Raw genomic sequence first — 144,179 nt, forward strand, 5'->3', positions numbered from 1 at the left:
GTTATTATGAAATGTATCAATTTGAGTGAGAATTTTTCTGAGCCAGAACTAACAAAATTGATTTAAAATATATTATTGGGGTTGGCGCAGTAGTCTAACAGCTAAAGTCCTCGCCTTGAACATGCCTGGATCCCACATAGGCACCAGTTTCTGTCCCGGTGGCTCCACTTCCCATCTAACTCCCTGCTTGTGACCTGGGAAAGGAGTCGAGGACAGCCCAAAGCCTTGGGACCCTGCACCTATGTGGGAGACCCAGAGGAGACTCTGGGCTTGTTGCTTTGGTATGACTCAGTTCTGGCCATTGTGCTCACTTGGGGAGTGAATCATCAGACAGAAGATTTTCCTCTCTGTCTCTCCTCTTCTCTATATATCTGACTTTTCAATAAAAATAAATAAATCTTTAAAAATTTTAGCTGGTGATGGTTTTATAATGCATGAATGTGTGTACTGCTTGTCCAAAGCTCTGGTCAATAGAAAATCATAGAAGCTTATGCCAGAGCTGAATTTGAAAAGACTTGTTGGCAGTAAATACAGATCTACAAATCATGATGGAGAAATTATATGGGTCATTTAACACTCCGAGCCAGGGTTTTAATGTGCAAGTATGAACAATACTGTATTTCAAAGTTTGGCTCAAACCTCAATCTCTCTCACTCAAGATCTTTCTAAATCCCCCCTACTCCTAGGAATCAATGTCTTTGGTTGATGGTTTGAGTGCTACTGTATACTCGGGTAACTGCCAATACAGTTAGATTCTCATCTTCTGTGTCCATTCTGCTTCTCATATTACATAGAAGTCCATCTTTTTTTTTAATAAATTAGTGGATCTTTAATAAAAATAATAATAAAAATGTGATCAGTATCCAGTGTTCTCCTTAGACTCAGATCTTTTCTTATTGTCCGTGCTCATCGTCCGACGTGGGTATTTTGAGAATCTTCTTCTTGGTAGCTGAAGAGCAAGTCAGATCATTTCCATTTGTCTTTCCAATATAAATAAATAAATCTTAAAAAAAAAAAAGATGTCTATAACAGCCAAGAATGGACTAAGCCAAAGCAAGGCGCCCAAAAACTGAACCCAAGTCTCCCACATAAGTGACAAATGTAGTCCCATTGCACACAAAATGTGGTATGTCTCCAATCAACTCTACAGTCAAACTTCTACAGTCAAACTAAAACAAGTTCCACAGGCTATTAAAATAAACAGGATTATCTATTATAGATTCTTCACTTCTACTCACAGCGCATTGGCTGTTACCATTAACATCACCCCCACAAAATCACAGTAGCTGGAGAATATAAAAGAATGAAAGAAACAGAAGGAAAGAAACAGAAGGCTTCAACTATGCAGCAATTTAAATAAATGAGATAATATCAATGATGTCATCTCAGCAATGTCGCATTAAAGCCGAGGTGTGTCTTAAGTCTTCCTAGCTGACAGTGCAGGTGGTTGCTGTCAATTAGAATGTTTTTCTGTTTCAAAATTACAAGACTTGTTAGAATTCAGCATGTAACTTTATTTCTCTAAGCTCTACGCATTAATTTCATTGGTGATGCATTAAGGAAGCAAGTCAGAAATCTAAAGCTAGTTGTGTTCAGTGCAACTCATAGAAAGCGAGAAAAATTTTTCCAATAATTTAAATATTATATAATTGAACATACAACATTTTTCAGCCACCAAGCTTGAAATCTATTTCATGTGCATGATCCTTAAAATGATCAAAGGATAGGTACCATGTATGTAGAAGCACTCAAAAAATGTCCATGAATAAAATTCAAACTGCAGTTCTGCTCTGAAAGTCAAAAACGTTTTGTGTGCAGTAACAGGCTGTGAATCGCGTGGTAGGAGACTGACATGCTGCTCTACCCTACGGCCACACTGGGGGAGGGCGCAAAGAGAAAAGACACGGGAAAAAGAAATCTAAGCAAATGAAGTCCTATGCAGTTTAAGTGTGCATGAATTTTCAGAGAAGTGCTTAAATGTGTAAGGCTTGTGACATTGGGGATGCGATTACACAACCTGTAAATTAAGTAGCAAGTGTTTCATCACCAAGGTAGAAACCAGCATTTCAAAGGAAGTTTTTAATTAGATCTGGCTTCTTCTTCAGAGTCTACCTTCACGGTGCTTTCAGGTTCATCAGGATTTTTTTTTCCTAGAACAATCTTTAACAATGTCACATATATCCATCCGAAGCAAAGGAAAAGATGTTTTAAACTTTGACATCTGATGTGTTCAGAGGATACTGGTATTCTCACGTGCTTCTGTAGTGTGCAGCTAATGGTGTAGTCTTTTTCCTTTCACCTTAATGTTTCAAACTTCACAGTCTTTACGAATATGAACCTAAAAAATGAGACTATAAAATATGCTGTTCAAAGTTTCTTATTTAATAGTTTATCAGCAATCTAAACACAGAAAGTACTCATTATCTCAGCTATAGGAAAGTATTTATTTTTAGGAAAAAATAAGCTAAGTTTGCAATATAAATTGAGCATAATCCCTTATTGAACACCTTGTAATTGCAGCTTTTCATAAAATTAGATATTATTTTATACATTAGAGTAAAATTCTGGAACTATATTAGGATTCCTTATAAGCAAAACAGGTAAGTTCACATCAAAGTACACCATAGGAGCTGTAACCTGTATTAAGAGTCAGATTGTAGAATAAATCCATGTTTTAATAAAATGGACCACAGGAGCACAGGGTAAGATCCTTTGGCCACAGCAAACCAATGAAGCAGAGAAGCAAATGGGCATACCACCCAGGGACCATGACTGGTTTTGCCCTTGCTTCTGACAAGTAGTTCAAAGAGCAGAGCTTTCCATCAAATTCAGAGTCCAACAACGCAACCTTTGTAAGCCAGGGGCAAAGAAAGGAGCAGATGCCTGGAGGACTGGAAGGAAAACAGAGTTCTGATCTGCTCTCCAGATGCTTAGTACTGGGCCAGGAGCCATGCCAACCTGTGACCCTGACGGGCAGAAACACCAACCGGTTATCCCGGAGGTAGCATATCTCATGCATGCCAGGGCTCGTTAAAGGTTTATTAGTGGTTTGTTTTTAGTTCTTTGGGTTTTTATACAGTACTATTGGAATAGTGCGCAAGGTTTGTAGAAAATTGGGTTTTATCTCCATATGCTTGTACACTTAGACGGATTTCCTCAAAAGGAGTAACATAAACCAATATCAACAGGGCAGGTAAATGGGATCCCAGGAATCTGAAAGTGAGGAGCGTCTGGCAGGAAAATAATGAACAGGTAAGACAACATGCACTGTTTCATTATCCACTAGACTGTGTTCACAGAAAAACCTGACTTCACTGGGTATTTTGAGGCTTACAAAATGTATGTCAGAATTTTGAACTCAAAAAAAAAAATCAAAAGAATAGTTTGATACTGTGTATAGCTCACATTCAATCTCACTATTCAACAACCTTATTAAGTAAGCCATGTGCGTGTGTGTGCGTGTGTGTGTGCGCGCGCGTGTGTGTGTGTGTGTGTTTATTGCGTTGCCACTGCCAGGCAGGCTCAGGCCTTGATTGCAAACTCGCGTGGCGGGTACATTCGCTCCTTCCACTGCTGGGTCTTGGTCCTGTGCTTGTTGAGGTGGCAGTGCATGGCACGAGTCTTCTCAGGCCCCAGTTCCAGGGGCTTGTACTTCTTGCCCTTGTAGAATTTCCTGAGGTTGTCTTGGCATTCTGTCTGTTTCACTTCCATCCAGCCCCTGTTGATGCCCTGGGAAAGCGGCGGAGGATGGCCCAAGTGCTTGAGCTGCTGCACCCACATGGGAGATGTGATGAATTTCCTGGCTGCTGTGGCCATTTAGGGATAGAAGAGCTCTCTGTACCTGCCTTACAAGCTATACATGTATATATATAGAATTATGTATAGTGATTATATATATATATATAGCTGCTATTCGCACTTGAGGGTCAGTCTTGGTATGCAGACAGGCACCGAGTGCAGGAGCTGCCTCAGATGAGCAGATGGGTTATGGATGTGCAGATCGTGCTGGGTCTTTCAACTCTCACCCTGCTGCCACACTGCCATCTCCCTGGGCAGGGCCACGGTGCTCACACCAGCCAGCACTGTGCTGTCAGCTCCTAAAGGGCTCAGCCAGGACTGTGTGTGGACAGGGTATCCTGCCAGGAACCGAATATCCATGTCTTTATGACTACTTATTTTAATTATATTTCTCTTCTGAGAAACACTCAGACCTGTGCGTTTATAAAGTAAATGCTTGGGTTTCTTCTTGAGTTAGGATTCTCCATGTATTCAAGACAAATCTTTTGCACAGTATAAACTCCATTACTCCCCACCCCTCCAAGCAAGGAAAAGAAGCCATTCTATGTAGCTTAGTATTCTAATTAAAACTGCAACAAACATGCTGTAAAATGCCTAAGAACGGTTGTTCTTCCTCTGGTTGTGGCAGGAATAACATTGAACTTGGATGCAGAAGCAACAGATCTGAATCTCAGGTAAACTCTTAGACAAGCTTTTTGAGCACAATTGTCCTTTTTGTTAGTCAATAGAGCATTTTTCCCCACATAAACGTTACTGTTTGAGTGCAGGATCAATGCAGGTAATATATTAGAATACATTGTCCACCTGAGTCATTAAGGATAACAAATAACCTCTCATATTCCTTAAACTCAGTGATCATCCCAGATTAATCCTCAGACTAAAGAAATCCCAGATCAACACTCCTTGGACTAAGGAAACTCTCCCAGTCCCTGGCCCTCCTCATTATCTCCAAAGAACCTTCAGGAAGCTTCTAGAATCTCTCACACACGGGATTTTGTGTCCAAGTGATTTATTCCCAACACATAGTACAGACTCTATATGCTACATTCACCATTCTCATCATGGAATTTTAGCATGTATGTTTAGTGGCTATGACACTAATTATCTTCTTTAGGCAATGTGGAAACCTCCTTTTGGAATTATAATCCAGCTTTTTAAAAGAACTAATCACATCTTTAGTTGAATGTCTTTCATTACTTCCAAACCATAACACTCTCAAAAATAATTGCAGAAAAATTGGAAATTAGAAAAAAAAGTCTGTATCCTATTGATGATGTTTTATTTATTTCCTCTGCTTTTTAAACACTCTGAAGATATGGGCTTCACATAGATACAAAATCCTATGACACCATAAAGTATTATTTTGTACTTCAAAGCTAACCATATTCTGAGAAAACCATATTTTTCAGATCCTAAAATAGATAATCTTTCATAGGACTAACCTATCTACTTCTCAGATATGTATAAGATTCCTCTGCGGTATGATACTGAAATAATGATTTTCATTATCAGATATCAACAATTGTCTCTGAAAGCTTGTGTAGCTTAAATTGAACATTTTATGTATGAGTTACTGTTAGAAAAAATAGAACCCTTACAATCAAGCATTTATAATCTATAACTGTCCTATAAATTTCAGTGAAACAAATTTTAAAAGAAACTTTGTAAAAATTGCACCAAATTGTCTCCAAAGATTTTGCCCAAAATAGAATTAAGCCAGAGGGAAAAACACTCTTTTCCTAAAATTTTACAAAGGCGGAAAAAGCAAGAAACTTCAGAACTTCTGAGAGATGTAATTTAGAAATTATTTCTAATTAGCACTTTTAAAAATCTAAAGGTGATTATGAAAAAACAAAAGGACATCCAAGTTGGGAATAGAACTTATTAGAATAGTTTCTTTTGAAAATTCAAGTTTAAAAAATTGACTTTGCACTGAAGGTAAAATTAATACACTGGGAATAGAATGCAAAAAAGTCCCCCAAACTTTTCAAACTAATCAATTGCTCTACTAATATTCAACATACTGAATAGCCATTAATGCAACAAATAGATTCATTGACCCCTGCTAAGTTTATGCACTCACTAAGGAGTTATTTTCTGTTTCCTTATTTTACTTCTTTTCTCACTCTTCCCTGTGAGAGAACAATTAATTTTATATCATATAACAATATCTAGGCCGTGTTTCTAACTAGGGTCATTATTATTTAAACATAAAGCACAAATTCTCTATTCCTAAATATCTCCTGTCCACATCTCATCAGGGAGAATGCAGGACACACCACCAGCAGGTTCTGTCATCATGCTTACCCCATTTATTTTCTTGCTTTCCATATGAATATCTGAAATCCCATTAAATAATTTTGATCTCATAGGCATAAGGATGTGCACCTGTCATAACTGGGTTGCTATAAAAAATATAGCACATATTGGATACCTAACACATGGTTCTAAATTTAGGGGACTCCAACAACACCATACTTTACTTAACATCTATGTATCACTTTCCTTCCTGTTTGAATGTAATATTCTTATTGGATCTTCACAAATGTCACTTGACAAGAAAATTATTATTGAGCAACATGTTAGATAGGAAGGTAGACATTGACCTTCTCTGAAAGAGACCACAGGGAAACACTTCCTTAATCAAGGCATGTAGTTGCCTAAGAAGCAAGCCTTGGAATCAGCCCAGCACTTTATACACCAAATTCTTGCCTTACTCCCAGGAATTTCATGGTTTTCTCAGCCTTGTGGTAGTCTACAATTTTCCCTTTCCAGGTCTGTGAAGCCTACGTAAGCTGCTACGATTGAATAATGAAGCCTTGAGAAGATTTTCGTTAATTGTACACCCAGTATGATCTTTGGACAAATAGAAGACAAAAGTAAAGGCATGTGGGAAATTGTAGACTCTGAAGAGTTGCCCAGACAGCCTGTCAGATGCATGACTTCATTCAACATTGTTAAGCTTCTTCCTGACATTTCCCATTGCATATATGAAGTGCTTTTCTTAGAGGAAGACAAGGACCTTTTTACCAAAAACCACTGTGAAACATTTTTAGAGACCCAGCCAAGAGTAAGACTAATGTTAAGCCCGAGAATGACCTGTGTTTAGCCAACTTTTATCACTTCACCTGTCTTGTCTCTTTTGCTTAATGGCAAAGCGTTCTTTGCTGTACGCATGTAGGCGTAGATCAGGCAATTAAATGCTGAAGCTTGCTTGGCCCAGTGGTTCACTCCTACAGCAAGTAAGCACAATGCTGGAGTACAGCAAGAAGAGCTGAGTGCAGGGCACCCATCTGTATCTACTGTAGTTTGTAAAAGGCCATTTAAGTCACAAAAATTACAGACAGGGCTTCTCTTGGGGATACCATTGGTGAAACTCTGTGGGCATGCTATAACCACTTTTGTAAACAACTGAAACAAAAAAAGAATAAATCACATGAAATAAGCAATACTGTACAGCACTTATCTTCCAGACACAGGCAAGAGCGTCAGTACCACTTGCTCCCACTTATGTGAAAAACTACACGTGTAATATTGATGTCACTCCAATTCAAAGTTAATTACTGAAACATGAAAAGCAGGGCCAATATTTTGGTTTTTCCACAGAACTGTAAAGTCAGTGGTTAAATTGAATGAAATATAGAACAACTAGGGGAGAATGCATTGCCCACAAATACATTAATATAGATAGGTCTGCATTCAAATTTTTATGTTTAAGAAAATTCTAAAAAAAAAAAGTAGCTGTGCTTTTGGAGTCTTCAGTGAAGTATTCATAATACATAAAAAGAACTCTGCAGCTGGCAGAAAATGTGCGGCATTCACGGAAACTATGAATGCATTCCTATTTATCATCGCTATATTTCTTCAAATGCACTGCATTTATTTTCTATATACCATCCTTTATACCACAACCACACTTACAACTCTTCCTTCCTGAAATAGTTTAAGCTCTCAGAGAAGACTCTAAGGAGTAAACGTCTACAGGGAAAAAAAGCAGCGAGTATGCCACCCAGTGTACTGAACAAGCCACATGGCTAGAATGTTCATCATGCGCAAAATCAGTGCCGAGACCCGCCAGGAAACCAGCTTAGCAACGTGCCCTAGAAGGCGGGTCTCCAGACAATACTATCTGAGTAGCAAATATTTGCTGTAGTTCATTGGTATGTACGGAATCCAATAAGCACTGGATTCTCTGATTCCATTGTGTTTCCTGGAGTACCATATAAGCGAGGTGAATCTGTGCTACAATGACACATGGCTACTCATGAATGAAAATAACAAAATTAGAGGCAGTAATACATTTGTAGCAACTTAAAAATCAACTTACCATACAGCGATTTCCTTGCTCACATTTTCAAGGCCTCCATCCACTGCTGTTCTAAACTGTTTTCTTTAGCACTTCATTATGTTTCTTGGGAGACTATTTCACACTCTATTAGTTACAGTCAATTTCATCCCATCACTTGGAGTATAAATGCCCACAGTTCTTGGTACCTCCTGAAAGCTCCTCTCTTCCTTCTTGGTACTTAATAACCTGTGGGCCTGCTATTGGAATAAGGAATAATTCCATCCCTTTTGGCAATGTGGTATGAGCTGGGGAGAATTCTGCTGGTGAGTTTCAGGTTCCGTGTAGTATAAACATAATTTGTTTTTCCATCTTGCACCAGAAAAATGAATACGAGGACACTTGGTTTCTGTTAGAACCAAAGCTAGCCGGAGATGTTCTCAGAGGATGTGCCTATTTCATTGCGTTATTCCACCAAATTAGTTCTTTGTGACTCGAAGACTGTGTCCAATTAAGACAAAAATAATTCCTGTCTCTAGTACTGATAATTATGACTATTTATGAAAAACAGGAATTAAAGAGCTTAAGCTCTAAACACTCTTAAGTTTTCTGAGATAAATTGCCTTAAAACACCCTAATTTCTTCTTAGCACCCTTTCAACCAGCCAGAAAATCTTACTAGTCTTTTGCATATTAATGAATTAAGTGAAATATCTGACGATTTTGATTTTATATTGTCCTGCAATTTATAATTTCACTTTTAAAAAGCTATGATGAACAAAGAAGATTAAAAATTACACAGTACTGGGCCCGGTGTGGTGGCCTAGTGGCTAAAGTTCTCGCCTTGAATGCACCAAGATTTATTTATTTAATTACTAGGTCAGAAGTACAGAGAGGAGGAGACACAGAGAGGAAGATCTTCCGGCCGATGGTTCACTGCCCAAGTGAACACAACGGCCGGTGCTACGACAATCTGAAGCCAGGAGCCAGGAGCTCTTCCAGGTCTCCCACACAGGTGCAGAGTCCCAAGGCTTTGGGCCATCCTCACCTGCTTTCCCAGGCCACAAGCAGGGAGCTGGATGGAAAATGGAGCTGCCAGGATTAGAACAGGCACCCATATGAGTTTCCAGTGTGTACAAATGCCGCTTTAGCCGCTAGGCCACATAGCCGGGCCCTACTTTCCCATAATTGCTGTCTTTTCAGCATTTTACAGTTGACAATGTGCCAGATGAATGAATTTAAAAATCTTTTATTTCAGTAAAAGTAATAAAATATAGCCTCATTGAATTTTCTTTCTAAAATTATTTTACTCAAGTATTTATTTTTATTGTATTTTAAGTGTAACCATTGATAATCAAAATTAATATTTAATAATACTCTTAATATTAATAGTATGATGTAATGTTGATAATTAATAGAGTTGATAACTAATAGTTGGTGATATTAATGTAGTGTTAATACTATTAATGTAGTATTAATTAATATTTAAGGGATTGTTAAATTCCATGTCCTTAGATAGGCATTTATAATCATATGTTGACTCAGTTATCATGCTTTTACTAAGAACATATTACCATGGGCCCAGTGCGGTAGTATAAAGTCCTCGCCTTGCAAGCACCAGCAACTCATATGGGTGGCACTTCATGTTCCGGAGGTCCCACTTCCCACCCATCTCCCTGCTTGAGGCCTGAGAAAGCTATTGAGGATGGACTAAGCACCCGGTACCTACGTGGGAGACCCAGAAGAGGCTCCTGGCTTTGGATCGTTTCAGCTATGGTTGTTGTGGCCACTTGGGGAGTGAATCAGTGGATGGAAGCTTTTTCTTTCTGTCTCTCCTCCTCTCTGTATATCTGACTTTCCAATAACAATAAATAAATCTTTAAAGAAAAAAAAAGAATATGATACTTCTCCTTCCTTGAACAAAATATTTCTTAAGCAGCACCAAAATATGTTATTACATATCAGTTTTATTATAATCATTATAATCACTTCTTTTAAAACATAAGTTCTACCTGCTTGAAAGGTACAATGTCAGAGATGATAGAGAGGAGGAAGAGGGGAGCCCCTGTCTGCAGGCTCACTTCCCCAAGGCTTGGGATAGCCAGGACTGAGACGAACCAAAGCCAGAGGGCAAGAACTCTGGGTCTGTGAGGAGGAGCTCAGAGACAAAAGGACTTGCACCATCATTTGCAGACTCCTGGGATACATTATCAAAAAGGTACAAGGAAAGCAGGTTTGCTGGGCTCCCAGGGACACTCATCTGGAATGCAGGTGTTCCAAGCAGTGGCTTACTGCACTGAGCCACAACACAACACCCTGACATTACTACTTACGTGTTCCACAAAAACATAAAAATATTCACATGTGTTTATGTGCCAAAACAACATAAACTGTTAACAAGAAAATTGAAAGGATCATTTATCCCAAATTCATCAAGCTGACTTAAAATCTTTATTCTTCAATGCATAAATCAATGCATGTTGTTTTACCTAGAAATACTTGCTTCAGGTGTTTAACCTTTAATACAGATATTAATTGGTGATTTAAATATAATCTTGAGGCATCTTACACTTTTCTGCATTTGGATTGCTTATTTGAAATGAAAAACATTAAAGCAAAATCATTTATTTGATTTTTGCCATGGTTCTACTTTGCAGAAATCATTTCTAGATGCCTAGAGACATAAAACACACTAAAGAATATTATCTTCATTCCATTTCAGAGATCGATGGATCAGAGCATATAAAAGCCATTTCCTTCAGCCACTTTCCCAATACCAACTAGTCAGCCAAATTCACAAAAATGAGGCTCATGATTAATAAAGCTTGTGAAATAAGGCTGTAAATAAATTCTCAGCTCAGTCTGGGATCTCCAAGTCTATTGGATTCCTGTTACTAAAATCTGGCCAGCTGGTTTAATTGCATTCTCTGCCCTCAATTATCTTGTGTAGATGATTTAGTGTCGATATGATGATATTCTTCTCCAAGAAACAAAAATGCAATTTAAACAAATCTACTTTCTTTTGTGTGTCACAAACACCAGCAGTGCTTTGAACAGACTGGCAGTAGCGGATGCCAGTAACAGGGTACTTCTTAGATGTGGTTGTAAAATAGAGACGTAAATCACAGTTTGCCTAGACTGAAACATACAAAATGTGATGAGCACCCAAAGAGCAACAAAACAACACAAAGCAAAAACAGCCGTTAACGTCAGGGGACTGGCATGTGGCTCGTTAGGCCAAGCCTCCATCTTCAAAGGTCAGCATCGCACATGGGCACTGTTAGTGTCCCAGTTGCTCCACTTCCAATCCATCTCCCTGTTTATGTCTGGCAAGGTGATATAGGATGGCTCAAGGCCTTGGGCCCCTGCATCCGTGTAGGAGGCCTGGAAGAGGCTGCTGGCACCTGATCAGCTCAACTCCGGCGATTGTGGCCATTTGGGGAGGGACTCAGTAGATGGAAGATCTTTCTGCCGCTCCTTCTCTCTGTAAGTCAATTTTTCCAATAAAAATGAAATAAATCTCAAATAAAAGGAAGTACTCCAGATGACTCTTGTCAATATTTTACAATAATCATCCAGCCTTCGTCTTCTCAAGATAACCATCACTTTGAATTAGGATATTCTAGATTAATTCTTCCTACTGTGAGCTTCAAATAAATGATGGATACTTTATGTATGTTTCAAGCTGCCCTATCAGGATTAGATTCGTTCAACATCATGAGAAACACTTGAAGTTACTAATAGTTTTCATTTCAGTTGCTGTGGTTCATCAATAGAATATTATACTGACCTCACTTTTCCTTGATGAGCCATGAAACACACTGTAATAAACTACTGGTTTGGGGACATCTTCGTTTATGAAGAACATGTTAGGATCTCCTATGTATTTTTTGTTGAATCTTTTTCACATTTTATTTATTATTTATACATCATTTTATATATTAAAGTTGACATTTCTAACCATGACATTCATTTTTGAAATTAATTTCCTATCCAATAAATTATATTTTTCACTCTCCTATTCGTGGGTTTTTATCAATACAACTTTGAAATCCTACTGAAACAATATTGTTTTTCTTATGACTAGTAATATCTTATTTTTAATTTTTTCTTTGGAAATGATTCATTGCAATCTTTAAAAGTGCATCTGTGTGCCATCAATATTCAGACACATGATCCACCCACAATGGAATGTTTCTTTGTCGTCTCAACCAATGGCTGAGGAGTTCTCATCCCTTTTTCCTGTTTTACCCAGCACCATTCACTCAGTTAAACCAGCCTTCCTTATTATTCTGCAGTTACATATTTTTTATCATAAATCAAGTGTCCTTTGTCTGTTTGTGTACCTGTTTCCATGCTCTCATGCTCATGTATCATTGGGTGCGTTCTACACTCGTGTTACCACACTGTTGATACTCAAATTTGTTTTGCTTTAGGATGATTACAGCTATTCTTTACAAATTCTAACATAAATTTAAAACTGCAAATTTAAATAAATATAATGCGGAATTTTACTCAATATTATGTGAATCTCTATGCTTCCTTGCAAACCAGTGTGTAGTATAGGGAACTAAATATTGAATATATTGAAAAAAGAGCTAGATGTTTAAACAAAAATGTGTTGTTATTCTCATGCTTTATTCAAGGAAGCAGTTTAAATAACAAAAACCAAGCATAGAAAAATTATGCCACCTCAGGCGCTTTGATTTCCTTATACTCTGATAAAAATAAATATTCATACCTATCACCTTGAATTTTCTCCACCACTCTCTAGTGAAAAGCAAAACTTACACCTAACTCAGGGAACTTCGTCATGTGTCCCAGATGGAGATCCCAAATTAACATTCTCTTATGTGTAGTTGAAACATGCATTAACCACATTAAACACATAAATTTCATTAGTTCCAAGAATATTTTTTCTTTTTTTTTCAAATTTGCATCTTAAAAGAGCTACAGAGTCTGAGAGAGAAAGACAGAGACACAGAAAAAGAGAGAAAAAGAGAGAGAGACTCCATATACTAGATCCTTAAATGGCCACGTTAACTAAAACTGAGCCGGTCCTAACCTGGGAGCCAGGAGCGTCTTCTGGGTCTCCTACAAGGGAACAGGGTTCTGAGGAATCAGGTCATCCTCAGCTGCATTCCCAGGTCAGAAGCAGGGATCTGGATCAGAAGTGGAGCAGCCAAGACACAAACCAGTACCCATACGGCACGCTGGCACCAGCAGGTGAAGCACTAGCCTGCTGAGCCACCACACTGGCACCCACTTATCTCAATCAGATTCACTCATACTTTAGAAACAAAGATCAGTTAGAGTAGTGTATAACCGCATGAAAATATGTATCTGCAGAAAAAACTAACAAGTGTACAAGGACAAGTCAGTAGCCAATGTGTTCTAAGAAAATGCAGCTACATAAAAATGCATTAATTGAAACATACGCACAAAATAGGAATTACTACTTTTAGCAAGGTCATGTCATTAATTTCTTTGATTTGGTGTGAACTTAGAAAACAATTTAACAAAGCTACATGATCGATACAAATATGTCTTTTAAAATCACATGATCAGAGCTTATTTATAGCAATTTTTGACCATATTTGTTTGAATTTTAATGTTATTTTCTCACAATTATATTGGAAAACATCTTTGCACACACACATACACACAGCTTTGATGAAGCACATCAAAAATATGCTATCATAATTGAAAACCGTATCAGCTATCACTGTGCTGATTAAATCATGCATCACCAATGCTATGATTTGCAGTGATAAAGTTATGCTGTGCTAATTTTTTGGAACATTTCAGCATATGGTACCGGATGTCAAGAGCATACTAATTAATGAGAAACCTTGCACGTTGACAGCTTGCTGTCATACATCTGCAGCCAAGCCTTAAACTGCAGCATGAAAGCGATCTGAAATTCTAAGGCTCAGACCTCATCCCTGAGTACTGACCCCTAACAGCAGTAAGCAAAACACTTGTGTCTTTTGAAGAAAAAAAAAAAAGTTGAGAATGCGTGCTGTTTGTTCAAGCCTTCTCTTGGCCTTTCAAAGAATTATGCTGGGAAAAAGATCTCGTGTTACACGTACTGTCATCAAATGCCTTAATGGAATATATCTCTTGCATTCCCTTATGCTTCATGTACATAGCGGTAACAGCAGGACCTGGGGCAAAGCCTTCTACCGGCTGAACACGCGTGAGTCTTGTTACTATTCCTGAGGCCTCCTAACAGAGCGGCAGAAACCCAACAGTCCAAAGACTTCCCAGTGGCGTGTCATCTCGCTCTACAAGCTTTACTGATAACTTACCAATATGATAATTTCACAGCTCAATATTGATCATAGAAATTGTACCATTTTAAATTTCTATAGATTTTCATTTAAAACATGAGTAGAGACAAAGTTACGAGTTTATGCTCTCGGAAATGTATCTAATCTACTGGAGCCACAGAAGTTTCAGTTGTACTGAAATTCCTCAGTACATAGTTCAGAGGGCAGTTGGGAGAATTAATTGGAATGCTCCAATTAATCCAAGTATCCAGTTATCCAAGTATTTACCACAGGGCCTGGCACATAAAAATCACTCAATAAATGTACAAATCACGAATGATTTCTCACAGAAGCTTAATGAGTCATATTAATTATCATGAATGAGGAAATATGAGCAATAAAATATCAAGTGACTTTGAGGTGATAAGTTTCAGAACCGGAATTAGAACCCAAGACCCTGAATTACAGATCTAGCTGTACTTGAACCACAAGGCAGGTAGTTACATGAAAGCTAGGGAAATGTAACTTCAGCTTCCTGGCCCTTTTTATAAAGGTTCAAGTTTTGACACAATGTTTAATAATTTTCACCAAACAGATTCAGAGTAAACAATCTGCATTCCAAAATGAAAGCCAATAAAAATGAGACTGTAGATTACATCTACTCTAAAATGCTTTAGTTCTGCAAGTGATATCTTTGCGATTGCAGAACAAAAACCATTTGAGAACTGGAAGCACAAAGCAAACTACAAGAAAATGTTAGTAATCTTACCAGTTCTTTGGCAGAGCCCTCCCTAGAATTTGCAGGCAGTCTTGAACCATCCCTTCTACCTAGCAGCTTCAACTCTCAGTTGACATATTCTTTCCATTCCCTGCTATGGGCTTTACACAGATAATTCCAGGAAGAGAGACCTCCACTAGGGGCTGAAATCCCCAATGCTGTTCGCAAGAGAATGAAGACAGAAGTTCTCGGAAAATCGCTTGCTGAGGCTGATTCAGAGTACCATTTCAAGAAACGTTTTAAAGAATAAAGAATAAAGAATAAAGAAAGAATAAAGCCTGGGTGACCTACATGAAATGGAATATTAAAGCATGTTTAACACACAGATTCAAAAGCATGACCCCTAATAGAAATCAAACCATGCCATCCTCGTTAAAGTCATCAAAATCGTTAGCAGATTTCATTGACTCCTTGATGACCCTATAAAGAGAAGTCTGAACCTTAAGAACCAAATCTAATTTATAGCGGCATCACCGCTGCTGAAACGGATTCTTTTCTGAATGGATTTTTATTGCAAATGCATGGGAATTATTATTTTTTTATCTCCCCACTTTTTACCTTATTTCTCATTATGTATTTTGAGTAAATTTTAATGGAATATTTTAAAAAATATATTACATTCCAACTAATCCATGAGCTTGCTACTCTAAATTAATGAGAAACACCTGAACCATGTGTTCCTGGACTATATTTGTATTACATCCCAGTCTCAAACCTTGTCTGATTAACTTCGCACTACACGAGCAGCAAAAACTATGTATGCAAAACTCTGTCCAAATGCTCATGGAGACAGTCAGGAACATTTGGCTCCGAAGTTGGATTTCTCGGCCAAAGGAGATACTATGGGATTTGTATTCAGCGGCCACATTCATTTTGCCCATTTTGCATATCCAGGACTTAATATATTTTAATATAATTGAATAGTTATTTTCTTCAAAAGTATTGTATTGTTTTTTTTTTCTTTCAGCTGTTAAGGGTTACACAACATTACTTGTATTCCTGGATGGCAAACTACATAATAATTGAAGACATGTACTTTATATAATTGTCCCAATAGTAAAAATTTCAGTTTTCATGTCTCAATGTAACAGTCTTTATACACAGATGTTGGATGTAATCTGAGAAGAGTCCTTGGAAACTCTGCCAGTAAGTCCGAGGTTTGAACAACAGGAAGTGCTCATCTGTGGAAACTGCAGTCGAGCTACGCTGTTTGTTAGGGTCATCACAATTCTGCCACTGTGACGTGTCTGCTGTCACACACCAAGCACGGCAGTCGAGGGGGTCACTCTGTGATGGAAACGGAACCCTAGACTCCTTCCAACTTCAGGCTACTCTGCTGCTTGCATTTGGCACCTAGCCTCACATTTATCTCACAGTTACACAATCTGTCTGGAACTGCAGCTGTCACATCAACAGGCCACGCAAGAGGGGGTAAAAAGCGAAGTTTCTTTGTGCCTCAGGAGAATCTTACTTGATCTCATGCAAATTCCATTGGTGGGAGAGAAACAAAGTTGTAATTTTGTGTATATTATCATCCCAATGACTCTGGGATTCTAAGAAAAGAGAGTTGAGATTTGCCAACCTCTTTCAGACTCCTATTTTTAAAATTTATGTGTTTCTGGGCCTGGTGCGGTGGCTCAGTGGTTAAGGTCCTCACCTTGCACCCCCGGGATCCCATATGGGCGCCGGTTCTATCCCGGCAGCCCCGCTTCCCTTCCAGCTCCCTGCCTGTGGCCCGGGAAAGCTGTCGAGGACGGCCCAAAGCTTTGGGACCCTGCACCCGCATGGGAGACCCGGAAGAGGCTCCTGGCTTCGGATCGGCATAGCATCGACCGTTGTACTCACTTGGGGAGTGAATCATTGGACGGAAGATCTTCCTCTCTGTATATCCGCCTTTCCAATAAAAAATAAATAAATAAATAAATAATAAAATTTATGTGTTTCTTTGTAATCAGGGTGAGAGAGAGAAACAGAGAGGGAGAGAAAGAGAGAAACTTCCTTCTGCCAGTTCAGTCCTCAAATAACTAAAGTAGCTAGAACTGGGCAGGTGTGTCAGGAACCTGGAGCTTCATCCACATGGGTCACAGGGCCCACACATTGGCGGTCATCTTCTGTTACTCTCCCAGGTGCATCAGCAGGGAGTGGATAGAAGTGGAGCATCCAGACTTGAACCATCTCTAAGACGAATGCTGGTACCACAGTCAGTAGCATAACCTGGTGCCCTGCAACACCAGCCCCTTGCACAGAATCCTAAACAAAAACTTGTCAATTGCTACTGAGCTTCCTTGTCAACAAGATAATTAAATTAGCAGCAATGTTAGACATTTTACTTATTTTAAGAATCCATGTTTCGGTTGCCTGTATTTTCTATAAATAGGCATAGTGATTACATAGATTTGGATTTTTGTCGAGGAATTCTTTGATAGCAGGGTGGAGTTCTACCATGAATCGTAGAAGCTAAGGATAATTATTTTTAAGATTCATTTATTTGATTGGAAAGTCAGATATGCAGAGAGGAGCAGAGACAGAGAGGAAGATCTTTCATCTGCTGATTCACTCCCGAATATGGGTGATTTTCTCATTTCTGTGTGTGACATCAGTCATTGACAATTGATGGCCAGATCCACCATTTCTGGAGGAGTTGCAAAAATGCGATCATCAAATTCTGTACTCCCTGGTCAATGTGCAAGCTGTAATATTTCTGTGAAATTAAGCTTCTTCGTCAAACATGTGATACAAAAGACATTTGCAAATCTGTTCCTTAGCCATTGCTTTCCAAGTTGTTAGATATTTAGTTCTCACATGCAAAAATTATGCAGGTATTATCTAGGCAATTTGTCTTTAGTATTCAACAGATTTTAAAAGAAAGTCTTATAGAATCAGCATCTGCTTATTTCCTCAGAATTTTAGTTTGGCTAGACATAAAGTCCTATGCTTGCCATATTCTTTCTTTGGAGATCTTAAAAATACGCTTCCATCACAATCTGATGTTCTAATATGATGACTCAATTATTTTTCTTTTTGTGAGTTATTTGCACTTTTTAATCATCTTTTTTTTTAAAGAGTATTTCTTTAAAAGACAGAGAGAGGGGCTGAGGGGAGACAGGAGTGAGGGAGGAAGGGAGGGAGACAGGGAATAGCTTTGATCCACTGGTTCTCTCCCAGTATGGCCGCACGAGCAGGGGCTGGGGCAGACCACATCACAAGCCTGGAATGCCAGGTTCATCAGAGGCCCGATGCTGTACATTCATCTGCCGCCTGCCAGACATGTGAGGTGTTTCAGTGCAGGCTCAACATTTTTATGTACACATATTTTTTTGTGAATTTTAAGCTGTATTTCTTCCTTGTGTTTTCAGTTCAGTGTGGAGTATTTATTTTATTTACAAGTATTATCTTATTGCCAATATTCCATACTTACATATTCATTATCTCATTATTCCTTTTTCCTCAATGATTTTAAAATATTTGCCTATTTTCTTTATTTTTTTAGACATTACCAATGTGATCATTCGCTCTTTTGAAATGTTTTATCTTTCGTTACTAAGCAATTTTTATTTAATTCCTTTGTGAGTTGGAAATCTTCCTTTCCCTAAAATATCTTTTTTTTGTATGTTTGACTGATTTATTTGTTTGTTCTTTGGTAGTGTCCGTTGTACTTCAATATTTCAGAAAAACTATTTATTTTATCGTCATGTGATTTTATTTTATTCATTGTCATTTTCATGACTTCCAGTATAAAATTGCTATAATCATGTTTTAATCCTGCTTATTTTAGAAAGATATTTTTCTTATGTTAATAATAGAGAAAATGGACCAGAAAAGTTTCCCAATATTTATGGTTTTTGTTCTGCTATTACTATGATAAATGTATCAAAGATATGATTTAAGAAATTTAAATATCTGCGCAACTGTTCTATTATTGCTTTATCTTTTCTGATGGGTTTCTGTTTTTATCTGATATTCTTTTCAAATCAGATTCTAGCCATCACAATATTTCTATGTTCAGGGCTTGGTCCTACGATACAGCATCTGTGTTTACAGCCAAGGCTGAGGCATAGCATCCCTACAGTGTGTTGGTCTTCTAGGCACATTCCTGAACAGAAGCCTTCACAAGTCTTCTCCGTCTTCGGTGCTTCCTCAAGTTTGGCACCCTAAGCTTTCAAGGCTTTTGAGATCATGCAGGTCCTCCCTTGATCGGGAGCCCCTTCATACCTTTTGAATCCTCTTGCACAACAGACAGGTGAAATGTGAATTCATTGCTTTTGATGGCTGGGTTAGTCATTTGTATTTCAGATTCTTCACATAATAATAATGGTTGTAGATATGGATTTTTAAAATCATCCATCTTACCTACTTGATAGAGTAACAGGAGGACATTTTGGGGGAGACTGTCTATTACTGATTCACTCCCCAAGCAGCCACAGTAGCTAGGGCATGGCCAGATCAAAGCCAGGAGCCTGGAACTCCATGCTGGTCTCCCATATGGGAGGCAGAAACCCAAACACATGGCACACATTCTGTTGTTCTCTGAATCAATAGCAGGGAGTTGGAAGTAGGGAAGCTTGGACTTGAACCAACTGTCAGATATGGGATACTGTTGTCAAATGGCAATTTAAACTGCTGAGCTGCAATACCAACCACAATACTTATATTTTAAAATAGTATTACTACTTTTCCATAACTATTTTTGGAAATGTGGACTGTTAAACCTATATGACAGATGTTTATTTGTACCCAAAATGCTCTCTTGTTTTCTTTCATCTGTGTATCTCTAGATGATTGAATTATGCCAGGCCAACATATCCCCCTGGAACGGACTTGAATTTCCCTTTGGCCATTGTCCTAGTTTTGTTCTCATCAACATCTTAACAGATAAGAGCTGCATTACAGCGAAGGGTCATTGGTGTTCAGACAGAGAATTAGTATTGAATGGGTAGACTAGCCAGATCAATAAGTGAAAGCATCGCCTTGGTACCTATGCTTTCATATTTGCCATTTCTTTCACAGTCTATCCAATGTATTTTTAAAAATAGGATATAAACACTGGATTAGCCTCATTAAAACAATGTAGTACTGAAACAAACTGGTAGTTTTATTCATTATCTATAAGCCCTTCAGCTCAAGTATAAACAAATCTGCTGGTCCTCACTCTCCTTCTTCACTGTTTTGAAGTAATTGCCAAAAATTAAAACAAAAAAAAACCCAGTGCATTATTAACATGTTAATTGTACTCAAAATGTACATTAGTTTTAAAAATACAGCATATCCTTACATTTTATCTCCTGTTGAAATATAAAATTCTATCTGAACAAACCAACCATGAAACATCAAATATCACACTGTATATTTTCCAAGCATCACAGTTACTTCTAATAATCTCCCTAACATTTCATAATATCATATTACATTTTTGACTAGAAAATCAGGTTAGGGGTGAGCAAGTTCTTTGTTTAAAGGCATGGAACGCAAATTGTCCTGAGCACGGCTCATAAGCAGGTGTCGCATTTCAGAAGTGACAGTGTTGAAGGTATTTTCTTGATTTATAGAATCGTCCAGGAAGAGGGTCACATACAACACTTACTTTTATGGACACCTTGCAGAAAAGGTGAACGCTCCTATAAAACAGTTCAGAACAGCCTTCTTCTGAGAAAGGGGAAATGTGCTTCGCACATAGATATCTTTGTCATTGCTCTCTGCTGTGTTTCTTCCCTGCCCGTGATTTATGTTTTGTTTATAGTATAAGCTGGCCTTTTCTCCTTCATGCTCCACAGACAGTGTGCTGTCTCAGAGCGGCTCAGGTTTGACTTCTAATGAGATCAACAGCCAGGATGCTAGCGGTGTTTGTTTCCATTCTTATTACAAATGACTGGGAAATCCACTGTGCTTACTGACCAAGCAATGAGCAATTCTTGGTTCATCTAAATCAGAGAAGGAAACATGGGGAGGAGGTTATAGTGCAAAATATCTTAGTGTTTCTATTTATGGCTGCCCTGTGAGTGAAGAAAACAAAATGAGAAGAAATATACAATTATTTTGTATCCCCAATCAGCCCAAATGGAAATAGTAAGCGGATTCATGGAATTTTCATGAAAAACATGTACAGAGACCTCAAGGCTTCCACTAAATGTTGCCTGAAATTTTTCAATCCATATCCTGTGTAGGTAATAAATCCAACTTGACCATTTTAGTAATAATCTCCAGCATACCTATGTCTAAATTCATAAATGAAAAACTTCTTTACATAAGCTCGACTGCTTTCCCAGGCCACAAGCGGGGGGCTGGATTGGAAGAAGGGCAGCCGAGACACGAACCAGCACCCATATGAGACCTCAGTGCACGCAACACGAGGATTTAGCTACTAGGCTATCACACCAGGCCCTAAGCTGTCCTTAAGGCTGTGACCTCACATATCTTTAGTCATTAAGGAATGAAGATAGTATGGCCTTGATAAATTTCCCAACATCCAGCTGCTTCTATCAACATTTGCCTACCAGCTCACATTTATGCTTCCAAGGGAATGACATGTTCCTCTAACAACACAGCGGATCCACTGAGTTCTTCAGCTGACTAGATTTCGCACAAGGTGTGTAACTGTCTCCAGTCACTTCACTCAGAAGGGTGCAGACAAAATGCAAGCAGCAAGACGCGACATTCTCTCTCAGAACTACGAATTTTCAGTCCTCAGAGTCCATGCGCTCCTTTGTAAGAATCAAAATACTTACAAATCACTCGACAGCTCTTTTCCATAATCTTTTTCATGTGTTTCTCCTGAGAGAGAATACTATGCATAGAAAAAAAACAAAAATATCACAGGTAAGAAATTTTCAATATGATGAAGCCGCATTTCTTCTAGGGTGACTATTTCTGCTAGACATCGATTCCCACTGGAATTCAGAAAGAAGACGACAGCCAGGAGAGTTGGTGACATGTTTGTGTTTGGAACAGGAAGTCGGGCTTTCTCTTACAAGACATAAACGTGATTTGTCTCATTTGTTTAACAGTAAGCACAGGTTTATCCCATCACGATTTACAGAAAATATTCCCCATAAATTAAAGGAACTAACTCAGGTTATAATAATTAATCTAACATTTAACAAAATTATATTGAAACTGATACTAATATTCTTCTACTGCTTCTGATTATGTGAGGTTAAATACAAGGTGTCTATATCTTCAGATAAAATGTACAATCAGGGAGTTAGCAGTTCTCAGAAAGTTTTTTTCTGGAAATTGAAGATGGTGATTTTATTTCCAGAGTGTTGTTTGTAAACCAGATGGCATTCTTGGTTTTGCTTTCATCAAAGAGGCTAGACATGATTGAATCCTATGATACAGGGTCAAAAATAAAAACCATTTCAAGTTGAAAATCTAAGAGGTTTCATAAATGTTTAATGTCTCTATAATAGAGTTGCTACTTTGCATAGAAATATTTCTCCATGTTACCATCTACAAAATCAAGAAAGAAAAACAGGAATTACATTTCTGTTCATCCTATCTTATGACATAAAGAATCATTTTGGCACATATATACTACGTGAAGAAATATTATGGTTTTAGAATTAGTAGACATCTTTACAATAAAAAAATTTATGCCAAATGTTTAATAAGTTCTTTCAAATGGTTTACACATTTCTTTCACTTTGATGGTTTATACTTTATTGTAATTTGCTCATTTTATAGGAATTCGGTGCAGGGTAGGATGCCACTCGGCTTCCCAGCTCCCATATTGCAGTGCTCGGGTTCATGTCCAGCCTGCCTTTTGTGTGCGATTTCTTCCGGCGCACATCCTGCAATGGGATACAGCTCAGGAGGCTGGACACTTCGGGAGGGTCCTGTGTGGGAGACCTGCAGTGACAGGCTCCTGGCCTCTGCTTGGCCCAGCCCTGTCCACTGGGGCATCCTGAGTGAGCTGATGGGGTCGAGATCTCTCTATTTCTCCCTCTCTTTCAGGTGAGTGAAATAACCAAAGTGTAAAGGTTTACAAATCTAATCCAACCAGGAAGAAAATTTTAGCATTTAGAATCTTAGGATCAGAGAAGGTAAACATGAATGCTTAATATTTAATAGTCTTTAGTCAATTAAGAAGTATTTTTTTTCTCACTGTGTATTCACTGAGATTGGAATGTGTTAATTCATTTCTTTCCATTGCAATTCTTAATTTACTTGAAATGTAAATAATGTAATATAAAAAGAGGACATAAGATTTCAAAAGGATTAAAGAAGAGCTTACATGTGTATTTTTAATTGGCTAGTTATGCATATAAAGTGTGAAGACATTTAAACTCCACTCAAATCTAAAGTATAAATATTTTATATATTTCTTTAAAATTTTAAAATAATAACATTCAAAATGCACCAGGAACTAATTCTTTACCACATTTAAACATGACAAAATGCTTAATATAAATTTTAAGCTACAAAAAAAGACCTAGATGTTCAGAAAATACTTTTGGGGATACATAAGGAAAAATATGATAATTTCTGGTGTGACTGACATGCAGATGAACAAATCCCTTTTGATTTTCCTGAGAAGTTCGCTCACTTAACTGGTCCATCTTAATTAGCTCTCAAGCCTTAGCAGCTAACAGACTTCTTAAGAGATATTTGAGGTTTAAAGATAATTTCAAAGAGAATAAATAATATTATAAATAAAAATTAGTTCTAAGGAAGTTGAAAATTCAGTAAATTGTTTTCTTAATGATTTATTTATTCACTTGAAAGGCAGTACAGAGAGAGATTATCCTTTCTGTGCTTCACTCCCTACTTGGCTGCTGCAGCCAAGGTTGGGCTAGGTCAAAGATAGGATGTAGGTCCTTCTTTTGGGTCTCCCATGTGGGTGCAGCTCAAAGACTTGGGCTATCCTCCACTGTTTGATCAGGTCCATTAACAGGGAGCTGGATCAGAAGCAGAACAGCAAACTTGGAATGACTTGGGCATGTGAGCAGAAATCCTTTCGGACCATATGCGTATGCCTATTGTGCAACTTCCCTTACTCTTCCTTTCCAAGGCTCTTCCTTGCCTTCACTTATCACTCTTCTTTTCTTCTTGGTGTCAGCTTTTTAGTTCCATAGATGAGTAAAAATATGCAGTATTCATCTTTTTTTTTAAGTTTTAATACTGGCAAGCCAGTAAGGTTACAGGATTTCGCAATAATAATTAAGTGTGTGGTGGCATTAGAAGAATGAAGGTGCTGCTGCTCGAACCCCATGATTGTTTCCAAAGTGGCGCATGCAGAACAGATTTCTGTGCACCCAAAACTTACAGGCATGGCATAGACAGAAAATTCATCAGGGGTGCTGATGTCCGGTACCACTGACTCACAAAAGAATTTAAAAAATTCAGAGGTCAAGTGGGAAATGCAAGTGAATATACTCAGAAAATAGCTATGCTATAAAAGAAAAAATGCAGTGTCAGAGTGTAATATACAGTTACCGGCTGTGAAAGTCAGCCAGCTATCAGGAACTAAATCTGTGCAATCGCTCACAATATGCCCTTATCATAGCTTTTCCATATGCGAAATCTTCTGTTTAGCTTTTGCGGTATCATTTGGCTTGATTCTCTACATTTCTTGAGTTATTTTCTACTATTTCAGACTGTGCTGTTTTGCTTCCACTATTGTTTTGTGTTTTACCTTGGCATCACACTCAGTATAAATTATGTAAAGACTATCACAGAATTCTAATTCATGTTATGCATTTTTTCCAAAGCTGACTCTGTGAAAAGGCATTGTCTTAGCATTGACTTTGTCTGTGAACTTTGCGCGTGTGTGTAATATTTCAAAACCCACTCATCAGAAGTGTCCTTTTTGCACATAAGCACTTGTGAGAGATCAAATTTTTATTGTATTTATTTATTTTGTAAGAGTTACAGAGAAAAAGAGAGAGACAGAGAAATCTACCACATGCTGGTTTATATTGGGCTAGGCCAAGGCAATAGGCAGAAGAATTGTCTGGCGTTGTCAATCAGGGGCCTCTTTGCAAGGGAGAGGAGCCCACAGTGGCAGTTGGGCTATGTCTGTCACAGCCAAAGGTCTTCATTGTCCTTCAGCTCAGCTGGAAACATCAGACACTAACTCAACAGCGCTTGACGATCATCCATACGCACTGTCATGTGAACTGACAAGGAGCTATCAGACCTTAGCTTCTTCTTTCAATACTCATGTTTCCACCACACATCTGCTGGTTCACTTCTCAAATGCCTTTAACAACAGGGGCTGAGCTATGTTGAGGCCAGGAGCCTGGAACTTCAACTAGACCACCTACATGGTTTGCAAAGACTCAGGACCTGGAGCTGCCTCCTAAAATGCCTTCGAAGGAACCTGAGCAGGAAGCAGTGTTTCTGGGGAACAGAAGGGCACTTCTGTTAAAAATGCAGATATCACATGCAGAGGTTTCACGCACTGTGCCACAATGCCGGGTACTCAGATAGATCGATAACCAAATAAGTACTTAACCTTTCTTCAATATTCTCTAAGAAAAATAAGACATCACTATGGAATTCACTGTGTCCTTTTGCAACTATGGAAGATAATGAATGTTAATATGCTCATCACACCATTGTCATGGAAACCCTGTGAAACTCATCATCCGGTATATCTTTTTAGATAGTAAATGCATTACTTTGCCTTGTTATTTGAATTCAAGTCAATACATGTTTGCATTATAATTCTGCAGCCCACAGCAGGATGAACATTTTTGCCACATTTTGAAAAGATGTCACAGTTCAGGCTGCAGGTAACTTGGAGAGAGTAGCAAAGGCCAAATTTCTGAGAGCAACTGACACAGACTCTGGCATCTTGTGCCACTCTGAGAGACCGTAGCTGTATAAATTCCAGTGTTCCTCAGTACTTCCCTGCTAAATACATATACACACAAAATTGAGACCGGATCAAGTTTAAATACTTGTTCTGTTTCCACTGGCCAGTTTTCCACGATTTGTTCTAATTTCTTATGATCTTGAACATTTGAGATCATTTTCTTTTTTTTCTAGGTTTAATAATTATTTTGAATCACTTGACTAGCTCAGAGGGAAATGCTAGGGAAAGCCTTCTTCCTCGTAGTACAGTCTCTTTCCAACTGAAATGAAGCCTATTTCTTAAATCCCAGAGATAGCAAGAGCTCAGAAACTTAATTTTCTAAGGTGATTGCATGCTAACTCAGTGGCTAATTCATTCTCAGACCTGTGGCAGTGTGCTGTCCAGAGGTTTATCAGAAACTTGACAGGACCCTCTGAAAAAGCCAGCATGTGCGAATTGGAAACGGCATCACCCTAACGATAGGATTTCAGTTGTGTCCGCCATATTCTTTTTGTTTGCAGAATTGCTCAAAGTACAGACATAGCAGTGCAATTTTTAATCACAGTAAATGTAGCTATCATATTAAAAGTAACTTGGTTTTGGAAAAAGAAAAATGCTTTGGATCTATGGAGAAATCGCTGGCAGGAGGAGTTCCTGTTCTTCTGAAGTCTCAGCTGAGGCCCTGTTTTGCACCACTGTTCGGTGCTGTCTTAATTCCTGACCTCATTATCAAAGGCCCTCAGGAAAGGTCTTCAAATAAGCAAATACAACCATCTGTGAGAGGAAGAGATGAGGACATATGTGCATGAGTCACAATGTTGCACCCTTTCTCTGTCCAGAGGAGTAGAATCTATCAATTCTTCTAACAATGAGTATGCATTAAAGCAATGAAGTCATTCATCTCAGAGAATGTTTTGCTTTCCTTCCCAGTTTCCTGTTGGCATATTCATCTCTGACTCAGTTTTTCAGTTCCCTGAAGAGAAAGGGCAAAATGATGAAGATCTCTCTGGATGATAAAGGGAAGGCCGCACAGATTTGCTTTCATTCTAGGCACGGTTGCTTTGTAGGAACAAATTGCTTGCTATTAGCAAATATTAGACAAAAGCAAAATAGAAGACTGAAAGTAAGGAACTTCACTTGAGGGACACAGGGATTCCTAGATAGGCAGACTTGTTTGTTTGAACTGATTTAGCACTTTCTGAGACCAATTTAGGAATTAGTCTCCTGGGGAGAACCCCAAGCTCTTTTCTCTGGTGACGATCCCTGGCAGCAGAAAGCTCTAAGACAGGTCACCTGGGGATTGCTGATGTCAGAAACTAAAGACACACGAAGACAGAAAGTGCTCCTTCCTGCCCCCAGGAAGCTACCGAGCACCTGCTCACAAGTTCTGGCTACAACACTTAGTACTAGCATTCCACAACGAGAAAGAAACAATTTGGGCTTTTCTTTGGTTTTTTTTCTTTTTTTATGTTTATGATTTTATGATACAGTTCCATAGGCTCTGAGATTTTCCTCCCAGACTCCCCCCCAAATCCCTCCACTCAACTGTCCCAAGTCCATCATTCTGCTCTTCAGTTGCATCCTGACATCGTGGGTATGGACAATGGCAGACAGGCCAGCATCCTATTGTCCAGATATGTCCAGATATGTCCAATAGTTTCATTGGGAGTCCATCTTTGACTTGGAAGAGGAGATGCATACTGTATTGTGTCTTCATGTCTGAATATGATAGTCTCCATCACACAGTTACTATACATTCATCCGCTTAAGTGAAAAGTCATTTAAAAAATCAACAAGAGGAGGAAAAATAGGAAATTTACAATAAAATGAAGTAAGATAGCATGCTACTGCATCAGCACTGTGTCACTGAAGAAATGAAAAATAAAAAACCTTCTTAAAGCAAACATTGCTACTATGAGTCAGTGAAGAAATTAATAAGGAAAAAATTGGGAGAAGAAATGAAAACTTAAAAAAGTATCAAAACCCATGAGATGTAGCAAAAATAGTATTGAAAGGGCTATTGAGCTTATATTTTGCATGAAAGTTGCTTTATATCAGAGAGAACATATGGGGTTTGTCATTTTGGGGCTGCCTAATTTCACTGAGCATAATGGTCTCTAGTTGGGACCATTTGGCTTCAAATACTATCATTTTTTTAATGGCTGAGTAGTATTCCATGGAGTAGATATACAACAATGAAATCTCAAGAAACTAAAGGTATAATAAAAAATTGTATAACCTAACATACAAAACCAGTTTTGGCAAAGGATGATGACATTTTTGCATCCATCCAATCTCCTTCCATTTACTCACAAATCCATTGAGTACAAAGTATGTGTCCAGCACTTTTTCTGAACTGAAATCTATCAGCATTGATACAGCATTTATGTATTCTGGAATGGCGCCTTGGTATTATACAAACAACAGAAGTATATTGCTCATATCTCTAGAGACTGGAATATCCAACACCAACCAAGAGACCTGGACATCTTGATGGAGATATGGTCTGTTTCACAGATGTTGTGTTCTTGTTGAAAATTTACTTAGTTGCAAATTTTTCTCTCTTAAAACTACGTCCTTTTCCCTCCTGGCGGGGGGTGGGGGGGGGCACTTATGATTTAATCAAGTTCTCCAAATCTCATCCAGGTTACCACATTAGGGATTAGGTCTCAGCATGTACATTTTGGGCAAACACACTGAGACCATACTATCTCACATCAAGTGCCCCTCAAAATCAGCCCATTATTTTTACATGCAAATTTTCTCTGCTAATCTGAAACTCTTTGAAAAGTGGTCCCACCAAGGGACTGGCTCAATGGGCTAGCCCTCTGCCTGGCAGGGCTGGCATCCCTTGTGTATGCCAGTTCTAGCCCTGGCTGCTCTACTTCTGATCCAGTTCCCTACTGATAAACTGGGAAAGAAATAGGACGGCTCAGCACTTAGATTCTTTTGACGCATGTGGGAGAACTAGAAGAAGCTCCTTGCTCCCGGGTTTGGATTCGCTCAGCTCCCATCATTCTGGCCATTTGGGAAATTAACCAGTACATGGAAGATCTCTCTCTCTCTCTCTCTCTCTCTCTCTCTCTCTTTCTCTCTCTCTCTCTCTCTCTCTCTTTCTCTCTCCTTCTCTTTGTAAATCTCTTCCAAATAAAAATTTGTATTGGATAGGCAGGTTTACAGAGAAAAGGAGAGACAGAAAGAAAGATATTCCATCTGCTGGTTTACTCCTCCAAATGGCACAAAGACCAGAGTTGAAACAATCTGAAGCCGGAAGTCAAGAGCCTTTTTCACAAGGGTTCAAGGTTCCAAAGGACTTGATCTATCCTCCACCACTTTTCCAAGCTATAAGAAGGGAGTTAAATCTGAAACAAAGATTTTTTGTTATACCATAATATGTCAATTCTTTCTTTACTCTTTTAAGTATCATCGTTCTTGTAAGGCTTCATATATTAGTTAGTACAATAATTTGGTATGTGGTCTCCAGGCCTGCTCTTCTCATTATAATTCATTCTACCAACTAAACATCAAAAAGAAAACATATTATAAAATTTTGCTGTATAACATCAATGCTCTCCTCTAAATTTTCTAATAGTTTCTATCAGTTTTTAGTTTCGCAGAAACTTTTTAACATAGAATCCACCCTACTGTAGTTTCTCTTCCAAATAACAATGTGTATCATTTTAAACATTTAAAAGGAAATTCTTATAATTTCAGGAGACAATTAAGAAGATACATGTTGTTTTATTTCTCTTTATAAGTACCATCTATGTCTTTGACAACAAGCATACATGTGAAACAAGTAAAAGAAGACTCTGACATGTGAAGAGCATAAAAAAAGAAGACATGGATTGAGAGACCCAAGGAATAACCAAAGCATGGTCGGACATGTCAGATTCACCATGTCAGAAAGCAGACAACAGCCACTCCATTCCATGAATGTCATACACACACGCACACAAGGCCAGTCAAAATCCTGCTCAGTTTTAGCACAAGCTGAAGGAGGCACTCAGGTTTCCACATTCACATCTCTATCAGGATGGTGTCACCCAAGGCTCAGTAAAAAGCCAGGGCCTTCACCAGTGCCCAGCACCAGCCAGCTTAAACACCTTGTCTGTGTCGATGTAGACCTGCAACGGACTAAAGTTCTCACCCACCCAAAAGAATAACAAGGGAACCAAACTTCAGGTCTTAACAGTGACCTCCTGATGAAACTAAATTTCTATGCTCACCAGGAAATGATGAGGAGACAGAATAATATCAGAGTAAATTAGCTAAAAGAAAAGCTTTAGTTTGACAGCGTCTAAAGTCTATAGGGAAAAGCAAAATACACAGAAAGCCAAAAAAAAAAAAATTGAATGAGAATTACATAATCTTAGCACTGACACTATGTAATTCCAATACTTACCAGAAATATATAATAACCCACATAGCATTATATCAGTGAAAGAGTACACAAATAGATTAGTGAATAGAAAGGCCGGAGGGAGCCCTGGAGAGCAGCGTTAGTGCATCTCTAGACAAAGGAACGAAGAAGATTCAAAGAAAGAAGACTATTTCCAGCAAAAAGCCAGGAAAAAAAAGAATCTCCATGCGAGAAAATCAAATCTAGACATAGAACTTACCTTGCAAAAATATATAAATTCAAAATGTATTTTAGACCTAACTATTAGACACAGAAGTATGAAATTCTTGGAAATAGCACAGAAGAAAATTAATGATTGTGAATTTATTTTTAGAAAAATTATTCACAGCCAGATTAAGAAGAAAGTTTATAATTAGACTTCATTAAACTTTAAAAATCTGCTCTGTGAAAGATGCTATCTGGAGTATATCAAAACCATATTTGACAAAGGACTGTTATCCAAAATATGCCAAGGATTTTTCAATTTAGCAATATGAAAATAACTAATTCAATTAAAATGAGCCACAAGCTTGAATACATATCTCATCAAAGACGACAGAAAATAAGCATATGAAAAGTGTTCGACTTCATACGACACTGGCAATTACAAACAATTAATGCATGGCACTCTGCAACTATTGGAATTCAAAAACACAGACAAAACCAAACGCTGATGAGGAAATGAAGTCTCAGGAATTCTCTTTCTTTGGCAATTGAAATACAAAATGATAGAGTCACTTTGAAAGTTGACAAAGCTAAACACTTTCACAATTCAATCTCGCATTCACACTCAACATTTATCCTATTAAACCGAAGCCTAATACCTACACAAAGCCCTGTACATAAGTGTTTAACACGGCTTTACCTATAGTGGCCAAACTCAGACGCATTCAAGGAGCCCTTCAGCGGCTAGTACTTAAATAAACCATGATGCATTCATAGTACCATGAATATTAGTACCAGAAATAATGCTGATGAATCTGCAATTATGTTTCAAACCGTGTAACATACTATCCCATTTATATAATGTCTATGAAACTGCAAATTTATAGAACTGAAAATCAGAGTGATTGTCGCCAGGGCTGAAGGTGAGTGTGGGAACGGGGGGAGAGTCAACACACAGCGGCAAGGTGCGGACTACCCTGCGGATGGAAACATCGTCTGTCTTGGCAGCGAAGAAGTCGGTGCCCCGGTAAGGAGCGTGAATTCAGTCTCACAGAAGGTTACCACTGAAGAAAACTGGGCAGAGGACAGGAGCGCTCTGTGTACTTCTCATTAGTAAATCCCAAATTATATCCAACCTTAGAAAGTTGTGTTAAAAATATGTATGAGGAAAACAGATACCGCATTCACTTCCTTCTCAGTTGTAGAATTCAAACTAGGAAACCTGAGTTACAACTGTCTATAAAGCCATCTGCTTTCTTCCTGCACCTCCTCTTTTTGGCAGAAACCATTAGCATATTGCGGTATTCTTTTTCTTTAGCTTTAGCTACAAAATTTAGAAAACTATTGTTGATGTTGATGGAAATGATTCCGTGGTACAGAGTAAGGCTAAACTAATCCATACGGCTTTAATCCCACTGCAGTGCATGCTCTGGTATCTTGACTCCCCAGTTTCGCGTTACATTTGTTTAAAGGAATTTATTGGTAACACGCCGATTTCTGTCACTCCCCAAGGATCGACAGCTCTGTCACTCAGTCCGTGGGGAAACTGTTCATGCTATCGTTGTCATCAGTTTCCTCTACGCAATCACCAGCGATTATCTGTCTTTATTTCAAATGGCTATTTTACATGGATCTTTTCTACCTGTTTTTTCATATATTCTGTTTGTGAAAGATAAGTTACTTTGAACCTCTGCTTAGTGTCTAGTAACAGAGTTGCAGAGCTTTCTTGGCACACATGAAGTAAATAATCTGCAAGACTAAATAACTGCAAATGTATGAAATTTTACTATCCAAGTAGGTCATGCACAAAAGTGAAATTGTCTCACAAACTGAGTATTATGAAGACACTCGCACCTGTTAAACAGTAAGCATCAGTGTAAATAATTCCAAAATGGGGTACACTTATATGTCCACCCACACATACCAGGCCACTATAAGTCATCATGGGATCCTGGCTACAGCCTGAGAAGAAATGGCATTACAACTTCACTGAGTGGTTCTTTCTAGGGAGGGGCCTCTCTAAACAGACCGCATTTCCTCCCTGCCTTTTTAGGCCTGCAATTGACAAGTGGTTATCTTTTCCTCAGCATCCCACAGGTCCTAAGCAGTGCCTGTATTTTCCCTACCTGAAACAGCTCTTCATTATACTCACCTCGACTTCCCCTCATTTAGATGCAGTTTCCTGAGGAAACCTGACTGATACCGCAAACAAGATCAAATGTTGTTTTCTGGCATGAGCTGCATATTTCTTGAATCTGCAGCAATGGGAGCTTGTAAAGACAGAAATATGGAATATGGAATGTGACATTTTAGAAAGAATGTTTTGCAGGAACTGATGACAGCTGTGGCAATACTGATGCTGACACTAGATATGGGAAATTCTTTGCAAATTAAATTTCATAAATTATATGGAGCCCAAATCATTTTGTGCAAATATCCACCATATTTGTTGTAAATAGTGACAAATAAGGGTTGTCAGAGAAGTCCAAAGTTGGAAAGAAACCAAGGAGAAATTCAAATGCCTTGGACTTATTTTTCACTTCATTTCATTTTTTTCAGAGCAAATTTCTTCACAAGACCAACAGGAGTGAATTTAATCCTTGATGCTGTGTCTTTTGATTGTACATCACCCTCTTTCAGCCACACTTTGGGGAGTATATTGGCTGTTCCTGGAAATATCTAATTCTGAACTCAGTACACTCAACAACACGTGCTGTTCCTCTTTCGCTGTTAAACTGAATTCTAGAAGCTGTTCAGTTTCAAGAACAACTGACAGCTTGTCTGTAAGTTCTACCCATTTTTCCAGGGAAAACCACTGTTATTATTTTTCTTCATTATTTTTTATTGGTATTAAAACCAGATTTGATGTCATTTGTAGGTGTAGTTCTAAGAAGAAAAGGATAGTTCCCTCATTGCCCTGCTCCCCATGCTGTAGATCTGCCACGTCACATCATCCCATCAACTCTTCCGAACATGATTTAATCCGCTCTGCACACACAGGCTTGATTCTCTAAGGATCACAATATTCTCAGGTGAAACCATGAAGATCCAGTTCCACAGACTGTAAACACAAACAGCCATCAGGTTCCAAGGGACCGTTTCATCCCAGTACATTTTATTGTGTTCTGTGTTAGGTGCTACACATTATTTGAAATTATCTCTGATTATTTCAAAAAGAAATTTTAAAAATATTTGATTAATCCTTTGATTATTCTAATTTCACTAAGAATAGTGGTTTCCAGTTGCATCCATTTTGTTGCAAAAGGCAGACTTTATTCTTTTTGTGGCTGAGAAATATTTTATAGGGCAAATATATCACATTTTTAAATCCAATAATCAGGTGTTGGACAACACTCTTTAAAAATGATTTAATTAATTTTTTTAATTGGAAAGGAAGATATACAGGAGGAGAGACAGAAAGAAAGGTCTTCCATCTGCTGGTTCATTCCCCAAGTGGTCAGCTGAGCTGAAACCAGGAGCCAGGAGCTTCTTCTGTGTCTACCATGCGGGTGTAGGTCCCTAGGCTTTTGGCCATCCTGAATTGCTTTCCCAGGCCACAAGCAGGGAGCTGGATGGGAAGTGGAGCAGCCAGGACACAAACAGGAGCCCATATATGATCCTATGTGTGCAATGCAAGAACTTTAGCCACTAGGCTGCTGTGTCAGGCCCCCAGCTACATTGCTAAACTGCTGAGCTTGTAACTTCACAACATAACTACCTAATAAATTGAAATAAGCAGTCTTACTACATTTTGTACTTTTCAGTGGCAAAGACCTAACTTATTTCTCTTCTCCTCATATCCATCTCAGCATATTAGAACAACAACAAACAAACAAACAAAAAAGCATGTGATGGATGGAAGAATGAATAGATAAATGAATGGCTTTACTAGTGCCTTATAAAGCAATCATTTATTATTTATTATTATATTATTATAACATAAATATGATTTATATTAATCATATATTTGGAATATTTTCTTGTGAATCTACAGGTGTGAATTTCCTTCGGTGTGTGGATGGATTTTTTTCTGATCAAAAGAAATCCATTAAATTAGCATGTATTTCTTAAGCACTTGCTGTTGTATATGTGTTTAAATGTCTTAATCACTTATTTTATATGGACCAAAAATTCAATTTTGTCATGTAAAACAATACATTCATTAGTTTTCCACTTAAGACATTGGGACAGAATTCATGACACAAACAAAAGGAAAACACAAGCCAAATCCTTATGTATTTTAAAATGTTACTTGGTTCAATAGAGTGCCTGGGAAACCTATTTGAATCTCTATAACACACTAAATAGTTTAACAGTAGACTGTTTATTGAAATCTACAAAACCAAGAAGGTAATATAAGAAAAATCACTGTATAAGAAATCAGCCAATGGTGTTCATTAGAGCAATCATGCAGCTGTATGAGTAAGCATGCAATTGTAACATTGGCCACAATGTCAACGATGAGTGCTATAAATTTCATAGGCTTCTGTGTTGACCAAAAAAGCATAACCCTTCTTACTGTAAGTGCATAAATATAACTGCTTATTTTATTGGGCTCTTCAATCCTGCTATCTTTCTATTGCATGGTTGCTAGGCAACCTCAGAAAATTGTGGCACACACACTTAAAAAGACAGTGGCACGAAAATGTGTTTGCTGATTTGTTTATTGGAATGGAAATAACCCAGGAACAATATAAAATCTCCCCATGTGATCGCCAGCATAAAGTGAATATCAATTTCCAATGTCACTACAGTCAGAGTAGGACATTTTTATTCTAAAGGGGTAAAAAGATGTCTGGACGCTCTCTCGTCCCAGATGAGTATCTGCACTATCATTTTTGATGGGGATTTCTTATGAATAACTTAAGATAGACTTTGGCCTTGGAAGTTAGTGTGAAGCGTACAGGTGCACTGGTGCCCAGGGCCAGGACATTTGTAGGACAATGTGAGGTATGAATTATTGCAACTGTATTACCCAGTGAGCAAACTAACCCATCAACCCATATAGTTGTCACAAAATGTACTGAAGCATTCCGGTCCACGCAGGCGAAGCAGGGCAAAGGGCGGAGGGAAGGAGTATTACTTGTGAAAGCCTTGCTACCTGAGGGTAATAATAACTTATTGCACTATATTTATAGATCATTCATGGTAAGTGATCCAGAAGAAATGCTGGCAATGAATTGTCCTTGGCCTTTTGTCAAAAAGAAAAAGCCATAAATGATTATTGTGTAGATAAAAAAGAGCTCTGTAATCAATAACATCTGGGTGCGTGTATGCAGGAGTAATAAAAATGTATGCTTTATCCAGTTTACTTCCGATGTGATGGTTTCCCTGCTCCGCAGTGGAAGTAGGGTGTCATGGCTGCCGAAAATCTGTTAATCACACGCAGGAAAATAAAGTTCACCAGCACACCAACCCAAACCACAAGACCAAGTTACTACTGTCATGGGTGACTCTTGCTAGTATACAACATTGTAACAAATCTTCATGTTCACTGCCCCCAGTTTCTGTGTCCACGGTTAGATTGTTTTGTCGGGAGAAGTCAAGATACTGGGAAATAAATTGTCTGTGTCATATATAACTTACAGAAGCACTCTACATCTTTCTAGTTCTTAATTGTTGTCCTTTTATGGCTGCTCTGTGGTGCCCTTTTCATAATAACTCGTGTTGAGGAAAATTGCATTATTTAAGGATATTACAGATGGCTACAATGTATTGAAGATTTATTATGTCGCAGGGGTTGGTACTATTCTAGTCTTTCACATTTTGTGCTTTTGGCTTATGTGGTGAAAAGCATTCAATAACATAGAACCATTCCTTCAGTGAAAAACGGACATATAACTCGGCCAAAGCCCTAGTTTTTGCCTGTAATAACAAGTATCACAGGGAATTATAGAATAGTGTAAAATGGCTATTTTATTACTTAAACCTAAAATATGACTACACAGAATTATTTGTTATTCTGCTGCTTATTCCAGACATACAGTCTCCGTGTGGAGTTGTGAGATGTGTACTCTCCACACCAGTCAAACACGGCCTCTTTTCATACTCTACACAACTAAACATCTTGCATCAAGCCTATAGTCTTACCTCATTATGCACCACCAACTTTCATGAAGACTATATGATCACCCACTGGTCTAGAGCAAAGAGATTTATATGGGAATTTGGGTATAATCTATGATCATGGACTTCACTAACTACACACTGACAGCTGTGTGTACTGTGCAGGCTGAAGAGTTTACTGACAACTAAATTTGTATTTGAGAAGAACGAATCTGTTTAACAGATTAATAATTTTTAAATTCTTTAACAATAAAAAATTTCTAAATGTTTTTAGTTTATGCAAAACAAAATCTACATATTTTTTACTTATTTCAAACAACATCTGTACTCTTATTTAATGATTTATTGCTAGTTACATTCCCGAAAAGCTATTCAAAACAAACAAGTAAATTTTACCACCTGAGACATAATGGAAAAATAAATTGTCTGAAGATGTATTATTCTTAATAGCCCTGTAGGGCAGACAAACATTTCTACTATTTTTCAATTCCTGTAATCGATTTCTCTTTTAAAGATTACATTATAAAAATGTTTTAGCCTTTATTAATCAAAATGTAACACATTCATGTCCAAATCTGAAAACAAAAGTACTCGTCACACCCTAGAATGTAAAAAGCAGTTTTACTTAGATTCTTCCACCCGGGGCCGGGACAGACTTGGAATCCCATGGGATTGTTTGATCCTGACTCAGCTCAGCAGATTCTCTTCTCAGACTTTGTCTGCAACGCTGCTAACTTCTTTCCTATTCTTTCTTGTGACTTTGAATCCTCTGTCCTTTCTTTTCACCACCACATTCAATACTTGTGTTCCCTGAGCTTTCTATATGTATAAGCACATATTGTGGTGCCACTGACATTATTCTAGATTCAGATAACCATTCCTTCATATTTCATCGAATCTACATTCGCCTCCAAATTCTTGGTGTGTCTGGCAACAAGATCACTACTCCTGTGTAGCAAAACATACAACTTATGCATGAACACAATTGTTCATATTTGGACCAGTTATAAATAAATGGCTATCATTTTTATCATTAGACAAGGCACAAAACTTTATCTAAGAGATGTCTTCTCAAACAAACACCAGTGATTAATAACTAGCAATAATCTTCCACTGCGCCAGCAGCATGTAGGAACAAAGGGAAAATAGTTTCCTCAATTGCAGGATGATCTATTTAGGGGAAAAAAAGTAAACTTATGCAAAGTAAATGAAAGAGCCAAACCCTCATCTCTTTAATTATTTCCTACTGATAGAAACAGGAAATAAAATCACAGATATGAGCCATTTCCTCTTATTTGGAATCAAAAGCCGCCTATGCAAAGATATATCAGAGTAAATCATCACACTGAGAGTGATTAAGGAGTGAGAAATTGAGAGGGATTTTTAATAAGAATGAAGAATATTCTAGGAGGTGTAAGGAAGCCAGCATGACCTCAGCAGCAAGACCACATCCTGTCCCAGGAGTTGTGACCTCACCCAAAGTACTATATTAGGGCTTTATCTAGAGTTAGTTGGGCTTTGACAGTGTCTATGCCTACGTTACCGGGAGACACTTCACTAACAGCATGGTGGACTTGAGACTGCTCCTGAAGCACATCCACTGTAAACTAGAGTGGACATCAACGGGTTAGGGACGGAGCCAGAGAAGGGCACACGCAACCCAGGGCCTATACAATTATATCATAAAACAAAATAGAATATTTTTAAATGTAAAAAAAGATTGAAATGAAAGACAATGTTGAAGTTGAATTTATAAATACTATTCTTTAAAATCTGACATTTTGGAACAAGCAATATCCATCAGTTTTCTATTTTACATTAATTTTAGCTCATATCAATGTAATTCTTAAAAATTACCTGTCTTCCATGGAAATATAAGGTCTTCATGATGTATTATTTTCATTATGGTACTCCTAACCTCTGGCTTCAATCTAAAAAATAATTACTAATTAAACATAAGGACAAAGAATCACCAGGCTTCAACTTCTTGCTTGAAGCATGGGGTCACCAGGGAATGGACAGCATTTAATAGAAGGGGACCTTTTCCATGGCTTAGAAAACAAGCAAGAATGTAATAAGAAATTTCCATGGCTTTTCTTCCTTGGACACACACATAAACAAACAAGATAAGTAGAAGTGTCAGATGAATTGGGTGTTTAGTGCACTGAAGTACAGGAATTTTTTTCCAGTGATAAATGTAAGATTTATTATTAAGGATATTAAAGATAGCCTCCTGCCACAGCAGCAGGAGGGGTAATTTCGAGACAGAAATGTCCCAGAGCTGTTCTTTCATGCCTACATTGTGAAGTCAGAACCATATTTTAATTAAAAAGTTTACCTTAATCTGTCAAGGATGGCATTGTGGAAACAGCTCTCTGCTGTTCCTGATGGTCGCTCACACACACAAACCATTCAGATCTAACCGGGCTAGCCATCAGGTACTTAGTACTTGAACTGCAGAACTTGGCAAAATTCTCAGGTCTCAATAAATATTTTACAAGTGTCAAAAGTATTGTCCTGGCACTGTTTTCAATATCACATGGGAAGTTTTCATCTTATAGAATGTAGGTTTTACAATTACAAGATTGGTTTGTTAGTAGAGAATAGGAAAATTATTTTATATAGAGAGTTCCTTTATAACTTTGGAAATCAGAATTCCAGAAAAAAAAAAAGGAGAGGCTGAGAGAGATCTTCCATTCTCTGGCTCACTCCCAGATGATTGCAAGGATCAGGGTTGAGCCAGGCCGCAGTTGGGGCCAAGAGCCCCATCTGAGCCTCCCACGTGGGCGGTGAAGGCCCAAGCACTGGTGCCATCTTGCCCTGTTTTCTTCGGCCAGGAACTGGAGACTGGATGGAAGTGCAGCTGAGGAACGTGAATGTCGCCCACACGTCACTGCAGATGGTGGCTTTACCCACTACAACACAGAGCCAGCCCCTCAACCTCTATCTTAGCTGTGGTAAAAGCACATTTTCTTTATGCTGTAACTATAGGAACTTACTTAACATAAAAAAGATGAATACGTTTTCATTTGTCGCTGAAGTACTCTAGTGATCATATTGCCAATAAATCTATTTTTTACAGTTTTAATATCTAGGAAAATTATCAAGATTTGAAAAATTCAAATACTATAACCTGTGTCTTCATCTTCTTTTTAATTTATTTTCAATTATGTGAAGTACCCTAAGATAGTACATAGCACCTGAAGCTTCATGCGTTTACATTTAATTCTATGACTTCAACTTGTAGTGATGAATGCAAAAAACTGAATCGTGTAATATAGACAGTTAAAGTATCCATTATTGTGATTGACTCAGTTTAAAGTAATAATGAAAGCAACGCTGAAGGAGTCCACGCTGGCAGCCTCACATCTCGGGCTCCTGAATGGGTGCTTACCAGTTTTGCACAATGACTGGCCTTCATTCTAATTGGTCAGGTCACTATCTGATTGGTTTGTGTATGTGCATTATTTTGAATATCACTCCAAAATATTACTATTCTTCCATTAAGGCAATACCAACATAGTATTGTAGAACAGCCCATCTGAAACCCACCAATACAGCATTCTGTCTGCAACAAGAGAGGATCAACTGTCTCCAGGTATTCACACTGCAGAGCACCTGCTCCAACACCTCTGTGGTCCACTGTCCTCGCGGGCCATGGGAGTGGTCCATCTCTGTCCTCGCAGGCCGTGGGAGGTCCGTCCTCGGAGGCCGTGGGAGCGGTCTCACACGTCCCAGGCCGTGCGTGCACCCCCATTCCACTCCTGCTCACCACCCCAAAGCTGCAGAACATCTCCTGTCTGCCTCACATCTATGGATGGAGTCTTTGAAGCCTGGAACCTGCACAACATCACTGCATCCTCCTTGGAAAGAGCCCTACCTCACCTCTCCTCTGCTTGTCAGTTACGCCGGCGTGTTCCACCTGCACCCGAGTCACCTCAACAGAACCTGATTCCGGAACGCAAATGTACAAATCCCCCAAGTGAAGACTGAAAACATCTCAGCATTTAGCACTTACCCCTCAAATGGAAATCATTGTTTGTTGCATTAATTTAAGGACAACCATTACCAAGGTGCTAAGTTTTCGGCTCCTCTGACATACCCTCCCATCATCCCTTTTACAACAAAGCTTATTTCCCTGATAGATTTGTCCTCTGTGATATCAAGGAGCCAGTTGAATGGAAAGCACATTCTCTGATTTGCTATATATTTTTATTACATTTCATTTAGCAATTAAGACTTACAGTGCTGAAAAGAGCACTATAACTAGAGCAATCTGAGTAGGTTGTAAATACACATGGAATGCATTTACCCACAGCACTCACACGCCCATTGGCTGGACGTGCGGGAGTAGAAAGGAATTGTGAGTGTGTCCTGTTATTCTAAACAGACTGAGGACCGAAGCCTTGGTGACTCGCCTAAGTGAAAATAAAATGTCCCTTTATTAAATTCAACTAAACAGTATCCAAGAAGTCATTGCTCCTAGGGGAGCAATCGACATTTCCTCATTGACATTTCAACAATGTCTTTCCACATAACTGTAGTTGAGAAAATAATAGATCACGCCATATGTTCTTACCTGGTTCATGACCCATGGGCCAAGAGATTAGGCATGGTTTTATACACCTAAACAAATTAAATAAATGTTTTGCACTTGTAACTCTGTTACCTACTACCAAAAAAAAAAAAAAAAAAGAATTGCTACCCAGACAGTCACAAAGCTAAGAGACCCTGCAAACAAAACAGAAGGCTGTGTGCGTCATCATACGGAATTAACAGGACACACGATCAGCTGCATGAGTTACTCAGAGTACAGCAAACTCATAGCTAAAATATGGCGGCTTACCTGGATATGCTACATATAAAAACAGTCAAATTCCATTTCTTGCTTTAATCATTAATGGGAAAATCTAACAAAAACATCTGAAGAAATTGAGTAAATACATGTTTTAAAACATGGGAAGTATGCATTACTATAAAAAAGGGAGAACAGATTTCAAAAATGCTTTGTAGTAAAATGAATGAATCTTTAAATTCAAATTTTCATAACTTTGTGAAGCCCTGACACATGTTAAAGATGTGGTCATCTTGAATATTCCTGATAATTCTGCTTTGGCTTGTAACCCTGAACTCCAACACCCATGGGTTTTCTTGCTCTGGTTGTCCGGTTTCACAGCGCTACATCTAACTCAGTCTCAGCTGTGTCCCTCACTCCAGGCAGCGTAAGCACGTTCGTTCCTCCCAAACTTTGCTGCTTTTTTTGGGGGGGGGGGTGAAGTTTTTGTTGTTGTTGTTTGATGGTTGGTTTGTTTTGTGCCACATTTAAGTTGCCTTCAAAAAGCTCATAAAAAATAAATATTATGAGAAAACGGCATCAATGATTTTTTTCATCAGAAGACGCAAGTTTGAATTGAACGTCCATGACTTTTTAAAAGTACAACATAAAATGTCAGTCTAGTTTATAATTGCACACTAAAAGGGAATTAATGCAAAATAAGGAGCATGGATTTTTTTCTATCTACCTATTAAACTTATTTTTTTATAGCTAAGAGTTCTGATGAATGTACATATAAGTAGATTTAAATCTTTTTTGTTTAACTTGCTTATTTTGAGAGAGTTCCAGAGAAAGGTAGAGACACAGCAGAGAGGAAATGAGAGAGTAAGGATGACCTAGTATCTACTGGTCACTCTGCAGATGGCCCGAACAGGCACTGCTGGGCCAGGCAAAGGGAGGAATCAAGATTTTTATGCAGGTCTCCCAAGTGGGGGGCAAGGACTCAGTCACTGCAGCCATCCTCCACTGGCACGTTACCAAGGAGATGGGTCAAACACAGGTCAAAACGGGACATGAAGTAGCCCCTCTAGCGGATGTTCACATGCTACAAAGCCTGCCACCAGCTTACATCCTGTAAGAGTTGTCATCCAGAAACCAGGAACGTTATCTTAGTGGCTCAATTATGCAACTGATTACCTTATTTGCTTTGCTTAATTCTCATCCAATTGAAAGTTAGGATTTATTTCTGCAACCAATTACAAGTCATATGGAAAACTTCCACACCTAGCAGCTGCTACATTTACTGCTAATCAGGGGCTTGAGGGAAGCTCATTTCCAGAACTACTGATACCAGTGTGTATTTTAACTCTGATAATGTTTTCGATTTTCATCCAAATTGTTTCATATCCCGAAGCAGACACCTCAGGAAAGAAACTGAAATTCCCACTATAAAGGTAATTAATAAATTGCTCTATTAAGCCACAATTTTAAATCTTCCAGAAATCTTCCAGCTATACTCATCAGGAGCTCATGAATATGTCAGCAGAAGAAAATAAAGATTCAGAAGATACTCAATAAGGAGATTTTAAGATATTAAAAAAAAACTTTCATAGAAGGTTTCAGCTATTCAGTTCAGTTAAGAAACATCTATTTTAAAGATTTGATTCTTTTTGTTTGAAAGATGAATTTTTTCAGAGAGGATACAGAGCTTCCAACAGCTGATGAATACCCCGTTTGGAGCTGAGCCAATCCAAAACCAGGAGTTGGAGTGTTCTCCAGGTTTCCCCCGTGGGAGCAGGGACCCAAAGACCTGAGCCATCATCTGCTGTCTTCCCAGACCATAAATAGGGAGCATGCTCAGAACTGGGGCAGCCGGAACACAAATTAGTGCCTGCATGGGGTGTTGGCGTCACAGGTGGGGAATTAACCTGCTGTGCCAAAATACCAAAGGTCCCCGACAAATTTCTAAAGCAGACATTATGATAAAGCTTTGGGCTTACTGCTTTTCTACATTATCTATAACTTTCAGTTCTCTCCTTGTAGCCATATAATTTTGTCAGAACAATTTCTGAAAGGAAGGACAGCCTCTGTTTTCTGATGTGGAAATATACACAACTGAAGGAAGAGGTTGAAAGAAGACAAAAACGAAGTCTCTCAAATCTCCACAAATTCATAAACTGTTCTGTGTTTAATTTCTTTTTAGAGATGATATGTATATATATACACACAAACATATATATATATATAAAAACATCTATTTGAATGACAGATTTGCACAGAGGAGAGACAGAGAAATAACTTCCATCTGGTGCTTCACTCTCAAAATGGCTGCTATAGCCAGAGCTGAGCTGATCTGACCCAAAGCCAGGAGCTTCATCCCGGTCTCCCATGTATATACATGGACCCAAGGACTTGCATCATCCTCCATGCGTTCCCAGCCGTAAGCAGGGAGCTGAATGGGAAGAGGAGCAGTTCAAGTTACAGCTGTCCTTACACTTGAAGCTTCCCGGTTATGCACACTTGAGGGATGGCAGGTGGATTTGGGATACAGGCTATGGGCTCCTGGCTTGTGACTGGCTCATGCCTCACTGCTTTGGGTGTTTGAAGAGGGAACCAACCCCTGCCGGCCATGCATGTCTCTCTGTCTTTCTGCTATTAAAATAAAATAAAAAATAGATAATATATTGGTATGTTTCAATATAAATTAAAATTAGTTTTAACATATAATAATAAAAGCTAACAAAGATAGGAAAGAAGAATTTCATTTCAGTCAGCATGTTATGAATAAATAAAATCTCTTTTCTCAGGAAAAAAAATCAATGAAAGTGGCATATCAGCTGAAACATTTTTCAACCAAGCTTCTTCAAGAAAAAGTTAGGGCCAGTGTGGTGGCATAGTGTGTAAAGCCTGCAGCTTTGGCCTGGCCCAGCCGTGGCTACTGTAGCACTTTCAGGTGTGAACCATAACACAGAAGATATCTCTCTCTCTCTCTCTCTCTCTGTAACCCTGACTTTCAAATAAATAAAACATAAATCTTTTTTTAAAAGGAAAGAAAAAAGTCACAGAAAAGCAACGGATTTATGTAAAAGGGACACACTCAAGGATAATGGGTATAATGTGGTTAGAGATGAGGTTACTTGCCTGATCGCACTTAGCTTTCTTTCTAAATTTTAGATTCATTCTCTTTTCACACTATGTTATACATAGGACAGTTGCTAACTAATTCATTGCTAATTATTTCACTTTGAACAACTTTGTACCTCTTCCAACACATTCAATATCCCTTGTCATATCTCACTCTCAATTGATATTTCACTGCACGATTAAAAAATCTAAAAAGAACTTATACGTTCTCTGCCATCACATTTTCCAATCAGCATGTGCCTACCCCCATACGTGCTGACTTCATTCTTGTTATGATGAGTAAATCTTCCCTCCCTCTCCCCAGCCACTCCGACACCACATCAATCCTACAATTACCTCCTTTCTGTTAGATCATCAATTTTTTATTCCCTACTATATTGTTCCCATAAATGTATGCATTCAAATTAAAGTGTTTTATAATATTCCGTCTTAAATTTTAAAAGGAAAGGAAACTCTCTTACCCCACAGTCCCCTTCAGGTTTCAGCTTTCCTCCGTTTTGTTTCATAGTCACTGAAGCATTTCTCTCACTCCGTTGTGTATCTTTGCTTCCTGCTCGCCTGAACATCAACCATCACTTTGCCTCCATCAGTCTGATCAAGGTCCCCCTGTGAGCCATTCTGCTGAATTCCAGACACGTATCCCAATATCTGATCGGTATAGTCACCCCCATATTTAATCAAAATGGCTGATGCAGCTGACCCAAAGCCAAACTCTGAATCCCGTCCCTCCGTTCAATAACAATCTCACTGCCCCCTCGGCAGCACTTCTGTATATTTGAATGACATCACATTCGACTCTTAAATTTACCAAATAAATCTTGGAAGCTAACTTCTCATGTCCAAACCATCAGTAAATCCTTACACATTTGCTTTCAAAACAAATTTTAAATCTAAGCATAATCACACCCATGATTACTCACTTAATCTCAGCTAATCTCTTCTTGCCCCATGGTTAATGTAATAACTTCATTGTTTTTCTTCTTTCCTTTTTTTTTTTTTGGCAATCAGAATAATCTTTGACATGAATTGCCTGCTTTGCTAGAGCTTTCCTCAGATTAATGCTAAATTCTGTATCTAACACTCTAACTGCTCTGCCTCATGTGCCTTGCTCGTTTCACTGCAGTCAGCCTTCCTCCTTGAGTTTTCATACTCACTGTCTTCTTGCCTTGGATCATCATTCTAGTCTGATCAGACGTTACCAACTCAGAGAGACAGTCACTGATTATCATATTTAAAAGAATACTTCTTTTTACATGCTATCATCTTGCTCTGCTTAGTTTTTAGCACAATATTAACTTCTTCCTAAAGTATGTACATGATTATTTTAATGATTTATACATCCATGTACAGGTAGCTGTAACTGTATGAGCTGCAGAGTTACCTAAGAGATCATGACTGATCCATCATTACTTGACTCATGTAACACGTGGTGGGCACAAGCAGTCCAGGGATCATTACAACACTCAAGTAACATGTGGTGGGCACAGGCTTCCCTTGCCATCTAGGGGGCCTGAGCCCGCCACGAGCGGCTGAGTTCAGTTCTGGTACTTCCTCCCATTCTGGCTCCTTGCTAAGGTGCAACATGAAAGGCAGTGTGGAATGACCCTAATAGTAAAGCTGAAATTGAAATACCAGATTCTGACTCTGACTGAGCCAAGTCCAAGCTGCTCTGAGCATTGTAGCTTTGCTCTTTCTCTGTACTGTTGTTTCCTATGAAAAAAATCTACCTAATGTTGCTACTTAATGTAGCAATAAAGAAAGTGTGATATTGCCATTCAAATAGTTAGTAGCAATATAGATATTCTAAGTAATGCAATCTTTCTTTAAAATCACTCCATAAACCCAAGGAGAAAAACACTCATTTGTACTAATAGTAGCACATACAAATACATTAATCAGGGGGCCCAGCGGCGTGGCCTAATGGCCTAAGTCCTTGCCTTGCATGCACCAGGATCCCATAAGGGTGCCGGTTCTAATCCTGGCAGCCCCACTTCCTATCCAGCTCCCTGTTTGTGGCCTGGGAAAGCAGTCGGGGACGGCCCAAAGCCTTGGGACCCTGCACCCCTGTGGGAGACCTGGAAGAAGCTCCTGGCTCCTGGCTCCGGATCAGCACAGCACTGGCCATTGCAGTCACTTGGGGAGTGAATCAACAGATGGAAGATCTTCCTCTCTATCTCTCCTCCTCTCTGTATATCTGACTTTGTAATAAAAATAAATAAATCTTTAAAAAATATATAAAGATAAAACAAATATATTAGTCAAAACTTCAAAACAGGTTTTCATTTCTTTGCAACAAAGAAATCACTAGTGAATAGTTTTGTGTGTGAAAACACCAAGTTGAAAATAAATGGGCTTAATAACCTTACCTTTAGTAATAACCATGGAGACCCTTCCTGTGTGTGATCTTCCAGCATGCTTCCTGGGCTTACAGGCACACCTCAAGTTTCATCGAAGCACAGCTGTTTAATACTGTTTGTTATGTTCATCACAAAGCTTCTGGCTACTTACCCTGCCACAAGCATATGTTTCAATAGTGTTGGATCAATGGGTACAACAAGCCAAATTCTGATCCTTTCTACTCAAATCACCTGGAGTGGAGTGGACAGAATAACGTACCCCCAGGGCCTCCGTGGACAGTTAAGAATTCTTTTTGAAGAATGGAAGAAATACATTTCTCTATATTTCTTTATATATATGTGATATATATTGATATATTGATTGACATATATATAAATATATGTGTGGGGAGATATATATATCCACCTAATTTATATATATATATCCACCTACTTTTAGTTTGAACTGCTGACATTTTATTTGTCAATTACATCAATGAAAAGTTTAATCTCATTTGTAATCATGCTCCTGCTTTGTTGGTGTGAATATTTTTTACACATTATGATACTATGAACAGATTCTTTAACATTATGCTTTTCTTCTGCTATTTATTACTTATTTTTAAATCATTTTATTTATTTTGATAAAGCGTAATATGTGTGCATTTTATTGGACAGAGTGCAGTATTTCAAAAACACGCATGCAATGCAAACTGACCTAATCAAGCTACAAGCATAATTACCTTTTCCTCTTTCCTATTTTTTTCCATTATGTTTGGAACTCATGAACTCCTTTCTCCAGTTCTTCACTGAATACATAATAAATCCTTGTGAACTACAATCACCTCACTGTGTTGTGGGAAACTGGAGCTCATTCTGTCAAATGACAGTCTTGGTGCCTTTTGTACAAGTTATCTCTAACCCTCTGTATCCCACCCCTCCCATCTACTAGCAAGAACTGTTCTAAGAGCAGACTGGCCTTTCCTTAACATCTCCAAACGAGAGAACATTCAGAACTTGTCATTCTGCTCTGGCTCATTCCACTTGATGATCTCAAGTTGCACCCATGTTACTGTAAAGGACAGTATTTCACTTTTGCTCACTGCTGAATAAAAAGATGCTTTGGTCGATGCCAAACCTTGGCTTTTGTGAGGAATGTTGAAAGAACAGGGAGATGGAGGTATACCTTACATATACTGATTTCATTTCCCTTAGGAAATGGATGTAAGATTTCTGGATCATATGGTAGATCTATTTTTAGTTTTTTGTGAAATTCAACAATATTCTCTAAAATGGTTGTTACTGATGCGTAGTTAGTATCGGTTGATTTCTTTGGTTTCAGTCTCCAGGTTACCTGACTTTCAGCAATGATCTGACTGTTCCATCAAGGTACACTGACTGACAGTATCTCTCATGCACGATTAGAATTACCCATCAGGCCACTGTTTCTTTTTCTAGTTCTACTTCCCAGACCTGTCCTTTGGTCACATGACTAGATCGACATGGAGATTTTCCTAATAGATAGAGACCTCTGCAAGTCATCAACTCATCAGGCCGACAATTCCAGGAAGCAGGAAGCTAACCAACATAACTGTAACAAAAGCCATATTACCATGAAGGAGCTGGGGGTATTTATCTTGACATTTTACCTAGATTCAGTGAAGACAGAAGATGGAGTGGAGCCAAAGAAGGCTGTTATAAACTTACTGCTGCATTCCAAAAGAAAAATAATGAAAGCTAGCACCCAATTAGGGACAGAGACAATGGAGAAAAAGAAGAAACAGAAGGTATTTTATAAACTGATTTACAAATGTATATTAAGAACGTGGTTGCACAGGGAGAGGAGTATCAGGGGTGATACAACGAGAGACAGAAAAAGCCAAGGATGATTCGGAGCGTTGTAAGTGTAGGGAGGCTAGCGGTTACCCTGTCAGTCTTTATGCAGCCCTCGTGCACCCAAACCAATTATTTTTACACAATGGCAAGTGTGTTTCATGTACTAGAAAACCTTCCCCAAAATGGTAGGTGGCTTGGGTGACATTAGACATCAGAATATGTAATGAAACTAGAAAAATTTCAGAAACATGCTACATTTTCAGGGGTAGCAATCACTTCAATCTTCTAATGAGAAATACAGCCTAGGGTTTCATTTTTAAAATGGACCCCATTTATTACTGCATGCCTTTAAATGAAGCCTGTTTTATTCTTGACATTTTAGCAAGAAACTGGAGTTTACTTAATTGGTTCATTCTGCTATGGGAGCAAGATTACCAATTAAAATACAGACTGTGCAAGTGTAAAGTAGAAAAAGAGTCCTCCATGGTATTTTGTAGCTTACTTCTTATAATAATTACATACAAACTAGCTCTATCTCAAAATCATTACTTCTGACACAAATCAATTTATTTATATTTAAGGCAAAGGAAAAATAATCTGACAGATCAGTGTTTATGATTTTGTTCTCTTGCTTTTGGTTGACACTTACATGAACCAATAACTGTGAATGGTGAAGGAGTGCAAAGCATAGTGAAGTTCAAACCTCCACCTCATGCTAGCCTTCTGCCCAAGAATAAAGCCCTTCATTCTGTGAGGAACACTAAAATGGCCATAATAACTACTTTTAAGCATGTCTGTGAATTTAAATAAGAAAGTATATGTACCATTCCAAAATTCTTATCATACTGTAGGTGATCAATAATGGTTATCAATCACTAATTGTATAAAATAATAAATGCCACTACTTTTAGCTCTTCATTATGGAACTTAGCATCACAGATATAACCCAAAGATAACAAATGCAAAAAAGAATTATCAAAAGAGGATTAATATCTGTGAAAGTTTAGTTTAGGTATCAACCAAACTGAGTATTACGCATAGCTGAAAAAGTGGTATTTCCTGTGTCTGCCTTTGAGTGTGCTTCTGGACACTCGAGCAGTGGACTGGGTAAGGGAGAGCCCACCAATGAGCCAAGAGCCCACCGAGAACAAAAATGGCAAGGAAAAGATGAAGGCTCTCTCCCTCTTGTCCAGAACTGGGGCAGCCTGCTCTCTTCATTAGATGTTGGAGCTCCAGCCCTTCTGGTCTGGGGAGTCTGGAGCTTGTATCAGTGGCCTCCCGGGTAGTCAGTTCCAGCTGCAGACCTAGAAGCACACCGATGACTTCCCTTTGGGCTCTTTCTGTTTCAGACTATGGATTTCTCAGACTGGAATAGGATAGTGTTTGGCTTCTACGACTTCATAAGTGCAAACACCAATTCTCATAAGTCTCTTCTCATTATCTGTGGGTATATCCATTTTGTCATTCAATCCATCAATCCACCTCTCATCTGTCTTCTGCTGCATGGATGGGGAGGGTGATATCTTACTGGGTACGCCTTTCTGGAGGATCCCTAGTGCAACAACTTTTTGAGTAAATTCCCTTTTCTTAGGCACCTCGTATGTATAGTAGGTTAATTGTCAAATGGCTCCAAATCTCAACCTTTACTGTCTCTTTATTTAAATAAACACAGGTGAGTTTATTGCAGCCTGAAAATAAGTGGTAAAATACTATGAGATGGAATTCCCATAATAACAGCATCTGGCAGAGGAAAGCCGTTAAAGGGAAAGAACTGCTTCTAAAGATCTTATGCTTTAAGATAGGAACAAGTACTTTTACTATATAGCTTTTTCTCAAGTTATGAGTTTACTTACTACAACTATTTGAATAATACAGTAAGTTTTTATCATTAACCCATGAACATTACTTACTTGTAATAGTAAATACATCAAGATTTTAATAATTCCCTTCTAGACACCTGCCAGTAATATTCATAAGTAACACAGGCTGTCTCGCTTAGATGAGAATGTGGGTCCTGCTTTTCCTCGGAAAGAGCGAGTCCATGCAGATCAGCTGGACAATGACATACAATACAAGGAGAGGGTCATTCCATTTGACGATAGGGATAGGAAAAAAATGTGTAGTTTGTGAATGAAAACTTATTTACATGGTTGAAAAACAGGGCAAAATGCTTTCTAAGGATGACATATCTTTCTCAAAACAGACACCAACAAGCAACCACTAAAGAAATTCCAAATCACATAAACAATCCAAAGACAATGCAACAGCAGATATAACCAGCACACTGATAGGGAGCAAGCCAACCAGGTGAGGAAATACTAACTGCTCTGCCTTCAGCCTTCACAGAGCGACCTCTATTCTCCAAATGCCAAAACCTAATACAATTTTGTGGAAATTATTAGGTGTTGTGAAAACAATGCAAACAGTTGCAAAAAGGAAATGCATTTCTTTTGTGAAGAGATTATCTCAAAATTGTCTAGACATAGGGCTATTACTAGACAGTGCCCCTGGGAGAATTGAGGTGTCCAATTTTAAAAACAGAATTGTCATCAGCTTTACAGAAAGCAATGTCCTCGTGGTGCTCAAAGAAAAGCAGAAGCCGGTTTTTCTGTTCTAGAAGCTACCAGTCATGCAGCAGTGAACCGCAGCCATCAGCAGTCACTTTTCTTTCAACTCTAATCTCTTTTTCACAGTGACAAATGAATCACAGAAATCAATCTCAACTCTGACTCTGAAAAAAAATTTTTCCCGTGGGATTTTTTTATTGAAGAGTGTAAAGACAAGCCACCTAAGATTTCACATTGGAAATCAGACAAAATGAGTATGAGTTTCTGCAGAGTGCCAGGTACACCTCGAAGGGTGTGAGTTCTTGTTTGGCACAGTGGAGAAAACGCAGTTTAGGGAAGCAGAACAGATGAGACTAATCGCTGTCCCGTGGCCTGTTAGCTATACGAGCCGGCGAGTCTCTACAGCATCTGACTTTCTCATTTATCAAAAAGTGAAGACGATGACACCCACATAGTAGGAATGTTGGGCTTTTTGCACAAACTAACGACAGCATTGATCAGAAACACAATAGTCACCAATCAATCCCACTATCTTGTTGTGTCCCATTCGCATTATAAAACATGTGTCTTGTTTCTTCTCTCTAACCAGAAGCTACTGCTTTCCAGTGTTTGTGAAAATGTATCCTTGAGTGATGCATACTTCAGAATACTCGGTTCAAGAACTCTGTACTGGACACATGTTCAGCTTTGGATCATAACGAGAAGAGGAAAACCTTGTTGAGCTGTGCGTCTGTGTGGAGCTAGCAGGCACTGGAGGTAGGAGTCACAACAAAAGCAAGATCAGATACAACCTACAAGTAGGGCATGTTTGCTGGGCAGCGGAGTTTCATATCCCCGACAGAACCTGAGCCATTGTCCTGTGGTTCACCTTGAGACATAGAATATGTTTCCCAGTGGTCCGTGGGAATTAGTAAGCAACACTGGATAACTCAATGGAACCCTTGCTGAGTACTCTGGCCGGTTTTCCTACCACACACCATTACTGTTGGCTTAAAAACAAACAAAACAGCACCTTCTAGTGGTTGCTCCCGTTACTGCTCATTAGGAAATTCTGCAGCCAGGAGCAAAACCAGAGGAAAGGGGAATAATTCATATTCTTTTAAATTTGTTCAACAAAGTCTCAGTCTAGGCATACAGTAAGGCATTCCACCTTCTATTGAATTAACCGCCCTCAGAGACACCAAGATTTCATGACATTAAGTGAAATTCATGGTTGAAGGGGTTCTTATTCCTCCGTGAAACTCTGTCATTTACAGCTGCATCGTACTCTAAACGAAAGGCAACGTGCGCCTGCCTTGAGCTGAGTTTGACTGCAATGTTAAGTGTAAATCGTTAGAAATACAGAAGCTTCGGATTTGAGCTGTTGATCCATGGAATCAACGCACTTGCAAGTTTCGCTTGTGATTTATTTTATTCCACTTCAATTCCAGCATAAATGTAGCCGTGTTTTTGTGTGTGTGTTCTGTTTACAATTGGAAAGTTATTCCACATGTGTTAGATGACTTTAAAACCACAGGACGAGCATCTGTGTAGATCCAAAGTTGTTCATACAAGTTGAACGAGAACACAGTGAAACTCTGAAGAAACAGGTTGTTCAGTTCTTCACTCTAAACGCAGTGTTTTTCTTCTTAACATATTAACATATACAGGACAAGAAATGAACACATATGAGTGAAACTGTTGATTATTGTGTACAGTTTAGTACCGAGGGGGAGTGATCTTTCCACATACTTCCACATGGATTCTGTGTTTAGTGTGTGGGATTCAGTTTGTGATTACAAAGGAAGTTAAGAGCATGTCTCTGACAGGAAAAGAAACAAAGGGGGAGGAAGGAGGGAAAGGTGAGAGACTGAAAAGGACCGTGTTATACAGTTTCAACACAATCCTTTTCAAACAATTCATATCTGTGCATATACATATGAAATGTCTGAAAATAGGATTCATTTCTACATTAAAAATACACAAAGTAAACACTGAGGTAAGGTTATCATTAGAGAGGAGATTTTTTGTAATCAAGCCATAGTAATTGTTTTTATTTCAATGCTTTGACAATATTTATCTATTTCATAAGCACAAATCTTAGTTTATTAATATAGCACCATCTTCTGGCATTTTCTAAGAAATGCAGTTCAACTGGTTAAAAAAATGAAATCATCTAGAGAATTTAACGGAAAATTGATCATTTGTAACACATGTTTAGAACTGCATTCTGCAGGCCTGACTTACCATTTCAGTGGTATATTAATTTGCTCCTTGTTAACCTTGACTTCTAATCTTTTCCAGGAACTTAAATTCATTGTCAAATGACTGTAATTCAGCTTATATTTAAGTATATTGTATAATAAAGGTGTATATAATGTGTATAATGCAACTGCTTATTTATCATGAGTGATACATGAAAAAGTAAACATTTTTAAAACCTATAATTATTTCCTCACTTTATAGCAAATTTCAAGAAGATATTGCATTAAATAAGATCCAAAGTATAAAAACATGTCAATGATAAACTAATTATCACTTCAAAGAGGTGTCACTTTCCTAAATATAACCTACAGAATTAAAATGCAAAAAAAGGAGAAAACTTCTCAAGATGTATGAAAATAAAAAATAAAAGGGCCAATGACTGACATATCATTATTACCACTGAGAACTGATGGATTTTCTACTTAGAACAACAGGAGTCCTAAACATTAAAAATCACAGTTCTTTAACTTTCAATAAAGAAATGAGAACATAATAGTGTCTGATTCTGTGGGTTACATAAGTCATAATTATATTCAGCATAATAAGGAAATTCATATTACAAACAAATGGGTATAGCAAGGTAGATGAAAAGTGCCATTATATTGACTATATTACACAAATATAGCACGTAAGACATTTCGGCTTACAGAATTAAAATCTTTTTGACTGTGTTAAAGCAAAGACATTTAAGTGGCAAATGCTGACTTACACCGCTGGGGAGAGCAAAGTAGAACTGGCCGCAAGAGAGAGTAATCAACAAGCATTAAATCACTCCTGAATTCAGTTCCCACTGACATGACCTCTTCACTGTCTAAGTGTTGTTTTCTCTCTGGTGACTCTCTCACCTCCATGAAGGGAATTTCGGTTTTGAAGTAAGTTCTTCAAACGTGTGACCAGTATCTGTAGAAATGTGGGTTCACATGATTGATGGCCCCCACAAACTGCGAAAAAGACTGCCAGAATATTGCAAGGCCCGTCGTGAAGGCTAACTGACAGTGGAATGAGAAGTGGTTCTTATCTGGAGACTATGGCAGTGACCAGTGAAGGAACCACGGAGGAAGCAGCAAGGGGGATTCTTGATCAACCGCCAAGTTTCTTGCTGAAGTAGGTCATTTCCATCTTATCAAGGGTGGCGGGATTTTCACTTCACTGAGTTAACAGAATTCTGAAGTCTGGCCAAGGCAAAAGTTTTTGCCTCTGATAAGATCACCCTTTTGAAGGAAGCAAGCAGGCATGAAATACAAACTGGAACTTTAAAGATAATGATGGAATTTGAGGAAGTTGCTGAGTTCCTTGCCCTAAATATTTCCTACTTGCCTCCAGTCTGTTACCTAGGTGGAAATTCTTAACAGCCCTTTAAAATACAACCAGCTCTATGGGAACATGAAAACAACATAATACAGAAAAAGTGAAAATTAAGATTAACATAATAGTTATATGTAGAATAACCAAAAAGGGGTGAAACTAAAACCTTAAGATAATTTAAAAGCTAATTTTGTACTTCCAGAATGTTGTTATTATCCCAGAATGTTGCTAATGAGGATAGAAAACAAATATTTCTACAATTAGATTAATAAATATTTGTGCCATACATTTTTTTGGAGAATGATAATTATTTCAGCAGAAATAATTTTAATAGTATGCAGTTGAATCAAATTGACATAAATCATGTCTTTACAGCAATACCTAAAATTACTGTTTGGCCCAGTACATTTTTTAACTGATTTATTTTTATTGGAGAGGTAGATGTACAGAGGGGAGAGATAGAAAGATGTTCCAGCCATTGGTTGACTCCCCAAATGGCTGCAAAACCCGAGCTAAGCTAATTCAAAGCCAGGAACTTGGGGCCTCTTCCCTGTCTCCCACGTGGGTACAGAGTCCCAAGGCTTCGGGCTATCCTTCACCACTTTCCCAGGCCACAAGCAGGTAGCTGAATGGGAAGTGGAGCAGCTGGTACATGAAAGGTGCCCATATGGGATGCTGTAGCTTGCAGGTGGAGGATTAGCCCATTGAGCCAGAGTCCTCCCCACCACCAAACTCCCCACCTCAGGCCAGCATATCTTTTAGTCATGCCTCTGTGCTTGTCTGCCATATGGCAGGAGAGAATCATGCTGATATTTAAAAAAGAAATAGCCCTACCATCTCAGATGCTGTTTGTCAGTGGGCTCCAATTCTTAAATGGTAAGAGACACAGTTCTTTCACCTAAGATTTAGCTGCAATTTTTCCTTTCTTCCAATTCATGGGATTACTCTCTCTTTGTAATGTAAGAAATTGGAGAAGCTGATTATTTTAGACATAATCTCCTACAGTGGTTAGACTGTTGGCAGTGTGGTAGCTCTTACAAAAGGCAGGAACTGCTGGGAGGGGATTAGGCCACCTCGACACACCAGCTCAGGAGGGACTAGCGCAGGTTTGCAGAGCGGTAACTCTCCTGAATCGGGTTAGTACCAGAAGAATGTGCTGCTAAGAGTGAGCCTGGCACCTCCTGCAGTGCAGCCTGCCTCTGTCACCTGCGTTCACAGCACTTGCCGCCACCAGGGATGTCACAGTGCAGCATGCTGTCGCAAAGGTACTGTTCCCTGGGCCTAAGCTTCTTACCCCAACACCATGAGCTGAAACAAGTTTCTTTTGTTATGAAACATACAATCTTGCTAACATGACACAGTCTGAGACCTTAGATTTTAAACTGGATCAGAAAGTGTATTTTTAATTTCATGCCTAAAGAAAAACCACATAAGGCTGAGGGCGGACAATGGAGTTAGCTGAAGCAGGATTATGCAGAAATTTGCATATGAGGAAATGGAATTCATCGATCTCAAATACGTGAGTTTGAAAGGAAATGTGATAGAATTCTATAAATGGGTATAATTGTGCACAGAAGTAATGCAGTCTGGAACAGAATACCACCAATTACGTGTTAAGAAATTACATGCGCTTTGATCCATTCTATTTTAGAATAAAACCGGTCATTATTGTGACATTTTCTGTGAAGAGACTCAGTCTAGGAAACTTGAAGACTGCCTCATAATGACTGAATGAAGTAGTGCCACATAATTTAAAAATGAATTATCCTTTTATATCTTAATATCTTAGTGAATAAAGACAAGATACTCGTGGCTAAAAATAAAATCAACTGCACCCACGTGGGAGATCCGCAGGAAGTTCCTGGTTCCTGGCTTTGGAATGGCACAGCACCTGCCGTTGCAGTCACTTGGGGAGTGAATCAACATATGGAAGATCTTCCTCTCTGTCTCTCCTCCTTTCTGTATATCTGACTTTGCAATAAAAATAAATAAATCTTATTTTTAAAAAAGTTATATTATTTACAATCCTTGTCTACACCCCTGAAGAATGGTGGTTTCTTCTAATTACCATTCATTGAATTTTTCACCTAGTACAAAGTGAAGCTTGTGATTATAAAATAAACTGAAAGTATGTTATTGTAAAAATTAAAAGAGGGTGTGGTACAATTGCACACTAGACTAAGCCTTCCCTGGGGCACTAGCATCCTATATGGGCACCAGTTACCTCCCCAGCTGTTCAACCTCTGATGCAGCTCCCGCTTCTAGACTGGGAAAGTAGTGGAGGATGGCTCAAGGTTTCAGTCTCCTGGCCCCTGCACCCACATCGGCCACCCAGCAAGAGTTCCTGAGTCCTGGCCTCCAACTGGCTCAGCTCTGACTTTGCAGCTATTGGGAGAACCAGTGGGTGAAAGGTATCTCTCTTTTTCGTTCTCTGTCTCTCCTTCTCTGAAAATACAACTTTCCATTAAAGATAGAACAAATAGGGGCTAATGTGGCGGCACAGCAGGCTAATCAGGTACTGATGTCAGCATCATATATGTCCCACTTCCAATCTAGCTGGACAGGTGGCCCAAATCTGCATCCACATGGCAACATCCAGAAGAAGCTCCTGGCTCCCCGACTTCAGATCAGCTCATCTCTGACCATCGAGACTATTTGGGGAGTGAACGAATGAATAAATGGAAGGCCTTCTCTCTCAGTCTCCTCTTTCTGTAAAACTTGCCTTCTGCCTTTCAAATGTAAATAAATAAATATTTTTAAATGAAATGAAATAAATCCTTTTTACAAAATTAGAAGGACACATAAAAGAGGAAGGAAGAGGGTGGAAACTCAGGCCGAAGAGGACGGCTGGGAGCTGGCATCAGCATGCTCCGAAATTTGCATATATGAACTATGGGAAATTTGCTCTCCTTACATAGACGGGAACTGAAGCTTTAAAAAGACCTATTTTTTTTTATTTGAACAGAAGCCTAAGAATTATCTTGCATATCACCAGGTAAATGTTTCGTAAAATTCTTATTAGCTACTATGTAACTGCACACTACAGACTCATGGGATCTATGTAACAACATCACTGCCATCCATATTGGATTTCAGGCCGTTTCTAACGCATTCCTTCTTAGCGGGCGTTGACATCCACTCACATAGACCTGCTACGGAGCAGCGAGTCCTACACCACCTTCTGAGACATCCGGGAACCTTGCGAGGCATGAGAAGGAAGAATGCAAACTGACACTTAATTGTGGATATTAAATTCTTTCTCCTATTTCAGATGTATGTCAGATGTCACGGCCTTCAGAAACTCAGAACTGAGCCATTCTCTTCCTCCTGTCCACGTAATGTGAATCCCAAGATAAGAAATGGTACCTTCAAGCACCCTTCGTTGGTTGCACACCTGTACAATATTCTTTTGCATTTCAGCAGCTCGGATCACAGAAATTTCCCAAATATTTCATCCATCATTATAACGTGGCTATCTCAAAGGTGTGATTGCAACCGTCAGAGGTGAAATGGAGCAGAACAGATCACCGCTTCTTACTAATTGATGGTTTCAATTGTTACGCCCGGTAAGCTTGAGCATTTTTCAAAATGAGAATTGCACTGGCCTATTTTTAGGAGCAGCACAGTCTAAATTATGGGTACCTATCTATCCACCTGATTTCATAAAAACAAAAATATGAAAACATGTTGACTATAATGAGGTGTGTAAAGTTATCTTGGAGTTATTAACAGTCTTTATTTGAAGGAACAAAAATGTTTTTTAACAAATCATTTTAATGTTCTTTAATGACTTAAGTTGTGTTAAAAGGTTAAAAGCTATATCACAAGTGAAAATTTCTCAATCGGTGTGTCTTAAGCTCTAACCTTGGGGCTCAGATGCGGCAAATATTTTACAGCTTCTCTGGAAACACCATGCATACCACTCCCACTGTGAAATGATATTAGAGCTGGGGCATCGGTACAACTTCCTGGAACAAATATCCTCAAACGGAAGTCCCAAAGCAGAGCAAAGCAAGAAGGGGTTCACACTTCAAAGTCCTTAAATCTGTTTTTACCAGTTCTGATTACATTTACTAACCAGTTGGCTAGGAAATATTTTAAGAAATGTGTATTACACACTGATGACTCACATTGCCAACTCATCACTTCTAACCCTTTCATTGTTATTTTATAATTTCCAAATTAATTGCCTGTTCTGATAGTTTCTATGAAATGTGTGATAACCAACAATAATTATTGACCATTCATCTAGCAACAGTAGCAAGTGCAGCTAGGGAAGAATATGTCCCAGGATATATAACATCAAGTGTTGCTTCAAATTTTATAATATTTTATTAATTTTGGTTTTGGCAGTCATTAAAAAAAGTGTGCCTTAAAATATTTCCCCATCATTGAACTAGGCTTCAATGCCCATTGACAAGTATGAGAGCTAAATGGGATGTGGGACAGACTGAACAAGCATGTGGTATGTGGTACATACTGGCAAGCATGGGAACCAGGGAAGGGAGCACGCCTGGTGGGGGTTATGGCGAATCGCCCCAACTAGGCTGCAGCTCCCACTGGTTTGCGTGAGGACCGAGTATGAAGTGGGTAGATCAAGCTGGACTATAACACCCACTGGTTCAAGTGGATGACAGGGCTGGAAACAACTGACCCAACAATTGCAACGACCAGCATGTGCATAAGCTGATTGGCGCAACGGACTGTGTCAGACCCTGTACTAGCAAATTCACACAAGAATCAGGTTTGGGATCATCTCAGATGAAGTTTCTTTGGAGATCCCTCCAACTGAACTGCTGATCTCAGAACCCCAACCATGAAGAGACTATGTCAGCCAGTGGCTTCTGAATAGATTTCACTGAGACTGGAAAGGCAAGATTGGCAGCAATTCAGAAATGTTGAACTATCAAAACTGCTTGAGCAGGACCCTCAGAGCGTGCCCCACATCAGGGACCTGGGATGGGTGGGAGCCTGGGTGGGACTTTTCCCTTTGTTTCTCCTCGACCCAAGAAACAGGGGAAAAAATGACATTAGTGTGGAAACAATGGTGTTACCCACTTTCCTGTAGCCCTTGACCCTTTGTACCCTAATCAACTAAGTAAGATTATTAAAAAAAATTAATTAACAAAAGCACCCATTTAAAAAAATTTTTTTTAAATATTGCCCAAACTAGTTTATTGGTTGCTTTTTACAAAGAGCTCAAAGTCATCTGAACTGCTTAGTTGCCTAAAAATGTGAAACTGTCTTCCTGATTAACGTTTTCTTAAAAAAAAAAAATCAGGTATGGTTTTGGTTTTGTGGTCTTGTTCACTGTGAGGCAATGAAGAAAAATAATTTATTTCACAAATTGGTCTTATAATCTAACTACAAGTAGATGAAGAAATACTTAGATAACAGAGCATTTCAAAATTAATCAAAATGGAATTAAAAGAAAACTCACTTTGGTGCAAATAAAAGTTAAAATTTAGAGATGGTTTCTCACAATGGCAATTTTCTATGACCATTTTGAAGATGCCCTCATCTCACGGATTTCAAAGCCTTTTCCACCAAACTGGACAACCTTTAATTCCACTCTGGAGGCACTTTGCAAAGTCCCCTCACAGCTGAGTGCAGCAGTCTCTCCCCATACACATTTCCAGTGACAAAGAAGGATCTTCATGCATCCCAACGCTCTGATGGCCAGATGCATGAACAGGTATTTCTGACATTTGAAAGCCACATAATTAACCAGGGGGAAAAACTGATAGTTTGAACTCAGTTTTCTTGTGCCAGTCGCTTTACTTAGCCAATAATTTATAGGAACGCATAATGCATTAGATATTGGAAATATTGAAGAGGTAAAACCAGCTCCAGATGTCAATGGTTGTTCATGTTTATGCAAGAAAATGTAGAGCATTAAAACTAGTTTCCCCATCATCTATTCACTCATCAAATTTCAGCAGCATTTCATTTATGGCGTTAACTATTTGAAAAAATATGAATCTCCGTAATGACCTGACCTGCACGGCTCTCAGAACTAGAAAGCATGTACTGCTAAGTGAGAACCCACCGTGACAGGATCTCTTCGTACTCACAAGAGCTAAGTCCCTCAACGCAATTAATAATGACTTGTTTTCTTTTTTAAAATCAGAATAGACTCAATACATTAACACTTCATAAACAACACTTTGGTTTCTTCCACTTACTTTATCCTGAATTTTGAAAAAAATACAATAAAAGAAAAAATTTTATTGACTTTTCTAAAATAATCTGTTGTATCATAATTTAAAAGCACTTTTCTCACTATGCAACAAAATATTTCCTTCTGCATAAAAACATAAAACTGAAACTATGATACTCATTTCAGCAGGTATGAATGCATAGTTTGATTAAAGAGAAGTTAATTCACCAAAATCTTTAAACAGATCTTTTCCAAATCTCAATAACTTTTAGATTTTAAAGATATTCACATTATCTCTTCCTTTAAATCCATTGGACTCTTCTCAAATTAAGCGTGGACAAATAAAATGAGGACTAAATTAATGTCCTTCAGAAAATTCAGTAATTTAAGATGGGATTAATTACACTTTCTGAATATATTCAGACCACAAAGAAATATTAGTAAAAATTAAGAGAGGGCATGGGTTAAATAAACAGGGGTACATGGATCCTTTCCCAGATTTGTATTAGCTCCATGTTGATAAGGTTCAAATTTTTGTCAAAATAAAAGTGGAAATAAGATGCATACGTATTTAAATGCCTCTGCAAAACTAAGTTAGAATGTCATTGAAGGTGTTTAAGGTATGCATGTCAGGAAAACTCTCATTTTACCAATGTTTTAGTGTCATTGAGTCACTTTCATTTATGCAACATTGGCAAGTCGCAGGCAAAATGATGTTTTAGAAGGCACAGATGCTACAAATAAAACATCTCATGGCTGTCAACACAAACATAAGGCCACTGACATGTATTAACCTATCTGTATACATGGAAACACAGCTGAGCAAAAACTTGGCAGAAGAGCAAACATATTATCATAAAAAATACAACGCAGTAAAACCAACTCTATTAAATGAGCCAAATTAAAAACCCGTGAGAGAGGAGCGAGGCATGCCTTTGACTACGACTGCATGAAAACTGCATAGTCGATTTTCTGGATTATTGGGCAAAATATGCACAAAGCCTTTGGATGATTAACTGTGTATATTAGAATGTAATTAATTTAGCCAACAATTATTGACTACCTATCATGTTCACAAAGAAGGAGGGCATCATCCATGCATCCAAGAATCTGTCATGTCAGGACAGGCACTTAACTCACCAGTAGAGACGCATACATTGCACATTACAGAACCTGGGCTAATTCACAACTCCAGCACATCAAGGTTCAAGCAGCTGGATTCCTGTCGCCTACACGAAAAACCTAGAAGCAGCTCCAGGTTTCTGGTTTTGCCACCAGTCATCATGGTCATGTGGGAAACTGAACCAGCAGAGGGGAACTCTGATGCCATGCTCTCTCTCTCTCTCTCTCTCTCTCGAGTAAATAAAGAAATAAATAATGTGACATTTTTACCAGTTTCTTTATTCCATATGTTTAAATAAGAGCCCAGGTAGACCTGTTCTGTTAAAATGTAACAAAGATGTAACACAACACGATTCCCCTGGACTCTGTAACACTCTTGCCTTGAATGACATGTAAGGATGAAATGTGCACTGCCATATGGAATATGGAAACAATATATGTGCAGGGAGCAATGCTTTTTTAAACAAAGGTTCATTCATTCAATTTTTTAACTGAATAAATATTTATGAAAACCCCATTTTGTACTGAATTCCATATCAGGACCCAGACAGGGCAATAAAATATGGGTAACTGTCTTATTTTTCAGAGCTCTAGGTTTATGCTCATTTCCCACTACTCCCCCCCTCCCCTGCCGAAACAAAGTTTGGAGCCTTCCATCTGTTCAGATTATTGACTTGGTTTTCCTTGAGTTTGCCTTCCTTCCCATGAGACTGAACTTTTTCCTCCTCACAAACTTCATTTCCCTTGGTTTCTATTTCGTTCTCTATATAATACGATACACTAACTTACGTTAATGTTCCAATAAAACCTCTCTCCCCTTCTGTGTGATGGCTCTATATTTGTGCAGTATCTTTCCACAGAGATTGTGTATTTACCACTCTGTTGGTAAGAATTTCAAACTCTGAGGCAGACATTTTGAGAAAATGTTTGAGCTGAGTTAATAATGGCTACCTGTCTCTCTATGCAAGGATTATTCCTGCAGCCACCTGGCATTAAATATCATGGAGGGCATTTTGATGTTTGACTGCATTGCTCAGCACACAGTGTGGGGCCGCCGATATGACACCAGCACCTTCTGTTTTAGAGACTTGAGTGCAGAACTTTGATTGATGAGTGCAATCATTTCCAAACAGGAATTTTGCTTGCGTCTTTCATTCAGCTGTGTCCTGCTAATAATGTGTTAACATGAGCAGAGGACATTCAGCCTCGAGACTGCTTTAACTGTCTAGTTCAAACATACTTTGTCATTCTAGTCTGCAGTCTAAATCAGCAGTCAGGAGTACAGCTTTCAGCATTCAGAACACAGCTTACCTCAATGTCATCTTTTAAGGGAGAGAAATAACATGAGAGTGCTAGCCACTGATTTAATTCCTGCCATTTTATCGGAGCTCCTTCTCTGTTCATCTGAGTCAGATTCTACATCTCTATTTTGTAGATGGGGAAATAGTGATTAAAATGGATAATTTTTGAGTTTATTTACACAGGAAAATAATCTAAAGCTTAAGATTAGAGAAAATGGGAGAGATTTCAATAGTGCCAGAAATATTCCCTGACAAAAGGAAAAAAATATATATGTATATATATTTTTCACCAATTGTCACAATGATGGAAAACTTATATATAGTAAATATTTCTTTGTGTTCCTAAAGATATTTTCCTTGATTTTCTTTTTCATCTTAATAGCTTGTGTATGTGTTCATTGTTACGAGGGCTTAATAACTGAAGTGCTAAACTTAAATATTATAAACCATTCAGATATTTCCAGAGAGACAATTCCTTAGTCCATTATAGTCCTTTCATTCCATTTATTTCACAATATATCAATGTTTTGTATACCGCGAAGGGAAAATAATTCTTGTTAACTATGACAATAATAATAATCTTATCTTTTAAATCACTTTGACTTGAATTTGCATCTGAATGTTAGAGACATTAAAATTGGCAAACATATAGACCCTTTGAATAGGAAAAAAACAAAGGGAAGTGCAATTTGGAGTAGTCTCAGATTTTTAACCTGCTTTGCCATTATTATTTGAAATTATTAAAGTTGAAAGACTTTTTTAATTGTTTGGGAGACTATAATATAAATAACTGAGCTATTATAGATGTTTGGCTATGAACAATTATTATGTTCAAGAAAACCGTTGCTATAATCATGACTGTAATTAAGGACACATTAATTGAATTTTAGTACTTAATATCATTTTGCTTTCTATTGCATAGAGGCAAAGTAAAAGAGCCAAAATATTTTCCTCAAAATATTAACGCTGAAGCCAAGATAGGTTATTGTGTTTGCTTTAGGTAAAGAGAAAAGCTGCCTGCATCCGAACCAGAGTAAAGTCCTGCTAGGAGTACCCTGTGTTCAGATCACACAACCTCCACCGCCACACTTGTTCCAGAACACCACACCAGCACTTACACAACTTACTATTATTTTTCTGTACCCTCTTCTAGAACCGCAGCCTTACTACACAAACAACCTGAGTAACCTATCAAGAATAATTGCTCTGCAAAGAAATTTATTTCCTGAGTTGAAAAATTAGCCCTGCTCTTTAACAACCAAGCAAACATCAGAGCATATAATACAAGAGATAACGTAAGCCTCATGGCTGGAGGAGCTGGTTTCTTAACAGTGAAACACAAAAAGCCAACGAGGTCATATACTGTGTGGTAGCTAGATGACACTCACATGTTCACAGGCTTAATTCAGCCCCAATCACAATCTAAAACAAGTAAAAAATAGGAAAACCATGGTTCCAAAGAAATACAAATATGCACTAAAAATGATAATCATATCCTCAAACGATCATTTTGTTCCTATAATGTTTTGTATTTCATATTAGCTGACATATTTCATAATAAATGTCTATGTTTGAGACTATCTTATTGACTAAGCATAATGGTTTCAAGTTACATCCATTTTGTCACAGAAGACAGGACTCATCTGTGTGTGTGGCAGGTACTGTTTCACAGAATGTGTATATGGAAGATCCTCCCATTTTTTTGTAAGAACTCCCTTAGTTTGGAAATATTTCAATAAATTGCTCAGTTCAGTTTAACTTTGGATATTTATTATGCTTTATACTGTTTTAAAGCTTTTCTCCATTTCACTTTCTCATTTTTTTTACTGGAAAGTAAGATCAGATATACAGAGAGAAGGAGAGACAGAGAGCAAGATCTTCTGCCTACTGGGTCACTCACTAAGTGACCGCAATAACTGGAACTGCACCCTGAGCCAATCTGGAGCCAGGAGCTTCTTCCGGGTCTCCCATGTGGGTGCAGGTCCCAAGGCTATGGGGTATTCGCTGCTTTCCCAGGCCACGGGCAGGGAGCTGGAAGGGAAGTAGAGCAATAGGGACGAGAACCAGTGCCCATAGGAGATCCGAGCATTCTCAAGTTAAAGATATAGCCATTCGGCCATCGGACAGGCCCCTTTGGTATATTTTGACTATTGTTTTGCACAACTCATAACTTGATTTTCCTAATTATATACAAGACTGGTCTTAGCTAGTGAAAATTTATAATTATGGAAAATTATAAAAGATACAACACTCTTTTTGTGTTACTTTCACTAGTTTACAGCAGGGACAATTTGGCATAATAATTAGTTTTAGGAAACAATTTTAATACATAGTAAACTAGACTAAAACACCTTAAATTCAGCATTCTTTGGGGGTATAATGATTAATGGAGCTCCCATGATTTGTAGATACCACATTACTTTAAGAAAGAATGGTGAGGGCCCGGTGCAGTGGCCTATCGGCTAAAGTCCTGGCCTTGAATGCGCCAGGATCCCATATGGGCGTATTGGTGAGATTAAAGGCCGACTTCAGAGAACGGGAACCATATAAGAAACATGAAATCTACTCGAAACAGCCCTGCGTCTCTACTCCTGAATGAAAAGACTCTACAGGAAATCGTTAAAAATACCCTGGCAATCTGTTACTAGGTTTTCTATTATTGCCTATACCTATAATGTCACGGCACACCGAAACAGCAGAATTTACACCTGTAGCTGATACTAGCAGGACACTCTACTGTGTGCAGAAAACACTAGTGGGGGGAAGGGGGAGGGGGAAGAAGGGAAGGGGAGGAGGGGGAGGGGAAAACGGGCTGGGGAAGGAAGAATTCCTACGCTTAAAACTCAACCAGGAAAAATAATTACAGCAACTTTACAAACTTCAAAAAATATTTAAATGTATTTCTAGAAAGCTATATGTAATTAAATCATAAATTTAATAGACATACTTACATAATGATTAGATACATTCTAATGATTGGATTTTAATTAAGAAATAGATCAACAGGAAAAATAAACAGATTCCAGTAAAAAATAAAGAATGTAGTGAATTTCACAAGAGATTAAAACCATGAAATGAACTTTTAATTTTTTACAGATTTATTTATTTTTAGTGAAAAGATAGATACACAGAGTGGAGAGGAAGATCCCAAGTGACCGGCTCACCCACATGGGGTCCCAGTGCATGCAAGGCGAGGACTCTAGCCACCAGGCTTCCTCGTAGGGCCTGAAATTTTAATTTTAAATTAGAAATGAAATTTTAATGGAAATATCTGACAAGCAAGACATTGGAGTCTAAGAAAGAATAAAAAGTATTTTTAAAGTTATATTGGAAAGGGACTTTCCAAAATTGAAAACAATTCAGATATCCATATCAAACCTTTAAAAGAGGTCAAAAGATCTGAGACGTAAGAGGGCAGAGGGAGAGTCAGCGCAGGGTTCTGTGCACCTGCTGGAAAGCAAACAGAAAACACTGAGGGAGGGGGAGGGGCAGCAGGGCACTGCCTTCAAAGGAGTGACAGACAATGCGATGACAGCTCACTGAGCTGCCGGGCAGCCGGACACAATGAGGACACAGCTTGCAAGTACTGCGAAACGCAAAGGCCAACGCAAGTCTCCTTAAAATGAGTGTGAGATGAAGAAATGTTCAGATAAACACCAGGAGAAAAGGGCATTTCAAGGACAACTGAACTAAAAGATACTGAAGTACTGCTTCAAGGGCTATAAATATAATAACATTAGAGTGTCAAAAATCTGGGAAGTGTGTAAGTTAAGGTAAATCTAAATGCATGCTGATTTTTCTGAATAACAGTGTTTGTGAATATTTTTTAAAAGATTCATTTAATTTTTTTTATTACAAATGCAGATATACAGAGAGGAGGAGAGACAGAAAGGAAGATCTTCCATCCAATAAATCACTCTGCAAGACGTCGCAACAGCCAGAGTTGCACAGATCCAAAGCCAAGAGCCCAGATCCTCCTCCAGTCTCCCACACAGGTGCAGGGACCCAAGGCTTTGGGCCATCCTCCACTGCTTTCCCAGGCCGCAAGCAGGGAGCTGGATGGGAAGTGGAGCTGCTGGGATTAGAACCAGCGCCCATAAGGGATCTTGGTACGTGCAAGGTGAAGATTTTAGCCTCTAGACTACGGCCCCAGGCACCTCCCCTGTTTCATAATTAGGTAGTATCCCGCTGTTCATATGATGCCTCTCTTTTATACATGCATTACTAGATACCTAGTAGGATATTGAAAATATCTTACTGTCGAGCTTCATATTTTCTAGTGTTTGCTTGGTGTCATTTTCTATTATTAATAAAAAATTTGTTAAGTCTTCCCTCCTATTTTTCTGTTAATTTTGCTAATTCTTTCGCTATTAATATTTTCCTGTGGGATATTTGTGTGTTGTTAAGTTTCCTTTTTTTTTTAATTGCAAAGTCAGATTTACAGAGAGAAGGGAAGATGGAGAGATCTTGCATGTGTTGGTTCAGTCCGCAAATCGACACAATGATCAAAGTTGAACCCACTGAAGACAGGAGCTGCTTCTAGGTGTTGCGATAGGTGCAGCAGCCAAAGGACCTGAGCCATCTTGCACTACGTTCCAGGGCATAGGCAGGGAGAAGGATCTGAAATGGATAGCCATGACACAAACCAGAACCCACTAAGATGTCAGCATTGGCATGTGGAGGATTAGCTAACTGAGCCAACGCACCAGCCTCTCTTTATTCTTCTGTTGGTTTCTAACACTAAACATTCCCTTAAATGAGAATCCACAAAACAAAGTCAACAACAGGGATGAAGTTAAAACAGTAACAACAACAACAACAACAAAATTATAGCACCAGAGTGGAAAAGCGCACCACTGAATAACCAAAGCATGGGTGACAAAAGGAAAGCACAAACGCCTCTTGGGTAAAATGATTCCACCATGTGACTCATGAACCAGGCACGGATTCCACCGTGTAACTCATGAACCAGGCACGGATTCCACCGTATAACTCATGAACCAGGCACGGATTCCACCGTGTAACTCATGAACCAGGCACGGATTCCACCGTGTAACTCATGAACCAGGCATGGATTCCACCATGTAACTCATGAACCAGGCATGGATTCGACAAGAGAAAACAAACTATTTGGAAGAAATGAAAATGAAAACAAAAGCATCAAAACACAAAGGACATAGCAAAATCAGTATGGAAACAGTCCTAGAACTTACATTTTGCAGGACGGCTTCCTTATATTACAGACACATATGGTTTTTGTCCTTCTTGGATTGAATTATTTCATAATGGCCTGTAGTTGGGAATATCCAGTTGCAAATGGTATAATTTCATTCTTTTTAATGCTGAGTAATATTCCATGGAGTAGATGTACCACGTTTTCTTTAACCACTTCTCTTCGGACATGCATCTGGATTATTTCCATGTCTGCTATTGTAGATTGTGCTGCTGTAAATATAGAATTACAGATCCCCTTCTCATTATGCAGTTTTCATTTTCTTTGGGTATTTTCCTACGTGCAGGACAGCTGAGTCATATGGCAGGTTTATTTGCAATTCTCTAAGCACTCTCCACACTGATTTCTGTCCCACCACACTACATGGCACCCGATCTCCTTGCTGTGAGATTCGCCCCAACATTGACCCACCCCCTGGAGTCTGCCCCTCTTCTCTGCTCATTGCTGGGCCAAACATTATTCAGCAGGTTGTGCAGGCCTCAGTCTGCATTCACCTCCCAAGCTCCCCGCACGAGCCCACACTCCCACCTGGCCGTCACAAGAGCCAGGGCCCCCACTGGATCCCTAGCTGCTGCTGCTGAACTGCTGAGGTCCGGACTGCTGCTCGCCAGCTGCTGGTGGGCTTTCTGTTTCCTATAGCACCCTGTGTCTTACATTCACTTAGGGGGTCTCCAACGGGAGCACCCAGAAAACAATACATGAATGCTAAGTGAGGTGGACTACGGACTGACTAAAGGAAAGGTTGCAGCTGCCACCAACATGAGCAATATTTACATCTAGTGCTGACTTGTTGTAAACCAGACATGAGAGTTTCTGCATGAAACATGAGAGGAAATCACATGTCATTGTAAATTTCCCATAGGGAAAATAACAATAGTGAATACTTACTATGTTACCATGGGGCAGATCAGTGAGATGACCGATGCAAATAGATGGATGGTTGACAGAAAATATTCTACTTGGTATTGTGTAGTTCTAATTATATTTATACTTTCAGATGAAGAAGTTGAGCAAGAATTTTTAAATAACCTCCACAAGGTGACACAAATAATAAGCGGAATCAGCATCTGGACTTCAGAAGGCAAACTCAGGTCCATCAGAAAACCAGCCGCTGGTGGTAGAAGGGATGGAAGGCCAGGTAGAGAACAAAGCTTCTGTGCTCTGTATCACAAAGAGTGCTAGACAGGTTCAAAACTCAGCATCAGGTGCTAACGGAAGCAGTACTGAGTAAGTGACGAGCTTGGCCTCCACTTGCGTCCATCTTAAGTTTCTTCAATCGAACCCAGAGGATGTTTTGAAACTCCTGTTCTGAGAATAAATTGCCATCATTAGCTTTCCTTTATTCATAGCAATGATTTTCCCCCTTTTTATTTAATAATAGAATTACAGGTTGCTTTTTAAAAAAAAATCTTGCCTCCTGTTTATCAAAGTATCCTTTTCCTCTAACTTCACGCTAAGAGTCACAGCAGTAATTACAATTCACCATAATTTGCCAAATACCAGCTTCTGTGTATGTGTGTTCTCAGTCTCAAAAAGGATCAAAGCTTGTATTTTGAAACTCAGGATACATATGAAAGAAACCACAGATTCATTTTGTTTTCCACCTCACAGTTTTTTCGTTGCCAAACCAATTAAGTAGACAAGCTGTAGTTTCAACTCTAAAAATAAAAACACATGCATTTACAGTTGCCCAAATGTTTTCCTTTTCATACATCAAAGGGAATGCTCTAAGGATTTAATTATAACAAGAGCTTGCTATTGCAGCACAAGTATGATAGGTTAGTTAATGTTTGTCTGCCTTCTCCAGGCGCAGCAAGAGCAGCCGGGTGCTGTCCAGCAGCTGACAAGCAGATCTGTCATATGTGCTCCGCAATGATCGCAATTAGCTGACAGCTCCTGGATGCCCACGGCCAACATGCCTGTGGAAACTTAAAGTGAAGAGGACTGTGAGAAGTAATTCAATCTTACACAGATGACAACTGTTTAAGACAAAAAAATAGTATCACTCATAGTAGCAGCTTCTGCGGTTACATATGCTGTTTTATGCAAGGATCTGTGAATGGGAGGCCTAAAATGCGGCTTCCACGAGGCTGCGCTGCCCGCCGTTAACCTGTTAATTGCACAGGCCTGGTGGACGCTAAACTTCAGCCCGGAATGTTCAAGGCAAATCGAAAGTGGAAGGATCCCTTCAGAAAGTGATGTATATGGGGATAATTACTGAAAACGTGGACACATCTGTAATCCAACAAGGATTTCTCAAAGAAAGAATTTGATAGAAAAATCCGCCAAATATCAAATAACCACAGGTTGGACCTATTTATGGATTCATAAATGGACACAGACAGTAAAACTCAGTCACCAATCCTCATTTTCTCTCCCTCCCTCCTTCTCTCTCTCCCCCCAGCTTTCAGGTATGGTTACAAACACTTACTCAGGACTTGTGAACACACAAGTTTAAAAATCTAAATGCTTTTGATATGCAAAATTTCTGATGTACGCTCTGTTTTTTCTATTTGTTTCATTGTTCTTAACAGGCGCTGAATTAAATTCATTCATTTTTCTTTGACAATCTTATAAGCATTTGAAAGCAGAAAATCCCGCCTTACTCTTCAGACTTCCATCGCCAAGGTTTTGTGCAAGTCCTGATGTGTGATGATTGATCCAGAAATATTTCAGAGGAGGGCCCAGTGCAATAGCCTAGCAGCTAGAGTCCTCACCTTGAATGCTCCAGGATCTCATAAGGGCATCGGTTCTAACTCTTGCTCTCTGAAATCACCCGAATGAAGTCTTGCTACTGTTCCCCTCTTTCTGCCAGTGACCTTCGTTTCCAATGAGAATAAACCTTATTGCTACTACCATCCTTCAGCAGCTCCATTGAAAACCCCACCTGTTCGGGCTCCCTGAAGAAACCCAGGTGCTCTTTCGTCACCGTCGGTGCTAGAAGTGTGGTATATTCAGTGTAAAAGCAGGGCTGCTGCCTCCTGTCATCCGGGCTCTACCATTTGTAATGCCTATGTAAGTCTGCCTTGGCACTTCAGCAGTGACAGCCCACTGCTGGCTGAGCTGGAACTGGCATTCAACTAAAACACCTGCCTTTTTCATGAACAATCTCTGTGTCCGCTTCTTCTGTATTTCATCTTTCATCAACTGGTATTTAATTTAAATTTCATTTATCTTCTTCAATTACTTGATCAACACCCACTTGTAGAACAACTGGAAAATGCAGAAAGATGAACAACATGACACAGAAGAAATATTCAATATAAACTGTCCCTTATTCCAAATATTTAAAGATAACTATCTTATATATTATGAAAATATCAGTACTTTTCTACACATGCAAATTCATTGGCATATTCACGTACATTTTTGTATAGATACATAAAATGTTATTCTATACTTTCACATATACTCTAAGTATTTTTAATGTTATAAAATATATATTCTAAAATTTTAATTTATTTTTATCTCTTAACATAGAAAGACAATAATTCAAAAGGAAAATAGGACAGGATTATAAACAATAATCAAATTAAAACATGTTTAGCTTCACTCATTTAAAGTTAACTTTTAAATAGTTAAAAAAATGAAAACTATAGTAGTGATAATAAACAATATGTCTGACAAAAATTTAAAGCAAAGTTTGACAAAGCTGTATTTGCAATAGCAAACCTTACACATACTCAGATTTATTTTGTTGATTTTTTTAATTAATAAAAATTGACTACAAAATATAAGGGAGAACGTGCATTGTCTTTCTGTATACATCTTATTTAATTCGCCATAATCTCTTCCAGTTGCAATGATTTTGACTCAAATGGTAAAACTATTCTCTTTAAACTGACTCCATAGGCATGTGCACATACGTGTGTGTACACAGACATGCATGCACATCCAAACACACAGTACTTACTAACTTTCTGTTATTTATCTAAAAGACAGACAAGCAGAGCAGGCAGATCCATCCGCGCAGGTGCATCCCTCCAATACCCAGAGCATCTAGTGCTGGGCCTGGCCAAAGGCAGCAACTAGAATATCAATTTGGGACCCTGCAGAGTGACACTGACTCAAGCATTTCAGCTGTCACCTCTGCCTCCCAGGGAGCAAGCTAGCAGGAAGCCAGAATGGAGCCTGAGGACCTGGTGAAGTGTCCCACCGCTGAAACACAAAATGCTGGCATCCCAACCTACATCTTGACCATGGCACCGAAGGCTTGCCTGTAAACACACTTATTCATTCCTAATTTCACCTGTATTTACTCCAAAATCCCCCATGTTCCTTGTAACTGTGTAGCGCACCATTTCAAAAGGCCGTCTCTAACACACTGACATTTATTTTGCTGCACATGTGCGGGATGGCAGAAATTAACAGCTTGCTCAGCCCTACATGTAATCAGCTGTGGCGGTGCGGTGGCTGGGGGCCGTCACCAGCTGGGCGCAGGGGCCGCAGACTGCTGGCAGGAGCCTCGCTGGGATCTACTGGCATGTCCGTACATGACCGAGCCACACAGCCCAGCCTGCCTGGAGTGCAGCTGGGTTATAAAGAAGAATGTCCCGGAGGGAGAGGGCCTCCTGGGAGTCACAGCGCCTTTCTGATCCAGTTTTGAGAGCGGCTCTGTCACTTCTATTTCTCTGGCAGTCACTGAGGTAGACACGGCGCTCTGCCTCGGATCCAGGGAAGGGAATACAAACCCCAACGCCAACCAGGAGAGTGACAAGTTAGGGAAGCATGTGAGACTGGGTAAACTCTTACAGCTATCTCCGAAAACAAGGTCCTGCAACCATAACTTGCTGAAATTACTGACTGCTGTTTAAAGCTTTACGCCATTACAAAAAGAACTGCTGTGAAAACAATCTCAAATATGCATTTCTGAGTACTTACACAACTATTTCCTTAGCATATATTCTGAAAACAGTGAGGATTGGGTCAACATTTATGCCAATTTAAGGCTTTTAATAGCTACTGTCAAAATGTTGTTCAGGAAGATTGAAATTTAGATCTCATTCATCAGTCTATAAATGAGAAAGCACATTTCTTACGCTTGGTTCAACTCTGAATATCATTAGACTTCTGAATAATAGCCAGTGCTATCTCATCACGATTTACATTTTAATTTAGTGTTTCAACATTTTCTGTCTACATAATTTTTGTTTCTTCTTTAGCAATTACTTTCATTCTATTTCCTACAATCAAAGTATCTATCTCTGAGATTCTCACCATTATCTCAAAATACATCCTATGAATTTGACTCTTCACTATAATTTAGGCCCACTGTGAATGAGCTTTATTTTTCATTTTGTGTGTGCTTGATGATATACATAGGAAATCTTATGACTTTTTTAACAATCCTTTATTAATCAAGCCACTTACTAAATTCTTGCAAATCTAATTGCTTTATTTTGAATGTTCTTTGTGCCATAGACAATCATAAATCACTTCATCTAATATAAAATAGCCTCTTTTCACTATTTCAAAAAAATTCAGTATGATTCAAAGATTGAGTCTGTTTTAGCTAGATTATATAAGAGCTAAAATTACGAAGATAATGAGTCCACTTTTATTCATTGTATAAGTTAATGAAAATGCAGCTAGAGTTCCAGCCAACTACAAGTGCTAGATAAGAAATATCTGTTGCATTTAGCTTTCTTCTCTTCACAAGCTTACATTCCACTCATGGTTTATTAAGAATAAATGATTTTTGAAAATTTTAAAGATCTAATGCACACTTCACAACAATCAAGCCAATATATTCATAATATTGTGCAACCACCATCATTCCAAACCAGCCTGTGTGTTAGCCACCACTCGTCAACCCCCATGAATGCTAGCCTAAGGCCATGAGGAATCCACTGCATCTCCATGGATTGTTCATCCTGGAGGTATCATATAAATAACATCTTACTCAGCACGCTGTTTCCAACGTCAGAGGTGAATTCTTCCCTCAGATAATATTAACTGCTAATTTCGCACTGCCAGATGAATATTCTTAGGGTTTTTTAAAGTAGCCTTCTTTGTATTAGTATATTTCAAACAGAAAAATGCCATGTTATTAGATCAAATTTTCCTACATTTGCATAAAAAGCTGAAGCTGCACCTATTTTTAAAAGTGTTTTATGTGGATGTCTTTCAAATATGTTCAATAATGTAAGTAGCTAGCTAACTACATGACACTCTACGTCTTCCACACCGGTTAAGCCACACCAGCTCCTGGCGCTGGGTTTCCTGGGTGAGGCGTATTCCAGCTCATGACGTACTGAGTCTAACCAGTGTGTCCTTCTTCATGTGTCGCTTCATAACACAGTGCAGACTCTCACCAGGATTCACCACAAACCTGCTGACTCACACTTCCCAGAGCAAAGTATTCTGAGAAATCAAAGGCTTCACGCCTTTCCTCCCTCTAAGTTCTATAAATCTCCTTATCTGTATCTCTAAAACAACACAGGCAATGTGTTGACTGTTAAATCCACATTTAATGACGACTCCGGAAGCAGTATGGCCTGTCTGGAGAAGCAATGAAAGAGAATGCAGCAGAATTCAGTCTATCAAGCTGCTAGTTTTTCTGAAGTGGAAGTATGCAAAAATTTCCATATTGAATTTAATTATAATCAATCACTCAGTTTAGCATTCCTCCCCAAAACTTTGATTACTGTAAATTATCATGAAAGATGAAGAGTTTTCGACTGCTAACGGCGTTCAGGTAAGATTTCCATAAAGTATCTATTAGGGGATTTATAATTGAGGGGGTCATAGGATCATAAGCAATTATGAGATCTTGTACAGGGCATGCTTATGTAAATCTGAAATAGGTAAACAAGGTTGCCTTGACCTGCGGCGAGGCTAATGAATGTTTCATGAGTTGTGAGTGACATCAGCTTTCTTTGAAAGCACTGCTTTTATTGCCTGCTACAGGACACGGTGCTAATTATCAATTAAAGTCTTGTCTTTCATCATTTAATTAATTGGAAATGAAAACAAACCTTAATATATTCAATTCCTGAAGGGTATGACAAAATATCATAGTACCAAAGAGAAACAGGTTTTATAAAAGCTCAGGCAAGATCAACTGGGGGCGGGAGTTGCTTTTTAAATATAGGTATATTCACAGAAACCATCTACTATAAATCTAAGGCTATAGTAACCCAAATATTTCATTTTCTATTTATGAATATGAGGGACAGCAGCTGTCACAGAACAGGGAAAATGTCAATGTTTAAACTATTCAATTCTAAAATGTGTCTATAACCTTTCGTTGTATGTGCCACACAATGAATCATGCTTAGACGCTGGTAACTGTGTGTCACAGCCTTATACTATGTGCATCTAAACATCAGACATAACGAGAACAGTGAACAAGTTATCTTCTGTTAAAAGCTACCTAGATTTTACTTTGGGTATTTAAAAAAAATAATAAGACAACCGAGTAATAGGGAATGCTTTGACAAGACTTAACACCTTCCAAAGAAAACCAAAATGTGACCTGCATTTAATCACAATGACGAGGAGCTGGGCATAAACTCGTGATAGAAAACACAGACCTGGGGAGAGAGCAGCTAGGTCAGGCATTTGTCTAATGAATACCTTCTCACGCGCTGTACAAACGACGCTCCTGCCTCGCCAGCATCACCTGGTTGATTACAGAGGGCAATTCCCATCGCTGAAGTATGGAATACAGTTAAAAGTCCAATGCACTAAACTTGCTGTTAGCCCTTCATGTTCTTGGGCTCCATTTTTACAAAGCAAAAATAATGATTTTAAGTAGGCAGAAAATATATTCATAGTTGCAAATACAATGTTAGTTTGTGCAATAAACTTGATTATTCACCCATTTTGCTCTCGCTTATCTTAATGGAGTTTCCTGTACACAGAGATGACCATCAGTGAAAAATCTAGGAGGAAGAAAAAGCTAGACATCTATATTCTAAACTTCTTTGTTGCTTTATCCAGCAGACCATGCTTTCTCGTTGAGTAGTTACCCACAACACCAGAAGCAATATGGGGAGCACTGATTCTGTTTCAAGCCTGAATGGGTATGAACTGATAGGCAGTTTGATGAAGGAAGTCATATGATGACTCTGTACAAGAAAACGTTTGACAAGCTGTCAAAACTCTTTTGGAGGAAGAAATGGTGGCTAGGACTGCTCTAAGGAAAACATGTCAATTCAGTTATCTTAGTTCTACATCATATTTTGTTGCCAGATGAATGATCTCTGTGGCTCTCACAGTAACAATTAGGTTAAAATGAGTCAGTCTGACTGAAACATTTTGTGTCAGGAACACTGTTGACAGTCATGCCAAACTTTCAGATGAGGCCAGCATGTTTACTTTTTAACAAGATTTAAAGCAAATTATTGATGATGTACAAATATAATTATGTGGTTTTATCAAATAATTCAATCCAAACACTAGTTCAGAGGCTCATATTTCAAATGTTGAAAGTTATGATTTGAAGAAAAAAGGTGTCAAGACATCTGAGAGGAAGGATAACTCTCTGAAAACAGACAGAACCCTGAAATCTGTCATCTGGGAAATGAGACAGAGAAGCAGCTCTACAGCAGAATGTCTGCTAGGACACGGTTTTTGAAAACAAACTGTCACCCATTGGCATCTTTCTTTAAACCTTGGATTTCTTGTGGAATACAACCTACTTTGCTCAGCTTTGCTGTTTTAGGCCGTGATCCTGACCTCTTGTGCCTCTGCAGACTTAACTACCTGTCGCTCATTATTTTGCAAAGCTTCTGTTGAATTGGGGTTCTAGTTGTTGATGACAACTATGGAGACTCTGCTAGGATGTTAAATACATTGCAATCCAATCCTTTTATTTTTTTTCCAATAAACTGCTTTATTCTTTTGTCAAATACCAGTTGATTACATTTGTATAGGTCTGTTTCTGGGTTCTCTCTGTTCCACTCACATTCATTTGTCTGTTCTGCCATCAAAGCCACCTTGTCATGATTCCTGCAAGCTTCACACGATGCCTCGATGTTTGACGTGTCAGTCTTTTGGCAGCTGTCCAGTATTTCTCCAGTCTTATCAAGTCTTTAAGTCTTTGACCTTTACATACAAACTTTCAAACACCTTTTCCATTGCTAGAAAATAACTTGGTAGGATTTTGATTTTGGTTACATTGAATTCATACAGTACATTTGTAAGAATTCACATTTTAACAGTGTTGAATCATCTTGTTCATGAATATGGATTATCTCAGTTCACTTAGAGCTTTGATTTCTTTCAACAGTTTTGTAGTCTCAAGGAATTAATTTTTTTTTCTTTTTGGTTTACAAATGGTTCATAACTTGTGAGCGTTAATATAAATAGCATTATGTTTTCACATTTTAATTCTAGCTGTTCATATTGACATGCAATGGCATGCCACACATACTGAGTGATTTCTTTTTTTTCCCCACATTTTATTATTATTGCTATCATTTTATGATACAGTTCCATATTCCCTTATCCCCTTCCCCAATTCCCTCCCCCCCCCACCTAGTTCCTTTATATCATTAATAACATATAGTCATTCATACTCAATTATATGTCCATCACTGTGGGCATGGACAATGGCAGAGAGTCTGGAATCCTATTATCAAGATATAGTTAACAGTTTCACTGTAAGTCCATCCTTGTCTGGAAACAGAAATGCATACCACACTGCATCCTCACATCTGGATGTTAGTCTCCATTATATAACTACTGTACATTCCCTTAAATGAAAAGTCATGATACAAAATCAACAATAGAAAGAAAAATAGAAATTTACAATGCCATGAAGTTAAATGACATGTTACTAGATATGACAGTCTCCATTACACAACTACTATACATCCCCTTAAATGAAGAGCCACAAAACAAACTCAACATCAGGGAGAAAAAAGAAATTAACAACACCAAGAAGTTAAACCACATGCTATTAAATGTATAACATGTAGCTGAAGAAGTGAAAATCAAGAACCTTCTTGAAGAAAATGATGTGACTGTATGATCTACGAGTCATTGAATGATTTAATCAGAAGAAAGTGTTTTGAAGAGATGAAACCAACAGAAAACAATAAAGCCCATGTGATATAGCAAATCAAGGCTGGTATATCAGAAATTAAGAACACGGTAGAGCAAATTACAAGTACAGTGGAAAGTCTCCAAAATAGAATGAAGCAAGCAGAAGAAAAAATCTCAGAATTGGAAGATATCTCCTGTCACCAGGGGGAAACAAACAAAAAGCTGGAAGCAGAGCTGGATCAGGCCAAAAAAAGTATTCAAGAATTGAAAGACAGTCTTAAGAGGCCAAATATAAGAGTTCTGGGAGTCCCGGAAGGTGCAGAAAGAGAAGCTGAGTTTGCAAATGTATTTAATGAAATAATCAAGGAAAATTTCCCTAATCTGGAGAAAGAATTGGGAAACAAGATCCAGGCTTGATCAAAAGCGATCTTCACCAAGACACATGATCATCAAGCTCTCTTCAATCGAACATAAGGAAAAGATCCTTAAATGTGCACGTGAAAAAAATCAATTGACATATAAAGGAATGCCAATTAAGCTCACAGCTGACCTCTCAAGGAAACTCTACAGGCAAGAAGAGAATGGAGTGACATATTCCAGATTCTAAAAGAAAAAAATTGTCAGCCTAGGATAACATATCCAGCAAAGTTTTCTTTCATCTTTGAAAATGAAATAAATTCTTCCACAGTAAAGAAAAGCTAAAAGAATTTGCCTCTTCCAAACCTGCCCTACAAATGATACTTCAAGATGTTCTCTTGACAGAGAAGAGGAATAACACCTACCAAAACCAAAGGCAAACGGGAAGAACATCCCAGTAAAAGGACAACAGAAGACTAAACCAATGAACAACCCATTCCTAAAATGATTCTGAATGTAAATGGCTTAAGCTTAATCAAACATCATAGATTAGTAGACTGGATTCAGAAACAAAACCCATCTGTCTATTGTCTGGAGGAGACACACTCCAACAAAGATCAGCGGAAACCAATCCTTTTATTTTAAGAATGAGAGAACTTGAGACAGCTTATACACCTTAACTGGAAGCTAAATGACTGAAATGTACATTAAACGTACATTGTTTTATGATGTTGAGAATATTTGTCTATTTTAGCAACCCCTCTATCCCATCACCTGGTAGAGTGGATAGCACATCACAAAAACTTCCTAAAAGTTTGTCAGGGAAACGAATGACTGAAAAGCAAGGGGTACAGTGAACAGGAGAGACAAAATGAGAATTAAAACCACCTGTCTCTCATGCTGGGGAGAGCAGGCAGGTGATGCTGAGCTGGGTCAAGGCACTAACCAGCACATGGGAGGATCAGGTCTGAATGTGTTCGGAGCATGCCCACATCGGAAACCACTGGGATGCTTGGGAGTTTGGGAGGGCTTCTCCCTTTATCTGGCCCCTTCCCTCAAGTACAGAAAAAAAATGTGGAAACAATGATCTTACCCATTTTCCTGTAGCCCCTGACCCTTTGCATTCTAACCAACTATGTAAGGCTCATTCAAATAAAATAATAAGTATGATAATGAATTTCTTAAAAAAGAAATAGTGTTTCCATTTTTAAAAAATTTTCACTTTGTAGGATGCTCTGTATTTAATCAAATTTGAGAAACATAACATGTAAATATTTTCTAACAATAGAAATACAGAATCCTATTTAAGGAGAATTAGTCATTTTCTCTGATGACTACCTTGTCTTTTACATAAATATTCACTTAGATAAATTAATAAAAAAGGTAAAAGATATCTACGTGCGCCTTAGCTATCTCACCTTCTGGTAAGTGATGTTGGGTAGCCAACCATTATTTTGCCAAAACTAAAATACCTGCTGGGAAATGAACTTTTTATGCTGAAAACTTAGAAAACCTGGAAGGTTGTTTACACTAGACTTGTTTTTTTTTACACTTTTAATCATATACCTGTTGAAAGGGTTTCTAGACTTTTATAACAATGCATCCCTACGGTATAGTTAAGGAGAAAAATGTAACTCATTTTGTTTGAAAGGTTGACAATTTTATGTTTTATTTTCATCCCAAGGTGATGATTATGATTTATTTATGATAGTTGTAAAGTACATGGCACTTATGAAGACATAAAGAACAAAGCTCCTGTGAGGGTTCCCAGCTACCTCAATACACAACACCCTATACGACAGCAGAGGCAGTGGTGAAATAGAGCTGAAAAAAATCAATGCAAGAAATCTTAGTGAAGGCAATGTGCACCAAATTTCAAAGATGTCAGGAAGTAACATGAAGTGTGTTCAAGGAAGACTAACTGAATTTAAGTCTTTTGAGAATTTCAACTGCATAAATAATAGGAAAGTGAATTTCTGTATCTTTTTTTTTACTATATCTTCCTAATGAATTTTTTAAATTTACCACCATAATAAGTAACTTATTTTTATTGCTAATATTATTTTCCATGGTACAGTTTTGTAGTTCTAATGATCTCTCTTTAATCTTATTTTCTTCTTAAAATGTTATCCCTAAAACATGAGCCAGGATCCCATAGGGGCGCCAGTTCTAATCCCGGCAGCCCTGCTTCCCATCCAGCTCCCTGCTTGTGGCCTGGGAAAACAGTCAAGGACAGCCCAAAACCTTGGGACCCCGTACCTGTGTGGGAGACCCAGAAGGGGCTCCTGGCTCCTGGCTCCTGGCTTCAGATCGGCTCCCGCTGTGGTGGTCACTTGGGGAGTGAATCATTGCATGGAAGATCTGTCTCCCCTCCTCTCTCTATATGTGGCTTTCCAATAAAAATAAACACATCTGAGAAAAAAGAGAGGAAAAAACATTGAGATGCTATTTGAAAAAGTCTATGGAAGATGCACATTAAAATTTTTTTAAATATTTTACTAGGCAGAGAGAGCTGCCCCTTGTGTTGGGCCAAGCCCTGAGGGTCTCGAATCCCATCCACAAAGCCAGGGATCTAACCCAGGGTTCCGCGTGGGTGGCAAGGACCCACCTACTTGAGCTGACCTGTTGTCTCCCAGCGTGCTGCTCAGCAGGTGCTGGGCCCAGAGCTGCAGCCCTGCCGCGGCTGTGGAGCCCCTGGCTCGCTGATGCGGGGCTGCATGTGCACCTGCTAGCCTAAGCACCTGCCTTGTCTGAGCAGCGTCATTTTTCCCCCATGAACATTGGGAAGCCTGTGCTGTTACTGACGGTAAAGGAGACGAAAGCAGGAAGATTCAAAGTTCTGAGGGGAGCTTGATTCAAATGAGAGCAGAAAAGGCACGAGGCTTTCTAACAGCGCTCCTCAAACGCAAACCTCTTGAGATTTTAGCTCAAAAAGAGCTGTTTCCTTCTGCAGATATATAGCTAAGGAGGACATTTTGATCAGTATTAGCCTACGAAATACCCATGTCATGATTTTAAAGTGTTACATTAAGATTTCACCTAATCAAATGGCGAAGGTGTACACTGAAATCGGCAAAAGGGCACGTAAAGTGGCTTTTAGTAATTACACCCAAAATTATAACCCGATGACAAAGTTAACCACACCTGAAAATAGCGTAACTCATGAGTATAATGACAGCAATGGTAGAAAACTGCCGTTAAAAACTATCCAGCGGTACATATTCCCCATGAGCACCTCCTCCCGCTGCTTTTCTTCTGGGGAAAAGAGAAAATTAAAGCGAGCTGCACTTCCGGCTTTCCGATTCCGCCAAGGCGGAGGGCTTTAAGACAGCTCCCTCACTGGTCACTGCAGCTGAGAACTGCCCGCCGCCACGCGCCGCGGCTCCACACAGCGCCAGCCATCTGCCGGACAGGTGGCCGCACGGCCGCACAGCGCTTCGAGAAGCTTCCCCGGAACTGAGGCCCGCGCATCCTCCGGCCGCGCCGTACGCCTGCGCAGCAGCTGGCGGCCGGCGCCGGGCAGTGACGTCACGGGCGCGCTTGTTTTGAAGCGCGCGGGTGAGTGCGAGGGGAGGCCGTGGGGTCGCAGTGTTTTGCGCGGGTCGCGCGTGGGTTGCGTTCGGATCTGGAGTTGTGAGAAGGCTGGCTGGATGAGGTGCTGCTTCCTTCTTCGTGGGTTGAGCATTTTCCCCTGACGTTTTGAAATAGTAAGTCCAGTCTCGTCAGCTGTGACAAAAATAATCCCGGAGTTTTCATAACTCAGAATTTTTTTTTTCTAAAAAAAGATGCTAAGCTTTAGAATATGTTTTTATGAGATTGATCTTAGGGATGGCTTTGTCCTTGTCATAACGCTTGAAATACAATGTTTCTTATTGCAACGTAAACAGTAAACAGGTTTTTTTAATTGTTATTTGAAAGAGCAGCAGGGAGGGAGGCAGGTCTTGCACCTGCTAGATAACCCTCAGGTGTGGCAGCGAGCTGCTCCGGGTGAAGAGTGGGCTGGGAGCACGGCCTGGCGGGCAGGCCAGTTCAGAGGCTGTGAGAGGTTCAGGTGGAAGTGGATGCCGCTTGTGCGCGTGGCAGAGGGGACCTTTGCGTGTCTCCTGCCGTGTGTTGCTGCCCACCTTAGGTACAGGGGTCTGCTTTTCTTTAAATTTGGAAACTTACTAATATTTCTTGAAACATTTTGTCTGGCATATACGTGTATAGCATCTGTGTGATGTGTGTGTCTGGTGTGTCCCACCTGTGGTGCCCCGGAGGCCGTCCCGTACTGCCTCCCATCTCCGAGCACCTGTCGGGTTTCCTGCCTTTGCGGTGTTCTGGTGTGCGGGTCGGGCACAGGGGCGATGGGGTGAGTTCCACTGACTTGAAGCTCACTGAATTCCTTCGACACAAACCTAAGGTGCTGTTGTGTGTATTCAGTGGGTTTTTCCTTGGCATCGTTGTCAACTTAAGGACTAAAGAAAAAACAATGGGGAAAAGCCAAGGAAGTTAGTGACTTTGATAGCTGGGCAGTAGACTACGTCTAGTTATGCCCTGCTAATTACGATTTTCTGTGTAGACCTTTGTTGTAGCTTTCCTTTTTCTAGTCTCCATATTTGGGGATTTTCCTTTACGTGAAATACAGTCTTCTGAATTTCAGTTGCTTTTTTTATGCCCTGCTGAACTGCATTTAAATTGTAGCAAAGACTTGTTTGAGTTCTCAGATTGATTTATCATTTGGCTAATTACTGTGCAGTTTCTTGTATACATGTATTTATGAATAACCTAAGAGTAGAATTTTTGACAGGTCTTTAATGATTGTTAGGCTTCTAGGTTTAACGCACTTCTGCTTTTCATGTGCTTGCCTAGAAGCACGAAGTGCTAAGGCAGTGGGTTTTTTCTCCAATTGAAGCAGTATAGTAAATATTCATATTTTTGTTTATCTGTATTTCTACATATATTAAGGAACGTAATTTTAACATTTTTGTTAGTATTTTTAAATAAATCATGTTAGTATCTAATGGGCTTAAAAGTAAGAAATAACTTTTACTTATTTCTCACGGTTACCAAGTTGTTATGTGTAATACTCATGAAGAAAATAAGGTTGATAAACTCTGTTACACAGTTTAATGAAGCCCTTATTTTTAACGCTCAGTTTGTATACCTATACTATTTTCTAACCAATAGATGCCTCTTATTTTTGTATCTTTAATTGTATTAAGCGCATTTTATGACTAAAAATGCATTTATGACTATTCTGATTGTGCAGCAAAGTCGAGGAAACTTATTTCTGCCAAGGGCCATTCGTATATTTATGATCATTTGTGAATCAAAGTTTTCAACTTAAAAATTATCCTGGTATTGATTTATTGAATTTTGAATTCTGCTGTGGCAGAACCAGGCCAGATGCTATTACCGGATCATATGGCCTGGGGGACTAGCTTTGCTCAGGCTTAGCCGTGACCTTGACAGGTGTGTTGGAAACACATGGCCATAATCCTGGAGCAGTCATGGGCTGCCTACCCTAGGGTTCGCCCTTCAGAACCACCTGATACTCTGATGCTGTAACTGCAACTCGGAAACACCTTGCCGATGAGATGATAATCAGGTTAGCCTGGTGTGTTTCTGATTTCTCCAGGCTGTTTATCAGCAGTATTCCTTTTTATGGGGGACAAGAATTCTGTTGCAGCCTGGTGATTTTTTTTATCCTCTATGTAGAAATATTTGTATATTCCATTTACATATGTGTGTGTGAGAGAGAAAAGTGATGGATAACGTACTGCAAATATTCATGTGTATATGTTTATGTGAATGTAAGTTTTTTCTTTAATTTGGTTAAATGTCGGCTAACCAGCTAGTTTCTAGACAACAGTGTATACAGTAGCTTCTCAGCCAATCAGCTGTACTTTAATTCATGAAGTTTTTAGTAAGAGATGAATTTCGTAGAAAGCATTTTCACTCTATTTGCTGCTCCCTGTTTAAGGTTAGAGTGCCGTGTTTTACCTTTGGGTTTCCTGAGCACAAACAATTGAATTTTTTATATTGAAAAAATAGAACTTGGGCGTGGCGTGGCCTAGCAGCTACAGTCCTCGCCTTGAACACCCAGGATCCCATATGGGTGCCAGTTCTAATCCCAGCAGCTCCACTTCCCATCCAGCTTCCCTGCTTGTGGCCTGAGAGAGCAGTCAAGGACAGCCCAATGCTCTGGGACCCTGCACCCACGTGGGAGACCTGGAGGAAATTCCTGGCTCCTGGCTCCTGGCTCCGGATCAGCACAGCACTGGCCATTGCGGTCACTTGGGGAGTGAATCATTGGACGGAAGATCTTCCTCTCTATCTCTCTTCCTCTGTATATATCTGACTTTGTAATAAAAATAAATCTTTAAAAAAAATGGTTCTGTACTGCCCTGAATCAGTCTTTATAAAAAAAAATAAATAAAACTTATTAACTTGGATGTATGCTAAGAACGACTACAGGTAAAACAGGAAGGATGTCGTAGATGGAGCCTCAATGATGGGCTTGTAGATGGAGCCTCAATGATGGGCTTGTAGATGGAGCCTCAATGATGGGCTTGTAGATGGAGCCTCAATGATGGGCTTGCCTTTTGAGAAATGTCGTTCAGTGGGTTCCTTGTTATTTGTACATTATAGAACATGTGCTGACTAAAGACGCTGATGATGTCACCAGTCAATATCATGTTAAGGGAACCGATTGTACATGCACTCCATTACTGATTGAAATATCATTATGATGCAAGGCTGTATATATTAATTAACCTTACGTAGACATTGAAGACCTCATCCTGTTCTCTGTACTTGTACCATCAGGTATATTAGATAATATACTTGATTCCACTTTAATCAAGCATTTCTGTTTAGGAAAGCTAATTTTCTCCTGTTGTTTTAATGAGTGTATTCGTTCTGTCCTCTTTTCGCACAGTTGTGATGTACTTTCTCTGTGGTTGCCCTTGGGAAGAATTGGGCCAGGCCTTGTCCCTCCAGGCCACCATCCTCCTGTTTTTCTTCCCACAATGCTCAGTGGCATCCTGAGGGTTAAAATTAAAAAATTAGGATGGAGATGGGTGAGGCTTTTAGGTCTGTGGGGTGCTCGGAGCTGCATCTTCATCCTTTGTCTTTCTGAAACAGTTCACAGTACAGGAAAAATGATTTAGTAACCCTGATTTTTTTGCTTCTATGGAAATGGCAGAAGTTTCTTCTATTTTGAGGAAAGTCACTCAATTTGTAAGTCTTAACTGAATTTGTGTATTATAGAGTAAATTGTGGCATTCTCTTACAGTTGGAGGCATGTAATTATATTGGAGCTAATTGTGTACAAGTAAGCCTTTTCTTTTATTTTCAGGTTTATGCGTATCCAGTAAGAGATTTTTCTACAGAAGCAATGTCTTTGGTAAGATGTTATTTAATTTTAAATATATATAGAGTAACACACATGGGTAGAGATATAAAGTCATACCTCTGCATGTAAATATATAGTCTGATTTTTTTTTAAGGATTTCTTTATTTTATTGGAAAGGCAGATTTACAGGAAAAGATCTAACACTAGTTTACTCCCCAAATGGCTTCAGTAGCTGGAGCAGAGCTCTGTGGAGCTAGGAGGCAGAGCTTCTCCCAGGCTTGCCACGTGGGCATGGAGAGCCACCCTCCAGTGCTTTCCCAGCGACTGCCAGGGGAGCCATCTGGGAAGTGGAGCAGCAGGTGCCAGTATGGGTTGCTGCCACTTGCAGGTAAAGGACTAGCAGTGAGCCCTGTACCAGCCCCTGTCACTTATAGTTGGTGTTTAGCGACTTTTCCCCAGGTGTAGCATCACCTTTTTTAGGCTACTGCTTCTTTTAGACACTTAAATAGATTAAATAGTTACATGGATTTGCTAATTGATATATCTGACTATAACATGATTCTAAAATGTAAATTCTCACTGCGATGTATTTTCTGTCTTTCTTTTCATTATTTAGACTCCAGCAACACATTATATGTATACACCCCTGAATCAGCTTAAAGGGGGTACAGTTGTCAACGTGTATGGTGTCGTGAAGTTCTTTAAGCCCCCATATTTAAGCAAAGGAACTGGTACGTAATAAAATTGGTGGATTGTTTGTGGACCAACCTGTCTTATTCGTTTTAAACACAACTCCTTCTGTTTCTAAGTGTTACAACAGAAGCTTAATTCTGATTTGTAATTAAGAAAATGAATATATATTCGAGCCTTTTATCAATATAATAAATATGGTCTTGACACTAAAGTCTAGTTGAATACAATCATAATAAATGAAAAGGATGCTGAACAACAATGAAAAGATCCACTGGTAAAAGTAAATACAGAAATACAAAATACTGCAGTAATGTGAGAAGTAAGTAGTAATGTTAATTGCATTGTAGATACTGAAAGCCAAATGTATAGGAAATAGTGTTTAATTGAAGTTAAATTGTTAGCATAAAATAGATTGTTATAACCAAAAGATGTTTTGTGTAAGCCATTTCATAAGCACAAAGAAAAAAAAATGAAATAAAACACACAAAACAAAATGAGAAAGTAATTAAAATATATTTTTAAAAAGTTAGCCAATCACTTAAAAGTTGGCATGAAAGAAAACGAGAGGAAGCAGAATCGGAGGACAGTTGGGAAACAGGCAGGGGCCGCCCTGAGTCCTTCCTGATCCCTGGTTACGAGTGGAGAAAATCCCCCAGTGAAGGATATGGAATAACTGAGAACTTTTCAAACTGGAAAGACCAACTTTAAGACCAACTTTCAGTTTCAGTGCACGTGGATTCTGAAAGTGAAAGAATCGAAAATGTTCTTTTCCACACTACTGTGCTGTTGGGGTGGACTGAAAGTGTGTGCATTTTATTCACATGTCAGTTTTTGAAATGATTATGAAAAGGCAAGATCTATTATAGCTTTTATTACAAGTAGTGTTAGAAGAGGCTGCTCTCATTGCAATGCAAATATTGGTTCTTGTTTTCATGTGTAGTATTTTATACATGACTAGCAAGACTATCATTTTCCCGTTTGAGTATTTTATTAGGTATATTATATATATATATATTTTAAAGATTTATTTGTTTTTATTATAAAGTCAGATATACAGAGAGGAGGAGAGATAGATATTCACTCCCCAAGTGAGCGCAACGGCTGGAGCTCAGCCAATCCAAAGCCAGGAGCCAGGAACTTCCTCTAGGTCTCCCATACGGGTGCAGGGTCCCAAAGCATTGGGCTGTCCTCCACTGCCTTCCCAGGCTACAAGGAGGGAGCTGGATGGGAAGTGGAGCTGCTGTGATTAGAACTGGCACCCATATGGGATCCCGGTGTGTTCAAGGCGAAGACTTTAGCTGCTAGGCCACGCCGCAGGGCCCTATATCATATATTGATATGTATATGTATATGTCATGCTCACCCACTCCCTATAATATCTTCCTATTAACTTTTCCAAAGTTATTATATTAGCATAGTCATTTATTTCACCATTACAAGCCTAATTTTCTGGTATGTAACTATATCATGATATGGCAAGTATAGGAGAAGGAAGAAAATAAAGTAACATAAAAGTGTAAGTATTAATGAAATCCTACTAATGGTCAAGAAAAAACATGTGCTATATAGATGCATTGTTTCCCAGTATGCTAATGTACTCTCTTCCTTGAATACTTTGTATATATACTCATAGATATATATGATAAAGTGTTTTTTCATTTGTATTTGACAAATGTAACTATAAAATCTAGGTTTTTGCAACAGTTTTCACATTTATTGTGGACATTACATGACTCTTCATCGTATTTTTTACAAATACTTTTGTATTTACTCTAAATCTAACCAGATTGAACTTACAAATTAGATTTGTATGTTAGAATGTAGTTTATCTGTTCCATGATTCCTAAACATGGAGGGTAAAAAAAAAAAAAGAAAAAAGCAATTACCTCTCTGTACAATTTATATTAAGCAGGATTTCTGTATGTTTCACACTTCTTTGTAAGTCATTTTTCTAGAGTAATTTATGAGGTCATTTGGTGGTGTATATCGCCAACCAGGAAAGTGTCTGCTGCTCTTGTTCGGGGAGACTTAACTAAGGACTCCCACCTGTTAGTGGTTCTGCAGTGAGCATGTCGTGTTTTTATCAAATGCTCTGAGATGCTAACAGGGTACGTTCTTCTGTCTCCCAGATTATTGCTCTGTTGTCACGATTGTGGACCAGACAAATGTCAAATTGACCTGCCTGCTCTTTAGTGGAAACTATGAAGCCCTTCCCAAAATTTACAAAGTTGGAGACATTGTTCGCTTTCACAGACTGAAGGTATAACGCCTACTACCTAGACCTGTGTATTTGAAGGAAAACTCTGTATTGTTCACCAAGCCAGTTATCACTACTCATGTAGTTGCTTTGTTGGTGAATGACATCAAGTATTTCAAAAAAGAAGAGGAAATGTAAGAGAACCAGACTTAGAGTTATGATGAGACAACTCTTTTTTTAGATGAGCTTCCTGCCTTTCTTATTAGATGGCATTATTTAGTTCCATTCTGGCTTCCTGCTTTCAAATAAACAAGTATGGATTGATCCAGTTAAAACCTCCCTTAAAATATTTGATCAAGAATTTTGTTTGCTTGTGCTAAATTTAAGGTCAATTTCAAAAATCATTTAAAATTAATGCCATTATTTACTGGTTTTTTTTTATGAAATCAAGACTTATGAAATTTGAAAACATTAAAGCAAAGTAAAATTCTCATATGAAACAAATGTTATGTATAAGCAGAAAGTTTTAAAATGCTTTCAGTTCAGTGAATGTAAGGAAGCCTTTAATTTTTTTATAATACTAATTTTAGAACTCAAGATGATTTTCTCAAAAGTATTGCTTTTGTTGTTAGAATGCTTCTTTATTCAGCTGTTTTTGTTTAGTTTTGTTGAACTGTTCTTTGGAAATCATTACATCCAACCCTAGACATTTTTGTAGTACTTTTAATATTTTGTGAATCTTATATTTTAAGCATTTCAGTTTCTTTATCTCCCTTTATTACATGGATTTCCATGTAAACACTACATTATCTACTGTTGTTTTTATTGTACTGATTATTTCCTGTGATGCAGCTTTGTAGCTGTAGGGACACCCCCTCCCTCCCCCTTTCAGCCATCCCCCTTACCCTTCCACCATTTTCCTCCCATTATTGCAGTAGTATAGTCCTCAGCAACAGTCCCGACATGCTCCTATTTCAGTGTCTGCTGGCATTGTAGGTGTCATTAATAAATGAATATGTTGCTTTGGGAAATTTAGTTTCTGCTCTATGAGAAATGAGCCGACAGATAGGGGCTCTCTCTCCACCTCTCAGTATGTAAATGCTTAGTGTCACCTGCATTGTTTGTATTTTAGGTGTTGTACTTTCCTAGTAATACATACAAATGCCATGTATTAGTCTTTAAAAAAAAGGTTTTATTTGTAAGGATGTCTGGAAAAGACAGAAAAAGGAATCTTCCATCCACTGGTTCACTCCCCAGATGGCTGCAACGGCCAGGGCTGTGCCAGGCTGAACCCAGTGGCCAGGGGCATCATCTGCGTCTCCCATTAGAAGGGAGCTGGACCACGAACTGGTGGCCATATGGTATGCCAAGGACACAGGTGGCAGCCTGCCCTGCGGTGCTGCCATGTCCGCCCTCACAGGTGCAACCTTGGTAGGATTCGATGGACTGGTTCCCTAATGAATATAAACAAACTGTGCAGTTTTACAATTTACATGATACTTGTGCATTTTAATGTAATCCCGATTGATTTTACAATTTCATATGTTAATTCAATGAATTAAGGAATTATATCATCAGTAAGTAATACTGGAAATATTAATGACTTCTCAGATTTCGTCAATTGCAGGTTCTCTCTTATTGAGCTATCTGTGTGTCTGTTTTCTACTTCACTGCACCTTCTCAGATCCAGCAATATAAAAATGCGATTCAAGGTATCACCAGCTCTGGCTTTGCGTCTTTGACCTTTGAAGGAACTTTGGGTGCACCTGTCATACCTCGCACTTCAAGCAAGTATTTTAGCTTTACTACTAATGACCACAAGATGGTAGAAGCCTTACGTGTTTGGGCATCTTCTCATATTTCCCCTCCTTCAGCCTTATTAAAATTGTGTGATGTTCAGCCAATGCAGTATTTCGACCTGACTTGTCAGCTTTTGGGCAAGGCAGAAGTGGATGGAGCATCATTCCTCCTAAAGGTACGTATTGTCATACTTACAATCATAAGTCTTTAATGCCTAAATATGTCAGCATTGTAATGCAGTAGGTTTGTATAATGCGTACAGTAATAAGAACTCTAAGATTAGTTTGCCACTTATGATGAGCATCTCTTCTCTTACACTCAATTCCTTTCCTTTCCCTTCCAAGGGAAATAGTGTCTGTGTCTTCTATATAGTGTTTTTTATTTTAGGGTCTTTAACACATGGGCTTTTAAAACATAGTATGTGTTTCTTTTTATCTTCTTTGAGTACAGAGAGAAAGGGTAAGTGATGAGGAGTGGAGAGGTGAGAGACAGAGAGAGATCTTCTGTTGATGGTTCACTTCCCAAAGGCCTCAACAGTCGGAGCTGGCCTCGTTTGAAGCTGGGAGCCAGCAGCTTCTTGCAGGGCTCCCAGCTGAGAGCAGGGGCCAAGGACCTGCCGCCTTCCCAGGCCATAAGCAGAAAGCTGGGTCAGAAATGGAGCAGCTGGGACTGGAACTCGCCCCTGTATGGGGTGTCCCACGAGTGAAGAATTGGCTTGCTGTGCAACCACTCTGAGCCCTGTGCTGTGTTCCATTGTTAGCATTGTTAACATCGTTAACAAATGAGCATTTACTAACCAGTGTGACTACAGAGCATCAGCTTTTGACTGCTGTAGTGTTAGAAAACATATAAATATTGCATAAGAGAGTCTGTATTTTTACCATTAAAAAATATATGCCTGCATCCCATTTTTAGATAGACAATTTTGCTAAATAAAAACAGCTTCTGTGTTACTACTCTTAAAATACTGCACTGAGAATTTAATTTAAGAAAGTAATAAGGTCTCTAGAGGAGAATTTAAGAAAAGCAGGATATTAAGTCAGTTTATTGTCTCCAAATAAGATACATATATCTACACACACACATATATCAGAATAAGACATATATATATGTCTTATGTGTATACACACAGACATTACAAATACACAGAACAAAATATGAAATACAACCAATAGTATGTTAGTATGTCACCTAAGCTTATAGCAGTGTGACTTCTCTTCTTTCCATTCTTCATTTTTACATTACCAGAACTTCATATGTAGTTCTTTTATAATCAGAAAGTGAGGTGGATCCTATTTGTAATAGAGGCATGCATTTCATTATTTTTAGTATTGATACCAGGAAATAAGCTTCTTGCCTTAGCAGGCTGCTGTGTTTCTTTGAAGCATGGTCAAGCTCTGTCTTTCCTCTCATGGCAGGTGTGGGACGGCCACAGGACACCCTTCCCATCTTGGAGAGTTTTGATACAAGACCTTGCACTGGAAGGTGACTTAAATCAACTCCATCAACTGCAGAACCTGACAATAGACATTTTAGTGTATGACAACCATGTCCAAGTGGCGAGATCTCTGAAGGTGATACAAAATATACAAAAATACTTCCTACTTTGTTATTCTGTACATGATGGCAATGATCACATTTACAAGTGATATTTGTAAGAGTGGGAGGAGAAGTGGGCAGTCACTATACCTGTAAAACTATCATGGAAAATATAGAAATAATTTTTCAAACAAGTAATATTTGGAGTCTAAAATTAACTTGAAGTTTGCGTTGTTGAATTTTAGATTTAAGAAGTACGTATAAAATGAATTATAAAAAATTAAATAGATCATTCTTTAAAATAGAGTAGATTATTATTAAAAATAGGTTACTCTTTAAAAAATGTATTTCCCAAATATCTAAAGTTCCTAAGTATGGACAATTGTGAAAACAGTAAGGAAAATTTATCATGTGAGATACACTGCTTTAAAATGACCCAGGGTGTATCAAATATTGCTGATTTAAATGTCCACCCTATTTAATTGGTTTAATGGAATCTGGAGAGCCTGGTACTAAGTAGTGTAAAAAGTTACCAATGAGAGATGCATTTACTCTTTTTAAATAAAAGTCTACAATTTAGAAATGACAGTTTTTGGTGAATTGACAACATGTGTTTTGGGTGCGATGTCCAGTGGCCTGTTCTGTCGATCACCCACTTCCAAATCAGGTAAGTGGCTGAAATCGCTGTCATCCAGGGTCTGTGTCTAGGGCTCAGAAGTCCTAAGTACTGAGAATAAATGATTTTTTTTTTTTTTTATTGCAAGCTATCTTTAAGTCTACATGTAGGAAGTTAAAGGAAAAACCTAGAAATGTTCCTTAAAAGAAAAAATATATGAAGGAGAAAATGTTATTTCTCTTACTTTGCATGGCAAATAAGCTCAGGCAACTCACACAAGTGAATTAGGTAAAAGGCAGGACTTTTGTAGGAGTGCAAGTCCCCGTGTGGAGGAGGAACCAAAAATAATTAACTATTGAAGATGTACGTGGTGTTTTCTTCCCTGAAGGATATTGCCTGTATTTATGAGTTAATTTCAGCAATTAGAACTAGTGCTAAAGGCTGCTGTGACCTTTTCTGGATAGCAGACAGTGATTGTACGAACAAGGCATTTGCACTTGGGCGTTATGGCCCGTCCACGTGTGGACCTACGTTTCCTGTCCTGGGTTCCTCCCTGTCCCTCTGCTTTCCCGAGGCTTGCGCATCTCTGCACGTGCCTCACAGAGCACCTTCTCCCAGTGCTCTGCAGCCGGTGAAGATGGGGAGCACCTGCCGGGGAGTGACCACTCCTTGAGAGCTGGGAATTGTCTTCGGATATTTTTTTCTTTGGAATCATTGTTTTACCTTGCCCACTAGAGGGTGATATTAGCACACACAATTAACAAAATATATGGCATAATATTTCTGGCTAAAAATCTCAGCATTATTCTCAATATAATGTAAAAATGAAATTTTTTTTTATTCTGTAAGCGATGGACTGTGGGCTGTAAAGAACATTCCCGCCCCGTTCTTTGTTTCCTGACACTGGTGTAAGAGAACGCTCAGTCATGTGGCTGAGAAGAATGAGTTTAAAACAATGAATTCCTATTAACACTGCAAGACAGATGCTTCAGATTGCATCATATGTCATAATAAATGAAATCAATTCTAAAGACTTGCAACGTTTTAAATAAAAATAATTTTACCGTGACAGAGTAAGCAATGATTTTACATCATTAATTGTCCTTGATGCTTTTTAACTCTTTCCTGACGTTGCTTTTTAAGAAAGTTAGGTCATCCCAAACATTTTTACACAGACAGACACGTACAAGCGGGCATTTCAAAATTTGTCCAAAGCTAGGAACATGTTTTAGATGCCCCATCCTACGCTTGTCATGTTTCAGTAATGTTAAGATGCAATGTTTTCTCACATGTTGATGTCTGTAAATGTGAATGTGTCTTCCAGGGGTGTGTGTGTGTCTGCCCAGGAGGGTTTTGTGTATGTACAAGCCCGTTTCATTCCAGTGTCCTCTGTGGGGTGGTGTTCATTATTGTTCATGCCTGTGACGGTCCAGTGTGACATACCAGGGCCTTCTCTGACCCGTGCCGTCCCGGGCTGCTGTGATCACTACCCCAGAGTGGCTGTTAACGCTTCAGGTATCAAGTTATTTGTGTTTTCTCCACTTTCAGATTGGAAGCTTTCTTAGAATCTATAGTCTCCACACCAAACTTCAGTCACTGAACACAGAGAGCCAGGCGACAGTGCTGTGCCTGGAGTTCCACCTCCATGGAGGCACGAGCTATGGCCGCGGTATCACAGTCTTGCCCCAGAATAACTCTGATGTGGACGAGCTGAAAAAGTAAGATTTCATGTACCGTTTTAGAAATTGTCTTGAGCTGATTTCTCTAGAAGCTGTTGCATTCATCTTCCTCCGTGGCTCTTGGGACTCACGTGTCATCCATTAAGTCCCGAGTTTGTTTGTTCTGTCATCCTGCTGTGCCACTTGTGCACCTCTGAAGTTGGATTTTGAATTTTCAGGGACTTGAAGTTTCAGATAACCTGGTAAAAGCTGTGTTCCCTTTTCTGTGGAATGTGTATGCGCACAGTGTTTTGCATGTTTAGGTGAATTCTTGGGTCGGTGCACGGAGCGCCTCTGCTGTGTGTGATGTGGACATCTGTCCTTCCATGTCTAGGGCGTTAGAATCTGCGGACTGGACCAGTCAGCCCTCCGATCATTTCTGTCCCTCAGAACACGAGGACAGCTTTTCAACTCCTTCAAGTAAGGACCATTTTTAGTTAAATAAATAACTTTGTCAATGCAATTCTTTTTTAATGTCTTCCTCTCTTTTTATTGACACATTTTAAAGGAATACCCGAATCTCTATGTATGTCTTAGGCAAAGGTATATATGCCTAGTTCGTGCCCTCATTATATGAGTATTTTGAAACTGGAGTGATAGTAATTATGTAACGAATATGTGAATGAACTCATTAAAATATGTGTGGGTGTCGTGGTAGAGCAGGTTAGGCCATTGCTTGGAGAGTCTGCATCCCACATCAGAGTGTGGCTCAAGTCTGCACTACGACCTACCGGCTCAGCTTCTTGCTAATTGCATCTTAGGAGCAGCACTGGGGGCTCAGATGCCCCCAGCGCCCATGGGAGACGAGGGTGCCAGGCTCTCGGCTTCTTCCTGGAACCTATACAGGCATTTAGGATTCTTCTCTCTGTCACTCTGCCTTCCAAATGAGTAAATAAATATAAATATATACTTTTATGGTGTCTGCATTTTTCTCGTCCTTTGTTTTAATGGACGATATTAATAGATTAACTCAGTGAAAGCATACCATGTTAGCCTCAAAAGCCCTTACTAATTTTCTTGAGATTTTTAGGATAATTATTAGTGGCGTTAAGGAAGGAGGACTAGTGATCAACATGTTTATGTAGGAAGGCCCATAAAGTGAATTGTCAATAAGAATGTAAGTTAAAGCAGTTGTAAAATATACTTTTTAGGACCTAACTTCTTCATTTTACTAACACTTGTAAACTTATTTGTTTGGTGCCCAGATGGTGGCACAGTTATCTAACCCTCCAGCTGTGGCACTGACATTCCTTATGGCTGCTATTTTTTTCTCCTGGCCATTTCACTTCCAATCCAGCTCCCTTCTGTGGCCAAGGGAAGCAGCAGCAGGTAGTTCAGGACCTGCTGTGGCCAGGGGAAGCAGCAGCAGCTAGTTCAGGACCTGCTGTGGCCAGGGGAAGCAGCAGCAGCTAGTTCAGGACCTTGGGCTCCTTGACCCACAGGGAGACACGGAGGAGACTCCTGTGCTCTGGCTGCGGATTGCCTCACCTGAGCACATTACAGTCGTTGGAGGAGGGAACCAGCAGAAGGAAGACATCTCCTCCTCTGTGTCCGCTTCCCTCTGTTACTCTGCATTTCAAATAAAAATTAGTTTTAAATGGAAGTATTGCTATTTTTGGGGTCTTTTAAATTCTATTTTATGATTATAAAGATTATAAAGTCATCTTTCTCTTTTTATTTCCTTCACAATGCATTTCTCCCACATAATAAAAAGAACTTAAGAGTTACACAGTTCTTCAACGAATACTTGCACACACACTGCCCAGATTTCCAATTAACAGGGTACTCTGTTTGCTCCATCAAATACATATCTGGGTCTCTATTTCTCATTTAATCCATCAATTCATAATTTTTGGTGCATTTCAAAGTAAGTTCCAGACACCAGCCTGCTTCCTGAACTCTTCACTGTGAACAAACTAGCTAAAATTTAATAAATGTTTAGGAATCTTAATTTTTTGGAAGTGTCACATGAATGAAATTAGCAACCTACCACTTACCTGTCCCATTGTATGTGTTTTCATTAGGTCCTTCGCAGGCGTGTGCCCAACCCATCCAGATTTCCCTGAGCTAGAATTTAAATAGAAGGATTTCTGCTTATTATGTACTCTTTTGCGTATTGGTGCCTGTCTAAATGGCTCATTCCTTTGTAGTGACGCGCGCTCCTGAGCAAGCCACGGGGTCTGGAACAGACTTGAAGCTATGATTCCTTTTCCTCTCATCCACAGGCTCTGGGTCCGTGTCTCCGTACGAGCTGGAGAGATGCCAGCAGCTGTCTGCCACCAGTAAGACCGCGTGTTGTGCTGGAGGAGAGTGAAGGCTGCCTTTCCTCCCCCGTCTCGTTCATTCTTATCTGATAGTCAGCAGACACCAGGGGGGCGAAACTGTGCCCCATTTAACCTTTAATCCTCTCTTGTTCCCCACATTGGAACTCAGATAATCTCTTTAGATTCAGTAGTTATTTTAAGTTATGTATCTCCCAAATAGCATATTGTTTTCTTGATTAAACTGTGCAGTTTTCCCTAATGTAGTCCAGAAATGTCTATTAGTCCCATAAAAATATATTTTCATACATAGACTATACAGTTCGGGTTTTTTGTCCCAGTTATGCAGCATTTATTCATTAGATTTGTTAAAAACCTACCGTGTACCTACCATTTAAATTAATTGGATGTAATACTGTGTATTTGGGTCAGGGAGTAGCTGTGAGTGTGAGTGTACTTACGATTTCTGTCCATGCTTCTCCCCAGTACTCACAGATCATCAGTATTTGGAGAAGACCCCACTCAGCACCATTTTGAAACAGACTGCTCCTAAACAGTATCGCATCCGAGCAAAGTTAAGATCCTACAAGCCGAAACACCTCTGGCAGTCCGTTAAGCTGCACTGCCCTAAGTGCCATTCACTGTAAGTGTTTCAGTAAGAAGAAGCTTTGTGTATTATCCTACACATGCAGCTATAAAATTTAAACTCCTGAAAAGGAGGAAATTGTGATTACTCTGGCCTCTCAGCCAGTTCTCTGAGCTCTTCTGCAGGTGTTTGGTGTATGGGCTGCCCAGATGGGTGTCTTTGTTGGGGACAATCACTGGGCCATGTAACGTGGCCTCCACCTTGCCTTATCTCCTACGGAGCAAAACTCTGAAGAGGCCTGCCTGGCGAAAGGTTTTAGTTATATAACGCAGAGAAAGCCTAGTTGGAACTGTTTCTGCCCTGCTTAAGTACTATATACTAAATAAAATTCAAATTTTCTTTAATGATAATTTCTTGAGACCTGGAAGTCTTTATTCCAAATATAAGTTATTATATAAATATGTAAATAAATTTATAGGACTTCTTTGTTATCTTAGAAATGTGTACCCATTTAATCTGTCAAGTAAATTTCCATATTGTAAGTGGCTTACTGCTCTGCATAACAATGTGTAAGTTGTATAATTTCTTTATGTAAGAATTTTGCAGCGTGTACCAAAACTATTTTCTGTTGGTTTCAGGCAAGAAGTTCCACATGAGCGCAATTTGGACATGATTTTGCAAGAGAGTGCAACCAAAACCGCAGATACCAAACTACACAACACATCACTGTATGATTCAAAGCTGTGGCCCACCAAGGGGCAAGGTGGGCGGCATGTAGCCGTGCACTTTGTGAAACAAAGAGGCATTCTCCCGCTTGCCCGCGACTGTGTGATCCTCATAGAAGGTGAGACACGTCACCATTCAGGAGAATATCACATTTGCATGTTTTAAAATAATTACTGGTAGATGGTTTTCAAGCAATCTGCTACATGAAATTACATGTTTATAAAAAGGAACACATTGTATAGATCAGCTAGAACCTGTGTGCAGGCTGCCTGCGCACAGTGGCTGCCGTCTTAGCCTCTTGACGTCACTGCCGTTTCATGAAATTAGATGAAGGGTGTCTGGAGGGGCGGGGACGAGAGAACGGGACACACTTGAAGAGAACATTTTGTCACGCTTGTTTTCTTGATTTTCTTTAACACTTAATACATACCGGTTGAGGGTCCCTAATCTGAAAATGCTCCGGAATCCAAGACTTTCAACACCAGCTGACATCACATGTGGAACATTTCGCATCTGGTCTCATAAAATGGGTCATAGACGAGACGTGGCTGCGTGACAGTAACTGTGCAGACTTAGCCCGGCTGCGTGCACCAGGTGTCCCTGAAAGACTAAAGGAGCTGGGGTTAGACCCGCCTCGCGGACAGCCCAGAACCTGGGGAAAATCAGAAATTCCTCTGGTCCCATTCCAGATAAGTGGTACACAGCCCAGAAGCATTTTGTCCTGATTTAGATGTAATATTTCTTTTCCTTTGGAGACCTTCTTCCTTCATAACTTTCTAAAAATAAAAGGAAAATTATGTTTATTTTGCATTCGAGAAATACTTAGTTTCACTTAAGAATTTGCCTTGATGGTAGTATTATTGCTGATATTTTATCTTTAAATTTGTATCATTTTCATGAACAGAAGTCTGTGCCTATTGCAGGCATTTGAGTAGTGAACCAGCCAATGGGAACTCCTCTGTCAGTCCCTGTCAAATAACTTAAGTTAATATTTAAAAACATTTTTTTATTTAGCCTTTACGTAAAGGAATATTATGCCCTGTGTTGCAATGAGGAAATTAATAGAGCATTTACATACTTTGACTGAGGTCATTAGCCCATGCGTTGGGAAACCAGTGCCAGTGACCAGGATGGAGGCTCACCGCTTACTTGGAATACTACTGCTTCAGTGACATGGGCACAGAACGAGCCTGGAATCCTTTCCTTTTGCAACTTTGAGAAGAATGGGGCAGGCGTCTGTTTAGCAGAGCTACAGCATTAGTCTCTGGAAGATGGGCTGTAGCTCTGGAGCTGTGACGCGTTTTAGTTGCATGCTTGAAGAAGGTTGTTTCAAGTTTTTGCAATGACATGATCAGGATTCAGGATCTAACTCCAGTACAGAAGCGTGGCTCCCCTCGCCAGCAGAGCCAAGGGACGCAGGACATTCGAAAGGCCACCGGTACGCTGTGTTCAGCAAGACACAGCCATTTCTCTGATCTTTCTTAGATCCTTCTAAGCCTCTAGTTATTGTTAGATGAGTTCTAAAAAGTTATGGGTTTGACATTTGCTATCCTTGTTCTTATTGTTTTTGTGGAAATGTGCACTTTTTGGAAGTTCCTCTGACAGGCCAGACACATCTCTGCTCTGTGGTTGAATGTTATCATTATACACTCTGCTCAAATGCTAGGACTGAGCAGAGGTGTTTTCCTAGAAGGAGGAAACGTTATTAAATCTAAATGGAAAACACTCCAGAGAAGGCATCATAGGTCTGGGTTTCAGTGATAATATTGCCGTCTAATGACGACACACCATTGGGCATACTGCTTTTGTCTGATCCATCGTAGTAGTTTTAATGCTTTACCCCTTCATAGAATTCAACAGTTGGCAACGATTTTCCCAGGAAAATGAGTAAATATTATGGAATGAGTTCATATTACATGAATTTCCTTCTATGTGTTTTAATTCAATATTGACCTAAAGGTTTAAAACATTCATTTCATGTTCAAAGCTAAGCTTAAGTAATGATTAATGGTAAATAGCAGGTTTAATAGCAAGAAACCTTCATATTTTGACTTTCAGTTTTATCCTCTGATTTAAACCGGAGTTCCTAGTGTAAAGAGCAGTTTGTCCAAACTTAAGAAGGTGCCGAGGATTTTGCAAGCTTTATCTTTTACTCAGATTTGTATAGTGATTATTCATATTTTTCACAAAGAGAATATTGAATCCACACTTGTGGCTTCTTGGTTTGTTTTCCATTCGTCCATTTCCCCCCCTCCCGGTACTTCCTGTGTTTGCTGGCTCTCCACCTTGCCTGCACATCTGCCACTTAGAGGCACATTTCTTTGTTTCACCAGGAGGTACAGTCTGTGAAATCTATAAACTCGCTGCCAAGTTCCATAGTGTAATTCCTGTGCGATCTGGCCCGGAAGACCTGGAACTCCTGGACCTTTCAGCGCCATTTTTCATACAAGGAAAGGTACTCCACTACGGGTATGTCCGCAGTGTACAGACCTGGATTGGAAACGGCCTCGGAGTGATCCTTGTTTGTGGTATGTCGGTGGCTGCTGTGCTTGCCGTTTACTGAGCATGCACACATCAGTCAGTCCGTGACGTCACAACTGCTGAACTGCACAATGGCAACATACACTTCTGTTAAATAATTTACCTGAAAACTACATCTTGAATGCAAAAGTAAGCTAAAATAATGAACTGACACATTATTTTAATCCTTGTTAATTTCAGATGTAAACAGTGTTCTACTTTGCGACCAATACAGAGTCTGAGTTCTCTGGTTGATGCGGCGTGGACCCCTTCCACCGTGGCAGAAGGTCAGTGAGATTCTGACATCCTTCCGCTCTACCTGCTCGTAAATTTTTCCCCATGATTTATACTCCAATGTCTGTGTTTCTACCAACCTCAGCTAAAGTTTCTTTCCTTAAGTGAAACCATTCACAGTGATTATAACAGAAGATAGAATTAAATGTTTAAAATACTTGCTAAAGTCACTTTCAGCAGAATGTGTATTAACTATAGTTGTAATCATTTTATATATATATTCGTGTGTGATTTGATCATTTGATTTTCTTTTGGTCATCAGTAATAACGACAGGTTCTCAGCAAATCTGTCAACTGGAGATAAGTTAACAGAGGTTAGAGACAGATGTTCTAGCTCTTTACCCAGCAGCTGGAGGAAGACTCGGTGTGTACCTTACTCTTCACTGTGCTCATCACGTCATTTTAGTGAAGAGAGAGCCATGACGCTCCAAGACAGCGTGGCCCTCTCAGGGTTAGACCACTTACTATTCATGTTGAAGTGAAATCTGCCTGCCTGTAACTTCAGCATGGACCAGTTTCTGTTGGAATTCTTCATGGTACACCTAGTTCCTCTTCTGTGATGTGAACAGATTTCGGACTTTTGAAGATCTCTCAAGTTGCATTGAATCTTTACTTCTCAGATACCTCACTTCCTTGTCTGGCCTGCTTAGTGGAAGTCCAGTTTCCCAAGGCTCTTCACGAAACCCGGCATCTCAGCTAGACGTGGGGCCGCTGGAGTGAAGTGTAGGGGCTGACAGAACATAAGCAGAGGGGCGGTCATCTGACAAGCCAGGAATCAGAACAGCAGGACCCAGCTCCGCTCGTTCAGTGAACCTGCCTTTGACGGCCCCCAGTGTCCTGAAGGCGTGCTGAGCCTGAGTCCTGCACACCGTGATTGTTAGCAAGTCTCTCCCTCAGTACACAGACCTGTTTGAAGAGGTCTAGGCGGGGCTGGATGCCCTGCTTCGGTTCCCTCTGATTCTCTATGTTACCTAATGTTACAAAATCCGTACAGGGAACCCACTTTTTTCAGTTAATAATGTATTTATCTGGCTGGATTCCCAGGACCCTTAGACACAGAGCTAAATGGCTAATGTCATTGCTGATAAAAGCATCTTGAGCACGATGGAGCTTATACTGAGAAAAAAGCTTGTATTTTACATTTTGATTCCTTTTCATTTTGAAATTCCTTGTTTATTTTGGACAGTAAGGCTCATATTTTTAAGTTTATCTATTAGTAAACAAAATTTATGGTTCTATACTATTGTAAAACAGGTTTAATTTTTTAGCACTTTGAACGTAGAGCTCACATGCTATGATTCTTTACCCCCTCGTTAGTTCTGGGTGTCGTGCCCCTCCAGTATGTGTTTGTCATGACATTCACTTTTGATGATGGGACTGGAGTGTTGGAAACCTATCTCATGGACTCTGTAAGTAAACATGTTTCTAATGAAAAGATAGTGTTTTAGTACGTGTATTCATGCTTACTTTGTTTTTAAAAGAATTTAAGGCAATGTAAAGCATAAATAAATGTGAACATTTAAATCTGTATATCTTGACATTGCAAATGTTAGTATTTGAAAAGTTAAGAATTGAGGAATTAAGATCTGAGAAGGGAGTCATTCCGTATTCCATACAGAAGTTCTACTCTAGATCAAACTGCAGAAGTGTGTAGCTGCTATTTACAGTGAACATTGCACATTTTCCCGTATCGGGAGAGATGAAGTTACTTGGGTAGGAAATTGTGGATTATTCTGCCAAAGTACAGGGCAGTCCAAATGGTCACTTTCATGATTACAGTCTACTACAGTTAGAGGATCTAGACTAAAATCAGCCAAGGAGTGAGTGAGGTGAAAGGGCAGAATCTAGAAAAGTCACAGGCCTTGAGCTGCTCAGCAGTCCTCCTGCTGTGGAGGTGTGCCCGTGTCACAGGTATGTGCTGCCCACCTCATGCCAGCGTCTGGCAGGCTGTGAAGGCCGCTCCATCGCTGGTCAGCTGCTCTTGTCTTTTGCCTTAGTCCCTCCTGAGGTCAACCTGGTAATCCATGCCCTAACCTCCACACTGTCACGCTGTTGGCCTGGCCACAGGACCAGACAGCTCTCAGCTGACAACTGATACCCTCAGGGTTGAGCAGTCACCTCTCACAAGCTGAGAGCAAAAGCCAGCCCTCTGTGAGGGTAAAGTAACTTCCTACAGACAGCTGAGAAGAGTGTAAGATGATGCTGACTCTGTCTCCCACCTTCTCAGTTCATAGGTACCTGTGGTGTACCACATAATATCCTATGCATGTTAGGGATGCAGGGAAAGCAGAACTACGCTGGAAGCCTGTCTGTTTTACAGTTAGCATGAGATTATTTCCCTATACCTAGAGAAAGATGAGTCTGGCTTTGAATCATCACTGTTGTTAAGACAAAGCAGTTTGGTTGTGTATGTCTCAAAGCTTTTTTAAGATTAAAGTAGTAAACCAGATTTCAGAATGTACCAGCACTTTAATTAATGCTACAACGTTCATAGAGTGAAATGCTGTGCTTATTTTAGCTGAAATATTTTCACATTATACCTTGGAAAGATACTAACATCGTTTTTTTTCCTTCTATGACCATTTTTGAAGGACAAATTCTTTCAGGTCCCAGCATCAGAAGTTCTGGTTGATAATGACTTCCAGAGACGTGTGGACTTGATTATGGAAACGTTCTGTCCTCCAGGAAGAAAAATTGGTAGGCAATGACATGTTTACAACTGACTCTGTTTTGAAGTGGAGTCGCCTTGTTCTCCAATCTGCGTTTTTAGAAATCTGAAAACTTTGAATCCAAATGAATTAGCAAGTCTGGAGCATTACTGTATATTCCAATTTTGCATGAAGATAGTGGCAAGGATGAAATAACTATGGATCATAACCCTGCAATAAAAAAGTTGATAGGGCCCGGCGCGATGGCGCAGTGGTTAAGGTCCTCACCTTGCATGCCCGGGATCCCATATGGGTGCCGGTTCTAATCCTGGCGGCCCCGCTTCTCATCCCATTGGAAAGGCAGATATACAGAGAGGAGGAGAGACAGAAAGATCTTCCGTCCAATGGCCCACTCCCCAAGTGAGCACAACGGCTGGAGCTGAGCCAGTCTGAAGCCAGGAGCCAGGAGCTCTTCTGGGTCTCCCACACGGGGGCAGGGTCCCAAAGCTTTGGGCCGTCCTCGACTGCTTTCCTGGGCCACAGGCAGGGAGCTGGATGGGAAGCAGGGCTGCCGGGATTAGAACTGGCGCCCATATGGGATCCTGGCTCATGCAAGGTGAGGACTTTAACTACTATGCTATTGTGCCGGGCCCACATTTTAAAAAATTTTTTGTCTTTCTTTTCATGCTTTCTCTAGGCATTTGATTAACCAGATCATGAGTATTTCAAATTTTCTAGATTATACCAGGCATCACTGAGTTTTCCATCATTAGCCGTTATTGGGTTGGACCTTGCAGATCCGAATGATCTTAACAGTGTGACTAGCTTATTTGATTCTTATATCTTTTCGTCGATAACATTTTCCCACCTGTAGATTTAAGCGTTATTTAAACTTTCACAAGTTTTATTTAACCAGAAATTGCTTTCCATTTGAGGAATCTGCAGTTTAAAACAGTTGTAAGAGAGGGGATTTTCTTCATGTGTGACCAAGTTTACTTGTACACCTTTATTTCTGACCACTTTTCCCTTATCCTTGCTTTTGATTCTTTTGAGTAGATTTCTGAAAATGAAATTGCCGTACAAAAAACACAGCCCTCCTGAGCTCGTCACCTTTCCTGTGGCCTGTCTCTCACGCTGTGCCTGGGCAGAGTCCCTGTCCTAGATACACAGTGTTGGACACTGCTTAAATCCCCTTCAGACTTAGACTTTTACTGCAAGTCATAAAAATTGTTACTTTGAGCATCACTTATATTGGAAATGGCCAACGTTTGTGGTTGCCAGCACTACCTGGGCTCCGTAGCTGCTGTGATCAGCACGTTAGCTGGGGGGGTAAGGATTGGAGCTGATTGGAAGTTTAGTTTCTATTTCCATCCAGTAAATCAAGAACAAAACAAACCAGCAGAGGTCACTCAGCAATCAGAAAAGGAGGAAATACCGGGGGTCAGGCATCTGAAACGCTTTGTTTTAATCACTTTCATCGGCTGGGAAAGTCAAATTGGTTATAATTGCAGCAAAACAATGACATGAATCAAATATGTATTTGGAAGAATGCATAATGTTAAATTTGCTAAGTATATTTTCTTTCCAGACTAAATTAAAATATGATTTTAAACTAAGCTTCTTGCTCATGTGCTTCGGAGTTTCTGGTCTGGCTGTAATGGTTAGATAACATTTTCTTTTCCATTTCTAGACGCATATCCGTGGTTGGAATGCTTCCTCAAGTCGTACAACGTCACGAATGGGGCGGAGCAGCAAGTTTGCTATCAGATTTTTGACACCACAATTGGAGAAGATGTTATCTAATAATATTCCTGTGCTGAAAAAACAGCTGTCAGGAGTATAAACTGGTACTGTGTTTGCATTGGCTCATGAAGCCCTCCCAGAGAAGTTATTTTATCTCCTTACGCCCTAAATTGTTTATCCGCCATGGTTCCTCTGGCATCCACATCTCTGACCGGAAGTCCTGCTCTGTCCTGGTCACTGTAGCAGCAGTGTTCATCTCCACACGGATGTGGAGTTAGAAGACGTTCCTTTCTTAAATTACTTTTTAGGACTAGCAGCCACTGATTTTGTTACATTTGTGCTTGGAAAGGTGTTTGTCTAAATGTGCCCCAGGGAACTGCCCAGTGAGCTTCAGGTTTACGTGGCAGAGTGCACCCTCTGGGTGCTCATGTGGCCACCCCAAGGTCAATGCTTCCTTAGACCTGGACCATGTACGCTGAGTGCATGTTTTCTATGATGTTAGTGGTTGTTTCACAGTAGTCAGATTTGTGATGCTAGGGACCTTAACGTCAGAAGTATTCTCTCCTACTTTTAAGGCCTCACACACATATATATATGGAAGTCAACTCATAACTACATTGCCAATAATAGTAAAATCCAACTCAAAATGGTCAGATCCAGACATTGGTCCCAGGAAAACAGATGCCTAACAGGCACCTGCACGATGATCAATGTCACTAGGCACCTGGGAGACAAACCACGCCAGTGAGACTGGCTGTTTTCAAATCAGAATGCAAATAAGGGTGGAGGATGTGAGAGCAGGGAGCCTTTTACACTTTTGGTGGGAATGTGGATGAGTAGAGCCAGTGTGCAAAACCATATGGGGATTTCTCACAAAAACTAATATTAAAATTATTGCATGATTCAGCAATCCCAGTCGTGGGAATGTTGCTACAGGAAATTAAACCCATCTGTCAAAGACACATCTACGCTCACATGCTGACGGCAGCAGCCTTCGCGTGTCCGAGAAGCGTCACTCAGCAATGACTGGTGAAGAAAAGGAAGTACAAATATGCAACAGAATACTCCCAAGCCATTAAAAAGATGAAACGTGCTATTAGCAACAACACTGGTGCAACTGGAGGACATCATGTGAAGTGAAGTCAACCCAGCACACAGATGCAGTCACTGCATATTCTCACTCACTCGGGCAATTCAAAACACAGGTGAGCTTAGAGAAGTTAAAAACAGGGCTGTGATTCCCAGAGCCTGGGAAAGGAAGTAGGAATGGAGGGGTAGGCAGAGGTGAATTCATAGATAGCAGTAAGGAACTTCCGGGGCTCTTTTGCCGAGAAGACTGATTATAATTAACATGACAGATCATTTTAACTTAATGCACATTATTAGAAAATAAAAATCAAATTTGGGGCACTGTCACTACAAAGCAATGTTAAATACTTGAAAGGATAAGTGTGTTGACCCTGGTTGAATATTACACAATACTAAATGAAAAGAAACATCACAGAGTACCCATAAGCGTGCAGAGTTTTAGTCTGGCAAAAACGGTTCGCAATAGAAGTTTCAATGGAAAACCTCGCTACTCCAGGATCGGGCCTAGAATTGGGACACTAGTAAGCATAGCACATCCCATGGTGTGGTGTTTAGATACGACACACAGCTCTGCTCGCTTGCTAACTGCCCGCCTCAGGTAACTCGGGTCCTTCTATCATGTGGGACCTCTGGATGGGAATGTGGGTTTGAGTCCAACCAGGCCATTGCGGCGTCTGCGCATTTAACCGGGTGATGTGAAACTTCCCTCCCATTTTCATTCTGAAAAAACAAAGCTAAAACTGGTTAAAAAAAAAAAAAGAGGAAGTAATGTTCATTTCTGAATTCTGTGGGGAAAAATTATTTTACATGCAGCCCATGTGCAAAAGTCTATTCAATCCCTTCATCTGAGTCATTTAAAATTAAAATAATAATAAAGCTATGGTCTTTTCATTCCTTCTGGCACTCAAAAAATGTGCATGATATCACTGAGCAGCCACTAGTTGTCTCGCAGCCATCAAGGATATTGTTTTCCTAATGATAGCATCGTCCTATATATATATATAGACACATACACATATATATATTGCACTTGAACTACCACCTTTAAAAATTTCTGCATTTGGGCCCGGTGCAATAGCGTAGTGGTTAAGGTCCTCACCTTGCATGCTCCAGGATCCCATATGGGTGCCAGTTCTAATCCCGGCAGCCCTGCTTCCCGTCCAGCTCCCTGCCTGTGGCCTGGGAAAGCAGTTGAGGACAGCCCAAAGCTTTGGGCCCTTTCCCCCGTGTGGGAGACCCGGAAGAGGTTCCTGGCTCCTGGCTTCAGACTGGCTCAGCTCCAGCCATTGCAGTCACTTGGGGCGTGAACCATCACATGGAAGATCTTCCTCTCTGACTCTCCTCCTCTCTGTATATCTGCCTTTCCAATAAAAATAAATAAAATGTTTTTAAAAATTTAAAAATTTCTGCATTCGTTGGGGAAAAAATTAACGTTAAGATTATTTGTAATGCATTTGTCATCTACACGTGTTGTATGTTTTATCCATGCAGGAGGTCAGCACACGCAATCTGCCTTCTGGACTATCATTATTTGTCTGATTTCAAAGCAGCATGTTTAGTAATGAGCTTCCTTCCCCTTTTTGCCTCAACAAAACGGAAGTTGGCTTTTACAGGCATGAGAAGCATCTCCGTCACATCTCTCATGACTTGCCTAACGATGCGCTGCAGATCCCAGCATCTCTAGTGTTCCTGACAGCTTCTCCATCTTTCTGTAAAGACAGGCTGTGTGGGCCGTGGCCTTGTCTCTTTAAAACCTCGACGCCACATTTGCTCAGGCTGTAAATGTGAACTGACAGAGAACATTGATATTCTCCTGCAAGTCTCCTTTCTTCCCATAAAAAAATGGAATTGTCATATTATGATAATTCTCTCCCCATCAAATGGCTTTTTATAAAAGGCAGACAAATTGAGGGAAGATAAAAGTTAGCAAGAGGTATGTAAGAATAAAAGAAAATTGCACACTGTTAAAGCCTCAAAGGCTTTCGTGGCTGCTGTCACTCTGATGACACAGCTCTTACAGACCATCAGACCGTGGGCAGCCTCGTCCAGCTGCCAGCCTGAGGACCCTGTTGCTCTCGGAGTGCTGCGTCTGCAGGGGAGGGCAGCTTGAGAAAGCCTTAACTCCAAACTCACAGAAAAGTTGGTCAAGTCCATCTGCATAGGTAGCTTCAAACACACATCTTTATCAAATAAAAAACCCTGAGATAACATGCCAATTTTTTTGGAATCCCTCTTAGTATTCTCATCCATTAGACCTGATTCTATTCATTTCATTTAGCATTTTCCTTATGTGTCATGCAAGTAAAATCTGATTGGGGGAAAACCCCATTAGATAGGCTTTAATCAGAGTGTAATTCTTCAGTTGAAACCCCAGAAAATCTATATTAAAAATGCAGTATCTGAATTTCTCCAAACTTAACAGGCTCTTCTTCTTTGTCATGAAATGCACTGCAAATATCTTCCCTGTTATGAACACTGGCCAAGATTTCTGTTGAGCGTTTTAATTTTCCAAGATAGTATTTCCTAATGACTCCCTTGCTTTCTCTACTCAGTTTCCAACAAATTGGAGGAAGTCTGCCTTTACACGGCCATGCTCTCCCACCTGGGGAACAGTCTTGGCCACTTCAGCAGCTCCAAATGCTTTGACATTTCGGGTAAAACAAACGCACACGTAAAATAAAAAGCCTGCAGCTCTGTGCTTTCTGGGTTTTTGCTTCCTGTGTACACCACGAGGGAGGACGAAGAAAGGAATGCACTTGGCTGAAGTCGGGTTGGTTTCGGGTGTTTTCCAGCGCCTTCATGGTTTCCCTTCAGATTTCCCAACTGTTGCCTGTGAAAGAGGATGGAGAGACGTGGATGGACTGTAACGTATTTCAGCAGCACCAGAATGGCAACACCTGGTTCTGTTTTTTAACTTTCAAAAGGTTTTCGCCTTCTGAGAAGAGTGTGGCTGAGATTCTGATTGGGATCACATTAAATCTGTACATGACTTATGCTAATACGGACATTTAATGATGCTGATTCTGCTGATGGTCTAGGAACGTGGTGAGTTTCTCTTTTAGTATCTTCTATTTCTTCTTAAATGTTTTGTCATTTTTATCATAGTGGTCTTCCACATCTTTGGTTAAGCTTATTCTAAGGATGTAAAATTCTTCGTTGCTATTTTGAAAGGGAATACTTCTACAAGTTTTTTTTCTCAGCTGTGAAGTTGTTTGTGTATTTCTGGGCCATTGATTTATGTTCATTGATTTTGGAAATTTCTACCCTGCCACACACTCTTATGAGTTCCAACAGTCTCTTTGTTGTGTCTTGTGATTCTCCTAAGTATAGAATCACTTCATCTGTGAACAGGGATAATTTTAATTCCTCATTTTTAAAATTGAATTCCTTTAATTTATTTTTCTTGAGTAGTAGGTCTAGTAAAAACTTCCCAAAGCATGCTGAATCACAGTGGCAAGAGTAGACATCCTTTTTAGTTCTGGATTTTAGAGGGAAATCTTCCAGTCTTTCGCCAATGAGTATGGTGCATGGGTTTTTCGTATAATGCTTTCATTGTGTTGTAGAATGTTTATTCTATGTGTATCTTGCTTAGAGTTTGTGAATTAAGCTGTGTTGGATTTTATCAAGTACCTTCTCTGCATCTATTGAATTGATCATATTGTTTTTATTTTTCAATTTGCTGATTTTGTATATTAGATATATCAGTTGCATGTGCTAAACTATTCCTGCATTCCAGGGTTGAATCCCACCTGGTAATTGTTGCATTTCATCAGTAGTTTCCAATAGCTTATAATGATTTCTAAAAATTGTTTATCTGGAAGTTACTTGATATCTTCATCAGTTAACTCTGAGATTGGCATAATTTTTGGCTTCTTTCCAGGGGAACTGTCAATAACCTCTTTTATTATGTTTGTGCCTTCTCCTTTGTCTTTGGTCATGCAACTCTGAACAGTGAATTTTTCTTCTTGGGGCTGGTATTGAAACTGTCCGCTGGTCACAGACCGATGTTACAGATTCTCTCCATTGCCAGTCCTCCATTTGCCATCACTAGCAGGACTCCATCCAGCAGGGTTCAGTTTTCTTCCAAAGGCACTGAAGGAGCCCAAACTGGCAACTCTCACACACTGGCAATACCTTCAGCAAGGCAGCTGAGGGCGCTGTTTCCCACGGTTCCAGGCTCGATTACAGAAACAAAACCTAGAGTGAGAAGTGAGCCCAGTTGGAGTCCGGGCTGCTCCACTTCCCTTTTCACTCTCTGCTAATGTACTTGGGAAAGCAGTGAAACAAGGCTCCAGTCCACGGAGCCCTGCGTCCACCAGGTCACAGACAAGTCGCTGGTCCCTGGCTTTGGCTGGTCTCAGCTCTGGTTGTCGCTGCCATTTGGACAGTTTAGCAATGAATGGAAAATTCTGCTTTTCCCTCTCTATGACTCAGCCTTTCAAATAAATAAATAAATCTTATGAATATAGTTCAGAAGGGCTTATCTTTCCATTGTCATTAAAGGCAACATCTAGTTAATTATCATCATAGGAAAATATAATAAAAAAAGAATTTGCTTGACATTTAAAGAATTTTACAGTACTTATATATGTTGTAGCTTTTTAAAAGATCTATTTATTTCCTTTTGTGGTTGTTTATTCCAGGAAATAACTTTCTATTTTCAAGGCAAAGGTAATTCTTTAAAATTTCTTGTATAAATTCACAGTCTGTAGAACAGTCACGCTAAAAAAAGACTATCAAGTATTTGTGAGAACGATGTTTTAGAGAAATCAGAACCCTCACGCTCTCTGTTGGTGAGGATTTCAAATGATGCAACCTCTGTGGCAAATAAGATGGTAGTTCTGCAAGTAATTAAACTTGGGATAATCATCGTTTGATCCAACAAGTTTACATCTGGGAGTGTATCCGAAGAAACTGAAAGCAGGAGCGTGGACGGTCTCAACACGCATGTCAATCTGGCTCCCTCACGCCAGCCTAGCGCTCTCGCAGTTCTTGGGGGGCAGCAGAGAACGGCTCTATGGTGGGATGCCCGACACCTGCATGGGTCCTGGCTGCTGGCCTCAGCTCAACCCAGTTCTAGCAGGTGTGGACACCGAGGGGGTGAAGCATTGGAGTGGGTGCTCTCCCTGTGCCTCCGTCTCTCAAACAAATATCATTATGTCTTGTTACAAAAATATTTCAATGAGTGTCCTTGCTTTTGATACCGAAGGGTATGTAATAATTTGTCAAATACCTTTGATGTGAATGTGTTTTCTTTGAGTCTGGTTTGTTCTCCTGTCTTCCTCTGGGGGCAGAATGGCTAGCTGGCTCACCCTGACAGATGAGCTGCGACAGGTCTGCCCTTGCAGAAAATGCTCCACCCCACAGCTCTAGGGCTCCTGCAGGGGAGGGAGGCTCGTGAGAAAACGCTGTAGTTAGCGAGGATGCACTGTTGAGAGCATGAAGTAAGAAAACTGTCAGGTGTTATTCAATGTACAGATTTTATGTAGAAAATCGTGAAGAAGTTTTGGGACACTCACTATGGATTAACGCAGGAACCTTTAACTTCAATGTTGACGATGTCCCTCCTCATTTTTATTTTCTTATTTTTCTTGCTGTCCCTTTAAAATTAACTCATTTGTCCTTGCATTTTTTTTTCAATGACACATACTTTCCTCTGAGAATTAGTTTAACTAACACTACTGGGCTTCACTTCACTTTTTTCCCACACCGTCTATTGCATACCTCTTGGTTTGAAATCATCAAAACAATCTTCCTGCAGCCTCGACCACAGGCATAACAGGTGTCTTTGTGTAAGATCTCCTTCTTACCCCTTTTCGTATTCACAAAGCACAGTGCACAGCACTGATGTTCTCTACTTGTATTTGTTGAATTAGTAACACTTAAAATACTTATGTATGTGTGCATTTGCTCAAAAATCACTTTCAAGAAAACCTTTAATCAGGACATAGTACATTTTTCCTTTTAAATTTCTAAAACATAAATTAGACTAATGAATCTGCCTTCTTCAGTGGGACCACAAAGGTGACACAGGATAGGTGAGTTTGGCCAAAAACAAATTAATTCTCCATAAAAGTGGCAATAATTAGAGCGATAATCTGTTAAAGGCACATGTGTTCATGGCTCTATCTAAGATGATTGTTTTCAGGTTATTGTAAGTTGCTAAGTTCAGGGAAGTATTTAGACTTGGCTGATAACTAAAGGATCTGGGAGAGAAGTGTGGGCTTGAAATCCAAGTATAACAAGTCACAGTAAAAGAATCCAGTTAGTATTAAAACACTGTCATCTAAATAAACAATTATAATATGGAATTTTCTCTTCTAGCTCATTTAAACCCATAATTGGTTAAATAATTGAAAATCAATGAAAGCGAGGAATCATGAGATGTGATTAACATATTCAATAAATACCTTATTTTAATTTGAAGTATGCAAATGTTTATGCATTCAACTATTTTTTGAGAGGAGTTCAAGACCTTTATAATATCTGCTGGTGGAAAAGATTTCTTTTCTTTCTTACTTAAACCAAATTTATAACACAATGCTTACACATAGGCTCACAATGTCATGAAGATAGAACAGAACTTCACAATTATAATGCGATCCAAAGGCTCAAACATTAATTTGTCACAAGATTTTATAGTTTTTCCACTCAGATCTAACAGCATTTTAAAATCTTTATGGAAAACAAAGAAGCAATTCTACTTTCATAAACACATCTCTCTTTGTATGTCAATTAATTTACATAATTGTAATGACAAGCACCATTGGGTTTCCTAGGTAAACAGAGCATATTGATTTTGACATTGGTGAGCAGCACAGTCGAGGAGAGGGCGGAGAGCGGAAGTCAGGGGTCTGTCACCAAATGGCCCATTGGTGTCAGAGCCGCCCGAGCTCGGCCCATTTTCCTGAGTGGGACAAAGAGCATTAACGACAACAAAGAAATTGGTTAATTCTAAACGGAGCAATTCTGCTTTCAAAGTTTGTGTTTTCCTTGTTTTATGCATTTCTCTGCTCTCTGGGTGGACTCTGTCCTCCCGCCTCTGCGTCTAAGTCCATCTCCTTGTACAGGAAGTCTCTCGAAGCCCCTAACTGTTACACAGCAAAAAGTTGCTTCTCCGTCCAAGCTGCAGTTCTACTCTATTAAATGACATAGGATACACAATCTTGCCAACTTTGGTCTGAAAGTTGAAACTGAAGTCTTGCTGTTTTGTAAATGTGAAGCTCAGGGAATCATACTGGGATCATGAAGGATTAGCACAAAACTGACCCGCTGAAGTGCACCACGGGGCAGCTGGACTTGAAGTTTGGGGAATGTGAAAGCTTAACAGGGCAAACACTTGGAACCATCTTATTACAAGTGTTCAAGTTTTATTCATTTCTGTCAAGTCTTAAAGTTATATTACTTTGGACCAGCCAAGAACATGACATCACAGCCACTTTCTCTCAATATTCTAATCTCCTTCCCACTGTAAGCAGATATTTTATTTTACTTTACTTTGTTTCTAGACCTTCATCCTGGCAACTGAAGAAAATAATAGAAGGTTGGGAAAAGCAAATCAGAAGGATCATAGTGGGAAAGTTTTCTTTTTGTGGGCAGAGTTTTATAACTCTTTCAAACAAACCTTGTTTGGTAATTCTTCATGTTTCGAATACTAATCAAGGAAGCTATTGCTGCAAAAGCCGAGACTCAAGGCTTAGGTGTGTCTGTTGAAACAGTCTCTCACCTGGCACCCTAATTTGTTCTCCAAGAAATTTAAATCAATGATGTAATACCTTTCTAGATCCCTTCTCACTGTTTTAACCCTTCCCTGTTCATATAGAAATGCATACTAACATTCTGTATAGAAAAATTACATTCTGATTGCTGAAATTCAAATGCAATGATATTTGGTATCTTATGCAATGACTTAGGCTTTTTAAGATTCACTTGACTTACTTTTACATTTGCGTATTATCTGATATAAATCAGAAAATTGACTTGGAGAACATTAGTTGCAGCTGTAGCAGTGTTGCTTTGGCTAGTCTTGAAAGGAATCTTGCTGATACAATTTACAGCTTGAACCTGAAAATAGGAGAAAGAAACAACATAACCATACGTGTGTCATTATACATATTTGGTTAATTGTGTAAAAGTTCTGGTCACTATAATGATTAACAAGATACAAAATTAAAGTAACATAGTTGCTAGAGAAAAAGCAGTATTAGAGAAGGCCTGAGGGTGGGAGACAGATATTCCGGTCTGCTGGTTCAGTGTTGACTCAGTGACACTGATGTATCAAAGCATTGTTCATTCTGAATGAATTTTCATTAAAAGATTAATACTTCACAGGCATTTACTTCCCTTGGAAGCTACAAAAATCTGAGAATGTTTGAAAATCTACATTAGCTTGTTTCTTTTATCCCTTACCACGTGTAAATTTCTTTCGAAGAGCTTGTTTATGTAATAGGATATAGTGCAGTGGTCCACAGGTAGGTCAAAAATGTGTGTATTTGTGTCCTAAAAGTTATTTTTGTGTTAAATGTCAATTTTAATTTTTATATCATTCTAAGCTTTGATATTTTACTTTCCAGATAGACATGGCCATAATGGTGCTATGTCCCAAATCACAACAATTGCTTTAATCTAATTAGGTTGCCATATGTGCAAGGAGAAGAGACAGAATAGATGGTTAATGAAGGATGCCAAAGTGACAATTCATAATTCAGGGACAGAATTTATGACCAGAAACAGTTGCTAAAGAAGACGTATTCTGAGTCTCAAAAAGTAACAACCTATTGCTTGTAACTCACCATTTCTTTTAGAAAAACGGTCCCTTTGTGTTCTCTGAAGCAAAGAGGAAAGAGATTACTTTGGACATGAATTGTGTGCTGTGTAAAACTTCTTTTCTGTCCAGTGATCTATTTTAAACTTGAAATAGCCATTTCTCTTAATTTGTAATGTGTCTTATTTCAGCGCAGCAAACACTAAATGGAGTGTAATGGATTTCATAGAAATGCCAAGACAGGTAGTAATTTACATCTTCTCATTTGTATAGAGAATCAATTTTATGTATTATAAACTCTGTGGAATGCTGACACCAAAAAATCCATGTTCAAATTAGTTCTTTCCGTACAGATAAATAGATTTGGATGTAAGCCAAGCAATGATTAGCTAAACTTCCTTTCTGATCTATACTTTTAAAGCAGGCCGCAGAAATACATGAGTTGTGACTATTGCCATTTAAAAAATTATAGCTACAGCTGACATAGTATTGGAAAAAGATTTGAAAGACATTTGTTTTTCTTATTGCCATGGATACATTCTAAACCTAATACTACTGTAGACTTTTATTTCTCAAACAAAATCTCCCTCTGGATTTAAATGTTCTTGATAGCATTGAAACTTGGCTAGATACAACAAATAGTCATATAAAAGTAATAAAAGTAATACATGATTTTTGCTTATGAGGTCTTTTCATACCTGTCTAGCCAACATAAGAACTTAGATGGGCAGATCTGAGAGTAGGTATAGAATTTCTGTTTTATAAATTAAAAAAAAAAAAGTGTTTATATGAAGATTTAAAAATGTTGCTGTTTCAGGTTCCAACAGAGTTACAAGGTAAGAATAAGCCATCACTCAGGAGCCAGAACAGGGCGGGCAGCCAAGTAGGAGGGCATCACTGATCGAGGCCGGAGGGGCTGTGTGAACAGCGGTGATAATTCTGTTATGGTGACACAATAGCTAATTTCTAATAACCAAAAAAAGAAGAAAAAAAAGAAGAAATTACGACATTTGTAGCAGAGTGGGTCGTAAAATAAGCAGATTAAAAAAAAAAGACAAATACCTTATGTTCTTTTTTTACATGTGGAAGTTTAAAAAAATGTTGAGGCAGGTCTAGGGCCAGATTGTGTTAACTCATGGGTTGGCACAACTGCATCCTGAATGCCTGGTTCAGTTCCTGGCTGTTCTGCTTCTAGCACAGTTCTTGCTGCTGTAACTTGGAGGCAACCGATGACCCAAGGCTCGGGTTAATGCCACCTGCTTGGGAAACATGGATAGAGTTCCTCTAGGTAGGAATTGATAGGTATATCTTTTCAGTAAAAGGTCCAAGTAAGGGAACCTAGTGGGTGAAGTCCTCACATTGCATGCGCCAGAATCTCATTTGTGCACTGGTTCTAATCCTGGCGGCCCTGCTTCCCTTGCAACCCTCCGCTTATGGCCTGGGAAAGCAGCAGAGGACAGCCCGAAGCCGTGCGACCATGCAGCTACATGGGAGAGCAGGAAGAAGCTACAGGCTCCTAGCTTTGGATCAGCTCAGCTCTGGCCATTACAGCCACTGGGAGAGTGAATCAAAAATTAATTTAGACTATATCATGATTCTAAATCTATTACCTTATACTGGGAGATTTCTAGAGGAAAATACTGGAAAACGTCACAAGACACACGTACAGGTAAACCTGTCTTGGAAAGGACCTTAGATGCACAGGCAATAAAACCCAAAATAGACAAATGTGCGTGAATCAAGCTAGGCAGCTTCTGCACTGCAAGGGAACCGTCAATGAAGTGAAGAGCCAAAGAACAGAAAGGGAGAGAATGTTTGCAAATCACGCAATTGATAGATGATAAAATCCAGAACCCATACAGAGCTCAAGAAACCCAACAACAACAAAGCAACTCACTTAAGAAATGGGCAAGGGACATGAACAGGCACTTTTCAACTGATAAAATTTGAATGGCCAACAGACACATGAGAAAATGTTCAGGGTCATTCTCCATCAAGGAAATGCCAATTAAAAAGATGCAATGATTTACCACACCCCAATTAGAATGGCTACCTCCCAAAAATTATTTTTAATAAAGATAAAATGCTAGAGAGAAAATGAGGGGAAACACACCTTAGTCCCCTGTTTATGGGAATATAAACTAGAACAATCACTGTGGAAGACACTATGAAGGTTTCTCAGATGTTTGAACATAGGTCTGTGATATGATACAGACACACCACTCCTGGAATTTGCCCAAACTAAATGAAATCTGCATATGAGAGAATTATTTTCATCTCAGGATATCCTTTCTCCCTCCCTCCCTCCCTTCCTTCCTCCCTTCCTATCTTTAATTTGTCTGATTATGCCCCGACAGACATCTGCAGCAGCGCTGTGGGAATAGAGTAGAAAGCCTGGAGCACAGGCTTTAGTCATGCTGGGAGTTCCTCCTCGGTAACCTCCCACTTCTTTTTTCATTATGACAAACTCCATGCTCTGTGCTCTCAGCGGTTCAAAATTGAGGCAGGAAGCTTCCTAACGCAGTGTGAAAGGCACAGGTGCATCTAAGCATCCTTAATTGTCCGTCCTGCTTGCGGAACTGGTTATTTTCTATCGGGAAAACCTCTAAACTCACACTTTTTAAACCTGAGAGGTGTGCGCCTCACCTTACAACTCCCTAGGGGCGAGGTCTGGGCATGCGTATTGGGCCTGGGCCACTGGAGGCGGTAGCGCCGCCCTAGCCCCATCTACGCTCCCTGCTATCCCTCTTCACCTCATCAAACCTTCTTCCCTCTCCCCTGCTCCCCGCAACCCTATCCCGGCTCAGGCACCGGTCCGGCAGGTTCCCACATCAGTCCCTCCCATCCTTAGCTTCCTGCCGCGCAGGCTCCGCGCCTCCGCCCTTATTCCCTCGGCGCTCTCATCCCCTAGGAGTGAGGACCGCTACAAAAGGCTTGCATGGAACGCGTGAGGGTTTAGTGGATGGCAAACCACCAGGGGATCCTGTATCCCTACAAACCAGCGACTCCTAGAAGCAAGGGGGGCGGGGACCGAGGCGACGAGCGGCGGTGTCACGGGCGCGCGCAGTGGCTGGAGCGGCTGGGAGAGGCCGGGCCACCTCCCCCTTCCCGGCCATGCACAGCCTCACCCGCGGCCGTTCCAGGCACCACACTCCCCGCGGCGCCCGCCGTGCCAGTGACACGCTCCCGCGGCCCGCAGCACAGCGGCTGCCTTCTCTCCCGCAATTCTACCCACGACTCCCTCCTCCGCTGGGGCACCGCGCCCAGCAGCCGGGGCCGCCCCTTCGTCAACTTTGAGCTGGAAGAGAAACAACTTTGGCCATAGCTGCGGGTTTCGAGTCCCGCTCCTTTGGGGCTCTAGTAGCCTAGCTACTCGCTGGGGTTTGGTGGGCGAGCGTCTCCCCCGCCCCGCGCGTTAGCTCTGCGTCTGACCTCGGCAACCTGTTTCCAGCCAGCCAGGAGCGGGATTTGTCTGCCAACCATCTGGGGCGGGGGAGGGGACCTTGTTTTTCTTTGCGTCCGGAGACCTCCGTTTGCAACTGGATAAAGCAGTATGGAAGGGATGTAAACAGGCAGAGAAACTGTACCCGAGAAGGCAGCCACCCCGAGGAGCGTGGGGGCTTCGTCCCAGCTCTTCCAGGCGCAACGTTAATCGACATTCAGGTGTTGGTTGCAACTTTTCAAGGTCAGCCACCGGGAGTATCCTTTCTGTCTCCGAACCGTGGGGGCATCAGAGCTCGGATTGGGTTCGGCTAAGAAAAGCACAGAATGCCTAACCAGGAAGGATTGTAAGGCAGATAGCGCGGGACCCAAGGCCCGCCCCTTACCCTCCTGGACAGCTTGAGGTTCGCGCAGCCCCTGCGGGGTGAGTATGTGACATGTGTCTAACTCGCTGGAGCAACTTCTGCAGCAGGTGTGCACCCTAAGCAGGAGCCGCCCCTGCCCGGCGCGCCCTCGCTCAGCCATGCGGGCTCCCGAAGCACCTCTCGCCGGCATTTCGCGGCTGCTGCTTCTACTCCTCCTCCAGATGTCTGCCGCTTCTGCCTTTGGGTTCGCCCTCCCTGCGCCCAGGAATGAGACTTGTCTCGGGGAGAGCTGTTTGGCGAGACTGATCCAGCGCCGCAGCCGAGGCACTTGGGGACCGGCAAATTCTGCTGGAGGCGTTCTCCGAGCCCGCGCGCCCAGGGAGGAGCAGGAGGCAGCTCTGCGCTCTGCGCCCTCCTGGGACTTGCCAGACACCTCGAGCGGTGACCCAGGTGCTGGCAGAGGGGCAGAGGTGTCCACCGCTGGGCCCTCGGGACCTCCGAGCAGGCCGCCTGGCGCCTGGAAACGGAAAGGTGTCCGGATTCAGGATGTGTCTAGCACTTTGAGGAGGGGGGGTCCTACGGCCCTCCAGCTCTTCCTCCAGACCTCAGAGGAAGAAGAGAAGGGTCCTGGGGGCGCTGTCAGACGCAGTCAGGAGCGCAGTGTGAAAAAGGAACCCGTAGCCAGCGATCTCTACTGGCCTAGGAGAGCTGCTGGCCATCTCCAGGATTCCCACCATAAGCCCCCACTCAAGTCGGCCAATGGGCTGGCAGGGAGCGAAGGGCGGACATTTGCACCCCCAGGCAGGGCACTGGCCCAGAATGGGTCTTCAGGAGAAGGGATCCACGAGCGCGGGGGTCCCCACCGGGGAAACAGCACGAACCGGCGAGTGAGGCTAAAGAACCCCTTCTACCCGCTGACCCAGGAATCCTATGGAGCCTACGCGGTCATGTGTTTGTCCGTGGTGATATTCGGCACCGGCATCATTGGCAACCTGGCGGTCATGTGCATTGTATGTCACAACTACTACATGAGGAGCATCTCCAACTCTCTCCTGGCCAACTTGGCCTTCTGGGACTTCCTCATTATTTTCTTCTGCCTTCCGCTCGTCATCTTCCACGAGCTCACCAAAAAGTGGCTGCTGGAGGACTTCTCCTGCAAGATCGTGCCCTACATCGAGGTAACGATTCCAGGGGGTGTCGGGAAGCTGGCTCCCGCTAGACTCCTAGCGCCGGAGCTGCTGATAGACCCGCGCCACGGGGGGACCCCTTCCCCCTGCTCTGGGTCCCTTCTCCAATCATGCCTACGTAACAAGGGGCAGCTTTGCTAATACCCATCAAGTTCATCTATTTGGGGGAGGGAAATGAGCTCATAATGTGCAAAACGGGTTACGTTATAAGTCTCTCTCTCTCTATGAACATGGTCAGGTGTATAGTATTGATTTGACACTTATCAGAGAAACTAGGGTTAAATAAGTGGCCAACCCATGGTTGTCAATATCACAGCCCAGCGAGAAAATGACATCAACAATATTTGCTAAGTTTCCAGTGCTTAATGTGGTTTTTACCTCCACAATTCTTGCACTTTTTAAATCCCAAGCTTGGAGCAACGTTTCATTTTATAAAAGGAAATCTGCCTTTGTTTGTCAGCTGGCCTCATGATATATTAATAACCTCTCGACTTAGCCGAAGCATCTGGCTGTACGCTGTGCTATCGAGTCCAGATCCTGTCAGTTCTTGTTCTCTTTGGCTGGCTCCATTTCTTCGCAATCTTATTTATTTCTTGCATGAATGAACTTAAGCAAAAATAAGACTTTGGCCACAACCATCCAGAATGCATCATTGTCAAAGTTTCCAGTATATATTGGATGTCAGTGTAAAGAACTTGCTATTTTATGGGACTGACTGTAAGATTCACATGCTTCTTAAGCTGTAAGCATTAGGTTCCAAACTTTGGGCGGGAAAAAATGATTTTGAGTCAGATTTCACTGCTTTATCCTGAAGCCCAAGGAGCAAAGCCCTCAGTGTGGTAGTTGGCATTTGCTCTTTAAATGGCTTCTCTGTCAACACCAGCTCTTGGACGGCGCCCCAGTGTTTTTCTGCCAGTCGTGTCTTTAGCCAGCTGGTCCTTGGGTTTCTCCATTCAGACTGCCCATTTCACTTATAGAAGCAGAAGAAGGGGAACTCTAAATATTCCAGAGCCCCTGATCCTGTCTGGCACCAGGCCCAGTGACACTGTGTTCAACATTGTCCTAGGGCTTCAAGTGAAAGGCGAAGCTAACAGAAAACAGCCCCTACTGACAAGGACAAAGGCAGAAGACAGTAAGTGAGGCCCTCCATTGCCTCAGCAGGGATCAGATGTGGTTAGTCCGGGGCCACTGAGTCAGCTCTTGCTGCCTTGCCAAGATCGACACCTCCCTGGCTGCCAAGTTCTGAAACATCTATATCTACTTAGCAGACAGTTCATTTGTGGAATCGGAAGGCTTGGTTGAACTTACGTTAGTGAATATGTGTCAGTTTACCAACTTGCTTTTCAAGGACAATTTCACGTTCACATTCCTTTGAATGCTTATTTGGATGGAACAGAATTAGTTGACTTCTGCAGAAAGATCAAGGGAACTATAAAGTGAGAGATCTAGAAATGTGTTGGACTTGTAGAAATCTTTGACAGTAGAGGAGAAAATAATAGAGAAGACAGAGAACAACAACGAGAGAGGGAGGGAAAAAAATATCAAAGTTCTTGAAAGAAAACTTTGTAAGAATTTCATTATTCAGGACAGAACATAGAAACTTTGTGTGATAAGATCTAGCAGTTTTGAGCAATTTTTTTTTACTATGTATATGCTTTAATTTTAGTTTGAGGTTGAAAATTATGTAGATGTAATTGTATTTTTTTCCTTTATTTCTTTAAGTTTCAATTTAATTGTGTTCTCTTTAATAATATCTTGATTTTGCTTCATTTTTTATGGAAAGGGAAAAAAACTGTCTTTTATTGGCTGTGTTCCCACTTAGTTTTCCTCATTCTTTATAACTCTGCCTATTTTTATTTTTAAATTATTTTTAAACAAAGCCTTTTTTTAATTGTAAAGTCAGGTTTACAGAGAAAAGGAGAGGCAGAGAGAAAGAGCTTCCATCTGCTGGTTCACTCCCCAGATGGCCGCAATGGCATGAGCTGATCCAAAGCCAGGAGCTTCTTCTGGGTCTCCCTCATGGGTGCAGGGTCCCAAGGCTTTGGATTGTCCTCCACTGCTTTCCCAGGCCCCTAGGGGAATTGAATGGGAAGCAGAGCCATCAAGATTAAAATGAGCTCCCATATGGGATCCTGGTGCATGCAAGGCAAAGACTCTTGCCACTTTGCTACTGGGCCAGGCCATATTTTTTTGTTATTGATGCTGAGATTTATTTAGTCCTGAGAAATAAAGGCTTAAGAAATTGGCGGGCCCAGCAGCGTGGCCTAGTAGCTAAAGTCCTCGCCTTGAACGCCCCGGGATCCCATATGGGCGCTGGTTCTAATCCCAGCAGCTCCACTTCCCATCCAGCTCCCTGCTTGTGGCCTGGGAAAGCAGTCAGGGACGGCCCAAAGCTTTGGGACCTTGCACCCGCGTGGGATACCCGGAAGAAATTCCTGGCTCCTGGCTTCAGATTGGCATAGCATCAGCCGTTGCGCTCACTTGGGGAGTGAATCATCGGACGGAAGATCTTCCTCTCTGTCTCTCCTTCTGTCTGTATATCTGACTTTCCAATAAATAAATAAATCTTTGAAAAAAAAAAAGAAATTGGCTTGTTTGTTTTTCCCATGGAAAATTATGTTATAATACAGTTTTCACTTTCAGATTTACAAATAAAAAATTTCACATAGCATTATTGTGTCCTACCAAACACTTATTCCACAGAAACAATTTTATCCTGTCTCAACATGTTTTATACAATGATTATTGGGCAATAATATTGGCTTCATTACTTCCTGATTATCCAGGAGCACTATTGACCAATGTAGGGCAATCCTGCCTGCAGGAGGCGCTGCTATTGCCATTGGAAGAGAGAATTTAATGTCTGTTCCAGATAAGGTTCCTGAAAACGCAGACACTGAAGCATTTATCACAGCACCAGCTGTGCCCTTAGATTTAATATCTACCAGGTAATGAGAAAAAACAAAACGCCAGACTTGGCACAGGAAGAAGTTGGATTGTTACAGCTGGCAGCCTGGACACCTTAGAAGCGGAGTTGCCATGTGGAGATGTCCTGACTTGAGACTGGAGGGTGTGGTTTTCTGTCCCTTAACGTTCAGTCATCGGATGCAGGATGTTCCCAGGGATGGGGCAGCCCTTCAATTGGTGGATCTCCATGCTTCAGGACACTTCCTAGAAAGACACCATTCCATAACTGAACACCCCAATCTCTAGGGGAATTGGGGCTTCATTTCCGTAAAACTTTGGGAAGAAGCCAACTACACGTAGAAGCACAGCAGACCTCAGAGTGGTTTTCGGATTGCCATGTTCAATTAGAAAGAGCCTGCCCATTTCATTGAGAAAACACGGGGCTCTGAGAAGAGAAAGAACCATTCTAAGCTGGTGGATGCGACCCCAGTGAGCCCTTGAGTCTCAGTGCTTCGTAGTCCAGCTCTCTGCAGTGGCCTGGGAGAGCAGTCGAAGACAGTGCCAAGTCCTTGGGTCCATGTACATTTTTGGGAGAAGCTGGAAGAAGCTCCTGGCTCCTTGCTTCAGATGCACTCAACTTTTGGCCTTTGTGGTCATGTGGGGAGTGAGCCAGAAGATGGAAGATCTCTCTCTCTCTTTCTCTTTCTCTGTCTTTCCTTTTTCTGTAACTTTGCCTTGCAAGTAAAAGTAAACATTTTAAGAAGGCATGAGATATAGTGACATTTCCACTTCTTTAGAGGGTTGGATAGGAAAGCACTTTTGACACACTGCCAATGGTGGAATTTTGGTGAAATGTAAAGAAACTTCATCTTAAAAAGTGGTTTCTCAGTATCATTCAAGTCATGACTGCCCAAGCAAAAGGACCTTTGTTTTTACTTTCGGTTCACCACCTTGAAAATCAGTCACAAGCATCTTACACGTAAACATGTGTTAACTTTCTGGAAAAGCATTGGAACTCTTAAATGAACAACCGAGGATCATGAAAATGATAAGGTTCGAAAAATGAAATGTGGATGTGAGGAAAAATACTATGTTGTAAAATTACTTTCTAATTATTGGGAATGAATATAAAGCATAATAATTTAACTTGTTGATTTTAATAGATGTATCTTAGAATAAATGGTGCTAATCTTACCTCATTCACATTTTTATATTAATGAACACTTGACAGATTTACAATTTAAATATGTTAGACAAGTTTTAGTTCGGTGATTTTCTTTAATTATAAAAAGCATCAACTTTGCTACAGACGTCATCATTCATAGAAAATCATAAGTTGAGACTATAAAAGAAAAGAATTTATTGAATCAAGACAAATTTGAGGATGAGGGCTGGTTTTTAGATTGCTATAATTGTTTCTTTTTAAAAGAATATATTACCATCAGGCTTAAGCAAGAGCAAGGAAAGTGCAGAGTAAGACAATGACACCTGATAGTTGATATTTTCAAAATATTTTTTTCCATGACATTATGGATCACTTATAAATAAACAGTCCGGGAGGAGTTGATTGAACGGCCATGCATCACGTGTGGGTGTGTCACGTTAAACATCAATGATGTTGATAAGAGTAAGAAGCCTCCTCTGACTGTGGGAAAGTAGCTGTGAAATGTTCATTTCAGAGACGTATAAAAGCCTGGACGTGGTGAGGCAGATGCCTCCTCCCTGAGTTTTGTCTGGAAGCACTAACTGATGGGCTTCAAAAGGCTGTAGCCTTGCGACCCGCGTGCACTCTGGGAAAAGACGGCTTTTCTCATCATGGTCATTTGCTCCGTTCCAGGCTGGTTAACACTCTCCCCACGGATGCTTAAGGAAGTGTCTTTGTGGAAAAGTTACCCAGAGGACAAAGGTTGTGGAAAATGAAGGAGAGCGATGCAAGGTCAAGTCAGAATTTTCTGGTGCTCATCACACTTTTAACCTGAAGACTAGTTGGCCCACAACCACTTATTTTCAATAGATTATCCCTCATTTCCCAAATGAATGATTTTTCTTAACAAGAATGCCATTGTTTTGAAATACCACACATCAAGTATCAATAGATGCGAATAACATTATTTTTAAATTGAAGTATAGCTTAGGCTATGACTTTGGTTAGAAGTTTGCTTGTAAAAATCAGTGTATTGCAGTCATTTCCTTATTCTTAAGCATATAAATTGAGTTTTAGATGAAGGAAATTTTCCTTAGAAATGCAGGTCTTCTGCATCCCCACCAGCCTTAGCACTGATTTCTACCAGAAGATTCAGCAAAAGACAAAACAGGGATTTAGTGTGTAAGATCTTTGCTTTCTGTGGTCTGTGCTGTCTCACAGCTTACTCTTGCTCATATGGTCTCTTGTTTGTTTGAGGTAAACTAAGAAATGGAACAAGAGTTAATAGATTACTGCTTTTCCTAAAGCATGTTTTTTAAATATAATTTGGAATAAATATGATTTTAATGTACAACACAGTGAAAATAGAAACCCAACTCTTCCCCTGATATTAGCACTGGATTAGAAATTTGAGCAATGGGAAAAATAAAATCTGTTTATGTGTTGATTTATAAAATATAACTCCCAGTTTCACTGTTGTTTTGCCTCAAAGGTTTCTTTTTGGCTTATTTGAAATAGAAACCTAGGAAACCAGTAGCCTAAATATTAACTGTGTTAGAACGAATAATACGATTTTGAAAGAAGATAGTTTCATTTTGAACGAAGCATTGTTCTCACGTCCATGACTGGCTGGGTTAATTTCTAAACAGCTGTATTAACGTTGTTCAACATAGATGCTGACAGAAATCTGGACTCATGTTCTGGTAAACAGGAACTTAGCCAAAGAGCAAAAGAAAAAAAAAGTGAAAGCTGGGGCTCTCCGTGGTTTTGTAGTAGTGATTTCCTAAGTTCAGCCTTGGCAGTACTGGGATTCTGGGCAGCTACCTGTGAGTCACGTCATTAGCAACATCAGCCTGTGTTCGTCTCTTTGTCCTCTGATAAAATTCCTCATGTTCTTCTACAGACCATTCAACAACTTACCCATTGTATTTTCAAACTAATCTATGTTTTCCAGGTTTTTTTTTAATCCCTTTGCTTTGAACTTGTATGGGATACCATGTTTTCAAGGTCTACAGTAAGGGGAAAAAATATAGATTGTCCAGCCCCATGTTAAGGAAACCGAGGAAAGGGGAGGATGAGAGCCCATCTGTCAGCATAGTAAATTTTGATCAAACTATGTGATCATGTGAGATAACTGAAGTTCAGTGTATCTCAAAAATAATCAGTAATAAGTTTCTTTAGAAGAATTCCAAATAGTTCAAAATCAGTTTGGATTAGTAAAGCATTTCAATATCAAATATAATAAAATGATTTATTTTTTTGAGAGATTTAAGATCATAGTAACCATTCTGCAATACTTGATGTATTAGCATATAAGACACATTTTAAATAATTCAGCTAAATATTAAATGATCCTTTAAGGTTGTATGTGATATATAAAGCTAACGACATTCCTTTTCTAGTCTGTTTTTGTACCTGAGGGCAAACCTTTTATTTATGAGGATTACTGTGTGTCTCAAGAACAAAAAGCACATTGGCCTCTAAGGTGTTTTCCCTTTGTGCACTATCCTTGCATCTTCCAAGTTTAAATCAGTGGTGCCCGAATGCCAACATAGAGTTCCACCTGCCAGTCCCAAGGTTCTACTCTCCTAATAGACAAAGTAGGATGATATTTACCAAGGAGTATAGCTATCACTCACTGGAGATGTTGTAATTTGGTCAGTCTAGAAAGATAGTTAAATTTGTAACAATTTTCCTAGGAGGTATCTTTAAATTATATTTGTCATTCAATCTGATTAAAACCATGCGTGGCTATGTCCCTGATAAAGAGGAATCACAGCAAGCATGCCAGGAACCCTACGTAGCCCAAGTGATCTGTCTAGCCATGCTAGCTATAAACTAACTTACTGGGCACACAGTGGCAGGAGGGTGGTGAGCAAGACTTGCTGCCTGGATTCCAGACCTCTTGAGGACTAAGTCCATGTTGTATTCATTATTCCTAGCAGCAAACACAATGTACTTTTGCAGGATTTCTCTTTATTTCTATCTCAAAAAAATCCACAAGCATTTATTTATATGTTTATGCATGCATGTATATGCACACAAACACACACACACATTTTGAAATCCATGTTTAATTTTCATACTATGCATTTTCATGAACTTTTTGAGGAGCCCCGATTTGCATGGATTTCAAAATTTTTTTGCACCAAACAACTTGCCCTTTAATTTTATTTACTACCAGCTCTTCTTTTTTTGGAACCAACAATGTATTTTATTACACATCTTAGATTTATACATTTCACATAGGCTTTTAAACTTCAATTCACAATTCAGTACAAAAGAAACAAATTATATATGCTGCAATGGTTCTTGAGTCCTAAATTAGGAGATAGGGGCAAGTCTTTCCCTAGCACGCAGTGACATGATGAATGGAGTGGATGTTCTCTTGACTGTACTGCTCCGGATGGGACCTGACAGTGAACAGCTCTCCAGAAACAATGATACTTGAAGTAGGTTCAACTGTATTTTCTTCACATCTTTAAGACCTTGCGGTCACTTCTCCTAACCGAGCTCCAAGATGATCCAGTGAAAACGTTACTGTCCACTAGCTTTTTAAAGTACCATCTTGTAAAGGCATATTCAACAACACAGTGCTCTGTTTGCCACTCACGGAGTTCAGTAAAGCCCTAGATATTGAGCAGTATGGGGCGATAAAGTAGAGAGAGCCTTAACTTTGCACTTGGGGACTGGAGCTGCTGTTCTTTTTGAGAATTCTTGGCCGGGACTTTTGTCCCGAGTCTCCTGTGCCTTGAAGCAACACTGAAGCTGGCTGCAGCTGCCTAAAGCCTGTTTACACTGAATGTGGATTGGGTCGGGGCTGAGGGACCTCATTGTGGTTCTTTTGGGATGCAAAGAAAAGCAAGACACTGCTGGTTGAATGAAAGATTATAGAGTTGTTTCTTTTTGTTCTTTGCCATCTCTGTATTTTGATACAATTCCATGAAACTGCCCAATGCCTTGTATTCCCTGATGGTCATTTTTCTTTTCCTTCCAGCTCCCTCATCTTGGAACTTTCAGAATGTGTGGCTTCATCTGCTAAAAGTGTGTGCAGTTGTGCTTTTGTGGTGGCTAATTATTCCTCCAATGGCAGTTTAATTAATAAGAGATTGCATCTTGCCCATTTCATCTCTCAGGATGTTGTTCAAAGAACTACCCATTCAAGGCAATGCTCAGCAGCTTCGCACCCAAGAGCATGTTTTATAGTGATATTGAATTTTAGCAACCAGATATGTCATTACATGCAGAAGATCCAGCTTGCACCAGACAATTTTACAATTGCATGTAATTGCACTCTTCATCTTAGTAGAATTGTTAATAAGCTGTACATAAACAAGTACATTAAAAAATCGTGATGGAACTCTTTCATGTTACCTCAACATTTAAAAGTCTTAATTACCTCCATGAATTCTGCATTTGGATAAGCAGAGATTGGGCTACCACTGCTCATTCAGATGATTTTATCAATTATTTTTTGAGGTGTGCAGTTAAATCTTTACACATGTTTGAAGTCTTCTATAAATAACTTGGCAAAGTACTGAGGAGGGCCTTTGCATATTTCTTTCATATGGCTCGATTTAGTGCTGAGTGAATTGCCTGAGAGGTCTGTTAAGTAGCAACACTGCAGGCAGTGGCAGCAGGACAGTTGATGCCGAGGTCTGGCATTTGGGTTGTGGTTGCTGTTGGCAACTGCATTGCAAAGCTGCCTGCATCAGGGCAGTGTTGCTCTGCCCCTGTGCTGCTCAGCCGCTCTCTCTGACGTTCCCATGGCCCTTCTGAGCTGCTCATCTCCTTTCAGTTGAGTGCCAACTGCAGAGCATGTTACCAGAGAGAACTGAAATCTGAAAATAGGAGACCAAACACAGAAGCCCCGGAAATACGTGTGTGACAACTAGGAGGGACCCTTTTATCCATGGTTTGTCAAGAGGACAGCAGATTGCATTGTATTCGTAGTTCTGATTCAGTGGCTAAGCTTTTTGGAGTAATACTGAAAAACTGAGCCTCTTCAAGTAAACTGCATGGTAGACAAATTTCTGAGCAAAACATTGAAAAATAGGTAAATTGTGCTTAAGTTTGTATTTTTTATCTTGGAAGGTGAAATATACAGAATCAGGAAGCAGTGTTGTGCTTTCCAAAGCACAGAAAGCCTGCTAATTAGGAGTGGATAAGTGGTATAGCTTGTGACACTGGCCATTTATGACACCTGCTGGAATACATGTCCACCCACCCACATTTTTTGATGCTACTTTTCTTTGTCTCATTTGGAGTCAGGGAGGCAAATGCTAGCACTTGGGATAATTGGTCTGTAATTCCACATCTCCACGCTTAGGCAGATGAGTGGAGAAGGTGCTGTCCTTTGTGCATCATGTGCTTTGTAAGTAGTGCTACAAAACCAGCACACAGCAGACGGCCTGAGCTTCCCTCAGTGCGTCTCTTAACAGTCCCAAGGATTCTTGTGTTACGAAGGTCTCCTCTCAGTATAGATGCTCATTATTAGTTTCAAATCACCCAGAGCATGCAAGCTTTGTAGCTGTGTCTTTGCGGACTGACTCAGGGTGTGTTGTGATAGGCACATAGGCCCGAAGCTCGCCCAAGGGGAGACTGCACACGAATCCATGCCACGCGTGTGTGCACCTGCCCATTTTCTGCCTTAGGTTCTTAGGGAACGCAAATTGAAACAGTAAAAAACTAATGCATAAATATCAAGTTTCAAATAATCTATGAAATAAAGTACTTCAATTCCTACATCATGCAGTTGGCAAGCCCTTGTCAGATTTCCCCAAGTGTGGCAATTATAGGTATTCAAACATGAGATTATAAGATAGTTCCACGGTGTGGACTTCAATACTGGAAATAATCTGAGACTCCAACAAGAATTCAAGACAAAGTTCTGTGAGCTTAAGTTGAAGCTTAATTTTAAATGTTAATATACTGATAGAAACTTTCAGCAGTAACAAGTCACATTGGTTCAGAAAAAAATGCATCTCTGCATCAAATCAAGAATGGACTCCCAATGAAACTATTGAATCTATGCTGCCAATGGGATGCTGGACTCCACAATTACCAATACCTGCAAGGTCAGGATACGCTTAAATAGTGGAATGATGCATTTTGTTTAGTTCATAAAGGACTACCCATTGTACTAGTAAAGCAGAAATCAGTAAGGGGGAAGGGAATCCTAGAGCTTATGGAAAACTGTATCATAAAATAATAATAATAAAATAAATATATAAAATGTTTCAAGATTGATTTGTTTGAAAGGCAAAAAAGAAAAAGAAAAGGTGAGATGGAGAGAGAAAGCTTTTCTACCTCCTGATTCACTAAATGCACTACATAACAGCAATGATATAACTCTCCAATCTGAATCCGAGAGCTCCATCCAGGTATCAGGTGGTTGAGCCGTTATTAGATGCTACTTTACTAAGTGTATTAGCATGGAGCAGCCAGAACCAGGGTTGTGATACAGGATACCAGGTGTTGCACAAAGAGGCCACTTAACTTGCTGCGTGACAATTTCAGCCCTAGATTGATGTTTTTTATATTGGTGTTTATAGGTGATTTTCTGTGGACATCAAAAAGTTTATTATAGGGCCCGGCGGCGTGGCCTAGAGGCTAAAGTCCTTGATTGAACGTGCCAGGATCCCATATGGGCACCGGTTCTAATCCCGGCAGCCCTGCTTCCCATCCAGCTCCCTGATTGTGGCCTGGGAAAGTAGTCTAAGAAGGCCCAAAGCCTTGGGACCCTGCTCCCACATGGGAGACCTGGAGGAAGTTCCTGGCTCCTGGCTTTGGATCAGAGCCGCATCAACCATTGCGGTCACTTGGGAGTGAATCATCAGATGGAAGATCTTCTTCTCTGTCTCTCCTCCTCTCTGTATATCTGACTTTGCAATAAAAATTAAATACATCTTTAAAAAAGTTTGTTATAGGCTCAACCATATTTTTAAATGTTTTCTTATGATCTAGAGCTCTTTTGGTAATTTTTGCTTTTTTCATAATATTTTGTTTCCAGACTGTTGCCATTAATAGATAGGAGAGTAATCAAAATCTAATTTTCCTGTTTTCCCTAATAAACACATTCAATGTTAGCAGGAGGGGATATTTGATGTTGTGTCTCCAGGTCCTCGTGTGTGACAAAATGATACTGCATTACTTAACTTTGATTCTTAAAAAAAAAGTTTTCTTTTTTTTTTTTTGCTCCATGTTCCCCGAGTTTCTCTGTTTTCTCCTTGTTTTCATGCTTATGAATATTCCGCAGGAGCCAGGAGGACTCGCACCCATGCTACTTGTTTGAAATTTAATTTTCTGTCTCTCACCTGTCTCATCACTATTTCTAGTTCTCTCTCTCTGTATTTGCACTTATTTTCTTGTGCTGTGATCTTTCAGAAAATACCCCCAGTAAATGCATTCTGCTTTGGCCCCCTAGGTCGCCTCGCTCGGAGTCACCACCTTCACCTTGTGCGCTCTGTGTATTGACCGCTTCCGGGCTGCCACCAACGTGCAGATGTACTATGAAATGATTGAAAACTGTTCCTCCACCACTGCCAAGCTTGCTGTGATATGGGTGGGCGCTCTGCTGTTGGCACTTCCAGAAGTTGTTCTGCGCCAGCTGAGCAAGGAGGATTTGGGGTTTAGTGGCCGAGCACCTGCAGAACGGTGCATCATAAAGATCTCTCCCGATCTGCCCGACACCGTCTACGTCTTAGCTCTCACCTATGACAGTGCGAGACTCTGGTGGTACTTCGGCTGTTACTTCTGCTTGCCTACGCTTTTCACCATCACCTGCTCGTTAGTGACTGCGAGGAAAATCCGCAAAGCCGAGAAGGCCTGCACCCGAGGGAATAAGCGGCAGATTCAGCTAGAGAGCCAGATGAATTGTACAGTTGTGGCACTGACCATTTTATACGGATTCTGCATCATTCCGGAAAACATCTGCAATATCGTCACCGCCTACATGGCTACAGGGGTTTCCCAGCAAACAATGGACCTGCTTAATATCATCAGTCAATTCCTTCTGTTCTTCAAGTCCTGTGTCACACCAGTCCTTCTTTTCTGCCTCTGCAAACCCTTCAGTAGAGCCTTCTTGGAGTGCTGCTGCTGTTGCTGCGAGGAATGCATTCAGAAGTCTTCCACGGTGACCAGTGACGACAATGACAATGAGTACACCACTGAACTCGAACTCTCGCCTTTCAGCACCATCCGCCGGGAGATGTCCACGTTTGCTTCTGTTGGAACTCATTGCTGAAGCAGTCTCTGGTTGGATCAGATGGGTTTAATGTTTTGCTTTTTCATATCTTGTGAAAGTTTTTAATTCCTACTTTTTCTTACAGGGAAAAATGCAAAAAGAAAATACGCATTAACAGCTATAGAACTGATTTTACAAATTAATACTTGTGCTTTGAAAACAATGTTTATATTTAGTTATTTAAGCAGGACAAAGAGATCAGCAGTTTAGGATCCTTTATCTGGTATGGTGCTAATATTTTATTTGGAAAAAAGCTACTGCACCTTAACTTAATTGCTAAATTTCTTTCTTTGTTTTTAAAAAATATATAATTATTGTGTATTGATTCTAGCCATGTAGCTTTGTAAGTTATTTTACATTTGAATTGTGATTGACCATATGTTGTCCATGGAATTGTGAGATGATTTGTACCTAGAAGCTTTCACCAAGTAGCACCAAATAAAAGACTCTTTATTCTTTAATGACATTTTCAATCTACTTTTAACCAGGATTCAATAAATCTTTCAACTGCCTTAAAGACACAACTACTGGCTCTATGCACAGTTTTAAATTGGCCTTATTGCGTTATAATTATGTTTTCCACTCAGAGAGGTAATCAATACGTTATTAAGAAGTTTTGCTAGCAGTACTATTTTCTCTGCATGACTCAAAAACATACACTGTATTATAACAAAAATGTCTTTTAGCAGATATAGATGCAAACCGTCTGAATGTTTATCAAATATTATTTAAAAAAAAGAGCAGAGCAGGAAGAAAGAACCCCTATTTTCAAAGTTGGCCCTTGAACTAGAACATGCAACTATAAATTTTCTCATGAGGCATAACAGACTCAGCAGTAACAGTGTACTTGCTGTATGATCTGCTCAGTGGCCTTTGATGCCTTGTGAATCCTACATGAAGTGTTCTGAATTACTAATTTTTCTTTTTATTTTTTTAAGAACTTGATTAGATCTAAGCTCAGTTTTCTCTAAGAGGAATGAAGGTACACCAGTAGAATAATAAAATATGAATACATCTTGATTAGAACATTTGAATATTCAAATGCTACCCTTAAATTTATACTTGTTAAACTCCCAACAGAAACTAACTCTACAGTAGATTCCCTCGCCCATCTCATGAGTTTCAGTTTGGCCGTTGTATGGGACGCGTGTCCTGTGTGACCTACGTCTGCGTCAGATTGCATGCATGACAGCTGATGGCAGATCACAGTAACAAGCGCCAAGGAAGATGTGTACTTGAATATCTGTGTCCTCAGATAAACGCTTCCATAGAGGAATGCTTTTTCCTTTTTTCTTTTTTCTTTTTTTTTGCCTGGAACAACATTCAACTTCTCTGATTCAAGGGGAAGCAGTACTTGCATTCGTCCTTCAGTCGGAGAGACTTCGGGAGTGAACTAGTAGAATGAGTACTCTGTACATCTCCAATAGGTCAGAAATTCAAAATAAAATCAACGCATTGGCTTCAGTGGTGCAACAGAGATGACGCAGATCATCCATTTTCCAGATGAAACTCCCTGTGAGTCCAGGTGAAGCCGCTGTTCCCAAACTCCAGACGATCTCGGTGTTCCAGCCCAGTACTCCGCAAGGAGTTTTCCCTGCCTGCTTCTGTATCCCAAAACAATGTCTTAAAGAATAAATGCAGCAACAACTGTTTTCTTGTTGATGCCTACCTTAGGTGTTTGGGAAACCACAAGACGGTTGAGCTAGGTTCTGACGTTTGTGTAGGTCAACAGCTGTGTTTCCACAGCGTCTTTCACAATATCAAGCCCATTTTAGAAATCAAGAGACACCGATTGAGAAAATTATGTAGAAGTTTCTGCTTGACTTTCTGCAGTAAAGAAAGGTAAATAGAACATATTCTTGTACCTTAATAATGCAGGCAGTGGTGAGATGAGCAGGAAAAAATGACATAAATGCTAAGCAGCTATGGTGTACACTGAGACGTGTTGGGCACTGTGAGGGGGTTGAATGACAGCACAGAGAAGAGAGACAACCTAACAGGCTGCAAAGAATGAAAGGCTGTTTGCTTTTTACATTTCTGTAATGGTCGACTTTTAGAAGGAGTTGCAGAAAGTTGGGTGAAGAGTGGACACTCCGGGAGAGGTAAGGATTAGCAGAGGAAATCACCCAGTGTGTCAAATAGCAAATGAACAGCCCAGTTTGGTCCCAGTGCTTTCTAAAATACAGCCTTGTGGAAAGTCAAGATGAAAATAGACATTGGGTTCATGCAATAAAAGGGCCACATTTTGAAACATGAGTCTACTGACTTCTTCATGAAATGGAGTTTGACTTTGGAGTGTTGGAGAATCGTCTCAGCCCTGCATGCTGACCGGAAGCAGTTAGGACACCCTGGCAGAGAAGACTGAACCTAAAACACCTGTGGAAGGCGGCCCCGCAGTGCCAGTGCCGGCAGTGGGGGCTTGGACTTCTTACTCTTTCCTTTGACACTTGCTTTTTGACTGTTAGTAGTTGAAACATGTAACTTCTTACTGAATCCTAGTACTGTGAAAATGGTAACTTCAAAACTCAAAGCACCCCAAGTTTAAAGAGTTTTGGAAGTTTTCTCATAGTTTTGCATTTCTCATGAAAAGCAGTTGCTGTAACATATATTTTCTATTAACTCTTTTTGTTCAATTTTTTTCAGGTCTAGATCATATCTAGGTATCTTTTTCTCCTCATTTTTTTTAAAGAAACAAATAAAACTTGTCATCTCAGATTAAATCCAGTAAAATTTTTATTATGTAGGAGTTGTATTTGATTTACTAACCAGAACACTTTGTGGTTCCAGGAAAGTCCACGAGAAAATTCAAATATATTTGTATGGATAATTAAATGAATGCCACTTAGCATTTCTTTGTGGATTCACAATTTTGGGGCTTTATTTATGACTTCAACAAATAATTTACGTTCAACTCCATTCACATTTATTAAGCTTGTTCATGCCAGAGAAAGCCAGGCATTCAGAACACCTAATGTAGCCTTTTTAACATCAACATTCTTGCCACTAAGTAGATTATTCTTTGAAAATAAGATACACATAAACAAAACTCATTATGATGAGTCAGTGCACTGTGGGTGAACCGCGGTGATAAAAAAGATGATTCAGCGATGGGAAGTACAGGGACTCCTCTGAGAAATCGGGGGGAGATAGACATGAATACTTTGTGAAGGACGAAGATCAAACGCTCTTTGTTGGAGTCGAGAGATCCAAGTCATTTATTGGACCCACATGAATTTCTGTGTTTTCTAACAAAAGAGCAATATAATATTTAAATTTCTGCCTGTTAATTTTTTCTTCTGAGCATGTGCTTATTTTTTTTAAGTGAAACAAGAATACAAGTCCATTTATTTAAGAGTGATATTGACTTTAGTGTGCTATGAAAAGTGTATAAGTGATACTGAGGACATGGCCATGATTAAGCAGCAGCTGTTTCATTATAGTTCCATTCATCTATTCAACAAATAGTGACTATTGTTATATGTTAGAATCTGCTGTACGCGCTTGTGACGTAACTGTAAACAAATCTTTAGTAAACGGTGAAAGATTTATACGATCTGAAGAGAAACCAAAGTGTGTGAACAAATCAAAAAGTTGTGTGCTCTCTTGTTTGAGAGACAGATGCTGTACAACACAAAAAAATGAGCAGAGTACATAACGTCTTTGATATTGGAGAGTATGTGGAGGGAAAGCATCAGATTATAGTGATGCTAAAAAGAAGAGCTCATTGCAAGGACCCTATTGCAGTAGGACCCAAGACAAGACAGTACCAGCCATGCTGTTATCAGCAGAAGAGTGGAGGGAGCAGTCAGTTCAAAGGTCTGAGGCAGGATCACATCTGACAGGTGGAATAGATCAAAGGGGGAGATTGGGAGGCTGGGAGAGAAGCAGCTGATGAAGGCACAAAGGCAACGAGGTCCTTGTGGCCGTTGCAATGATTTGGGTTTTTATTATAGACTCTGCTGGATGATTTGGATAGAGGCAAGACTTTTAAAATTAACATATTGCTTAATGTTAGAGTATGGTTAGTAGATAGTAAACTCTCTTTGTAACTGATAGTTCTGTGCACACACAATTGCACTTTAATAAAGTGAATATCAAACTAAATAGAAAACAAAGCAGAAAACAGAAATAGTAAAACTCAGCCTGAAAATTAGCAAAGTATACAGCACAGAAACAACGGAGAAAACCAGTGAAACCGTTGTGTCTTTGAAAGAGGCTGATCTCCAAAGAGAAAACACACACTGCTCAAATCGGGAGTGAAAGAGAGGTCAGCGTGAAGCCTCCAATAATTAATAACAAGTGTGAGCCATATTACAAAGGGCTCTCCAGAAAAGAGGGAGAGAGCGAGTGAGAAAGAGAGCGAGCAAGCGAGAGAGAAAATCACATATAAGTATCAAAGATTTGTTGCAGGGATTGACTCACACATGTATGGACACTGAGAGGTGCCGTAATGTACCGCCTACAGGGGACAGAACCTGCAAGCCAGTGGTGCAGTTCAGTCAGAGTCCAAAGGCCTAAGAACCCAGGGAGCCAACAGTGGCACTCCCAGTGTGAGCCCTGAGAAGTGACAACCGGAGCAGATGAGCACAGAGAACGAAAACAAAGGCCTGGCTCAAGGAATGCTTATGTCCAAGATGGAGAAAGCAATGTCCAAGGGGATGCAGAATGGAGAGAGAGAGAGGAGAGAGAGAGAGATTATTCCTCCTTTCTGTCCTATATGGACCTTCGAGGTATTGCTTGATGCCCACTCCCTTTGGTGAAGTTGACTCTTGTCCACTCATCTACAGATCCGTTATTGAAATGCCCGCATAGACACACACAGGCTGACACATTGTTAACCAGCAGAGGCAGCTACTGTAACACGGTCCCCCACACTAGATGACTTAAGAAGAATTTATTCTCGGAGAATTCTGGATATAAAAAGTCTAAAACAGGCAAGGCTGTGCTCTGTGCCAAGCCTCCAGGAGCTCTCTCCCTGACTCCTCCAGCTTCCCTGTGTGTCTCTTCTCTTGTAACGAGGACACTGGTTATATCAGATAAAGGGCCTGCCCCACTCCAGTATGAACTCATCTAACAACACTTAACGTCTGATTCTGAGCTACTGGGAGTTCGGACTTCAGTGTCACTCTTTCAGGGGACACAACTGAGGCCACCAAGGGCAAGAGCATTCTAAGCAGAAGACTCAACTACTTGTTTCAAAGTTTCTCAGGACTTCAGATTTAGGCTTCATTGCGCCATGTCATTTCCTGGTTCTTTTGCTCGTTGGCCTTGATGTGAAACTTGTCAATGTCCCTATCTGTGTTCATCAAGTCCCGTAATTCCCATCTCCTAGCTATGCGTATCCTACTCGTCCTGGTTCTGTGAAATCCCTGAACAATGCACTGATAACAGCTTTCATCTGTGCTGGCTGGGAGTGATATTCTCCTTTTTATTTCTGATTCCAGTAATTTGTATCTGCTCTCTCTCTTTTTTTTTCTCTCTCTCTCTTCAAATCAGTTTTGTTAAAGCTTTGTCAACTTTATTGACCTTTAATTTTTTATTATTACTTTTAAATATTTATTTATCTTCACTGGAACTGTAGATTTACAGAGAGAAGGAGAGACAGCCAGAGTTGAGCTGATCCAAATGCAGGAGCCAGGAGTTTCTTCTGGGTCTCCCACAGGAGCACAGACACAATCCAGCTCCTGCATTGGATGCAAGTGCTTGCAGGAGGAGGTTTAACCTATCTAACCACTGTGCTGGGCCCTGTTAACCTTTTAAAGGAAGCAGCATAGATGTAATTGGCTTTCTCTTCTGTTCTCTTGATTTATGTTTTATTGATTTTAACTCTAGAATTTCTCATTTTCTGTCTTTGTCTTTAAAAAGAATCTTTTATATTTATTTGAAATAGCAACAGAGGCCGATGCCATGGTGTAGTGGGCTGAAGCTCTTCCATGACGTAGTAGGTTGAACCTCTCTGGTATGGGTGCTGGTTCATGGCCCTGCTCCACCTCTGATCCAGCTCCCTGCTAATGTACGTGGGAGAGCAGCACTTGGAAGGTCCTGCCTCTCAGCCTCAGACTAGCCCAGCTTTGGACGGTGTGGCCATTTTGGACAGTGAAGCAGTGGATGGAAGATCCAGATCTCTGTCACCTTTCATGTTTTTCTCTTTGTAACTTTGACTATAGAGTAAATGAAGAAATATTTTAAAACACATCCTTACAAATGCACTGGAGAAATGGCCTGATTTAACCTGAATGATTGCGGAATCATTCTGGCTGCCACATTGAGAACAGATATTACAAGTGTTGTGGGTGAACACAGAGCCCATCTGGTGGTTGTTTTTCTCAATAGAGATGATGGGGGAAGGAAAGAAGCAGTTCAGTATGAGCGCTGGCTGTTAGGCTTGAACAACTGAAAGAGAGGAGTTACTGCAAATTGGTATGGGAACAATAATAGTGGAAATACATTTGGGGAATAAAATCAGGACCTGACTTTTGAGTTTGATATGCCTGTTGTGCATATATACAATACTGTGTCCAGTGCCTGAAAATCTCAGATCATGTTTACGCTGTACAGCATACTGCGTAAGGGCTTTTATGAATAGCGATGCTGCGTTACGCAAACATTTTAGGTCATGGCCCACGCCTTGCAAGCACGTCCTGCTTCAGCTAGCTATATCGATTACTGTGACTACTAAGTTAGGTTATTATTTAGCAAACAGATAACTGATGCCAAAATGCGTGGTCAGTTTGTGCTTTATACATTTTTCTTTAATAGGATTAGAAACGGTTGAGGATATTGTTCATGAAAGCATTAATCTCTGTCTCTAGGTTGAGGTTACTGATTTGGTGGTGACCATGTTCTAAACCTTTTTCTGTTAGAATCTTGAAATTTTTTTTTCGCATGTATCAGCTTGTAGAGACAGAACAGAGCAAGTTCAGGAGCCAGAAAAATGTGCACAAAACAGCAAAGGGATGAAAAAGTGAATTAATGTACTGCTTGCAATGCCAGAGTACCAATGCTACAAAGGTTGTCATCTAGAGTAGGGCAAGAATTCCATGGTTGAAAATAGCGTATTGGTTCAAACGAGATAATAATGATGTGCTATTTCAGGTGTGGCATCCTAGAACTCCGGAGCTACATCAAAGTTCCATGACATTCTAGAGATTTGCAGAGGATCAGAAGCCCCTGTGAGTCAAATGTTCAGAATTCTAGGATCACTTATTTTTTCCTGGATATGATAGTCTCTATTACTCCACCACTATACATTCCCTTAAATGAGTAGCCACGAAACAAAGTCAACAACAGGTATGAAGTTAAAACAGAAAATTTACAGCACGAAGGAGTCGAAAACTGTGCCACTGAATAACAAATGCATAGGTGAAGAAATGAAACAGCAATTTTAAAGTACAGTTTAAACAAAACTAAAGCTACAGAGAGTGAACAAGAAGGAGATATACAGAGAGGAGATTTTTGCATCAGCTAGTTGATCCCCAAACGGCCACAGAAGCCAGAGCTAAGCTGCTCTAACGCTGGAAAGGAGGAGCTCCTAGGTCTCCCACTTGGCAGCAGGGTCCAAGGACTTACGCTGTCCTCTGCTGCTTTCCAAGGCTGCAAGCAGAGCACTGGATCAGAAATGGAACCGTCAAGACACGACTGGCACCAATCTGAGATACCAGCACCATAAGGCAGAGGGTTAGCCTGATGTGCCTCCATGCTGGACACTATTTTCCTGGGTTTGAAAAGGAAAAAGTTCCTGAAATTGTATTGCCTTTATTTATTTATTTGTTTGTTTTTGTAGCAATAATATGTGCAGAAATTTACATTGGCTAAGATGTCTGTTTCCCTAGCCAAAGCAGTTTGAACTTGATAAAATTTAAAGCTCATCTGATACAGAATTTGGAAGTTTAAGGGAAGTTCACTTCCAAGGAGACATGCTCACGCTTTTACACACACATACGCACATTGAGAGAAAGAGGAGACCAAGAGAAAGAGGGAGGGAAAGAGCATTTTGGGTGTCAGAATTGAATGAAGAAATAGTGTGGCTTCTGAGTGATGCTTTCAACATTTATAAAACAACATAATGGCAGTTCTCTTACCTAAATGACTTGTTCCTGAGTGACCTATTGCTGCCATTACCGTTTATCAGGAACTGTGTATGATTCCAAGTGCTTTCAAGACAGCAGGATGGTGATGGGACTCGGGCGGCCTCGTGGTAAAGGGACAAGCTGTGTTGGAATGTCCTGTAGTCATTTTAGCAAGTCGTCCAGGTCATTGTTTAAAAATTCTACAGCTTGTTTTGTCACACTGACATTTCAAGCTTAAAACCTAAAGATTTTTAGAAAAGTTTGTGAAGCCTGCATTTTTAAAATTGTCAGTGTGCCGACAGGCACACTGCGTGCTCCTGTGGCTCCGTGGAGCATATTTTACTCCATTTTGAAAATGGGCTCTTTCATTCTGTAGTTAGGCTTCTGTGGGCCAAGGTTTCATGTAGCATTCACCAGTCTTCAAAAGGAAATTTCTGTTTTTTGGGTTTTTTTATATACTTTTTCATGTTTGACTCACCCGTAGTTGGTGTTGGGGCAGATCTTCACGCTGATTTATTCTGATTTGAATTCCAAATTGGTTGAACAAATCTTGCATTAACAGGTTGCCATTATTCTTGGGGATAATGCAGTGATTGTTACAGAAGTGTGACTTCAAAGTCCACCCAGGGTATCGGACGATAAATGAGCTTTTTGTTGCCTTTGGGGGTTGGATATTTTTCTTTGTCTTGCTAGTTTTGAGGTTGTTGGGTAGAAATGTAACTTTTTTTTCTTTTCCATTTTGGCAAGAGATTAAAAATTCTCAACAATGTTTGTTTAAAAGTCTGCATTCATTTCCATAAAACTTTGTTCCTGAATTAACTTTTATCTCCTGAAACCCTTTGGGCAGGACAAGCCAAGTATTTATATGACATTTGCAACAATTAGAAAGTTCACTGGTTGGGCCTGATCTTTGGTCACTGAGTTGAAAAAGATTGGATGTGGTAATGCCAGTTGATTGTGTGATTGTTTAAACCTCACTCATAAAGGAATTTTGCTGAAGAGTCTTTGTCTAGGGCCAGCCCAAGAGACCCAGCTGCATCTGCTGGGAATGAATGGCTTTGTTGAAATGGTCAGCCACACTCTGATATTTGATCAGCCCCTATTTGTATCCCAACCTATTTGTGCATCAGTAGACTGTGCATATAATGCTGGGCTTTGTAATCTGGCTGTGAAAAATGTGTGGATGTTTAGAGGTACTCCTACACGGTCACCTTGGGGTGGGTGAGTGGACTTTCGGAAAGAAGTGTTCTGTGAAGAGCTGAAACACTGAGCAAGAGAGCCACAGCAAGCTAGATTAGGGCTGTGACCTTGATCTCGGGCTGCATGTCCCTGTGGCCAAGGTGAGCTCCTCGACTTGTGGCTTTGATAGATCAAATTTACTTGAAAATTTCTAAGAACTTCACTCTATTTTCAAGGGATTTGTCATCAGCCACCAGAAAAAGAAAAATAGTTTTCACCGTTAGAGTTGTTGGAACTATAAATAGCGTGTTGAAAGACAGCTACAAACACACGTGAACATGTGTATTAAATACAAGTATATCACCTGAGAAGTTAGCCAAAAGTATGTCCCGACGTAACAGTGGAAGTGGGCTTAGATGTTTTAGTTTTCAATCATAACTTCACAAAGTCTTGACTCAAACGTGGGATCACAAGGGACAAGGAGCAGTGTTTCTCAGAGTGTGACTGGTATCAGAAACCGATGGCTCTTGTTCACTCCTTCCTCTGGGTAGCTTCACCCATGTTGGCACAAGCTTAATTTCTCTGACATCCTAAGAGTTAGATTCCAGTAGCATTCCATGATTGTGACCACTGAAATCCTTCCATTTTTCCCGACCCCCAGGATTTTCAAAGTTTCCTGGAAGGCTGGAACATGGCACTGGATCAAGCAGACTGAGAACCAGAATAAGGTACAATGATTAATGAGAACTTTTACTAGGAAAAAATCAGCCACTACTTATAAATAGTTTATTGTAATCTTAAAAAAAAACATGCAAAATGAAAAGAATTCAGAACCAACATGATACAATACATGTAGATGCTTCATTTTTGAACTGTTACTTCAACAAGATGTAATCTTTTTAGTTACTTAAATCTTTGTATACATTTCTGCACAGGAACTGTTAGGTTATATCCCTCATATTATCAAATTGTAGACTTTCTCTTACAAAAATGGAAAGAAGAAGAGAACCCACAGAGTCGACACTTTCACACCTAATGTAGACAGACCATGATTTGGGTTGACACACTCCCTGACTGAGCTGTAAGAATATCAGCTGATGCATACAGCTTGAATCTGTAAGCATACACTAACATCCTTTATCAGCAGTACTGAGTCCTGAGAAAGAGGTGTCCGAGGATGTTTGGTGACCACTTGGACACTGAGAGTGACAGAAAGACCGGGCCGGAAGGGCTGATTCCTCCCGGTCAGGGGACACCTGGACAGATGTCCTTTCTTCAGGATGAAATGCAACTCCTCTTGGATTCCAGGACTGCCTCCTTTAGATGGTAGTAAGCAAATAACACTGCACAATCTCTCTGCCACCATGACTAGTTTAATCAAATGTTGTTGCTAGACAAGTTTGCTTCCCACATACATAGGAAATGATCTGTTGCTTCCTATTTTGCCTTCAGATCAAAAGAGCCTTTATCATACTTCAGAGCTGCTCTGGAAGAAACCCGGTTACCTCCTACCCTGCTGATGCCAAATATATAGTTCAAATGGCACTTTAATGGAAGTTTGTAGCTGTATGTAGTGTGTGTTGTATGCTAGACGTGGAAATAAGGATGAGAGTTGGAGAGTCTCTGCTAATATATAAACATTTGAAGAATTAGTGGAAGACTTCAGTGAAGCAGGGATTACAAAATAAATTAAAACAGTCTGCTGCAATATTTTTTATGAGTTTATGATACTGTGTTCCTTCTAGGTAGTAAAAACATTATGCTGTCATAAACCTTGGGTTATCCTGTGCCTTCCCCTCATTCTTCTGCCACTGAATCATTCTTCCCTCTGTTGGGCATTGAGCAAGCACTCTGCAAACACTAACCATCATTCATTGCATTTCAGACAGGTCTTATCACAAATTACAGCCTCCCCAGACACCACACACACACACACACACACACATCGACCAAGAGAAGGAAGAGAAGAAATAGCTCTTCTGGATGATTTTGGCCTGAAAGACCCAAAGTCCTTCCAGTTTCACATCTCTTGTGAAGAAAGTGCACCGTGGGACATAATTTGGGTGGTTGGCTTCTCCCAGGCTCCCAAATGGGCTCATTTGTATTTATTCTTATCCCACTTTCCATCCACAAAATATCCTCTTGATGGCTTAACTAATGTCCAAACCATTCAACTC

General features: G+C 39.8%; 2 protein-coding genes and 1 long non-coding RNA gene across 3 annotated transcripts; 2 read left to right on the forward strand and 1 right to left on the reverse strand.

The window, feature by feature from the left end:
- Positions 1 to 1,886: 1,886 nt before the first annotated feature.
- On the reverse strand, positions 1,887 to 70,129 carry LOC121170869. Its single transcript, XR_005886063.1, has 3 exons — positions 69,471 to 70,129; positions 68,563 to 68,794; positions 1,887 to 2,338 (listed from the first exon to the last, which is right to left on the reverse strand). It is a non-coding gene; the product is annotated as an uncharacterized LOC121170869 (long non-coding RNA).
- Positions 70,130 to 86,279: 16,150 nt separating this feature from the next.
- Positions 86,280 to 105,713, forward strand: POT1 (protection of telomeres 1). The gene is made up of 15 exons (XM_041002370.1): positions 86,280 to 86,322; positions 86,888 to 87,002; positions 89,094 to 89,224; positions 90,846 to 91,136; positions 92,380 to 92,535; positions 94,665 to 94,834; positions 95,169 to 95,254; positions 97,060 to 97,116; positions 97,582 to 97,738; positions 98,320 to 98,525; positions 100,741 to 100,876; positions 101,129 to 101,214; positions 102,539 to 102,630; positions 103,813 to 103,918; positions 105,560 to 105,713. The coding sequence occupies exons 1-15, from the start codon at positions 86,314 to 86,316 to the stop codon at positions 105,670 to 105,672; spliced, it is 1,911 nt and encodes a 636-aa protein (XP_040858304.1). The 5' UTR covers positions 86,280 to 86,313; the 3' UTR covers positions 105,673 to 105,713.
- Positions 105,714 to 119,370: 13,657 nt separating this feature from the next.
- Positions 119,371 to 133,207, forward strand: GPR37 (G protein-coupled receptor 37). The gene is made up of 2 exons (XM_041002285.1): positions 119,371 to 120,449; positions 131,936 to 133,207. The coding sequence occupies exons 1-2, from the start codon at positions 119,430 to 119,432 to the stop codon at positions 132,752 to 132,754; spliced, it is 1,839 nt and encodes a 612-aa protein (XP_040858219.1). The 5' UTR covers positions 119,371 to 119,429; the 3' UTR covers positions 132,755 to 133,207.
- Positions 133,208 to 144,179: the final 10,972 nt, after the last annotated feature.

The sequence above is a fragment of the Ochotona curzoniae genome, unplaced genomic scaffold, assembly GCF_017591425.1.
Source record: "Ochotona curzoniae isolate NIBS_2020 unplaced genomic scaffold, NIBS_Ocur_1.0 scaffold_2476, whole genome shotgun sequence".
NCBI lineage: Eukaryota > Metazoa > Chordata > Mammalia > Lagomorpha > Ochotonidae > Ochotona > Ochotona curzoniae.

What these genes read in the sequence shown, in the direction of transcription:
- GPR37 (XM_041002285.1), top strand. Translation starts at nt 119,430, where the DNA reads ATGCGGGCTCCCGAAGCACCTCTCGCCGGCATTTCGCGGCTGCTGCTT. An exon ending in AGATCGTGCCCTACATCGAG is followed by an intron (nt 120,450 to 131,935) that starts GTAACGATTCCA and finishes TTGGCCCCCTAG; the next exon opens with GTCGCCTCGCTCGGAGTCAC.
- POT1 (XM_041002370.1), top strand. An exon ending in ATATTTAAGCAAAGGAACTG is followed by an intron (nt 87,003 to 89,093) that starts GTACGTAATAAA and finishes TCTGTCTCCCAG; the next exon opens with ATTATTGCTCTGTTGTCACG. An exon ending in GAGCATCATTCCTCCTAAAG is followed by an intron (nt 91,137 to 92,379) that starts GTACGTATTGTC and finishes CTCTCATGGCAG; the next exon opens with GTGTGGGACGGCCACAGGAC.